Genomic DNA, 144,179 nt, shown 5'->3' with positions numbered 1-144,179 from the left:
CATTCCTGAAAGGGGACCTAGGTGTTGTGTGACAATGTCCAGCACAGAAACTAGTTAAATGTAACTCCCTGCCTGGTTTTCAAACTCTAAGAAAAGTCACATCACTGAATCTCCTCAGCAACAACACATTTCACCAGTCAAATGCAGTCAGTTGTCTTTTTTTCAACCATATGCTGAGACCACGGCAGAAGCAAAGATCCTGAGAAGAGACTCCATCAAGCAGCAGGAAACATACTTATAACCACGGGTAGTACAAGAGCATTCTGCGAAGAGCCACAGCACAGGCAAGGCAAAGTGATTCTGAGAACACAAGGCGAAAGATGGATTCTGACTAGAATTCTGACTACAATTCCAGGAGAGGGAACTAAGGAAGCAAAGCACAAGGGGAATATGAGGGCACAGAAAGGGGATGGATTATAATTGGGCACTTCTGGCTCTATCATCAAAGAACATGGAGGGATTGAGTTCAGTTAGCATGTGGTGGACTGAAGTGGAAAAGAGGTTATAAGATAGGACATAGGCCTGATCACGGAAGTTGTAGATATCTATAGCTGGGTAATAGGCATGAATCTCAGTCCACAGACTCACATCTGAAAGATACATTACAACCTGTTACTTCTTATGAATGAGTTTAATTATTTCTTTGAGTCCTATCCTGCTGGGCTGATAAGAAATGAATCTCAGGGATGTCTGGGTAGCTCAGTTGGTTAAGCGGCTACCTTCAGCTTGGGTCATGATCCAGCATCCTGGAATTGAGTCCCACATCCAGCTCCTTGCTCCGAAGGGAGCCTGCTTCTCCCTCTGCCTGCCATTCTCCCTGCCGTGCTCTCTCTCTCTCTCTCTGACAAATAAATAAAAATAAAGTCTTAAAAAAAAAAAAAAAGAATCTCATTCACTCTTTATGTTTCCCCTCAGATATGCCAAAAAGGGAGTTCTAACACAGTCAAAGAAGCAGGGGTAGGATAGGGTCCTCTGGTCATGTCCATCTCTGCAGGCACAGGTGGAGATGGCCCTTGCTTCTGTCCATATAACTCAATCCAGTCCAGTGACTCTATGCAGTCACATCACACTCAAGACCTAGGATTTTGCAGATGTTTTTATTTTGGTCCACATAGTGGCATTCAGACATGTGAATGAATTGCAACATGTAACATCAGGAGATTTATCCTACAACATACAGATTTATTTGTTTTTTAAAATGGAGAGATACGGTAACTCTAGATCTACATTCTCTTCTGACATCTCTAGGCCAGAGCTAAGTATTGAGTTTGCAATCCCTGCCCTACACGTCCCATGCAGTGTTATTCCTCTTGGAGGGCTTGCTGCATTTTCTGAGTACTATCCAGGTGAGCCATGAGGCTCTTTACTGCTCAAAAATACCAGAGTTCTTAGGGCATCTGGGTGGCGTGGTAGGTTGGGTGTCTGCCTTCTGCTTGGATCATGATTTCAGGGTCCTGGGATTGGGCCCCCTCGGGCTCCTTGCTCAGTAGGAAGCCTTCTTCTCCCTCTACCTCTGCTCCCTCTGCTTGTGCTCTCTCTCTCTCTCTCTCTCTGTCTCTCTCAAATAAATAAATAAAATCTTTTAAAATAAAAAAGTTTTGGGGCACCTGGGTGGCTCAGTGGATTAAGCCGCTGCCTTCGGCTCAGGTCATGATCTCAGCGTCCTGGGATCGAGCCCCGCATCGGGCTCTCTGCTCAGCGGGGAGCCTGCTTCCTCCTCTCTCTCTCTCTGCCTGCCTCTCTGCCTACTTGTGATCTCTGTCTGTCAAATAAATAAATAAAATAAAATCTTAAAAAAAAAAAAAAATAAAATAAAATAAAAAAGTTTTAAAAAATGTCAGAGTTCTTCTATGGGATTGATTAAGCTTTAGGAGATAAAGACAGGAAGTCTGAAAAGCTCGTGTTTTTGCACAGTTGCAGAGGCAAAGAGCCAGCTGCCTGCTTGAATGAGAGAAGAACAAGTGGAAAAGAAGGGTAGAAATTTGAAACTAATATTTAAATTATCATCAGCTGCATATATTAAAGAGTTTGGATATTTTTCTTTTGGGCATAACAGTTTCTGTTCATTATGGGCACTCCTGCAACATTTTTTGGATGATAAAATTGTTTAGAACTGTTAAGATGACTTCGATTTTGCTGGCAGCATCAAATCCCCACAGTCAGAGACCCGTTTAGTATATGTCTCCTGGGCTCCTTCAGGCCTGACCAGGGTGTTGACGTCAGCCACATAATGTCATGCAGCTTTTCCAAAGAGTGCTTGATCTGAGGATTGATGGCCTTGATATCTATAGTAAAAACCAATGTGCTCTTCTCCATCTTCTTTACAATCAAGGAGAACTTGATGATGGCATTGTGATCTAATTTATTCTTGGATCCTTCGGTTTCCCTTGGAATCACAGTGCGTAATACCATGGGAGGCAGGTAACAACTGGGCCTTTTGGGAGCTTTAGTTGCCTTTCAGCATGGCCTTCTTAATCTTCAAAGCCTTTGCTCTTGCTTTGATACCATAAGGGACATGGTTCTCCTTTGCCTACGATGTCATCTCTGTATAAAGGTCATAACTCATTTTAATTTCCATTTATGATGACTGACAAGCCTTGCTATGGTTATAGGACATGCTCAGGGAGGGGCCCCTGGGTGGTGCAGTCAGTTAAGCATCCAACTCTTGGTTTTAGCTCAGGTCATAATCACAGGATCTTAAGATCAAGCCCAGTCCTCAGGCTCTGAGATCAGCAAAGAATCTGCTAAAGTTCCTCTCTCCCCTCTCTTTCTGCCCCTCCCCACAATCACTCACTCTTCTCTGTCAAATAAATAAGCAAATCTTAAAAAGAGAAAGAAAGAAACAAATGCCTAGTGAGAAAGAGACAAGGCATGTGGAGAAGGGTGACAGAAAATAGAATTTTACTGTGTTTACCACTATCTATAGTTGAGTCTTCAAGTTAAAAAACTCTACCAACCTAGAGAATCAGCATCTCATTGTCCACAAAATCAACAAGAAGCTTAAACCAGAATCCCAAAGGTATTAATTTATGAAGAAAAACTTAACTGCCAAATGGAGAAGCCATTATATTGCCCTGTCAGAGTACTCTGTATCTTGAAAAAATAAACACCTGGGTAAAACCAGAAGGTAACTGGTTAATGTGGAATTGGGACAGGGGAAATTAGATGGCTTTAATATCTGTTATCATTAAAATGACTGATACACCTATCCATGTAAAAAAGATACCCTATGAAAGACAGACACACCTGTATATGAAAGACAGGTCCACCTGTCTACACTATGGGGATCCTCTCCATGGCTAGCTGGTGCGCTCTCTTTGCTGCTGAGATAGGGAGACATGGTATCAATTTAAGTCTGTGGGAAAGCAAAATAATGGCTCCCCAATGATGTCCATATCCTATCCCCTGGAACCTATAAATATGTTATTTTCTTTGGAAAGGGGGAATTAAGGAAAATAGATTTTGGTTGCTAGTGAACTAAACTTTAAATACAGAGATTATCCTGGATTATCTCAGTGGCCTCATGTTGCCGTAGTATACCACATTTTGTGGGGCGCCTGGGTGGCACAGTCATTGAGCGTCTGCCTTCAGGTAGAGTCATGGTCCAGGGGTCCTGTGAGCGAGCCCAGCATCAGGCTCCCTGCTCAGTGGGAAGCCTGTCTCTCTCTCTCCCACTCCCCCTGTTTGTATTCCCTCTCTCACTGTGTCTCTCTCTCTGTCAACTAAATAAATAAAATCTTAAAAATATATATACCACATTTTGTTTACCCACTCACCTGATGATGGACACTTGGCTCTAACCACCTTTTGGCTATTGTGAATAATGCTGCCATGAACATGTGTGTAAAGATCTCTTTCAAGTTCTTGCTTTCAATTCTTTGGGGTATATACCCAGAAGTAGAATCACATGGTAATTCCATCTTCAATTTTTTGATGAACTACCATGTTGTTTTCCCCAGTGGCTGCACTTTACATTCTCACCAATGGTGCACAAAATTTCCAGTTTCTCCACATCCTCAACAACACCTTTTTTCTGCTTTTCAGATAGTAGCCATCCTAATGGGCGTAAAGTAATACCTCAATGTGGTTTTGGTTTCCATTTTCCTAGTGGTTAGTGATGTTAAATATCTTTTTATGTGCTTATTGGCCATTTGTAGATCTTTGGAGAAATGTCTGTTCAAGCCCTTTACCCATTTTTAGATTGTTTTTATTTGTTTTATTTGTTTTTTATTTTGTTTTTGTTTTTTTGGTTATTGTTGAGCTATAGAAGGTTGTTTTTTTTTTTTTTTAATATATTCTGGATCTTAGTCCCTTACAGGATCTATGATTTGCAAATATTTTATTCCATCCCATAGGTTCCTGGGTTTTGTTTGTTTGTTTAAATTCAGCTTGATAGACATATTTATATCATCTGCTTGGTCCCTTTGGGCATTTGGGTTTCTGATCCCTAGCTGACACTCTCTTAGATGTAGCATTTAACATGCGTCCCTGAAGTTAACACAAGTCTCCTTGGTTAGATTTCAGATATTTTCCACATCTTCAGTTAGTATTTGAAGACAATTTCTTTTGTCGTATCATTTGTACAACTGTTTGAACTCATCTGTTAAATTCTGAATCTACCTAATTTCATTTTTCATTAATTTTAATTTGGGAAGTACCTTGCTGTGGTCCCTGTGCATGTGTGATTTAGCTTCACTGATCTTATTCTATCAGTTCTTTTTACAGGTGGACCTTGAACAACATGGGTTTGAACTGCACCAGTCCACTAACACGGGATTTTTTCCCCATAAATACGGTACAGTACTATAAATATATTTTCTCTTCTTTATAATTTTCGAGTAACATTTTCTTTTCTCTAGCTTACTTTATTGCAAAATACAGTATATAATGCATATGACACATAACTGACTATGTTATCAGTAAGGCTTCTGGACAATAGGTTATTAATTGTTAAGTTTTGCGGAAGTCAAAGTTATACCTGGATTTTTTTTAAAAAGATTTATTTATTTGACAGACAGCGATCACAAGTAGGCAGAGAGGCAGGCAGAGAGAGAGAGGGAAGCAGGCTCCCTGATGAGCAGAGAGCCCAATGCGAGCTCCATCCCCAGACCCTGGGACCATGACCTGAGCAGAAGGCAGAGGCTTTAACCCCCTGAGCCACCCAGCTGCCCCTATACCTGGGTTTGTAACCGCACAGGGTGGAGAGAAGGGTATTGGAGTCTTTAACCTCTGCACTATTCATGGTCAACTGTATTTTGCTCTAGTTTTTAACCATAATACTTTCACTTTAATCTGTCTTCTAAGAGAAAAAGAGAGAGAATTTTGAAATCTGCAAATTCAGTAATACCTGAAAACTGCTTGGTTAAATTTATTACTTTTCCACACTTTATACTTTATTTATTTATTCATTAAGAATTTATTTATTGGGCACCTGGGAGATTCAGTGGGTTAAGCCTCTGCCTTCGGCTCAGGTCATGATCTCAGGTTCCTGGGATCGAGTCCCGCATCAGGCTCTCTGCTCAGCAGGGAGCCCGCTTCCCCCCACTTCTCTCTCTCTCTCTGCCTGCCTTTCTGCCTACTTGTGAGCTCTCTCTGTCAAATAAATAAATAAAATCTTTTTTTAAAAAAAGATTTTATTTATTTATTTGTCAGAGAAAGAAAGAGAAGACAAGCAGGAGGAGTGGCAGGCAGAGGAAGAAGCAGGCTCCCTGCTGAGCAAGGATCCCTAAGTGGGGCTCCATCCCAGGATCCTGGGATCATGACCTGACCTGAAGGCACACACTTAACCGACTGAGCCACCCAGGCATCTCTACTTTTCCATATTTTAAAATTATAAGCAGTTACTTCTGGAAGCAAACTTAACTACACGGTGGGAAACAGAGGCCATGAACTGTGAGATGTTCATGATGCTATCATTTCTTCCTCTGAAGACATGTTTCCATGATATCTGTTTGTGGAAGGCACATATATAACTCATACAGCACCTAGACAAAAAGATACAGATTTTAAGAACAGGGTTGGGAGGAATGGCAGAAAAAACAATTAACATTAAGGAGGACACAGGATGTAATGAGCACTGGATTTTATGTAAGACTGACAAATAACAAACCTCCACCTCTGAAACTAGTAATACACTCTAGTTAATTAGTTGAATTTAAGTTAAAAAAGAAAACCATAAACCAAGCAATAAAATTAAGAGAACATTGTTTCTGGATCTCGTGAGAGATGATAGAGTTGGTTTTTTTAATTGTCATAACAAAAACATACAAACCTCTTCAGTTGCCAAATTCAGTTTACAGAATTAAATTCTGTATCTAGGACCTCAAGCAGACCTATTTTTTTCCTTTAGAAAAGAACTGAAGGTGGGCACTTTGGTGGCTCAGTGGGTTAAGCCGCTGCCTTCGGCTCAGGTCATGATCTCAGGGTCCTGGGATCGAGTCCCTCATCGGGCTCTCTGCTCAGCAGGGAGCCTGCTTCCCCCTCTCTTTCTGTCTGACTCTCTGCCTACTTGTGATTTCTTTCTCTGTCAAATAAATAAATAAAATCTTTAAAACAAAAGTCTTGCAGACCCCAAAGATCTCACTCAGGTCTCCAGTAAATACATGTTTTTCTCATTTACTTATTTATTACCTTTCATATCAGACCTCAGTTGTAGAAAATTTAGTTCATCATACCTCCCAATTCATTGCCTAATATTGAGACCAGATATGTAATGTTGACTACTTGTTTATTTAAGTTTCTTTTAACAGCTATCACTAAAAAAAAAAACAAAAAAAAAACAGCAAAAACTTCTCCATTCCTAAACCCATTTTCCTTTCCTCCACTCTAATGTGTTTGGTACATGTTATAAAACATGCTAATGTTCTTATGAAATATGTAGTTTTCCACTGCATGTCTCTGAGTTTTAGTTCACATAAATGATATATGTTATGTATTCTGCTCTATTCCTTTCTTTCCTCCTCAAGCATTATGTTTTTTATGATCCACCCATATTGCTGTGTGTGTGTGTTTGTGTCTTATGTGTGTATAAAACTGCTTATACCTGCATAGCATCCTATATCCACCACATTTTATGTACCCATCCCTAATGTGTGTCTGGCTCAAAATTATCCAAAGCACTGCAATGAAGATCCTTGTATAACTCTCCTTTAGATCCATGCAGGAATTTCTCTGATGTACATGCTTTGAGATAAGCGAGTCTGAGACACACACTAACTCATTTTCACTGAATTCTGCCAGATTGCTTTCCAGAATACCTGTATCAGTTTATACTACTTCCCCATATTCTTGCCAAACTGATGTGTATCACCCATTCTAAATTTTGCCCATCTGATGGGTGTAAAAATATGTATCATTTTTGCTTTAATGTTTTATTTATCTACTTACTGGTGAGGTTGAGTACCTCTTCATTATTTGTTAGCCCTCTGGTCTTCCCTTACTTCAAATTTCCTATTCATATCTTTTATTTAGTTTTCTATTCAGTGTCCAGTTTTATTCCTAATGATTTGCAGGAGCCCTTTGTATATTTTAGTTTAAATGTCCTGTAAATTTGAGTCATTGCTAATATCTTCTCCTAGTCAGTCACCTGTCTCCTCAGTTTGTACTTTATTGAACAGGAGTCCTTAAATTTCATGCAGCCGCAATAACCATTTTTCATCTCATGTTTGTATTTTTGGGTCTTACTTACCAAGCTTTCCATCTGGTTCATAAAGATAGTCTGTATTTTCTATTACCTTAGTAGACTGTAAAATGCATTTTGAATCCCTGTAAAATTCATTTTGAATCCCCTTTGCATACGGTAACAATGTAGTATCCAACTTGATTTTTCCCTGTATAGTGAGCCAGTTTTCTAACGCTATCTAAGAAATAATCCTTTCTACATCACTTTGTGGTGCTGTCTTGATCAAATATCCAGTTTCCACATATTTCTAAGTTCTCTATTCTGTTCCATTGGTTTGTTTGTCTTCCTACATGAGCTCTATACTATTGTAACTATCATGACTTTGGATAAACATGACTGATTTTACATTTGTGTAGTACTGGTCAATTTTTTTCTTTAATTTTAAAGCTGTTTATCTATTTATTTTGACAGAAAGAGTGAGAGAGCACAAGTAGGGGAAGTGGAAAAGAGACAGGTCGAAGCAGTCTCCCCACTGAAGAGGAAGTCCGACATCTGGCTCAATCCTAGGACGCTGGGAACATGACCTGAGCCAAGGGAGACACTTAACTGACTGAATGACCCAGGTGCCCCTGTACTTGGTCAATTTTTTTTTTTTAAGATTTTATTTATTTATTTGAAAGAGAGACAGTGAGAGAGAACATGAGCGAGGAGAAGGTCAGAGAGAGAAGCAGACTCCCCGTGGAGCTGGGAGCCCAATGTGGGACTCGATCCTGGGACTCCGGGATCATGACCTGAGCCGAAGGCAGTCATCCAACCAACTGAGCCACCCAGGCATCCCACTTGGTCAATTTTTAAACACATTTTCAATGAAGTTATAATACCATTACATTTTCTTTTCCCTTGTAGCAACTGGTACAGTTTGTCTTACTGGAAGGGGCACATAGTGATTAGTGTGACTCCCTTAATAGTGACAGGAAGCAATAACTTGTATTTAATCACATTTGTTTCCCCCAAGAATGGAAAAATTATTTATTACACCATGAGTGTCAGAGCATCTTTAGGTCCATAACTGCTGCTTAGCTAGGATGCTTATGTAAATCTTTTTCACATTTGGGGTTTCTTTCTTAACCCTTCTTGAGGCCCCATATTCTTTACAGATATGGGTGAGCTTTATCAGTCCCCTAGTAATTGCATGGAGTTAGTTGATTATCTCACTAGCCTCATTTGGAGGTGGAAAAGGACTTGTTTCTATACTCCCACTGACTTGATTTATTTTGGATATAATTCTTAGTATGCCCAGTTCCCTACAAACTGAATTCCTCTAGGTTTTGAGTTGACAGACTGAAACTGCCATGTTTACTGCAGATTCTTGTCCTCCTAACATTAATCTCTTCCCTAGGATGTGTGACTTCTCTACCATTTTGTTATATTCCAGGTAGCTTCCTGCTAAATCTCCCTCACTCTTCCTGCCTTGTGCAAAGAAAAGGTAAAAAATGAAATTTACGCCCAGCATGTCTTTAGAAGGAGAATGGAGCATGGTAAATAAGGTTTTTTTTTTGTCCTGCTGAACATTTGGATGGGTTTGGATATGCAAAAGTGGGTCTGGACATTAGCTTGGAAGTAGACACTACCAAGAACCACTGTGCTCTGCATAAAGAATAGGAATTTGCATTAGGGGCTAGAGTCCAGGAAGGAGAGGGTGATAATGACCTAAGAGAACCAGGAGAGAACAAGCACAGAAACAAGCCAGCTAGCGTATTGCTGAGCTCCTGTATGGGTGTGAACTGAGTAGAATAACTCCTAGGTAAAGGTCTTTTAAGAAATGCCTAATTTTCAGGGTGCCTGGCTGGCTCTGTTGGTGGAGTGTGCGACTCTTGATCTCATTGTTGTGAGATCAAGCTTACATTGGGCGTACATTTAAGTTTAACTTACTTAAAATAAATAATTATTAATTAGTTAAGTAATTAAAAAATAAAATTGAGCCTCATGGAAGCATTAGTTCAGTCACAAAAAAAAAAAACAAGTGCCCAGTTTTCAAGTAGAATACAGTTACATTGTTGAACTACGAATATTCACACCCCAGTTGTCTCCCCAAATTTTCATTGAGTTCTGAGAAAAACAAGTGTTTTGTGTTAACAGATATACTCCTCTGCGTGTATTGAGCAGAAGGAGGAGAGTGATGGTGTTATGAGTGCACATCAATTGAGAAAGGGAATGGAAATGACAAAATGATTCACATGGTGCGGAATGGGACAACCTGGGTAAGAAATAGTGAGATAATCCATTAACTGACCATGTTCAGTAGAAGTAGGAACTCAGAGCAGCCAGAAGTCACAACTGTAACAAAGAGAAGGAGAAAGAAGCAAAAGAGAAGGAGAAAGAAGAATGAAGACAGAGACATGGGTAGCACTTATAAAGTGTGCCAGGATTTGTTCTAAATGGTTAGCTTTCAACAGGTAATGGTGACCATGAGAACATAAAACCCAACACCTGCCTCTCTTTCCCAGTGAGGCACAAAAATTTCAGAGAGGGCTTTAGACTTCTCACAGCAAGTAGTGAGCATTCAGGCCAATCCTGTCTGGATCTCATGACACAGGAGACTTCAGGTAACATCTGGAGAGCTTTTAAGCATTAGTCCTTACTCCCGAAAATACTCCAAAGGAAACTTAAGACCTGGTGCAATAGTATATCACAACTTCCTTCTGGCTTTGAGCCCTGTTAGGGCCCCCAAACTCATTATTAAAACAAACTTTTGTTGTAATTTCCAGTGTATCCTAACAATCACGAATATTTTTAAAAGAAAAATATTTTTGAAAAAACAGAAAAAGCTTGCCAGCCAACCTGTTCCTTTCATGGATCTCGATCTTTCATCATTTCTTGTTCCTGACGTTGACACAGGCCAGCAATGTTCTGCTTTTCCTTAATCTCACTCTAGAGTATCTGAGTTGGTTCCTAGCCTCCTCTATTAACTGCAGTTCCTAGTCTAGTCAAGTTTGAGCTCAGCAGGCCCCAAACTAGTCTAATCTCTCTGGGAATTTCCACAAGGGACAAGAAACACTTTCATAATCACCCCTGAAGGTCTCAGCTGGTTCTCTCTGTAGTAGTTAAGGCAGCTCTTGGCTGCCCTCTTCTGGATCAGGTCCCTAAGCCAGTCACTGCTGTTGACCAGCAACCCTCTTAAGTCCCAGCTTCCCATTTGAACTGGGATAGATAGGTGGAGGAACCACAGGTGTGGCTTCTACAACTCTCTTCTGCTTCCAATAGAATCTTAGCAATGTTATTTTACCTACATATATATTTTTTCCTTTAAGAAATGAACAACAAGGAAGATTTTTTGGGTAAAAAAAAGAAATGCGAAGGCCTCTCTGGTAGTAAAACATTAAGTAAATTCAATAAAAATAGGTAATATTATCTGGCACTCTCTGTTAAACCATCTCTTCCAAAAATGTCGCATATAGGTTGAACATCATAGCCATTTATAAATATCTCAAAATTTAAACAAAAATCATCTCTGACACTATTGTGGGACAGCTTGGTTTTAAAGAGTAAATTGAAATATGCAGAGTAAAGGAACACACTTAATATTCCTGAAGTTCCCACTTTCCCATTTGCCCCACGAATTATCTAAGAACATTCCCTTGGCACACACGTGCATACATACACACACTCATTTTCTTTGAAATATTATTAGGAATTAAATTGCTTAGAACCTTCAGACTTTCAATTCTTTCTGTATTCTAGCCACAGTTCAACCCTAAATTAGGAGCACTCTTCCAATTATATGGAAATGATTACAAGGCTGGGAAACAAGGGGGCAAAACAAAAAAGAAAAAGGAGAGAAAGAAAAGAATTATCATACATTGCTGATGGGTGTGTAAGTACTTTGGCAGGCTGTGGCAATTTCTACTCAAGTAAAATATGACCCGCCATTTCCACTCTTAAGTATTTACTCAAAAGAAATGAAAACAAATGTCCACATAAAAACTTGTATAAGAGTGTTCACACCAGCTTAATTTATAATAGCTCCACACTGGAAACAACTCAAATGTCCATTAGCATGTGAATGGATAAACATATTCTTTTTTAAAAAAATATTTATTTGACAGAGATCATAAGTAGGCAGGGAGGCAGTCAAAGAGAGAGGAGGAAGCAGACTCCCCGCAAAGCAGAGAGCCCGATGTGGGACTTGATCCCAGGACCCTGGGATCATGACCTGAGCCAAAGGCAGAGGCTTTAACCCACTGAGCCACCCAGGTGCCCCTAAACATATTCTGATGCATTCGTATAATAGAACACCAGCAACATGAAAAGAAAAAAGAAAGAAAGAACAGCTGCAACCAGCGTGGATAACACTTGGATATACTGTGCAGAGTAGACATAGAAGAATACACATGGTTTGAGTCCATATTTATGAGATTCCAGAAAAGACAAATAGGTGAAACTATTCTAAGGTAGCAGAAATCAGAATAGTGGCAAGCCTTGGTGGGAGGTTGGTGGTTACCAGGAATGGACACAAGAGAACTTTCTGTGGTGAAGGAAATATTCCATATCATGCCTAGGTAGTAGTTACATGGATGTAGACATAGGTTAAAAAGTCATTGAACTATACATTCAAGATTTGCGCATTCCTAAATGTCAATTGTATCTCAGTTTAAACTAAACAGCATAGACAAAGGAAAAGAAATCAGAACATCAAACAGTGACAGGGTTAGGAAAGAGCTGCCAGTTAGAGAATGTCTACTGCAACTCATAATGCTATTAAATATCCCACCCAATTTAAAAATAGAATAATTTTTAAAATTTAATTTAATTGCAAATGACATCCCAAATATTGCAGTAGTTTTCCAGGCTCTGCCTCCTCTCACAGAAAAGGCATCTTCATCTTTTTAAATTATCCCTTACCTGTGATTTTGCTCTCTCTAGAGCAGCTGGGCTTGAGAAAATCCTATCCTGCTTTTTACACATTTAGTAATGACTTCTCTTTTAGGATTCCAGTATCAGTCTGCCTCTTTACACTCTACAAGATACTGTTTCTAATCAGAAAAAGTGAAAAAAAAAAATGAGCAGCACAAAGAGATGAAGCTTAGGCTAAAGGGCCACAGATTAGATTTGAAGCTGTCCTGTAGGCAAACCTCATGCATCCCATTCTGTAACATATACTAATTTTGTATTACCCTGTAAATTATAAACATTATAAATGAGCTCTAGGTTATGGGGATGCACGTATCATGTTTTTGTCAGCCCTTGTCTGTACTTTTAATAGCTCTCAAAGTTAAAAAAAAAATAAAAACAGATGTTTGTTGTTCAACATCTGGAAAATACAAAATAGCAAAACAATCACCCATAATTTAACAGCCTGGAAGTAATTACTCTGAAAATGTCAGTACCTATTTTTTTTTTTTTTTTTGACAGAGAGAAATCACAAGTAGTTGGAGAGGCAGGCAAAGAGAGAGAAGAGGAAGCAGGCTCCTTGCTGAGCAGAGAGCCCCATGCAGGACTCGATCCCAGGACCCTGAGATCATGACCTGAGCCGAAGGCAGCAGCTTAACCCACTGAGCCACCCAGGCACCCCAGTACCCATTTCTTAACAAGAGGAAAATGAACCAATCTTCCAGAGATTTTAGAAAGGTTAAGGAAGTAGCATCGGAAAGTAGAGGGAGCATTGCTCTTGAGAACAAGTGTTCTCAGGTCCTTCAAAATAAGCATAAAAAGATACTTGACACAAAGGCAGAAAGGTAACATTTTAAGACAATCAACATTACAACACAATGGTAATAATTTATGCAACACTTTTAATGTCATGTGAGCATGTTTCAGAACTTCACTATTCTAATAGGCAGAACCGTTCACTTATAAAATATCCACTCTCATAAAACTTTATTTTTCCTTTGGGTCTGCAGGTAGCAGAATGCTTTTGGTAAATTTATTTCTTCACCCAACTTATAAGTCATAAAGTTATCTCTACAGGAATTCCTGCTGGTTTGTTTATTCCCACTGACATAGGTGGACTTCTTGAGTGGTTAAAATTATACTTCTATTTCTTTCTACATAGAGCCAATGGCATGGAGATTTCACCTGAAGGAAGGGTTCTCAAATGGGGGTTTGAGGCTTTGGAGGTTATGCCTCTGAGGCAGGAAGCCCACAAAGTCTCAGTCGGTGATCCCTTCCAGCCCTGCCTGGTGTTTGCTCACAGCAACTGTCCTAATACAGGAAAGAGTCAGTTGGTGGTTTTCTGACTTTAAAGCATGACACCATTTTCCCTTTCCCCAGAGGTTAGACTCAGCTGGATTGGAGTTCACTTGCTCAGCAGTAAAAACTCTTTTCATTTAGCACTCCATCTCTGGTCTCTGTTATTTTGAAAGTTTTCTTGACAAGTGAGAGAAGCAACTGAGTTTTTCAGGAGAGTGATGGATTGGATAGAAGGTCTAAAGAAAGGAGTAAGGAACCAGGGCTTAGTGAATTGGGAGAAGCTGGTCCCAGGAAAGCACACAGAGCCATGAGAACTGAAATTAGATGTTTGTAAACTCGCAATAAATAGGGCCAATCAGCATGGTTCTACAGGAGAGTCCTCGAATCCAGAAAGAGAATCCTCTGAAAAGAAAATCCATATAAAGGAATGGTGGAGAAGGCTCTTTTATTCTTTTATAGTGATGAGTACGCAGCGACTTGGGGAGTATTAGAGCTTCCAAAATTCAATCAAGATTTCTCTTTAGTTTGTGCCCACCCAGGATCGATGGATCTTTCTCTCTCTCTCTCAATCTCTCTCTCTCTCTCTCTCTCACACACACACACACACACCCCTTTATTAAGTGATCAGATTTAGCAATTTCCTCAATTCCTTAGCATTTCTAAAAGAAAACTCCTGTAAAGAGATTTCCATCCAGTCCGCGAATTTCCCTTCAGTGAGGAAAAGAAAGGAAGGTGGACTAGGAAAGAACCCAGAAGGCCTCAGGGAAAGGTGGGGATGATGACCTTCATGGACCTGCTCAGTTCCTGAACACTAAATGGCAGGCTCATGCCCTGAGGGTGACCTGGGAATCTGGGAGCCTGTTTTTGTTTGTTAAAAAGATAGCACTTAGTAAACCTAAATTTTATCAATCTAACCTCTTTTTTTTTTTTTTTAAAGGCTTTTATTTCTTTATTTGAGAGAAAGAGCTTGAGGGGGGAAGCACAGAAGGAGAGGCAGAATCAGGTTCTCCGCTGAGCTGGGAACCAGGCTCCATTCCAGGACCCTGAGATCCTGACCTGAGCCAAAGGCAGACTCTTAACTGACTGAGCCACCCAAGGGCCTCAGTCTAATTTCCTTTATAAAAGACTGAAACTAGCCATTTCCTATGCAACTATAATGCACATTGAATACAATTACCAAGTAAACTGAAAGAAAACTGTACTTCCTTTCATGGAAAATCTTTACCAAGGAACATTCAGAACTTTAAGAAATAATACTACTGGGACGCCTGGGTGGCTCAGTTGGTTGGACGACTGCCTTCGGCTCAGGTCATGATCCTGGAGTCCGGGGATTGAGTCCCGCATCAGACTCCCAGCTCCATGGGGAGTCTGCTTCTCTCTCTGACCTTCTCCTTGTTCATGCTCTCTCTCAGTGTCTCTCCCTCAAGTAAATAAATAAAAATCTTAAAAAAAAAAAAAAAAAAAGAAATAATACTACTAACAACACGTCAGCTAAAATTAGTCAAGTCAGTAAAATGCACTTGGTTTACACTGCATCTGTAGTTTTTGCAGTCAATGCTTCCAGATGTGGGACTGTAAACAGATAAGCTTGAGGCATAGTAAAAATATTAAGAGTTATCTGACCTAAAATGGATTCGAATTGGGCAGCATACCATCTAGCAGAGAGAACTGCTCCAAGGAGCTGAAGAAAATGAAGACTTGTACAGGCAAAAGGGAGTAGGAACAAGGAAGTTATACTAGACAATAAAGGGGGTTGGTTATTGCAAGGTTACTTGCCCTTAGGGATTGGCAGGGTGCATCAGGCAGATTACCTAACCAGTGCTCATTGGACAACTCCCAAGTGACTGGTTTAAGATTCCATTTCTGGGAGAGTCAAATGTAATCAAGTTAAGTCTCTGGTAAGGTGGGACTTAGGTTACCATTTGGGGCCTGTTTGTTGGTTTTTGTTGTTGTTGCTGGTCTTTTTGTTTTCCTCTACAAACAGATGAGTACAACATATGGGTATTCCATTATGCATTTCAGTGAAACTGGAACTAAGCATTTACACATTGAACTGCATTTTATTCTAACTTACTTCCAGTTTATTACAGTAAAGGGGGCAACATAAAATATTTCTGATTAACAAAAGGAGAAGGATGTAGGTATGTGGAGCTAAGACCCAGTGGCCTAGTGTAAGAGCTTCCTGTTTTGGAATCAACAGACCCCTTTCAAAATATAATGGACGCCAGGAAACCTCCCACCCATGCATAAGCATAAACATTTGCATAAGCACCCTGTGCTTCAGCACCCTTGCACCCTGTGCAAATAGAGTCTCTCTTAGGGGAATATTTGGGAGATGAAGTAGTAGAGGAGGGTGTGTAAAAAGTTTAATAAATAAACTAGACTTGGTAGGGTACAAACAGAAAACAGGAATAAAGTTTTATTCCTGCTCAGGTTTCTGCATTTAAACCCTCTTTCCAGAATGGTTCTTGTAGGGTGCAAACAGAAAACAACTTTATTCCTGCTCAGTGTTCTGCATTTAAACTCTCTCTCTAGAATGGTTCTTATCTTTCTCAGGACAAAATCTGAGGCATATTCCATACTATTTTCACCATCACTTTCAGATCATCTATATTCCAGGCTCTCACCAATTCATGTTTTTTTCCTTCACTCAAACTTTAATCGTTTCAGGTTTTAAACCTTCGGTGGGGGGAGGGGTGTGATCAGTGTTTTTCCTACTATTTCCCTGCCCTGGATTTCATTGCCTCCTCTTATTTCATTGAGACAGCAGATGGGGAGAAGAAACAACGATGGGGAGCAGACAGCTCTCACACAGTTGTAATCTGGCTCTGGTGCCCTCTAGATCGGACATATTCCAAATAATGATTCTCTTCCACAGAGTACTGGTCCAGACACTTAGAAAACCCTTCCTACTTTGAGAATTTCTAACTGTGTTTGTGGACTCCTACTGGCTCCTCCAACTGGCCACGTAGGAGCCTTCCTTAGCTCCTGATTTTGACAAAGAGTCTCTCCTTGACCAAACTCTAGCCAGGCTCCTCTGAGCCCCTGAGCCTGGAGAAAGTAGGCTTCAACCTTAATCCATAAAGACTTGAACAAACACTGACAGTTGCTAACATTCCAAAGCTCCATTTGTAGGATGATGAGAGCTTTTCCTCTCCAACCCCTGACTCCCCAACCCCACCCCCCACCCCGCCTCCCTGCTTAAAGAACCTGCCTAAGAAAACTCAACGCTGCCAGAATTTACTACTTGTTTTAGGCAACACTTGAAGATAGAAACCCCGTGGAAAAGTAGAACTCTAACTTTGATAAGGGCCAGTTAATGAACCCAGATGTGTTTCACACAGACAAGCTTTTTGTCAGTTTTCATTTCCCTGATTCTGTGGAGCCCCTGCTCTCCCCTGTCCCTATTCTTTTATCCTTCCTTTAAAATGCCCAGTCCCTTCTGTTAACTGAGGTTGAGGTCAGTTCACAGTGGACTCTTTTTCTCACTGGGATAGTGTATTACTGGTTAAAATTTGTCCTTACCATTTTAATCAGTGTCTGGCTTTGTCTATCTTTGATAGTTTCCAGTAACCCACACCTCTGCTGGAGACACCACATCCTTCAAGGGGTCTCATTGGTTAAGACCAGCCTCCTTCACAGAGTCCAGAACTGGCTCATGGATAACTCATGCATCCTCTACCCCACCAAACTTTGGATGCAGTTCTTTCCCAACAATCCCCTTGCTTAGCTCTGTTGTCATAAAAGCAAGTCATCACAGTCTTGAGAATCAGGCCTGAGTTAGGTGTCCTGTGTCTTCCAGTGTCTTCCAGTCTTCCTTCCTCATGGGCTTAAGGATATACTAAGCACTCTTCTCCTTTTGCCCATTGCCCAGGGTGTTTGGGGAGCCTAGAGAACATTACTACGATAATAAAGTGGGTGTTTGATATCCCTTTCCTTTCCTTCCTAGAATCAAATTTTGATTCTTATAAACAGACTCTATAGGTATCTTCCTCTTTGTTGCATCCTCAGCATTCACTTGATGCCTAGGTCAGAGGAGACTTTGTATCTATTTGGTTAATGGATGAACGACTATGTCATTGGAAAGCACACTTCATGTAATTTAAAGGAAAGAACAACAAAGAAAATCCTGAGTAAGGTTATTTTCCAGTTTTAGTTTTCTTTTTTAACCAATTTTACTTTCTTGTTGAATTTCTACTTTTCTTTCACTCTTTGAGTCACCACTATTTTTCCCCACAAAGTGATTGCCTTTCTTCACTGCCTATCCATTTTGCACTTCTAGAAGTTTGGGTGAATTCATCCTTTGCAGTAGAAAAATTTAAAAAGGCTCGCTGTAAGGAGACTTCCCAGAGTCTTTCTCAGATTCCCTTTTCATTCTGCTGAAGTTAAAAGAGCATCTGCCCTGGATGATAGAGGAAAATTGGATAGGATAACTTGTTTCCTTTTCAATTTGCTTTCCACAAAAGAAATCCTGCTTTCAAGAGAAACTTATTTATAGACGGAATAAGTGGATTTGATTTTTCTTTGGGCTAGTCATAGAGTTGATACAAAAGGAGAGAAAAACACCAGAATTGTTACACTTACCCCATTGGTTGTTTTGAATGGCCAGTTCCTTCGCCAGAAATGGAAAGTCTTTCACAAATGACTTGAATATCATGGCTGAAAGGAAACACTGCATAGTACCAGTCACCTTACAGGACAATGATTCTAAATTCACAAGTACTCCTTAGACTGAAACGGACAGAAACCCAACACAAACTAGGAAAGCAATAAAGGGAATTCATTTGCTTACATTACTGTGAAGTCCAGAGACCATCACTGCTCAGGGAGGATTAGATTTAAGAATTAAAAGAATGTTGTTAAGGCTCAGGTTATGTTTGTCTCTAAAAACTACCTGGCTTCCTGATAGCCTCTGCAGAAAACTGTCAGAGGTTTTGGTTTTTGTTTTTCCATTTTTTAATTATTTTAATTAACATATAATGTATTATTTGCCCCAGGGGTACAGATCTGTGAATCATCATGCTTACACACTTTCACAGTACTCACCATATCATATACCCTCCCCAATGTCCATAACCCAACCACCCTCTCCCTAATCCCCCTCCCCCAAGCAACCCTCAGTTTGTTTTGTGAGATTGAGTCTCTTATGGATTGTCTCCATCCTGATCCCATCTTGTTTCATTTTTTTCCTTCCCTAACCCCCAAACCCCTCACTATGCCTCTCAAATTTCTAATATCAGGGAAATCATATGATAATTATCTTTCTATGGTTGACTTATTTCACTCAGCATAATACCCTCTAGTTCCATCCACGTCGTCGCAAATGGCAAGGTTCATTTCTTTTGATGGCTGCATAGTATTCCACCATATATATATATATATATATATATATATATATATATATACACACACACACACACACACACACACACACACACACACTCTTCTTTATCTATTCATCTGTTTATGGGCATCTAGATTCTTTCCATAGTTTGGCTATTGTTGATATTGCTGTTATGAACATTTGGGTGCATACATTTGGATTGCTACATTTTATATCTTTAGGGTAAATACCAATCGTGTGATTGCTGGGTCATAGTGTAGCTCAATTTTCAACTTTTTTTTTTTTAAGATTTTTTTTATTTATTTGACAGACAGAGATCACAAGTAGGCCGAGAGGCAGGCAGAGAGAGAGAGAAGGAGGAAGCAGAGGCTCCCCGCCAAGCAGAGAGCCCGATGAGGGGCTTGATCCCAGGACCCTAGGATCACGACCTGAGCCGAAGGCAGAGGCTTTAACCCACTGAGCCACCCAGGTGCCCCATCAATTTTCAACTTTTTGAGGAACCTCCAAAAACACTGTCTTCCAGAGTGGCTGCACCAGCTTGCATTCCCACCAACAGTGTAGGAGGGTTCCCCTTTCTCCACATCTTTGCCAACACCTATTGTTTCCTGGTTTGTTAATTTTAGCTATTCTGACTGGTGTGAGGTGGTATCTCACTGTGGTTTTGATTTGTATTTTCCTGATGCCAAGTTATGTGGAGCACTTTTTCATGTGTCTGTTGGCCATTTGGAGGTCTTCTTTGCAGAAATGTCTGTTCACGTCTTGTGCCTATTTCTTGACTGGACTATTTGTTCTTTGGGTGTTGAGTTTGCTAAGCCCTTTACATATTTTGGGTATTAGCCTTTAATCTGATATGTCATTTGCAAATATTTTCTCCCATTCTGTCAGTTGTCTTTTGGTTTTTTTACTGTTTCCTTTGTTGTGCAAAAGCTTTTGATCTTGATGAAAGCCCAACAGTTCATTTTTGCCCTCGCATCCCTTGCCTTTGGCAATGTTTCTAGGAAGAAGTTGTTGTGGCTGAGGTCAAAGAGGTTGCCGCCTGTGTTCTCCTCAGGATTTGGACGGATTCCTGTCTCACATTCAGGTCTTTCCTCCATTTTGAATTTATTTTTGTGAGTGGTCTAAGAAAATGGTCCAGTTTCACTCTTCTGCATGTGGCTGTCCAATTTTCCCAACACCATTTGTTAAAGAGACTGTCCTTCTTCCACTGGACATTCTTTCTTGCTTTGTCGAAGATTAGTTGACCATAGAATTGAGGGTCTATTTCTGGGTCCTCTATTCTGTTCCATTGACCTGTGTGCTTGTTTTTGTGCCAATATGATACTGTCTTGATGGATGACAGCTTTGTAATAGAGCTTGAAGTCTGGAATTGTGATGCCACCAACTTTGGCTTTCTTTTTCAACATTCCTTTGGCTAATCGAGGTCTTTTCTAGTTCCACATAAATTATAGGAAATTTAGGATTATTTGAAAAAAAAAATGATGGTATTTTGATAGGGATTGAATTAAATGTGTAGATTGCTTTAGGTAGCATAGACATTTTCACAATATTTGTTCTTCTAATCCATGAGCATGGAACATTTTCCCATTTCTTTGTGTCTTCTCATTTTCTTTCATGAGCACTTTATAGTTTTCTGAGAACAGATTCTTTGCCTCATTGGTTAGGTGTATTCCTAGATATCTTATGGTTTTTGGTGCAATTGTAAATGGGGAATCTAGTTCTGACATATTACCAATGTCCGTATTGATTAGGTCCTAGCCGTCGGTATTGCCTCTTGTTCTTTTTTTTTGTGGTGAGTTTTTCTGCATTGTCATTTTATCCAGTTAAGAATAGAAGAATGAGGGGCACCTTGGTGGCTCAGTGGGTTAAAGCCTCTGCCTTCTGCTCAGGTCATGATCCCAGGGTCCTGGGATCGAGACCCCCATTGGGCTCTCTGCCTGATGGGAGCCTGCTTCCCTTCCTCTCTCTCTGCCTGCCTTTCTGCCTAATTGTGATTTCTGTCTGTCAAATAAATAAATGGAATCTTTAAAAAAAGAGGAAGAAGAAGAAGAAGAATAGAAGAATGAGAGACCAAATACTAAAAAGGTAGCAACAACCCCAGAAAAATATACACTAACCAAATCAGAAGAGTCCTGACCAGGAAGAGAAGAAAAGAGGAAATAAAGAAAAAAAGAATATATATTAGACTGGTGAATAGAAAAGAACCACACACTTGATTTGGGGTATATTTTAGTCTGTTAGAAGAAACTATCTCCCAAAATTTTAAAGAAATATATATATATATACATATATATATATGTGTGTGTGTGTGTGTGTGTGTGTACACACAGAAATAAGGGTAAACACAATGAAGGGATGGAATATGGCTGTAAAGATGAAAATTTTAAAAGATTCTAAGAAAGGAATTGATGAGATTAGTAGTTGTTTGAAAAAAAGAAAAAAAAGAGGAAAGAATGTGGTCAGGTGGGAGACTAGAACAAAGCCATGTACTAGATTTAGGATATATTTTGATCTGTTGGTGAAATTGTATCCCAAAATTTTAAAGAAAAAAAAAACCAATATGCATACAAGAAATAAGGTTAAATACAATGAAGGAATAAAATATGATTATAACAGGGCACTTGGGCAGCTCAGCTGGTTGAGCAACTGCCTTCGGCTCAGGTCATGATCCCAGAGTCCCAGGGTCCAGTCCTCCAGCAGGCTCCCTGCTGAAAATAGTTATAAATTAAACAGTTATTCACATGATTATTCATTGGATATATCTCACCCCCTGGACTCTAGATTTCATGAGGAATATGTAAGTGAATGGGCCGGGAGAGATGTGAACAGATTCAAGAGTGTTGAAATGTTTGTGAAGATAAGACAAGAATAAAGTCAGTTAATTAATTATACTAAATGTATTTTCTAGTTTAGTTACTTGGGTTGATGTTGGTCACATTCCCTGAGTTAGGAGACCAAGGCAGAGAAATTGGTTAGGTGACGATGGAAATCATGAGCTCAGTTTTGGATATGTGGTGGGTAAAAATCTCAAACCACAAACTCAACTGGACAAGAAATGAAACTTGGCAAAATTTCCATAATGAGCTCTATATTCCAGTGTTAGCTTTAGTCTTCTCCAGCACTCACTCCAGTGATAACTACAGCTATTGATTATCTTAGAATCATGTTTCTCTACTCTTGGTGTTACTTTGCATCTTTTGTATTTGTGCTTTTCCTTCTTGATTTTCTTTTTTTTTTTTTCTAATTTTCTCTTTTTCCAAGTTACAAAGTTATCAAAGCAAAGTTTGTCACTGCTGTTTGACTTCTCTATCAAGATTATGACAAAAGTAGGGGCACTGGGTGGCTCAGTGGGTTAAAGCCTCTGCCTTCAGCTTAGGTCATGATCTCAGGATCCTGGGATCAAGCCCTGAATCCGGCTTTCTGCTCAGCGGAGAGCCTGCCTCCCCCTCACTCTCGGCCTGCTTCTCTACCTACTAGTGCTCTCTGTCTGTCTCAAATAAGTAAATAAAAATCTTTTAAAAAATGATTATGACAAAGTAAATGTGCTTATAAATTAAAACATGAATGATTTTCATTAGAAATAAGGAAATAATTCTGAAAGCTAGAAATTTATTAAATATTGGAATGGATAACAGAGAAGTGTAAGAAATTGCCATGTTTTAAATCCTCACACTTGGAGAGTTTAAAGATACCTTCTGTAAAACAACAAAAAATTATATATATGTATGTATATACATACATATATATGTGTGTGTATATATATATGTGTGTGTGTGTGTATACATTCTTATATATACGTTTATGTATACTTATACACAGCCACATATATCGGCAAGGGAAATGTCTGGCCAATAATTCTTTTCCTCTTCTTCTTCTGATAACAGAATGCCAGTGTTTTGAGGGAACCCATTTGTGTAGTATAAGTGGGATTGACAGTCCCTCACTCCTGAACTCAGTTCCAGGTGTGGACATGTGTCCTAATTTCAGTGCTATAAGGAAGAGTACGAGGGGAGCAGGGTGTCAGAGAAGGCTGCCTAAGGAAGTGACATTCAGACTGAGCCTTTAAAGCTTGTAAGAACTGGTGGCAGAAAGTGGGAGACCACATGTGTTCCAGCCAGAAAGACCAGTTTGTATGATGACCCTTCACACAATTGCATGTGTTAGAAGAAAAATGGACAGGGATTATGATGTGTAGAAGAAACGGATACCTTTCATTTGGATTACTGCAATAGCCTCTTAGCTTCTTTCTCTTTCTGGAGTTTCATTTTCCTAATGTTGTTTTCAGAAGATCATAAGCAGGCTTTTCCTGAAGTATGGATCCAATCATGCCTCTCTTCCTTAAAATATATTAGTCTCTCCTTACCCAGAGGGGATATGTTCCAAGGACCCCAGTGGATACCTGAAACCAAGGATAGTACCAAACCCTATGTATATTATGTTTTTTTCCTATATATACATACTCCTGATAAAGTTTAATTTTCTTTCATTTTAATTTATAAATTAGTCAGAATAGGAAATTAACAATAACCCGTAATAAAATGGAGTAATTATAACAATGTAGTTAGTCCTTGAACAACATGGGCGTTCAGATTGCTGACCACGCAGTCAAAAATCTGCATATAACTTTTGACTCCTCCCAATTTAAGTAGTACTGTTGACTAGAACCTTACCTACCAAGAACATAAACGGCTGTTTAACATCTATTTTGTATATGTGTTACATACCATATTCCTACAACAAAATAAGATGGAGAAAAGAAAAAGTTAAGAAAATCATAAGGAAAAGAAAATGCATTTATGGGGCTGTATTTATCAAAAATAAAACAAAACACCTGTGTACAAGTGGACCTGCACAGTTCAAATCCGTGTTGTTCAAGGGTCAACTATATACTATAATAAAAGTTATGGGGTGCCTGGGTGCTTCAGTGGGTTGAGCCTCTGCCTTTGGCTTGGGTCATGATCTCAGGGTCTTAGGATCGAGTCCCACATGGGACTTTCTGCTCAGCGGGGAGCCTGCTTCCCATTCTCTCTCTGTCTGCCTCTCTACTTATGATCTCTGTCAAATAACTAAATAAAATCTTAAAAAGAAAAAGTTAGGGGCATCTGGGTGGGTCAGTGGGTTAAGCCTCTGCCTTCTGTTTGGGTCATAATCTTGGGGTCCTGGGATCGAATACTGCATCAGGCTCTCTACTCAGGAGGCAGCCTTCTTCTCCCCTCCCCGCCCCCGCCCCCGCCTGCCTCTCTGCCTACTTATGATCTCTCTGACTCAAATAAATAAATAAAATCTTTTTAAAAAAAAGTTATGTAAAACTGGTCTCTTTCTCAAAATATCCTATTGTATCATGTTCACCCTTCTTGTGGTGATGTGAGATGATAAAATGCCTCTGTGACGGGATGAACTGAGGTGAACGAGGTGGGCATTGTGACGTTAGGCTACAACAGACCTTCTATGATACAGAGGATCATCTACTTCTGGGTCCTGGTTTACTTTGCGTAACTGAAACCTTGGAGAGGCGCTGGGCAGTGGCTCAGTTAAGCAACGGACTCTTGATTTTGGCTCAGGTCATGATCTTAGGGGTCTTGAGATCAAACCCTGTTTTGGGATTAGCTAGGAGTCAGTTTGGGATTCTATCTTCTTCCTCTGTCCCTTCCCCCGCTTGCTTACTCTCTCTCTCTAAATGAATAAATAAATCTTAATTAAAAAAAAAAAAGAAAAGAAAGCTTGGAAAGCAGAACTGCAGATAAAGGGGGACAAACTAAGAGACTCCAAACCTTCAGGATAAATACGTGATTTCCCTAACACAGGGTTAAAGCCCTTTTGATGTGGTCTCTGTGCTGTTCTCCAGCCGTCTCTCATGGTTTCCAGTAACCTGTAAGGTAGCAGTTGCTTCTCTTTGTGTATTTGTAAACGTCTTATTCTGGCTTATTTTCATCCTTGTATTTTCTTTTTTTAAAAAAATAGATTTATTTATTTATTTGACAGATAGAGATCACAAGTAGGCAGAGAGGTAGGCAGAGAGAGAGAGAGGAGGAGGAAACAGGCTCCCTGCCTAGCAGAGAGCCAGATGTGGGGCTCGATCCTAAGACCAAGCTGAAGGCAGAGGCTTTAACCCACTGATCCACCCAAGCTCCCCTGTCCTTGCATTTTCGATTGTGCAACAGCTTCTAATTGGAAAGTCCTTTACTCCTGGAATTCTGTTCAGTTCTTCAGATTCAGGTTTTTTGTTTGTTTTTGTTTTCTTTTGTTTTTAAAGTAATCTCCACACCCAACATGGGGCTCAGACTCATGACCCCGAGACCCTGAACTCAGGGCCGCATGCTTTACTGACTAAGCCCAACCAGGCACCCCCATCAGACTCAGTTTTTTAAGACTTCTTGGAAAGCCATGTTACAGCACTCTGTGCATGCCTTTTACATAGTCTTTAGCACAGTCTTGAAGTTCATTCACTCTGCAAAGAATAATATTGAGTAGCTACACTACTACTAGGCCCTGCTCTAGACACTGGAGAAACAGCACTCAGCATAATAGATATTATGTCACCTTTATCCCTCATGCTGTAAGAATCTGGAGGATAGATTGTGTGTTAATTATTCCTGTATCTTCAACAGATAGGATAGCAGCAATGCCTAATAAAATAAATCTGAACTGAACTGAGGTAGGTTTCAAGCCCAGGCCAAACTCCAAAGCCCATGCTATTTTGAGTACCATGTGGAATCCAGATCAATCTGAGTCTATTAAAACAAAAATAGTTGGGCCGCCTGGGTGGCTCAGCGGGTTAGAGCCTCTGCCTTCGGCTCGGGTCGTGGTCCCAGAGTTCTGGGATCGAGCCCCGCGTCGGGCTCTCTGCTCGGCGGGGAGACTGCTTCCTGCTCGCTCTCTCTCTCTGCCTGCCTCTCCATCTGCTTGTGATTTCTGTCAGATAAATAAATAAAATCTTAAAAAAAAAATAGTAGGAGTATTAAGAAAAACGTCAGCATGGATCACGACTAACTGGAACCTGGTTCATCATAATGTTAAGTAAATGGTGTTATTTTGCCAAATCTTCCTTGTAACTATCATCCTTGCCTTAATGATTTACCCACGAGCATATTACCATAATTTTTTCACCACTTCCTTCTACTTCCTTTCCAAACACACTCTAAATTCAAAAACAATTATTACTATATGGTTTACATGAGGAAAAATTAGATGTAACCTTAATGTCTTTCCAGAAGGCATTGGTTAGATAAGGTAAATTCTTTCTTTCTTTCTTTTTTTTTTTTTTTAAGATTTTATTTATTTATTTCACAGAGAGAAGACATGGCGAGAGAGGGAACCCAAGCAGGGGGAGCAGGAGAGGGAGAAGCAGGCCTCCTGCGTGCGTAGCAGGGAGACCGATGCAGGGCCTGATCCCAGGACCTTAGGATCACCATCCAAGCTGAAGGCAGACGCCTAACGACTGAGCCACCCAGGAGCCCCAAGGTAAATTCTTTCAAAGGGTTATTACATTTTAAATTTGAATTTTACATAATTCTTTAAAATTTAAAATTTTTTACATAATCTTTAAATTCTTACATAACTCTTTTTTTTTTAAGATTTTATTTATTTATTTGACAGACATAGGTCACAAGTAGGCAGATAGGCAGGCAAAGAGGGAGGTGGGGAAGCAGGTTCCCCGCTCAGCAGAGAGCCTGATGTGTGGCTAGATCTCAGGACCCTGAGATCATGACCTGAGCTGAAGGCAGAGGCCCAAGCCACTGAGCCACTCAGGCACCCCTTTACATAATTCTTAAAAATAAGTTAATGTTAAGTGTACTGACATGGAAAGATGTCCATATATCACTAAGTGGAAGAAACAAATTACAGAATAGTATGTATAGATCAATTGTATTAAAATATATATGTGTATGACATGCGTAGGAAAAAACCTAGAAGGATTACAAAAACTTCACTAAAGTTTCACTCTAGAGGCATACTAGGACTTTACTTCTAATTTACATATTTTTGTGTTTGAATTTTTTATAACAAGCTTGTATTATTTTCATAATTAAGAAGGAAAAAAGGGTGAAAATATAATCAAAGATATGCTCATAATATAAATCATTACTACTTAAATTCCTATGAATTTTAATTAATTAGTGTGAACACAGTTTCTAGTCTTAGTAAAGTTGGAGTATCTAGGATTACTCTAATCCCGAAATTTAAAGATTTAATGGTAGGTAACAGAAGGAGAAATTTTCAGATTTTACTTCCATCTCTAATTTCCTTTGATTGGGTTTTGATCATGGCATTTTGCTTCTGTCTCTATCTCTATATGCTAATTAGGTAATTAGGCTCAGTGTTATAGGAATCATTAATGCATTTAAGTAGAATGATTTGGGAGGGGTGCCACTCAGTTGCACTTGGGAAGCTACAGACTGATCTAGTAAAGTGTCTTATGGACATGGCGGATTTCTTGTTATTAAATGGGTGTGCAGAGTCAGACGTGGAAGATGGTATCCAAAAATGAATTTGAAAACCTAAGAGGATAAACACCTGGGGAATCGAACCACAGAGAATATTCCCAAGCAGTATCGTGTATGATTATTGTACCTAGAATCAAGAGGTAGCAAAGTAACCCAGTATGAATTCAGTTTCTTCACATATTACACAGTCTGTGTGATAAGGTGCAGGGGACGGGGTCAACTACAGCTCCAAGGTTCATTGTATTCCATTTCTAGAGATGATAAAGGATACAGCATATTGAAATAGACCACAAATCTTCTTAAAATATTGTAGAATGTGATTTTCACCTTGTCTACAACAATTTACATGCTTATAGTCCGGCTGTAGGTTTAAAATTGTAAAAGCTGTATAAGAAGAGGCTGTGTTTTGGAGGTCAAATACAGGTAGAAAACACTTAAACATTTTTGCCGATAATTTGTGTTCATGCTAACGGTGTTCCTCCATACCTCTTTGTACAGAGGAAGGTGCATAGAAGTAGACATGCTAATTAGGGAAATTGAGCCATCCATAACTGAAACCTGGAGGAGTATTTGTCAACCTATGTATCTGTTTTGTTTAAAGAAGTAAGTGGTCAATTTTCCAGTGTTAGTCCTATGTGAAACTTATTTTTTTAAAGATTAATTTACTTATTTGAGAGAGAGAGAGCAAACATGTGAGCACGAGCTGGGAAGGGAGGGAGGTCGGAGGGAGGGGAAAGAGAAAATCTCAAATATACTCCTTGCTTAGTGGGGAGCCCGACATGGGGCTAGATGCCAGAAGATCATGACCTGAGATGAAACTAAGAGTCAGACGCCCAACACACTAAGCAACCCAGGTGCCCCAGTCCTATAAAAAATTTAAAAACTGCTCAAAGAGAGAAAATCTTAATAAATTTAAATTTATAATCATGGATTATTAGACTGAGGAAACCTTAATATAATCAGGAAACTTTTCTACTGGAAAGGTGAGAAAAGAAGCTCAGAAATACTCATCATCCTTACTAGCTTCAAATAAAGAGATAATAGGACTAGTATAAAATGTTTTAAATTAAGAAATCAAATCTTGGGGCACCTGGGTGGCTCAGCCATTAAGTGTCAGCCTTTGGCTCAGGTCATGATCCCAGGGTCCTGGGATCTAGCCCCGCATCAGGCTCCCTGCTTGGTAGGAAACCTGTGTCTCCCTCTCCTACTCCCCCTGCTTGTGGTCCTTTCTCGCTGTGTCTCTCTGTCAAATAAATAAATTAAATCTTTAAAAAAAAAAAAAGAAATCAAATCTTAAGTTAATCTTTAAAAGGAAACATAGTTAAAATGAAGACTTTTTTTTTTTAAGATTTTTATTTATTTATTTGAGAGAGGGACAGTGAAAGAGAGCATGAGAGGGGGGAAGGTCAGAGGGAGAAGCAGAATCCCTGTGGAGCTGGGAGCCTGATGTGGGACTTGATCCCGAAATCCCGGGATCATGACCCGAGCCAAAGGCAGTTGCCCAACCAACTGAGCCACTCAGGTGCCCAAAATGAAGACTTTTTAAAATATTGGGGTATTTTAGAACATATGAAATAATAAATGAATATAAAACTATATATACACTATGACACAAAGATATAACATGCAAAGAACAAATGCTTGATAGATATACATTAATATTTAAGGCTCATTATTTCTGGGGGGGTGAATTACAGGCGATTTTTATTTATTTATACTCTTCGGTGTCTGCCAAGTTTTCTACAATATATACTGTTTTTATACTTAAAAAATTGAGATGACTGAACACCAAATTTATTGATCTAATTTGTCATTACATGTGATCATAATTAAGGATGAGATCATTTCAAATTTAAAATTATAATCTATCATTTTTCATCTGTTACATAACTTCTTAATTTAAAAAAAAACCTATTTCTTATAGAGCAGAGTTGTTTCTGAAATATTCCTCTTAAAAATGTTTTTATTTTCATTAGTAAGTTCTTCCTTCATACAGGTAGTATTTATGGAGTACTTAGTGCCTAGCATTGTGCCAGGTACCGAGGATACAGCAAGGAAAAAATGGGCATAGGCTCCTCTCTCTGAGGAGAGAGACTCATTAAATGGATCCGCACAAAACTGTGAAAATTGGGGGCACCTGGGTGGCTCAGTGGGTTAAAGCCTCTGCCTTCGGCTCGGGTCATGGTCTCGGAGTCCTGGGATCGGGTCCTGGGATCGAGCCCTGCATCAGGCTCTCTACTCAGCGGGGCGCCTGCTTCCTCCTCTCTCTCTGCCTGCCTTCTTGTGATCTCTCTCTCTCTGTCAAATAAATAAATAAAATCTTTTTTTTTTTCCAAAGATTTTAATTATTTATTTGACAGAGAGAGATCACAAGTAGGCAGAGAGGCAGGCAGAGAGAGAGGAGGAAGCAGGCTCCCTGCTAAGCAGAGAGCCCCATGCGGGACTCGATTCCAGGACCCCGAGATCATGACCCCAGCTGAAGGCAGCGGCTTAACCCACTGAGCCACCCAGGCGCCCAATAAATAAAATCTTAAAAAAAACAAAACAAAACAAAACAAAAAACACAACTGTGAAACTTGCTAGGAAGGAAAAGGAGCATGAAAAAAAAATTTTTTTTTTTTTTTTTTTAATACCAAAGAGAACGCCTTTGTGAGTTTCTGATTTTTTCCAGGTTAGGTATTGAGCCTCAACTCCTACTGTCTATGAACCACCAGAATGCAATAGCAGGACCACTTACAAGTGGTTGTCAACAGAGAACAAGAAAGGACCTCTGTACCTAGGCAGTGACGTGAAACAGGTAAGGGGGTTATGCATGCTTCAGTCATCCGTCCTGCTGAAGTTGTGTTTACTGAGGACCTTCTAATGGGTTGAGCATTGTTTCAGGGAAAGGGGATGAGTGGAATAGTGTCCCTGACAAGGGTCACACCATCTATAAAGGGGGACATACAAGAAAACAAATGCTGATACAAGTGAGCGCATATCCATGTGAGAGTCCAGAGAAGGAAGTTCTGAGCTTTAACTGATTGTGTTTTACCTGAGTGTTATTTGAACAGGGTCTTCAGGGACAAGAAATAATTTGCCAAGCAGAGAGTGGGGAGGAGTCAAGCAATCCAGTTAAAGGGAATAATATTTGCATAAAATGTTAAAGAACAAGGGAAATTCTGAGAACAGCAGTTAGTATGGGGCTAAAACAAAGACTAAATGTGGATAAGTGATGCATTTAACAAAAATTGTAGAATTTATATCATGGCTGAAACTGCTAGTTGGTATGAATAAATAAGAAAAAGGCATGGTTGCTGTTTTCAAGGATATTTAAGCAGTGGTAGAAATAGGAAATAAAATCAGCAATTAACTATCTAGTAAGTGTAGGAGATATGATAGGGAAGGTCCTGGACACCTCCTCAGGATCAAGGTAGAACTAGGAATGGGTAGATGATTAATTAAAGTGGTAAGCACAGGATTGTACAATGGAAATACAGAAAAGGGACACTGGATATAGTTTTGAAGGATTCAAGGTTGCCAACACAAATATTTTATTATGTTCCTCAGCTGTTACAGAGTTTTGAGTAATTAAGTTTTAAACATTAACTTATTATAATATAGTATATTCAGATAGCATAGCAGTGAATAAAATAAAAAATCCTGATTTAAAGAACATTAAACAGTTTTTCCTTAAGCAACATGATGATGATGGATTCATCATACATATAGATAACATACAGTTGTGCTACACTTTTCTCTCTCAGTTTTTTTTTTTTAAGTAGGCTCCATGCCCAGTGTGGAGCCCAATGTGGAGCTTGAACTCATGACCCTGAGATCAAGACCTGAGCTGAGATCAGGAGTTGGAAGCTTAGGCAACCGAGCCCCCCAGGCACTCCACTACCCTTTTATCTCTTAGCGAAATATTTTGAATATTTTTCCACATCATTTTATACCAGTCCACCATATTCTTTTTTAAGAGTTGTATGGTATTCTGTTATATGGATGTACCTTGGTTTTTTAACCAGTACTCCGTTGATAGATAATTTAAGTTTTCCAGTTTTCTCTATTACACTTACTTTGAAAATGAATACCTTTGTTTATACATTACTGCATACTTGGACTAACATTACTTTGGAGCAAATTACTTAATCTCTTTGTGGTTGATATCTACAGAATTATTGAGAGAATTATCAAACTAATTTACTTATCTTTTTTATCTTTTTAATATATATATATATATTTTGGGGGACGGAGAGACACAGGGAGATAGGGAACAGAAGCAGGGATGGGGTGGGAGAGGGAGAAGCAGGCTTCTGGATGAGCAGGGAGCTTGATGCAGGGCTTGATCCCAGGACTCTGGGATCATGACCTGAGCCAAAGGCAGATGCTTAATGACTAAGCCATCTAGGTGCCCCTAATTTACTTATTTAATTAAAAATTTCTTGCATAGAGCTTGGCTAAAGAGATGTTCTCTTAAACTACTATAATGTTATGTTCATTAACAAATTAAAATAATTATGTGATAAATCCTTTCTTCAGTTTTCACTATATGAATCAAATTATAGAAAGCATGCTGGTTGCAGATAGGTTCTTATATTTAATTGTTCAGTTTGCTTTTTATTTTATATGTTTTTATTATTTTAAAACATATTTAATTTATTTATTTGTCAGAGAAAGAGCCAGCAATCACAAGCAAAGAAAGCAGCACAGGGGAAGTGGCAGGCAGAGGGAGAAGCAGGCTCTCTGCTCAGCAATGGAGAGAGCAAGGAGCCCCATGCGGGACTCTATCCCAGAACCCTGGGATCATGACCTGAGCGCTGAAGGCAGGTGCTAGACAACTGAGCCACCCAGGTATCCCCTGTTCAATTTACTTTTTATTTTATTTCATAAAAAAAAAAAAAAAAGATTTATTTATTTATTTATTTATTTGACAGAGAAAGAGATTACAAGTAGGCAGAGAGGCAGGCAGAGGGAGAGGGGGAAGCAGGCTCCCTGCTGAGCAGAGCTTGATGGGGGCTCAATGTAGGGCTTGATGTAGGGCTTGATCCCAGGACCCTGATCATGACCTGAGCCAAAGGCAGAGGCTTAACCCACTGAGCCACCCAGGCGCCCCTGTTTGCTTTTTAAAAATGATAGTAAAGTAACAAATTTGGGTGTCTGGGTGGCTCAGTGGGTTAAGCACCTGCCTTTGGCTCAGCTCATGATCCCAGGGTCCTGGGATTGAATCCTGTGTTGGGGCTCCCTGCTCAGTGGGGAGTCTGCTGCTCCTTCTCCCCGACTCATGCTCTCTCAAATAAATAAATAAAATCTTTAAAAGAAAATGTAAAGTAACACAGTCTCTTACGAAGTATAAAGAATAAAATAAAGATCCTCTATTATCCTGCCCCTAGAAATAAGCATGGTTAACATTTTCATTAACTATTCAATTAGATCTTTGTCCTTTGATTCATACTTTATTTAACCAAAAATAGTACATTAGGTATTTTTATAACGTTTTATTTTTTATTGGTATGCTGTGAAACTTATTTCATATGCTTTTTTTTTTTTAAGATCTTATTTATCTGTCAGATAGAGAGCACAAGCAGGGGGAGAAACCCACAGAGGGAGAAGCAGGCTCCCCAAGGAGCAAGGACCTTGATGAGGGACTCCATTCCAGGAACCTGAAACCACGACCAGAGCTGAAGGCAAACACTCAACCAACTCAGTCACCCAGGCTTCCCACAATTTTCTTTTAACAGTAAGTACATCATGATATTTATTTATTTATTTTTTAAAGATTTTATTCACTTATTTGACAGAGACCACAAGCAGGCAGAGAGGCAGGCAGAGAGAGAGAGAGGGAAGCAGGCTCCCTGCCGAGCAGAGAGCCCGATGCGGGACTCCATCCCAGGACCCCGAGACCACGACCCGAGCTGAAGGCAGCGGCCCAACCCACTGAGCCACCCAGGTGCCCATCATCATGATATTTATTAATTTATACATAATCTCTACTTTCAACATGGGGCTTGAGCTAGTGGCCCTGAGATCCAGTCACATGCTCTACCAACTGAGTAGTTCAGGTAGCCCTATGTCATTTTTTTTTTTTTAAGATTTTATTTATATAATAGAGAGATACATAGCGAGAGAAGGAACACAAGCAGGGGGAGTGGGAGAGGGAGAAGCAGGCTTTCCACTGAGCAGGAAGCCCCATATGGGGCTTGATCCCAAAACCCTGGGATCATGCCCTGAGCCAAAGGCAGACACTTAATGACGGAGCCACCTGAGCACCCCATACATCATCATTTTTAATGGCTTTGTATTTACATATGGATGTGCTGTACCATAATTTATTTACTCAGTCTCTTCATTTATATGAATTCAGGTTGTTAATTCTTTTTGGCAGTTATAAGCAATATATCAATGAATGTCTTTAAAATTGTTGGATACCTTTTCCACTATTTTATTAAAATTAATTCTAAGATGTAGAATAGATAGGCAAAGGGTATCTTTTTTTAAAATATTTTGTCAGAGAGAGAGAGAGAGAGAGAAAGAAAGAGAGAGAACAGGCAGGAAGAGCGGCAGGCAGAGGCAGAGGGAGAAGCAGGCTCCCTGTGGAGCAAGGAGCTGGATCCGGGACTGGAGTCCAGGATGCTGGGACCAGGACCCCAGCCAAAGGCAGCTGCCCAACCGACTGAGCCACCCAGGCGTCCCAGGCAAAGGGTGTCTTAAAAAACTTTTCTTTTAATGAAAGCCAAACTATCTTCCAGAAACGCTTCATGGATTTTGAGTCTTGATATGGTTATGCAAACACTTATTCCTTCTACCCTCATCTAGGTTCTTTTAAAATCTTTGCCAGTCTAATATGGGAAAGGTCGTGTCTCATCATTAGTTTTATTTTCATTAAAAAAAAATTTTCTATTGAGGTATAACATCTTTTCATATAATTTCTGACATACACATGACTAGCTTCTTTTTTCTTTCTTTCTTTTTTTTTGTCCTCTGACTTTCTAAGACATAGTATGGTTATATTTCTTTCATGATTTGTAAGAGCTCTTGATATATTTATTATGTAAATCGAACATTATTAGATATTAAGAGTAGTAACTGAGTACGTATAATTAAATATTAAGCAGTTTGTCGTAAATGTTACAATTATTTCTCCATTTTGTTACTTTTTGAGTTGTCTTGTGGAATTGGAAAGGCACAATTTGCGTGCATATTACCAATTTTTTGTTTCTTGAACGCACATCATGCTTAGAAATAGAGGAGAAGCAGGTCCTGTCCCAACACATAAATTATTTATACTGAAGCACTGTGGTGTGGTGGAATAAATGTGGACTAAGACCCTAGCACATTTGAGATGGACAGTCAAGCCTCTCTGTCGCGCAACCTTACGTACATTACTTAACCTGAACCAGTTTCCTCGTCTGCAAAATGCGACAAAAAGCACCCACTTCCTCGGTTGGTATAAAGACAAAATGTCTAGCACAGACAAGGCATCCAGCTTGTGTTAATGCTCTTTTCTTTGCTCTCCGCGAGGTATTAATTGCCAGAAATGTCTCTTTGATGCGGACTAAACTAAAAAAAAGTTGGGAGGTATAATTTTTGTTTACATTCAAACATGTAAACATGAATGTTTACATTCAAACATTCTATCAGGGAGCTTTTAGAACCAGTCCATTAAACTACAAACCCCATAATGCTTATAAAAGGACCATAAAGTTTCTGGTATGAAGCCTTTGTGGCTTGGGGGAGTGCGGAGAGCCACGGACTTCTTATTTACTGGATTTTCTCTCGTTGAGACGCCTCCTTCCACTTCCCCCTACGCACATGTGGTTACTTCTCTTCCTCTTAGAAAGCCAACTTCACAGGTTTCAAAGTGAACCTTTAGTTACAAAGCGAAAAACGATCGCAATTAGAGAACTGTGCATACCATGAAATCCATTAAAAAAAAACAAACAAATCACCAAAACTGTGTGGAGTGCGTGGGCCAGAGACACCGTTGAAATAATTCCCACCTCCTGTAGACTTAGACTTAGCAGGAAGAAAGACGATTGGCACGATCACATCTAGGAGCCATTTTTACCCTTTGAGAATCCGGGCTTAGTTGCCAGCGAGTTAGTCTCCCTGCTACCCGCCTCGCGTGGAATTATTTACTTCCGACACGCTCGTATTTGCATACGATGTGAATCGAATGCTTCTCGGCGCCCAGTTCGCCGCGCGCCGGCCCCGCCAGCGCTCCCGCCGTGTAGGGAAGTGTACTGGCGAGCATGTGATCTCCCTTCCGCCCAGGCCCCGAGCGCGGTACCCAGTGAGTAGCGCGCGCCGCGGCGACTCCGAGCGTCCAGGCAGGGAAGACGCCGCGCGGCGCGCGCTACTCCGGCTGGCGCGGCTGCCTCCCGGCTCAGCCTTCCTCTCTCACCCTCCCAGAGGCCCCACCATCCCTGGCTCCTGGGCGGCCCCGGGCGGGGGAGGGGTAGGAGGAGGGGCTCCTCAGGGAGCGGCGGGGAATTCCCCCTTCCACCGAACGTTCCCGATTGTTCACCGTCCTCACGTCAGCAGCAGGGGGTAATCCCCGACTCCAGCTGCTCCTGACGTCACTGCACGGAGCCACCGCCCCCCACGCGCCCCTACCTCCGGGGCTTCCTCGACGCTCCGCCCCTAGACGTAGCCACGCCCTATTCCCTTCCCCCCAGCCGCCCGACGTAGAGGGCGGAGCTTTTTCGGCCGGGGCGTGAGCGGTTGCTTGGGCCAGAAGGTTCTCTGGTGGAGGCGCTCCTCCTGCTGCCCCGCCCAGTAGGTTCGTTCGCACCGCTTCTTCCACACCCTTTCTCCCTCCTCCTTCTCCTCGCCCCGCCTTTCCCCTCCCTTCTCCTCAACCCCTCTAGTTCCTTCCCCGCCTCGCCACCTTCCACGATCTCGCGAGACTTGACCCAGAACATTGCGGATCGGGTCGGCGCCATTTTGGGACTGAGACTGGTTGTGGGGGAGGGAAAAGCGGCAAAAGGGGATTATTCAAAGTACCGAAAACCTCCTCCCGGGATCGAGCGCAGCGGCACCCCCAGGCCAGGGGCACCTCTGGTGTGGCAGAAGGTAACACCGTTCTCTCTGCTCCGCGCTGGAGTCTGCGGGAAAAAGGGGGTGCCCCTGTCGGTGTTGGGGTTTGAGGGGTCGGGAGCGGCGTTGGCGGCGCGAGGTGTGAGGCTGCCCGCGGACGCGGTGTGTGTGTGGGGGGGTGGGTGGCGGAGAGCAAGGAGAGAGACGGAAGGACGGCGCTGAGAGAGGCCCTTTTAGATATTTACTCGGCCGCGGTGGAGTGGGGGTGGCGGTTGTGGGGAGGGGGTAGATGGCTTAGGCTTGGTGGCTGGGGGATGTTTGGCGGAGGCTGAGAACGGATCCGACGCTTTCCGTGCTGGATCTTCCTTCCTCCGGCCTCTCGCACACGCCCGCCTCCTTTGGTACTACTGCTCCTCTTAGAGGGCCGAGGGAGTCGAGGCCGAGTTGTGGCCTTGGCTTGTTTCTTCAGTAGCGCGCCCGCTCTTCCTTTCCCGGGTCCGTGGTCCTTGCTGTGTATTGAGTCTAATGCTACAATGTACTCCGGAGTCCTGTGGGGCCTGAAGGGACCTATTCTGGTTTTGGAGAGAACCACTCTAAATGGGATTTACGAGCACGTTTTGGTACCTTCCACCCCCTCGGTGTTGGGAGAAACCTGTTTTCTTAATTCAAGGAAATGGGGACCGACACCTTTATCCCTTAGAAGCCGGGAAGTCTCCCCCTCAGGCAAGTTTAAGGAATGTTCTTGCCCCATTTCTCACCTCCCTACTTTCTGCCCTTCGTGGGGAAAATACGTCTTTTCATTTAGACATTTCTAATTTGGAGAGAGCGTCTTTCTCTTTATATCCCCTTTTTCCCCCAAGTTCTATTTACTGATGCTCCATGGCACCAAACCGGCCTGTTCTTTTCTTTGGGCCCCGTGAACTGAAAATAGAGAAAATCTTTTTTAAGGTTGTGGGGCAGTTTCATAGTTAATTTTTACGCGAAAAGTGTAGGAAGTTTATGTAATTCCCCCGTATTATATGCGCACCCCGTTCCCTATTGAAATCACTCCTTCTCCGTAACATCTCCCACCTTTTCCTCTTTTATTCTGAAGTCTTTTTTCATCCAGTAGGCTGTTTTGGGGCGCTTGCCAGGGCTGAGCCTTTTTTCAGACCCCAGTAGAATTTCGTAGAAGTGAGTTTCTCTCCAGAAGTTGACTCTTCAAGATGGGGGTTAATTTTTAAGCTCAAAGTTAAAATTCAGTGTGTAATTTAAGTTTTTTTTTTTTTTTTTATAACTTTTACAGGTGATTGAATTACTCCTATATGAAGATCATCTTCTAGATTTTGTGTAAAAGGCCCCGGATATTTGAAGTGGCCATTTTGGGATTACAATGTTTTTGGATAATTTTGCCCCAGAAGTTTATTAAAAGTGGCAAGAATCATCTCTGAAGTGAATTTATAGTAGTTGAACAATTCTACAAGCTGCATAAAGAGACCCAGGCATTTTCTTCAGTATTTTGGTTCAAACGGATTCTATAACTGGTTAAATTATTTCAGCTGGTGGTATTTTTGCCTCTTCCCCCTACCCCCATCCCTCTCCTTTAGTTGTTTTTCAGCCAAAACTGTAAGATATGTTTGATTTGTGTACTGAATAGTTTCGGCAGTTTCAGATTACTGTTTAAATATTGCTGAAGTTTCTTGGCAGTTTATTTTTACCTTTATTAAAAATTTTAGGAATTTTTGACCTCAGCCCTTTTCGTGTCACAATGGGACAGCTTTTCTAAATGAAGACATTGAAAGAATACAGAGTTTTTTCCGTTTTATCTTTTATTTACGTGGAAATTTAAGATGTTGCAGTTTTCCAGCAGCATGGTAGTATTGAGATAGCTATGTGTCTCTATATGCTGATGTTTAGGAATGCTCTTCAGATGTGAAATTTTCTTTTTGTTTTTGCTTTTTTGCTCATAAATTGGATATTTCATCTGGAGTGGATAAGTACAACAGTGACCAGTACATGGAATAAGAAAGAAGACTTTAAAATCTTAAATCCAAGGAACTTGGCTAATTCTGGAGATAGCCATATGAAAACTTTAAAACAGAAGTATGGGTAGCTGACTTGAAGTAACTCTATGTCAAATAGTCATAGGTTAAGTATCTTCAAAGAACTTGGATATTATTTCAGAGGATACAAAATAAAAAAACAAACTGGAAAACATAAAGATTACAGAGAAAAACCCAACACCTTCCTGTGCAGTCCTGTTGGAATTTGTAAGTATTATATGGTGAGCAAATCATACATTCATTTGTAACTGTAATGAGAGTCAAGTTTATTCTGTTTGGAAGCCGTTCAGTTTCTTGGAATAATACTGTTTGGCTTCAATTTCCTGGACAGTCTGAAGACTACCATTAAGTAAATTGAAATGCAGAAAGAGTTAAAATTTAAGAATATTTCAGATCACACAGTACTTTTTTTTACGTTTTTTGTGGTTATGAAGTGAAAATCCTTGTGAGTATTCATCTTAATTTTTATGGATTCATAGATTGGTAAAAAGGTTAGGAAAAAACAAATATTTCATGTGTCTTGTTAGTTTACATTTTAAATATGAGTTGAGGCTGCTTTCTAAAAAATGAGTTCAGAGTTGCTGTTTAGTTTGGTAGTTTAAATTATAATGTATGACTTGGTTTTTAAGCCTGATTTTCATAATAATTCATAATTCTTTTAAATAACTTGATATATTTTCTTTTTGGAATGTTACGCTGATCAAGTTTATAAACAAAACTTTTTTAAAAAGTTGGAAGTATTTCTGTAGTAGATCCTTTGAAAAGCAAGGATTATGTTTTAATAATACTTAAAATTTTCAGTATTGAATAGTAGTGTTTTTAGGTACCCTTAGTTGTTATATAGTTTTTCAGTGATTCCTAGGCATACGAATGTTTGTTACTAAAAAAAACAGTAAAATTTATTTTTTAGACACTGTTAGTGATATATCAGTGTAGCTAAAATTAGTTTATTTCACTTAATTATCTTTATTGGATAAACAGTTATAATTTTGAACATTTTACAAAGATGGCTTTATAACTTGTCAGTTGCTCTTTTTATTCCAAAACAACTTTTTTTCTATGCTATTGAATCCTATTATCTCACTTAGAGCAGAAGATTGTAGGTATTCTGTGTTTATTTTCTATCTAAAATTGAGATTAGAATTAAGTAATTCCCTCTGTTAAAATAGACTGGGTTATTTGTGTTTTGTCTGTCAGAGCTGTGTGTAGTACTTCCCATCGAGCGTCCACCTTGATTTATATAAAAAAAAGGCGAGACCGTTCTCCACCTTTTCGCTTCAGAGACACTATTATTTGCGTTTCTGAATTTAATGGCTTCAGGTTACTTGTCTAGGAATTTGCCTCTTAAATGTGGTGAAAAAGTTGAAGTGGAAATAAATGGTCTTTTTTCATAGAAAAGAACGTTATTTATGATTATTTTCCTTTAAATTAATTAATTTCCTGCTGATGTTACCCAGAGCCATGATACCAGGATCAAGATAATTCCAGAGACAGGGTTTTTAAGAATTAACGTTAATCTTTGAATTGTCTAACAGTGAACTTTGCTTATAGCAATTGTTCATGGACAGATTTACTTACTTGAATGTTTTGATAAATCCTATATTCTTGGCATCAAAATAGATAGCAATAGTAATTGGAACAGTTACTAGGCTGTTTCTCCCCAACCTCTCCTGCACCTTTTTTCCTCATATCTACCCTACTCTTTTTTTTTAAATCTCCTGTGCCTAGACTGTAGGTCTAAACATAATAATTATGGTAATTAACATTTAAGATGATTGTGTCATGTATTTTACTGTGAACTTTACATAGTATACTTTAGCTCTTAGAATAATTCTGTGAAGAAAGTGCTATTATAGTTACGGTTGTGCAGGTGAGAGAATTAAGATTTTGGGAGATTGAATCTGGGAGAAAGTAATTTGGTTAGGACCAAGTTTAGGTAGAAGTCTTGACCAAATCTCCAACTCTTGACTGGAGGGCTCCATATTTTTAATTACTGTGCTATATTGCTTTCTTGTGAATTGTACTTCGTTAACTCCTATTTGGGTGTTATCTCTGATATTTTTGTTTTTTCTTCTATATACTGCTTCTTATTGGTTCATATTGATTACTAATGGAACTTGAAGTTAAGCTAAATCCTCTTTGCACAGGTATGAAGCTGAGTGCCTGTTAGCTTTTACTTTTTCTCTGACAAGAGTCCATAGATTTTTGTGCTTAAAGTTCCTGACATTTGAGAATGGAGGAAGGGAGGAATAGTAAGGCAATAACAGGAGTGAACAGAAGAAGAAAGAAAAATGAAATTTAGAGAGTTACAGAGGGAATAAGTATGGGAACTTTTAGTCTGAGAGTAAAGTTAGCAAGTGAGGATATAGCTGAAACCCAGGCCAGATTGTCTTTGACATAACCACCTTTTGTCTATATAATTTTTGATAAAAATTTTTAGATAACAGTTTAGATCCAGGTAAGGGTAGCAATGTAGAAAAAGGGAAATGGCTGGGAGTCCGAAGGGAGACTTTGGGTTTAGTGTTTGGAAGATCTAGAAAGGGGCCTGTATGACCTTGTGTATTTACCTAATCTCTTTGGTCTTGGGTTTTCCAGAAAGCTGATGGAAATAATTTATATGAAGGCTTTTGGTTAATTGTGAAGTGTAATATAGGTGTAATGTTTTATTTTGATTTCCAGTATTTTGAGATTCTGATATATACATGTCAGGTCAGTATTTGTTATAGTCTGAAGTTGTTTCTTCCATTCATGCCCTGTCCTTCCCCACTTCCAGTTTCATTTATTATCCTAGCTTGGTCCTAGATCAGGAAAGTACCGAACTAACTCATCTCTTTGCCTTTTAGCGCCATTCTCTTTTTTTTTCTGTGTAGTCTCTCACGTGGCCAGAGAAATCTATCTAAAGTATAGCTCTTGGGTTTCAATACTTAAGCAGCGCTTACTTAGGTTGGTGGATTTAGCGTATTTAGGGAGAGAGAGTTGGAAAGAAATGTATTCTCTGTCCCCTTTCCCCCCTTTTTAAATGTTTTATATGTCAGGGTTTCCTGACGTCAGTTTTCTTGGGCTGCATAGGTGGGTGTGGGAGACTGGTTTGAAAATTCTCTAAAATCCATCATTTTGGGGGTGCTTATATACTTTTCTGGGGAGCAGGTCCATTACTTGGCACAGGAGCTTCATGAGAAACAAAATGCTAGAATTATTGATAAACCTTTTGTGGTTGGATGTTTTTCAGTTTTACCTGCTTGCTTTTCCCCTTTTTTGTTAGCTACCACACCCACAAGAATATAGTTACAGGCTTTTGCTTTATATCCTTTCAAGTAATTGCTAGTTTTTGCATCTTTTTATACAAGGTATCCCACTCATTTTCTTGTTCTTGAGTCATCTTTCAGTTCAGAGCTTGGTGTGTACGATGTTTTGGTGTTTAATTTTGTGCCCTTTAATTCAGTTTACGATTATATTTTTTGAAACCTTTTTTAAAGGTTTTTTCCGTACTTATTTTTAGCAAGAACAAGTTTTCAGATGGTTAAATATGCCATGTTTCCTTTGAAACTCAGAACTTGCAAATAGACTTTAAGAATTTCTTAAACCGAGGGATGCCTGGACTGCTCAGTCTGTAAAAGTGTCCGACTCTTGATCACACGTCAGGGTTTTGTTTTTTTTTTTTTTAAAGATTTTATTTATTTATTTGACAGAGAGAGATCACAAGTAGGCAGAGAGGCAGGCAGAAAGAGAGAGGAGGAAGCAGGCTCTCCACTGATCAGAGAGCCGGATGCGGGGCTTGATCCCAGGACCCTGAGATCATGACCTGAGCCGAAGGCAGTGGCTTAATCCACTGAGCCACCCAGGCGCCCCAGGTTTTTTTTTTTGTTGTTGTTGTTGTTTTTTAAGGCGGGAGCGAGACAGTGAGAAGAGGCGAGGGGGGCAGAGAGACACTTTTTTTTCTTTTAAAAGATTTTATTTATTTGACAGAGAGTGAGAGAGCGAGAGCCAGAGCACACAAGCATGGAGTGGAAGAGGGAGAGGGAGAAGCAGGCTCTCTGCTGAGTAGGGAGCCAGCTGCGGTGCCAGATACCAGGACCCTGGGATCTTGACTTGAGCCGAAGGCAATTGTTAACCAACTGAGCCACTCAGGTGTCCCAAAGGGAGAGAGAGAGACTTTATTTAATTTATTTATTTATATATTTTTTAAAGATTTAAAAAATTTATTTGACAGAGATCACAAGTAGGCAGAGAGGCAAGCAGAAGGGGGGTGGGAAGCAGGCTCCCCGCTGAGCAGAGAGCCGATGGATCTCAGGACGCTGGGATCATGACCTGAGCCAAAGGCAGAGGCTTTAACCCACTGAGCCACCCAGGCACTCCTCGAAGAGACTTTAAAGCAGGCTCCTTGCTGGGCTCCAGCTCGGGCTCTCCTGAGATTACAATCTGAGCCAAAATGAAGAGTCTGATGCTTAGCTGAATGAGCCACTCAGGCACTCCTTGGCTCAGGTCTTGATCTTAGGGTGTTGAGTTCAAGGCCCTGTGTTGGGCTCCACATGGAGCCTTCTTAAAAAATTCTTAAACTGAGAGATGCCTGGGTGGCTCAGTTGGTTAAGCAGCTGCCTTGGGCTCAGGTCATGATCCCAGCGTCCTTGTTCGGCTGGGAGCCTGCTTCTCCCTCTGCCTCTGCTGCCACTCTGTCTGCCTGTGCTCGCTTGCGTGCGCCCTCTTTCTCCCTCTCTCTCTCTCTGGCAAATAAATAAAATAAAATCTTTAAAAAAAATTCTTAAACTGAAAAATTGTCTTTACAAATGCATACTAAAGAAATTAGTTTGCTTTTCAATGAGTATAAATACTCTCAGTGAGTTTAAAAAAAGTAGTAGTATCATCTCGTGTGATATCTGTGGGTCAGAAGTTTGGCAGCAGTTTACGGGAGTGGTTTTGGCTCCCTCTAGGTCTTCCTAAAGTCTCTGATATGGTTATCAGACCTACTGATATTTGAAGGCTTGATTGGGGCTGGAGGGTCTTTTTCCAAGATAGTGTACTACTCATTGGCCTGGAAGCAGTTGATGCTGGCTGTATGGAGGACAACATTCCTTACCCGTGGTGGATCTCCTTTCAAATCTTTGGGTTTTTTTGTTTGTTTGTTTGTTTTAGTAATCTGTATGCTCATCTTGGGGCTCGAACACAAATCCCCAAGATCAAGAGTTGCATTCACTGAGCCAGCCAGGCGCCCCTCTTTGAGTTTCTTTAAAATGTGGCAGCTGCAGTTCCTAGAGCAAGTGATCTCAGAGATAGGTAGAAGCCAGTATATCTGTTACGACCTGTTCCAGAAGTCATTTCTGCCACATTCTTTTTGTTCCAAGCAAGTCATTAAGTCTAGCCCGAAACCAGGGGAGTGTAGTTAGGTTTCATCTTTTCTCAAAAGAATTTGTGGACATGTTCACAAAAAACCACAGTAGGAAATCTTTCCAACCAGTAGTTGTCCGCATAATTAGAATTAGGCAGTCTTGGGCACCTGGGTGGCTCAGTGGGTTAAGCTGCTGCCTTCGGCTCAGGTCATGATCTCAGGGTCCTGGGATTGAGTCCCGCATCAGGCTCTCTGCTCGGCAGGGAGCCTGCTTCCTCCTCTCTCTCTGCCTGCCTCTCTGCCTACTTGTGATGTCTCTCTGTCAAATAAATAAATAAAAGCTTAAAAAAAAAAAAAAGAATTAGCCAGTCTTCACTCTACAGTTAGTAGGTTGGGCTGTTACAACTTTAGAGAAGAAAGCATATTCTAAATTTATATACATTCAGATTTAAATCTTTGTACATTTATAGTCACAGTCTGAGCTTTGGAGATAAGGTTTGTTTCCACTTGGTACTAATCTTCCAATCATTGTAATGGGGGAAATTTATCATGGCGGGAGAAAACCCATAAAATTGACCATTTTAGCGATTTTTGAGTGTATATTTAAGTGGTGTTGAGTACATTCACATTGTTGTGCATTCATGACTACCTTTCAGTTCCAGAACTTTTCATCTTCCCAAATTGAAACTCTGTTTACCCATTAACCATTAACTTTACATATCCGGCCTCCCTCGCCCCTGGCAGTCACTATTCTACTTTGTATTTTTATGAATTTCTGATGTAGGTACTTAGTATAAGTGGAATTGTGCCATATTAGTTTTGTAACTGGTTTATTTCAGCTTGCATAGTGTCTTCGAGGTTCATCCATGTTGTAGTATGTGGTAGAATCAGTTTCCTTCCTTCTTAAGACAAAAGAATAATCCATGGTATGTATGTATCACATTTTGTTTATCCATTTATCTGTAAACTGACATTTTGGTTATATCTACCTTTCTGAATTGATGACTAATGCTGCTGTGAACATGGGTGTACAAATACTTGTTTGGATTCCTGCCTTTTTTTTTTTTTTAATTCCTGCTTTTAGTTCTTTTGGGTATATACCAGAAGTGGAATTGCTGGTTCATATGGTAATTCTATTTTTAATTCCTTGAGGAACCACCATACTGTTTTCTATCAAGGCTGCACTGTTTTTTATTCCTACCAGCAGGGCACATGGGTTCCATTTTCTCCGTATTCTTTTTGACATTTGTTGTTCTCGATGTTCTCATAACCTAGTGGTTATGAAGTAGTATCTCATTGTGGGTTTGATTTGCGTTTCTCTAATGATTATTGATGTCTTATTTATTGGCCAGTTTTTCTCTTTGAAGAAAGGTGTATTTAAGGTCTTGAGCTGTTAATAAATTTGAGTTTCAGGAGTTCTTGATATATTCTGGAAATCAGCACCTGTCACGATGACTTGATTTTTGGTAACTGTTATTTATCAACGTTTTCCACATTGGCTGTTTAAGCTGGCTGTTTAAGCCCTTTAAGTGAATTAACTACTATTTTTTTGTAAGATTTTATCTATTTGACAGAGAGCACAAGTGAGGGGCAGGGGGAAGAAAGCAGACTCCTTGCTGAGCAGAGAGCACGATGAGGGGCTGGATCTCAGGACCCTGGAATCATGACTGAGCTGAAGGCAGAGGCTTTAACCCACTGAGCCACCCAGGTGCCCCTGAATTAACTACTTTAATCCTGATAGTTTGTGTGGGTGGGAATGTCTTACTGTTCTTATTTTACGAATGAGAAGAGGAAAACACAGAGATTTAAGTCACCTAGGTCACACAGTCAGTAAGTGGTATTTCGGAACCTACATATTCTGTATATCTAAAGCATAGACTTCCAACTATGATGGCTTGTAGTTAAAGTTTTTATTAGGAAAGTGTAGAGAAAGCATACTCTGTTTCAGGACTGAGAAGGTAACTTATTCTTAGCTAGCTACTAAATTTTTCTTTTCCTTAGTGAGATACAGTTGTGACTTTTCAAATAATACTTTTTATTTTTTTTTAAGATTTTATTTGTTTATCTGACAGAGATCACAGGTAGAGAGAGAGGGGGAAGCAGGCTCCCTGATGAGCAGAGAGCCCAATGCGGGACTCGATCCCAGGACTCTGGGATCATGACCTGAGCCGAAGGCAGCGGCCTAACCCACTGAGTGAGCCACCCAGGCGCCCCAAAATAATACATTGTTAATATGGGTTTATTCCCATTCAGGAATATCTTCTTTTTGGATCATTTAATAACTAATTTTCACAGTATTTTAGATTAGGAATTGCTTTTCCCAATTGCCATGTGAAATAAGTGCTATTTCCATTTAGTGATTTTAAGAAACTTGGAGATTAATTAATTTACCTAAGGTCATCAGTAAGTGACAGAGTTGGGATTTGAATTTTGTTATCTGTATTCTTTTTTTACAATTAATTTTTGTAGTGTTCTAAGTAGATCTTAACTCTGGTATAGCACTGTCCAATTGAACTTTGTGAAATGAGGGAAGCATTCTATGTTTTCATTGTTCAGTATGGTAATTGCTAGACTTAAGTCCTTATTTGAAATGTGGCTAGTGCAGATGAGGAAGTGAATTTTAAGTTAAATTTTAATGCAAATTTAAACAATAGCATGTGGCTACTAGCTATTAGGCTTGTATTAGTCAGCATAGTTCTGTAGACAGTGATAGAGAATCCAGTCAGATCCATAGAACTTTTATAACAAGTACTTTTAAAAGTCCCCTTTATTAACCTGACATAAAATTTTATGCACATAAGATCATATTAATATGCTTCTAAAGTGAAAAAGATACGATGGTTACAATAATGAATTTTAATATGTAGTAGCACAGATGTGACAGTTCTAGAATACTAATATTTCCAAAACATTCTCACAGATTTCCAACTCTCTGTTTGGCCTTCTTAAAAGAAACAAGTGACTGGTGTTCCTAAGTATTTCTGTCCTTTTAGGAAGAAAAGTCTGTCAGGTGGATTAATAGTATATTGGTTAGAGTATGTTTCATTTATCTTTCTAATACTAACTGCCATTTCAGTTGAATGGGCAGTTAGCCAACATTAAAGCTATCATATAATGTAGTGACCATATTTGGTACTTGTAGAAATGATCAAAAGAAAAGTAATTACCAGTTTTTCTCTACCACGGATTGAAGGTATTGGGCTCTCTGCTTGGTGGGGATCCTGCTTCCCTCTCCCTCTCTCTGCCTTCCTCTCCGCATACCTGTGATCTCTGTCAAAGAATATCTTTAAAAAAAAATTAACATTTTAGTAGTTGGTTTCTATGAAAGAATGTGTGCATATTCATTTTTTAATGGAATGCAAACCCATTTTTAAACTAGGTATATTGAGGTATAATTTACATACAGTAAATTCACTCTAAGTGTAGTTTGAAGGTTTTTAAGACATATCAGTTGTGTAATCCCACCACCTGAGAATGTGGAATGTTTACATCACCCAGAAAGTTACCCTGTTGTTCTTTACAGACTGTCCTCTTCCCTCACCCCTATTCTGTAGAAACCACTTTTGTTTTTCTTGTCTTTTGTGTTGCGAATTGTTTTCCAGAATTTCATATAGAGAGACCAAACACTGTATACTTTTGTTTCTGACTTCTTTCATGCATGTTATTGCATGTATTATAATCCATATTTTTAATGGCTAAGTGGTATTCTCTTGTGTGGATACACAATAAATGTTTATCCATTCTCTGGTTGCTAGACATTTGGATTGTTTCCAGTGTTTGACTATTGTGAATAGAGTTTGTGTGAACATTTGCATATTGGATTTGGTGAGGAGAACGGTTTTCCTTTCTCTTGGGAAAATTACCCAACAACGTGATTGCAGGGTCATATGAATTTTGTGTATTTGACTGCTAAAAACTTGCAGTGTCTGTTAACAGAGTGCTAAACCATTTGCATTTGCACAGCAGTATATGTTACATAGTTCTGCATTCTTGCCAGTATTTGATGTCTTTCAGTTTTATCTGTGGAGTGAGTATATGGTTTGAATTTGCATTGTGGGTATTTTTGTTTTGTTTTGTTTTTTAAAAGATTTTATTTATTTATTTGACAGAGCACAAGTAGGCAGAGAGGAGGGGGGAAGTGGGCTCCCTGCTGAGCAGAGAGCCGGATGTTGCGGGGCTGGATCTCAGGACCCTGGGATCATGACCTGAGCCGAAGGCAGAGGCTTTAACCCACTGAGCCACCGAGGCGCCCCTGCCTTGTGGTTTTAGTTTATTTCCCTAATGATGTGTTTTGGTGGTGTCCAGATCTTTTGCCCATTTAAAAACGAGGAGATTGGGGGGCCTGGGTGGCTCAGTGGGTTAAAGCCTCTGCCTTTGGCTCAGGTCATGATCCCAGGGTCCTGGGATTGAGCCCTGCATCGGGTGCTCTGCTCAGCAGGGAGCCTGCTTCTCTCTCTCTCTCTCTCTCTGCCTCTCTGCCTACTTGTGATCTCTGTCTGTCAAATAAATAAATAAAATCTTAAAAAAAAAGAGGAGATCGTCTTGTTGAATTGTAATAATTATTTATGTATTTTGGATACTTGTATATGAGATACGTGTTTTGCACATAATTTCTCTTAGTTTGTGTTTTGCTATCATTTTCTTTCTTAAGTCTTAAGATTTTATTTAAGAGAGAGCTTGCAGTAGCATGGGGGAAGGGCAGAGGGAGAGAGAGCAGCAAGACCCCGTGCTGAGCAGGAAGCCAGAATCTGGACTTGATTTGATGGGAATACTCTGGAATCAAGCTCTGAGCAGAAGGCCGCTTAACTGACTCAGATACCCAGGCCCCCCGCCATCATTTTCTTAAGAGTGTGTTTTGAAGAATAGGTGTTTTACAGTTTGAAGTAAAATTGTTTTTTTGTGTGTGTCCTAAAAAAATCTTTCCTTGACTCAAGGTCACAGAATTTTCTCCACCTTTCCAATAGAAATTTTGTAGTTTAGCTTATACTTTTGGGTCTGTGATGTGATTTGAATGATGATTTTTTTTTTTTTTTTTGGTGTGTGGTGTGAGCAAAGGTTTGAGGTTTTCTTTTTCTTTTTCTTTCTTTCTTTCTTTCTTTTTTTTTTTAATACATAGACAATGTCCCGTTGTCCCAGTTATTGTTGAGAAAGCTTTGTTACCCCTTCAGTCACTTCAAAATAACGTCTGTTGAAAATCAGTTGCCTGTATGTGTGAAACTATTGGTGTACTTACTGTCATTGCTGTATATTTTAAGTCTGTAGTTGATAAATATGGATGCTAGCATTTGACTTTTTCTGCTTTATTTTAAAATCCTGATGACCTCTTTCGTTTTAAAAAAAAATCTTTTATAGGAAATGTGGACTGAAATAAATTGTTTTTATGGGCCTGTGAAGTAAGACCTGTTGCAAAATAATGCCATCTTGAATTGATAGGGCAGTCTGTGTGGCTTCAGGTGTTAGGTAGTATCTAATTTATACTTGAACATACTTTGAAATAAATGACAGTATTTCTGTGTTGGAGGAGAGAAAGGAGGATGCAGACTATCAACTTAATTGACCTTTAAAACTTTGAATCACCAGAGGTTCTGGGATTTCTTGAGTGTTAGTCTGCTAGAGAAGATGTTCATTGCCTTAGTGGATGTTTTTATGCCTACTGTATGCCTGCTGTTTCATTTCTGCTGAGCATTTAGTAGCGAATGAGGCAAAAATGTAAGATTCCTGAACTCTACTTGGTTTGCTCTGTTCTGTGAATGCAGAGTAAAAAGAGTCTTTAAATTTGAATTGTGGTTTCATCCCTTCTAGTAAATAATAGCTATTTGATGATGGCCAGGGCAGCCTTTATAAGACTCTTATTTCCTGCCCTAATAAAACTGGTTCTTTTCTTGCTTCACAAGGTTATCAGTAGACTCAAGTTAAAATAACAAGTGCTGAATGCTTTGAAATTGTAAAATGATACAGACTTTATTTCGCAGTATTGTTACCTCTGCCCTCCATAGATAGTAGTGATTGAGGGCCGTTATGATCAGCCAGGAGGAATAAGACTGGAGTGAGAGCATAGATAAATGTAAATTGAAAGGATAGAACTAAACAAATCAGTTTTATATATTATTCTTAAAAAGATTTTATTTATTGGAGAGAGAGAGAGATTGTGTGTGTGTGTGTGTGTGAAGGGGGATGGGAAAGACAGAAGGAGAAGCAGAGAATGTGAGGACGTGGTGCTCTCAATCCCAGGACCCTGGGATCATGACCTGAGCCGAAGGCAGATAAATGCTTAACCAACTGAGCCACCAAGGCACCCCAAATCAGATATGTTTAGATTGCATTTTATAATATGTTTAAAATTGATGAAAACAATGCATTACATTTTTCTGAGGTAATATTTATGAAGCCTGGGAAACGGTACCATAGTTTATTATATGCAAATGATCTCAAATTTAAATCTGCAGTCCACATCTCTTTCCCATATTCTACTCTTGTAATTTAACAGCCTTCTTGGCCTCATTTTACAAATTTAATATATCCCAAAGTGCACTTTTTGAGTCTTTTAGCTCCATACTGTCTCCATTCTTTCCTTGTTCAGTAAATGGCAACACAGTTCATTTGTTTAAGCTGAAAAACTTGGAAATCACTTTTGATTTCTACTTTTCCTCTTGTCTAAACATTAAGCAAATCTATTTGATTTTTTTTAATTTTTTTTTAAAGATTTTATTTATTTATTTGACAGAGAGAGATCACAAGTAGGCAGAGAGGCAGGCAGAGAGAGAGGAGGAAGCAGACTCCCTGCTGAGCCGAGAGCCTGATGCAGGACTTGATCCCAGGACCCTGAGATCATGACCTGAGCCGAAGGCAGCGGCTTAACCCACTGAGCCACCCAGGCGCCCTCTATTTGATTTTTTATTCCACTGTCATTGTACTTGCTTAAGCCACCACCATCTTCTCTATTGCTGTAGCCTTATAACTTTGTTTCTCTGCCATTCTTGCACCCCTGTAGTTTATTATTCACAGAGCAGGGTGTTCCCACTGGACCTGAGAATAATATGCAGACTCTACCCTGTAAGAATTATTTGTTCCCTCCATTTCTTCTTAAGCCATTTGCCTTTTAGGGCCCTCTTCCTTCAACACACTGGCCATTTTCCTTCTTGTCTTAGGGCCTTTATGCTTGCTTATTCTTTGCCTTTTTGGCTTAGTTTTAGTTTATGTGTTAGATTCTAGGTGACTCTCTAACCATTCTGTGTAAAGTGGGCAACCCTTCTTCCTATACCCTTTGGTTTCTCTTAACGGATTATCCTATTTCTTTCTTTCAGTGCACAGTTTCTATCTGGCTTACTTTCACTCATACTTATCACATACTCTTCTGAGGGCAGGGGACCTTGTCTTATTTATTTGTTATATCCTTAGCACACTTACTTGCAGAGTAAAAGAATTAACATCTTAGATAATTTAGGTTGAATTATTTTTCCCCCAGAATTGAGTATGTGCAATTAGTATTTTTATTATAGAACTGCAGTTTAAGTGTTTGGGGACTAGGAGAAATTTGTTAGGGGATTATTTATAGCCTAGTTGATTCGTTGTCATATTATTTAGAAGCTGTTTTATCTGCCTAGACTTAAATAATTTGTTGTAGGAGCTTCTAGTCTGGTTGCTAGATTATAAAGACTGGTTTTGGATTTGCTGTAAGTATCCTGAAGGGACTGATAAGGGCATATTCATTATGACCTTGCCTTTAAAAATGTTCCCTAGAGGGGCGTCATTAGGCATCTGCCTTCAGCTCTGCTGGGGTCATGATCCCAGAGTTCTGGGTTGGAGCCCCAAATCTGGCAGCCTGCTCAGCAGAAAGCCTGCTTCTCCCTCTCCCACTGCCCCTGCTTGTGTTTCTTCTCTTTGCTGTGTCTCTCTTTGTCAAATACATAAATAAAATCTGGGAAAAAAAATTTCCCTAGGGGTGCCTGGCTGGCTCAGTCAGTAGGGAGTGTTGACTGTTGATTTTAGGGTTGTGAGATTGAGCCCCATGTTGGATGTGGAGATTATTTTAAAAAAAAAAAAATCTTAGGGGCGCCTGGGTGGCTCAGTGGGTTAAAGCCTCTGCCTTCAGCTTAGGTCATGATCTCAGGATCCTGGGATCGAGCCCTGCATAGGGCTCTCTGCTCAGCCTGCCTCTCTCTTTGCCTGCCTCTCTGCCTGCTTGTGGTCTCTGTCAGATAAATGAATAAAATCTTAAAAAAAAAAAATGCATAGTGAGATGTCTTAAGGACTTTCCATATGTAATTTAGTTGCCTTTGTTTTTCCCTCTAAGTCAACTGGTAGTTTTCAGACTTTTCATATGAATTACCCTTTTGTCTCTTCCATTAAAATGAGTTCTTATAGGGACATTGTGGAAATGGGAAAATGTGAGTGAAAACGTTTTCAACTTAGTCCTTTAAATTAGGACCTTCAAGGACAGTTTGATAAGAGGACAGAGTCTTTTGCTAACAGAGTTGGCTTAGGTTAGTAGAAAGCAAGTTATGATTGCAGTGGTAGCTCAAACTGTGTTTGGGAGAATGTGTTTCTTCTGTGTTTGAGAGATTAAGATGTGTATTTCGTGTAAGTTTTGTTATAGCTGTAGGTCAGGTCAGTGCCTAACATGTGAAACTAAAAATTAGACTTAGAATATAGAGAATTACCTAAATAGCTGTTATTAAGGCTAAAATGTTGTATAAGGTAAGGTATCTACCCTAACATATTCTCTGTTAGTTTATAGTAATTGTGTATGTGTTCTGTGGTTAAGAGCTTCACTTAACACTCTGACATTGGGAACTTTAAAATGTGTTTCACATCTGTATAAAAAACTTTTTTTTTTTAAAGATATTTAAAAAATTTGAGAGAGAGCACACGTGTGTGTATGCGCATGAGAGGTGGGTGGGGCAGAGTGAGAGGGAGAAGGCAGACTCCCCCACTGAGTTGGGGGCCTGATGCAGGGCTTGATCCCAAGACCTGAGAGAGCATGACCTGAACCAAAGTCAAACACTTAACCAACTGAACCACCCAGGTGCCCCTCTATAAAAACCTGGTGTTCTATTTTGTTTTGTTTTTTTGAAGAGATTATGCCAAAGCCCTAAACAAATTGCCTAGTTAATAGCATGTGTGTGTTTGTGTATGCATGTTTATGTATTCAGTATATATTTTAGGCTTTTGTCTTCATAATAAAAAAGATAAGGTACTTGAATTTCCAAATTTTTCATTTCAAATCAAGGATCCTGTCTCTGAACTGTTTCTGAAATGACTAGTTCATAATGTTAGGCACATTTTCTAAATTGATTTGTTGAAGCTTGTTTGCTGCCTTTTAGTCTTACTTCAGAAAAAGATTGGTAATGTTAGAGGATTCAAGAAATGATAAAGTTGAGTCAGAGTAAAGAGTATTTAAAATTACTTTGAATAAATGTACCCAGTGCAAATTACAAGAAGTACAAGGGTTTTTAGAAAATAGTCCCCCCCCTCATGCCTATTTCCCAGCTGTAGTTCGTAGCTGAAGAAATCATTCTTAAGTTTATGTATTTTTCTGGAGAGACTTTATATGTATATAAGCACATTTTATTCTTTTTAATATAAGTAGTAACATGAGGTCCACCTTGCTCTATAGTTTTTTTACTTAAGGACATATGTTGGAAGGTTGTTCCATATTTGTATATGTAAAGCTTCCCTATTTTTTATATTGGTGGTTTACTGTCTAATTAACCAGATCTCTTTCGCTGTGCTTTTTTTTCTTTCTTTCTTTCTTTTTTTTTTTTTTTGGACTGTTCGAAACAATACTAATATCCTTGTAAATGTGGGGTACATTTTCTTTTTTGTTTTTAAGAGATTTTATTTGCTTATTTTTGAGAGAGAGAAAGAGCGAGAGAGGCGCCAGCACAAGCAGAGAGAGAAGCAGGCTCCCTCTGAGTGGGGGAGGAGCCGGATGTGGGATTCTATTCCAGGACCCTGGGATCACGACTTGAGCCAAAGTCAGGCGCTTAACTGACTGAGCCACCTAGACCTCCCTGGGGTACATTCTTCTAAGTGGAATTTCTGAGTGTAATTTTGAGAGCTATGTTGAATTGCTCTCCATAGAGGTATACCAACTTAACAGTTTAGCATTAATGTGGTATCAGACTTTTTTCTTGGGCATTTTGCCTTTTTCTTTTGAATTAGAATGAAAATATTCATATGTAAGACCCTTTTCTGTCAACTCTTTATATGATTTTTTAAAGTGTTTTGTTCTCTTGATAGGTAGGAACATTTGATGTATGAAGGGAAGTCAATCCTTTGTATGTGCTGTTTGTGATAAGCATTTCCCTCATGCTGTTTTCTTTGACCTTGGTTGTGAATTTTGTCATGTAGAATGCTTTTTGTGTTCATGCTTACAATTGCGATATAAGTGTATTTTTATCATTTGTTTTGTGTGTCGACTTAGAAAGGCCTTCCTTCTCCCTTCTGTGATAATAAAATTTTTTCCCACATTTTCTCTTTCTTACAATTAACTTTTGTTAGTGATTTTCTGTTCCTTTCAGTCCTCAAATTCAGGATTTTTCCTGCTCTTTGTAAATAAGTCTAATGAGTTTCAGCATACTGTAACCAATTATGGAATTAATTTGATATTATCATAATTTAGTCTGCCGTATTTCACATTTTAGTAGTTTGAGGATGATCCTTACCATTAATTATGGCTTTTTTTTTTTTTTTTTTTTTAAAACCTGTAATTGCCACTTCTGGTACCAGGAAAAATGAGCTAATTGTTCTATTTTTTTCATTTTCTTCCTCCTTCTGTTCCTTCATAATGGTATACATTCTTGTGGAGGAGAATTAAAGTGCTGGCTTAGAGTAGCTGCTCCATAAATGTTTGTTGATGAATTCTGTCATTCAGCAAACAGATATATTAGAAATGTTTCTTTATGGGAAGGAGAATCTTCCTAAGTTTATAAAGTAAAATGAAACTTGAAGAAAAGTTACTTTGGTTACTTTCTGAAATATATTTGGGGCGGTGATGGGGTTTGGAGGTGGGAGTAGGGCAGAGCAGGAGAGTGAGGGGAGTTCAGTAATTTGTGTGCGAGCATATGAGAGATACTGATAGTGAACAGAAGAACGTGACTTGAGGCAGAAGGATCTAGAGTTCTTTCTGTCCAGGTCTTGGCATTACTGGCTGTGTAGCTTAGGGGTAAATTACTTATCTCTGGTGAATCTGCCCCTTTTCAGAGAACATGTTTAAGCTGACCCCAGTATATCTTTTGTTCTTTTTTTAAGTGTATCCGTTTACCTCTTTTGAACCCTTGTAACTTTGATATTTTTCTCTTGGTAAATACTTCAGGTAAATAATTTGCTTATCCCTCAACTTGCCTGATAATGGATTTGAGGGTTCACCTTTTTTCTTTTTCTTTTTAACAATTATTAACTCCCCTAGAATGTTCCTAGGGGGACTGCCCTCTTGAACCTTTTGAGAATCTTCACTGTTTAGCACTTTGCTTTGACCACATCGGCTATTGAGTAAATGTATTTATTTGAATTCAGTTTTATTCCAATTTATTCCAATTTGTTTGCAGTATAATTCCTTTTTCTTTAAAAAGATTATTTATTTATTTATTTATTTATTAGACATAGATCACAAGTAGGCAGAGAGGCAGGCAGAGAGAGAGGGAAGCAGGCTCCCTGCTGAGCAGAGAGCCTGATTCCGGACTTGATCCCAGGACCCTGAGATCATGACCTGAACTGAAAGCAGTGGCTCAATCCACTGAGTCACCCAGGCACCCTGCAGTATAATTCTTAATTAAAATGTACCGTTACCAACCCTTATAAGAAAAAGAGTCTCTCGTAAGCTGAGTTAGAAAAAATTCCAGGGATGACTTAACCTAGTTCAGTCTTATGAGGAAAGAGAAGCTCATTGAGTAAAAATTTGTTTATAGAGTAGGGTTTATATTTTTTGGTAGTGAATTTTATATGAAAATTAAGTCTGTTCATTTTAAGTTTCACAGCTCTTGAGTTATCTTGTGTATTTTACATTTTATCGTAGTAGTCTAGAAACTTGAGAATCAGAAGCATCTTTTTTCCGGTAATGCTTTTCTCTCTTTTTCTCTTTAAAATTCTTTTTGGAGGGTGAACATAGCAATTTTTATGTGTAACAGTTTAACTATCACAGTTCTCTCTCTTTTTTTTTTTTTTGATAAGCAAAGTATGAATGGACTTTGAACAATTTTAAGAGGTAAACTGATGGGGGCGCCTGTGTGACTCAGTTGTTTAAGCATCCCACTCTTGATTTTGGCTCAGGTCATGATCTTAGGTTCCTGGGATTGAGCCTCTTGTCAGGTTCTGGGCTCAGCTGGGAGTCTGCTTGTGATTCTCTCCCTCTGCCCCTCCCCCATTTGCTTTTGCTTTTGCTCCCATGGTTTATCTCTCAAATAAATACATACTTCTTAAAGATTCTATTTATTTATTTGACACATACACAGAGGGAGAGACAACTAGAGAGGGAGCACAAGCAGGGGTAATAGTAGAGAGAGAAGCAGGCTTCCTGCTGAGCAGGGAGCAGGATGTGGGGCTTGATCCATGACCTGAGCGGAAGGCAGACGCTTAATGACTGAACTACCCACGTGCCCCATAAATAAATATATATATATTTTTAAAGATTTTATTTGACATAGAGATCACAACTAGGCAGAGAGGCAGGCAGAGAGAGAGAGGAGGAAGCAGGCTCCCTGCTGAGCAGAGAGCCTGTTGTGAGGCTCGATCCCAGGACCCTGAGATCGTGACCCGAGCTGAAGGCAGAGGCCTTAACTTGCTGAGCCACCCAGGTGCCCCAATTTATATTTTTTTTAAAAGGGCAAACTGAGGAGGAAAATGGTCTAAGAAAATTCCAGGTTAAACATGAAGATGAAACTTCTTAAAGGATGGAAATTTGTAATATTCTTTTTTTTTTTTTTTTAAGATTTTATTTATTTACTTGACAGAGAGAAATCACAAGTAGATGGAGAGGCAGGCAGAGAGAGAGAGAGAAGGAAGCAGGCTCCCTGCCGAGCAGAGAGCCCGATGCGGGACTCGATCCCAGGACCCTGAGATCATGACTTGAGCCGAAGGCAGCGGCTTAACCCACTGAGCCACCCAGGCGCCCGTGAAATTTGTAATATTCTTGATTTCTTGCGGAATTTATTACTGTTACATATATATGTATATTTTAAAGATTTTATTTATTTATTTGACAGAGACAGACACAGTGAGAGAGGGGACACAGCAGAGGGAGAGGGAGAGGCAGGCTTCCTGCTGGGCAGGGAGCGGGATTGGGGGCTCAATCCCAGGACTCCAGGATCATGATTTGAGCAGAAGGCAGACTGAGCCACCCAGGCGCCCCAATGTTATATTTGTCTAATCTGTAATTTTAAGTATATTGATAACAGAAGATACTGGACCTTTTTTCGTGGTCCAAACTGTAAACAATTAGCCAAGCAATAGAATATTTTCCTTTAAAAAAAAAAAGAATATTTTCCTTTAGACGCCATTTCCTTAGGCAAGGATTTTTTAAATTGATGTTTATTGCAGTATTTACCACCCTTTCCTGATGATCATCACTTTACATGCTGGTTTAAAACAGAATTGTAGGGGCACCTGAGTGGCTCAGTCATTAAGCGTCTACCTTCGGCTCAGGTCATGATCCTAGGGTCCTGGGATGGAGCCCCGCATTGAGCTTCCTGCCCTGCGGAAGCCTGCTTCTCCCTCTCCCCTTCCCCCTGCTTATGTTCCCCCCTCACTGTGTCTCTATCAAATAAATAAATAAGATCTTTAAAACAACAACAACAACAACAACAGAATTTTAGGTCCTATTTAAGACCTGTGGTGTTGGTGGTATAGTGGTGAGGATAGCTGCCTTCCTATTTAAGACCTGTGGACTTAGAATCTACAGGGGATGGGCTTCTTCTAGTTTTTATTAGGAAGGTCTGTAAATCCCTTAGCAGTTAATATGTGTCTACTAAATACTCTTTTTTTTTTTTTAAAGTTATTTATTTATTTATTTGACACAGCGAGAGAGGGAACACAAACAGGGGGAGTGAGAGAGGGAGGAGCAGGCTTCCCACTGGGCAGGGAGCTTGATGTGGGGCTTGATCCCAGGACCCTGGGATCATGACCTGAGCCAAAGGCAGATGCTTAACGACAGCCACACAGGCGCCCCCATGTCTACTAAATATTAATAGAGATTGATTACGGTATTACAGCAATGAAAACAAAATTCAGTGGAACAAAATGTCATATAGTTTTCAAAAGATAAAATGTGACTCACAAAAGATTTAGGATGAGCATGTGTTACACACACTGATCATTTTTTAAAACTGACTTTCCCTTTATAACCTGATGCATGAAGATTATGGGCCAGTTATTGTGGTATAATGTTTCTCTGGTTGGCATTTCTCATGTTCAGACAGGCTGTGCTGCTTTGGGTTATGCATCTTTGGCTAGAATATTACAGAAGTAAAGCAGTGCTCTCTTTGCTCATTGCGTTCTGTCACTTGGCACATGATTTCAGTTTGTTCTATAACTAAGGATGTTCACTTTGATTTGTTCATTAAGGATTTCCCAGGGTATTTGCCTGGCTATTTCACTGCAAAATTGTAATAAGTGGTTTTCTTTTTATCTTGGGGGTGTAGGAGGTACTTAGAAATTGTATAAATAACCACCTCTTCCTTTAACTTTTCAGTGTATGTATGCTTTTATATCTGGATTCCAGGGGTTATAATACAGCACTCTTTATTTTTATTGAAATGAAAGTCTTGTTACATGAAGTTAACCATTTTAAAACATACATTTCAGTGGCATTTAGTACATTCACACTGGTGTCAAGCCACCTTTATTAAATTCCAGTATATTTTGTCACCGAAAAAGAAAAATCTGTATCCATTTAGCAGAACTCCCCATTCCTCTCTCTCTCTCTCTGCTATCCTTAGCAAACACCGGCCTGCTTTTCATCTCTATGGATTTACTCATGGATATTTCATATAATTGGAATTGTGCAATACATGATCTTTGGTCCGGTTTCTTTCCCTTAGCATGTTTTTGAGGTTAACCCTTTACCATTCCTTTATAATGAATATATCTATACCACATTTTGTTTATTTGTTGGTGTATTGATGGACATTTGGTATACTTCCTCCTCTTGGTTATTGTGAATAGATCTGGTATTAAACACTGGTGTACAAATACTTGAATACCCATTTTCACTTCCTTTGGGTATATATCCATGTATGTATATTTATGGTATTGCTGGCTCATATTGTATATATTTAACTTTTTAACGAGTTAACTGAACTTTTCCAAATTGTGTGTGCACCAGTTTACCTTCCCACTAACAATGTACAAGCGTACCAGTTTCTCCCATAATTTCATCAGTATTTGCTATATACTGTTTTTTTCCCTTGTTCTTTTTTAGTGTTGCCCGGGGATGGGGTGCCGGTGCGGGAGATGTCTGTCACGTCCTTTGCCCACTTTAAAATTCGGATGTTTGTCTTTGTTGTTAAGTTGTAAGAGTTCTTCATATATTTTTGGTACTAGACCCTTATCAGATACAATATACAAATACTTTATGCAGTTTTTTTCATTCATTCATTTATCTGTCTTTTCAGTTTCTGGATACTATCTTTTGACACAGAAGTTTTTATATGAAGGCCATTTTTTTCTATTAAATAAATAAAATTTTTTAATTGTGTCATATATAAAAATCTATTGTTCAATCCAAGATCATGAAGCTTTGCCTCCATGTTTTCTTCTGATAGCTTTGTAGTTTTAGTTTTTATACTTCGGTCTTTGATTCGTTTTGAAGTTTATTTTCATATATGTTCTGAATGGGAGTCCATTGAATATCCATTTGTCTCAGGACCATTTGTTGAAAAGACCATTCTTTCCCCCATTAAATGATATTAGTGCTTTGGTAAAAAATTAACTGACCATACATATATGACTTTATTTCTGGACTCTTAGTTCCATCCCATTGGTTTATGTATCTATCCTTATGCCATTGTGATTTTCTTTTTGTAGCTTTGTATTAAGTTTTGAAACACAGAAATGTGAATCTTGTAACTTTATTTTCCTTAGTATTGTTTTGGATGTTTGAGATCCCTTGCAGTTGCAAATGAATTTGAGAATCGCTTCTCTGTGCAAAAAAAGATGTTGAAATTTTAATAGGTAGTATGTATATGTTATATACTTTCACTATGTGTATGTTGGTATGCTTAATGATGTCCCACAGGTCTTTTTGTAGCTGGGGTGCAGAGGTGCAGGAACATCTGTGTTCGGGGGTCCCAAACAGACTAGGTTCACCTAGTTGCTGCTGACAGAATCCAAAGGCAGATACGAATAGTGATGAAACGAAGGGATTTATTTCAGTGAGGCCAACACCAGGAAGACTGTGGACTAGTCACTCAAATGTCTCCAAAAAGCCAAAAATACTTCCAGGTTTATATAAGAAAAATGTGTGGCAAAGATGAGTGGGTATGTGCAGGGTAGGTAGGCAGTGAAGGTCAAATTGATCACTATCTGGGAGTCGTTCATTGACAGAGGTGTCTTGCTAGCTCAGAATAGTCCTTATTGCCTGAGAGGGTAGTTTCTGTTCCCTTCTGGGTTTGCCCTCAGGGTCTTTCAACTGAACCAAGAGACAAGCTGGAAAGAAGAATACAACTAGAAGGTTTGAGGTCAAAATTGAGGTTTGACTCTGTAGTTTTTTTCCCTTCCTGCCCCAGGCTGATAACTCTAATTGACCTATCTTCCATTTAATGTGATTCTTCCTTCTGTTGGCTCAGGGTCTTCCACTGCAGCTGTCTAGTGAAATTTTTATTTCACTTATTATACTTACTGGTGCAAGAATTTGTTTGGTTCCATTCTATCTTTATTTATATTTTGTTTTCTGAGACATTGCTTTCTGTTCCTTTAGCTTTTTGTATTTAGGACAGTTGATGTCTGTGTTTCATTAGACTGTTTCATAATTTCAGTCCCCCTCCCATTAGTGGGTCATACTTTCATATTTCTTTGAATGCTTTGTAATTTTTTTGTAGAAAATTGAGCATTTTTAATATTGTAATTTAGAGACTCTGGGAACCGAATGTTTTTCCCCTATCCTCAGGGTTTGCTTCCTGTGGGTTTGTAGTTGCATGTTTGTTCAGTGACTTTTTGAAACTATTTTTGTAAAGTCTGTGTTCTTTGTCTTGGGTAGTCTTTGAAGTCCCTGTCCCGTAGCTTGTAGTCCCTTAGCTTAGTGTTTTTTGTTGGGTTTTTCAGATAATATTTTAGTAAAATTTAAAAGTTAATGCAAAAATCCATGATGAACAAAATATAAAAGTTTATAATCAGGATCAGTATGTTGTCTAAAGATGACAGATCTTTTCACACACAGGTCAAACAAGGAACCAACTCAGTGCTGGCAGCACAGCTGAGACAGGTTGCAACCTTTTATAAGACTTGACTAAAGGTTCATAAATGTTACAGAAAGTAATTTCAGTGCAGTCCAATAGCAGTTTTATTTCTGTTGTCCATGGATACTGCTCCTCTGAGAACTCTTCTGATAAGATCCCACTTTTACCTTTACCATGTTCCTCTAGTGTTTTGTTGCCCATGCATGCCCACAGCCAAGAAGGGATAGAAAGTTAAAATGTAACTTTCCCTGTCTTTGCCCATTAGGTCTGTGTTAGGGCATTTCTTCAATGATTAGCCACAATGTTTATAAAAGTCTTAGTCTTCATTTCCTGTTTTCTTTGACTCTTAAAATCAATTTGAGGTGAAAGTAGAGGGTCTTCTCAGGGCGTTTGTTTGTTTGTTTGTTTTTAGCGTGTGTCTTGTTCTGGGCATATGTGTGGTTTTCTAAGCCTCCTGTTAGAAGGGAGTTCTTGGCAGTGTCGTAATTTCCCAAAGAAAATTGTCTCTTGGCCTTTCTTTCCATGCTTTGGGTGTGCTCTTGTTCACTCAGTTAAAAACCTTTGTCCCAGGGAGGTGGAGGAGGTTCATGCACCTTAGACTGTTTTGAAGGAAAATGCCTTTAGCATAGCAGCTTTTCCTTCCATGTTAGGTAAAACAGTACTTCTTGTCGTTCCTTAAGTAGCCCCCAGACAGGTTTTATACAGACAAACATAATTCTGTAAGAATAAGTTCAACAGGGCTCACTCCAGAAACAGAGACGTGGGTGCCACACTGGCTTTTTGGGACCTCCACTGTGCCCAGGAGAGGTGGGGCTCAAGGGCAAGTAAAAATGCTACAAAGCTTTCCTACCATTTTAAAGTTTTGTTTTCTGGGTTTGTTGTGCTTGATTGCTGTTTCAGAGTTCTGACAGAGCTAATTCTGACAGATTTTGCTTGAGTTTTACTGTTACTGTGAAGGGGATAGGCTCTTTGGCATTCCTTCTTTTCACTATTTTGTGTTAATGGCCTAAACATGTGTTTTCTCATTTTTAATGCTTAGATTGTGCCTGATTTGGTGGGCCACTCATTCAAGCTGGTTTCTATGCCCTTTTGATACCTCATAATCATTATTTGGACATTTCCTTGCTTTTCGCTAAGATAAAATATTCTAGGCTTATTTGAATTTTTCAAAGCCCTGATTTTGGTTTAGTGGAAATCTGTTTTTCGAAGTCAAGATCCGAGGAGCTCCTGGTTGGCTCAGGTCAGTTAAGTGTCTGCCTTCAGCTCTGGTCATGATCCCAGGGTCCTGGGATGGAGCCCTTCATCAGGCTCCCTTCTCAGTGGGGATCCTGCTTCTCTTCCTCCACCTGCCACTCCCCCTGTTTGTGTGTGTGCATTTGCTCTCTAAAATAAATAAAATCTTTAAAAAAGCCAAGATTCTGTGTTATGTATGCTTATTTATTGGAGTCACTATGCTCATACCCTCTCGTTGCGGAGTTGGGAGAGGTATATATACATAAATAAATACTACCTTTGTGTGGTATATGTGAATGTAAGTATTTTAATATTATTATATGATTGTGAATTAATCATTAATCTTACTGATAGAGTACAATACCACAAAATTTGCTCTGGTTTTCACCCTTTTTGTTCCTACTGTGTTCTTTGACAGAATGAAACTTTTATTCTAAATACTTACTTGATTATTTCCCCTGTATATAATGATGTTCTGTTGTAGCCACTGCCACCATCATATGTGTGGACACCCATCTCCCCCTGCTTAGCATCTTGACTCTTCTCACATCTCACTCGTTTGGGCTCACTGCCCCATCCCTGGCTGTTCCTCTGCCTGAATACCCTTCTTTACCCTGCTTTGACACTGACATCTTGTGCTGGGCCACTCCCAGATGTTGATACCCTTTCATCCTTGCTCTGACTTTTAACAGTCTGGAACCCTCTTGTGTTTCCTTATGTAAATCGCTTTAGTCCTGAATCAGGAAGAGGAAGACCCACTTTTTAAATGAAATCTATTAATACTTTAAACTACGCTTATATGAAAGGAGCATTTCACAGGCTTATTTTCAAGAGAACTGAAGTTGAATTTGAATAGTTGTCTTCCAGTTCTTACTTATGAAGGATTTTGAGCAGTTTGGCTAAATGAAAAACAACCTTTTTAAAGGATTTTATGTAGATGATTTGGCAAGCAAGGGTAGTTGTCTTTTTAGAACTATAATAGTTTTCAAGTTGAAAGGTAAGTAGTAGTTTCTAAATTTTAGTGAAGAGAAGAGAGTCTGATGTTAACTTGTCAAAGTCATCCAGCCTAGTAACTGGTTGAGTTGGTTTGAATCCAGGACCATTGGGCTGTGAAGCATGTTCTTTCATAAAAATCTGCCTTAATTAGTTAAAATGCCTTAACCTGTTGGTTGATGATGTGTGTTTTTGACGGGCTTTGTGATTTTTTAAAGTTTTTGGTATCTGAAATGTAAACCATTATAAATATGTTTGATGTTCATTCTGATGAAATTTGAGTTTCTCATTGAAAACGTTAAACAGGGCGCCTGGGTGGCTCAGTGGGTTAAGCCGCTGCCTTCGGCTCAGGTCATGATCTCAGGGTCCTGGGATCGAGTCCCGCATTGGGCTCTCTGCTCGGCAGGGAGCCTGCTTCCCTCTCTCTCTCTCTGCCTGCCTCTCCATCTACTTGTGATTTCTCTCTGTCAAATAAATAAATAAATCTTAAAAAAAAAAAAAAAGAAAACGTTAAACAAACTTCGTGGCTTCAGAAGTCAAAACATAGGAAGTAAGAAATACCTTACTGTTTGTGTACTTTCTGCCAAAGTGCATTTTTCTTTTTTCTTTTTTTAAAGATTTTATTTATTTGTCAGAGAGAGAGAGAGGGAGAGAGCAAGCACAGGGAGACAGAGTGGCAGGCAGAGGCAGAGGGAGAAGCAGGCTCCCTGCTGAGCAAGGAGCCCATTGTGGAACTTTATCCCAGGAGGCCGGAATCAGCCACTTAACCAACTGAGCCACCCAGGCGTCCCAAAGTGCATTTTTCAATCTGAAGAACTCTGTTTTGGATTTTTAGTTACCAGTGATTTTTTTTTTAAAGTGAGGCACGTGCACTTGTACAGTGCACATGTACAGTATTTTTCAGAACCAGTTTTCCCCTTAGGAATTTTCTTATAGTTGATGTTTTAGACTTCAAGCATTTATTCATGAATGGGTTGTAAATAGATTTGAGATTGAAATTAGGATTTTCATGCTATCAGCAATTAAAATCTTCACTGTTTATGTCCATATGGTAAAATCAGACCTTATAACAGAATCTGGTGGAAGATTCCTAATAACCCAGAGTTACTGTTAATAGGACTGCTAATTTGCACCCCCCCTTCCTGGCAGTCTTCTGTAAGTCCCCTTTGATACATACAAATTTTTTTTTTAAGAGTTTATTTATTTATTTGACAGAGAGATCACATGTAGGCAGACAGGCAGAGAGAGAGAGAGGAGGAAGCAGTCTCCCTGCTGAGCAGGGAGCCCGATGCGGGACTCGATCCCAGGACCCTGAGATCATGACCTGAGCCGAAGGCAGCGGCTTAACCCACTAAGCCACCCAGGCGCCCGATACATACAAATTTTTGATGAGTGTATTTCTGATATTCTTGTTTGTATTAGTCTGTGTTAAAAAACAATTCATCGAGTAAATTTAAACATCAAATTGATTTTATTCAATGTTTTATGAATGGGGCGGCATCCTGTCTGTCAAATAGAAAGGAGGAGCTACGCATGGGAGGCAGAAGGGGCCAGGGACAAGGAAGAAGTGGATTGATTACCTCATCTTTCATTGGGAAATGGTGGAGGGGGGTCTATCAGGTGATTACCTCACTACTGCTGACCAGGAAATTACAGACTGACCAGTTAATATTTCATTTTTGAGAGGGTTGTGGTTTTTTTGTTTTTGTTTTTTTAATATTTGTTTGAGAGAGAGTGAGCTTGTAGTGAAGGAGCGGTTAGGGGAGGGGCAGAGGGAGAGGAAGAAGCATTAGACTCCCTGCTGAGAATTGAGCTGGACACGAGTCTGGATCCGAGGACCCTGGGATCATGATCTTAGCGGAAGGTAGATGCTTAACCATCTGAGCCACTCATGTGCCCCCTTTTCTGGGAGGGTCTTAAAGTGTAATCAGATTAGGTATTAAGTCTTGGTTGATGCGGGGCTTAGGAGAGGTCACACAGTTTTGGGCCTTCTGTTTTAACGTTTGCTAGGGAAGTCGTAAGAAAATACTGCAAACTGAGTGGGCTAAGTAGATTGATTTTGTCATAGTTTTGGAAGCTCAAATTCCGAGATCAAGATGACAGCATGTTTGGCTTCCTCTGAGACCTCTCTCCTTAGCTTACAGATGGCCACCTTCTTGCTGCCTCTTCACGTGGTCTCTTTTTTGTGCCGTCTTGGTGTCTCAATGTGTTCCAATTTCCTTCTCCTACAAGGACACAGGATTGGAATGGGGCCCTTCCTGACGACCTCATTTAAGTTAATCATCTCATTAAAGCCTTTATCTCTATATATGGTTCTGTTAGAGGTGGGGCAGTATGAATTTGTGTGTTGGCGGGGGCACAGTTCTGCTCCTAATATTAGACAGGGAAAGGAAGATAGAATATGGTTGGCACCAAGTGTAGTTAAAAGAAAGTGATAGGGTGGTACTTTTCAGAGTTTAACTTGGCTTTATACAGGTAAGGCGTAAAATTTCTTCTATCCTTCTAGATTCCCCGGCTTGGGGCCCTGTAAATTACACTGACAAAAGAAAGATTAAACAAGAAAAAACAAATGAAAGTTTATTAGAGTGTGCTCCTACCTCCCAGTAACTCAGGGGTGGTTAGAATTTGCCAACTCTTTACCTAATTACATGGGGGGCAGGGAAGGGCACTTCATGGAAAAACAGATGACTTTCTGGAAAGATACAGGTAAATGGGCCCTTAGAAGAATTGATGGGAGAAATGATAGTTTGTGGCAGTGTCTGGGTGTGGTGCTGATTTTGTGTCTGTATCGGTAGGGAAGAGTTGCTTCAGGGGAGGAGACTGATAAATTCTTTCTGGAGGCTCTGCTTTCCCATAGATAAGGAATTGGAGGAATTAAAATGCCTTCTGCTCAAAACTATTCTTACATTAAAGTATCATATTTTGGGGTGCCCTATGGTGATTTCTTCACACTATAAATGCCTTAATATTAGCTAATAGCGTTCTTTACTTTTTTTCAGAACATGAAAATGTTTCCCATTAGGTTTTCATACTTTATTTTTTCAAAACTAAAATTAAAAATTCTAAAGACACTGCAGAAATGCATAGGTAAGATTAGTGATTTGACGCTAGGGATTGTTTTTAGTTTATAAGTTATCACTTGACTGTTGTTTAAAGTGATAAACTTTATTTTAGAATCTCGTCAATGTCTGTCTTTTTATTTCGTACAAACTATAAAAACGGTTTTCCATTTCCATTTAGTTATTGAAACTTATTTTAAGAGTTTCCAACAAAAACTTGTTTAAGAGTGACATCCTATTACATACATCGCAAAGGAGCTTAGTAACTTCATGTCAAAAGATAATGAAAATAACATTTAGTTTCCATTTTAATTTCTGAAGACTTCAAAATGTAGTGTAAGATGGTAGTAGAATTAGAGCTTATAGAGTGCCTGAATTTTTATGTGGTTTATTTTAATTGGGTACACTCAACATTTGTCTCATAAATGTATTACTGGAATTGGTTGTCTCAGGTTACTCAGATTGTATCAAGGTTTTCCCACCTTCTGCTCGTGGCTCGTATAAGCTTATATACCATTTAAACATTTTCATTACCGTGTTAACCTTTTGTATCCAGCCATTCTTTTAACCTTTTGTTAAATAGATCTCTGTGGTTTGGGGTAGTATAAATAGAATATTTCTATAATATTTGAGAATTTTTTTGGAAGTATTTTAGCAAGTTGGTAGGATGTTAAAGGATTGTGTCATAGAAAATACTTGAGGGGCGCCTGGGTGGCTCAGTTGTTAAGCGTCTGCCTTGGGCTCGGGTCATGATGCAGGGTCCTGGGATGGAGCCCTGCATCAGGCTCCCTGCTTACCAGGAAGCCTGCTTCTCCGTCTCCTACTCCCCCTTGCTTGTGTTCCCTCTCTAGCTGTGTCTCTCTCTGTCAAATAAACAAAATCTTTAAAATAAAAATAAAGAATTTGGAAAAGGGAAGATTAACAATGGCATTATTTTGTTTTTTAAAAATTTCACTTTTGAGATTATGCAGTTGTAAATATAAAACATTTGTTACTAATAAACTCAGACATTATGATGCACAGAAAATTTGATTCATTCACTGACTGATAGTCTTAAGCTTTGTATTGAATACTGTTGGGGCGCCTGGGTGGCTTAGTAGTTAGGTATCTGCCTCTTGCTCGGGTCTTGATCTGGGTCCTGGGATCAAGCCTCATATTGGGCTTCTTTCTCGACGGGAGCCTGCTTCCCCCTCTCCCTCTGCCAGCTGCTCCCCGTGGTTGTACTTTCTCTCGCAAATAAACGAATAAAATCTTAAAAAAAAAAAAATGAGTATAGTTGTTTAGTTGTCTTCTGCCTTACTTAAAAACAAAAACAAAAAAACAAACCAAAAAACTTATATGAAGTTGCTGTTTTAAGATTGGGCTGGAGGGGCGCCTGGGTGGCTCAGTGGGTTAAAGCCTCTGCTTTCGGCTCAGGTCATGATCCTAGGGTCCTGGGATCGAGCCCCGCATCGGGCTCTCTGCTTGGTGGGGAGCCTGCTTCCTCCTCTCTCTCTGCCTGCCTCTCTGCCTACTTGTGATCTTTCTCTGTCAAATGAATAAAGTCTTTAAAAAAAAAAAAAAAAGATTGGGCTGGAAATTTGAAACTTAGATGTAGTTGATGGAAGTTCCCAAAAAGTTAAATTTAGAATGCAGAAAAGCTCTAGTGCCTAAAATATTTGATACCTATTGTGATGATTATAATTAAAAAACAATGAACCTTTTCATTATGGAAATTTTCAGACATACATGTAACTAGAGAAAAGTGTATTTACATATCTCCTTGTACTATCTATCATTTATAACATGTGCAGCCTTTTTTCAGTTATCCCCATTTAGCATTATCTGTTTTTTTTTTTTTTTTTTTTAAAGATTTTATTTATTTGTCAGAGAGAGTGAGCGAGAGCGAGCACAGGCAGACAGAGTGGAAGGCAGAGTCAGACGGAGAAGCAGGCTCCCTGCGGAGCAAGGAGCCCGATATGGAACTCGATCCCAGGACGCTGGGATCATGACCTGAGCCGAAGGCAGCTGCTTAACCAACTGAGCCACCCAGGCGTCCCGCATTATCTGGTTTTTAAAACAGATTCCAGATGTATCAGTGTAATTTAATTGTAAAGGCTTCAGTCTTTTATTTACTACCATCACACTCCCATTGTCACATCTAAAATCAGTAATAATTTCTTAATGTCATTAAGTGTTCTGTTCATGTTTAAATTTTTGATTGTTTCCTAATTTTCATTTTCTAAAGGATGGTTGATTGGAGTAAGGATCTCTGTAAGGCCCACATGTGTTTGATCTGCATATTGAAAGCCATTTATTTGTTGAGGGGGAAAAAAAACGATGATTTCATCTGTCAAGTATCCTCTGATATATATGGATTTGCTGGATTACTTCCCTCAGATTTCCTTTAATTTGTTTCTCTGTGTTGAACTTTGTGAAAGTTAGATCAGATTTCAGGTTCCATCTGGGGTGGGGGTGAGGATACATTATAGATGGTGTAATGTGCATCCTAATTTGTCACATCTGGAGACACTTGATGTCTCTATGTGTGATGAAACCATTGTAATTAGAAAAAATAAGGCTTACTGAGACTATTTGTAGTGAAATTAACCAATATTAAGTATGCACTTTGATTTTTAAAGGTTTTATTTATGTATTTGACAGAGAGAGCACCAGTAGGCAAAGAGACAGGCAGATGGTGGGGGAGGAGAAGCTCCCTGCTGAGCAGAGAGCCTGACACCTGACACGGGGCTCAATCCCAGGACCCTGAGATCATGACCTGAGCCAAAGGCAGAGGCTTAACCCACTGAGCCACCCAGGCACCCCAGCAATTTGATTTTTGACAGATGTGTACGTTTTGATAACCACAATCAAGATAAAACCCAATTACCTCAAGAATAACCTTCCCTTTGCATTCATACCCCTAGCCCACAGGCCCTCTCCCCTCCTTGTGCACTCCAGTGATTTAGTTTTTGTTCTGTTTTTGCCTATTTTAGAATTTCATTATAATTGGAATCTTAGAGTAGTAAAATCATTGTCATTTAGAAGAGATAGAGCATGAGAAGATAATTTTGGCAAGGAGCTCCAGGTCTAATTTCTTTGCATTTTTATATGACAGGGACTTGCCATGAGGTGTTGAAGCCTTGTTTCACTGAGTTGGAGAGACTGGACCTAAATGGCGCAGCATGACTTTGCTCCAGCCTGGCTTAATTTTCCTACTCCACCATCATCAACAAAGGTACTCTTTCTTGTATTTTTGTCTTTGTGTCTGCTTCTCATTTGTTCTTGTACACAAATGTAGTTGAAACAAGAAGCCTTAATATTTTTGTGGAGAAAATTTTCTTGTATTGTCATCTAAGTTATTTAAGTTATAAAAGTGACTTCTTCCATCACCGTACTGTACCATTTATTTCAGTTGTCTTCTGTACTAACCGAGTTCCACACATTTTGATGCAAAACCAAGGCAAACCTGTTAGATACATTGCATCTTAACTTTATACCATTCTTAGATAACTTGGCTTACTTCCTGTTCTGTAGGTAATACATGAAAGGAAAATTCCAAGGGTTTTTGAGGTCTTTGCTTCTACCCAGAAGATTTCCTTTTCAGACAAATAAGACGTTGAATGGTACATCGCTAAAATTTCAAGAGTGATGAAAACTTTGCAACATTGTTATAAATCATCCTCAGTAATCTAATAAATGTTCATTTTACTTGAAAATCAAAGCAGTAGTTTGTGTAAGATTTGCTAAGCATTGCAGTTATCTTCCACTTAAAGACTTGCTAAAACAGAGAGACCTTGAACTGGTTAGACTCCACGTAACTGGCTTAATAGCTGTCTTTGACTTTGTTTTTTCCATAGCGCAGAGGAATCAAGGGAGAGTCTTGATTATGTTTACCTGTTTTTTTTGTTGTTGTTGTTTGTTTGTTTTTTTAAATAGACTTTATTTATTTATTTCTCAGAGAGAGAGAGAGCACGAGTGCACGCAAGCAGACAGGGTGGCAGGCAGGGTGGCAGGCAGAGGCGAGAGAGAAGCAGGCTCTCCACTGAGCAAGGAGCCCTGTGCGGGACTTGATCCCAGGGCTCTCTGATCATGACCTGAGCCGAAGGCAGCAGTTTAAGTGACTGAGCCACCCAGGTGTCCTAATCTGTTTGCCTGTTAATCATGCTTTACCATGCTAAAGAGTTCATTTAGGATCTTTTGGGGGTATAGGCAGTTCTTAAGAAAAAGCTTGTTAAAAGCAACTTTTTTTTTTTTTTTTAATTTATTTATTTGACAGAGATCACAAGTAGGCAGAGAGAGGAGGAAGCAGACTCCCTGCTGAGCAGAGAGCCTGATGCGGGACTTGATCCTAGGACCCTGAGATCATGACCTGAGCCAAAGGCAGCGGCTTAACCCATTGAACCACTCAGGCGTCCTTAAAAGCAACTCTTAAGGGAACAATTTTTATAATTTGGAAAGTCCTTCCCCAGTAAGGACTTGTCAGATCATAATAAATTGGCCCAAGTTTTGGCCCATAATTTTGTACAGATGGATTCTCTGGAAGGTTAATTGACTTGCCTGTTTTTCATAGAATTACTGTGAGCCTAAACTAGAATCCAGGATGCATTTCTTATTCTGTACTCTTTACATAGAACTCATTTTGGAATGCTGTCAAATGATTAAATATCTCATTTCATAGCCTGTGCAGTGGGATTTGCAATTGTTCGAAAATGATGACTTAAATTACTTAAACTGAGATCACTTCTTAGAGTTTCTCTGGTTGCTCCTTTTCCCTGAGGTGTAGGTCTTTGCAATTTACTTCCCCTTCCTGATTTCCTTGTAAACCTAGCGGCTCTAATCCAGCCCTTTAGCAGGCTTTTTTTTTTTTTTTTTTTTTTTTTTTTTTTATTTGACAGGCCAAGTAGGCAGAGAGGCAGGCAGAGAGAGAGGAAGAGCTTCTGACTTAAATCATGACCCGAGCCGAAAGTTTCCCACTGCTACCCAGCGCCCCAGCTTTTTTTTTTTTTTTCAGCCTACTTTTCTTTCTGTCTACTTTATTTGAAATAGGTATGAGTTGTTTTCATTTTCAAGTGGATTGATAAAAAATTAGCAATAAATAGAAAATTGGTTACAAAACATAAGATTGAGAATAATTTTTGTCTTCATTCAGATGTTAATCTGAGGTTGATTAAGATGTACTCTTGATTTAAGATTAACTGTTTTTGTGATGAAATCCTTATTTCCAGAATGTGACCCTTGATCTGGATGTAGGTCTTCATGAATGATGATTTTGAGAATTGGGATTGCCACCTCTAAATCTGTTCTGATCTGTTCTAAATTACCTACAGGAAATGGTATTTATTTGAACTCAGTTAAGAGTACTTGAAATTTTAAGAGTACTTGAAATTCTTTCTTTAGACCTTACCCAGTGTAATTTTGATAAATACAGACTTTTTAGTAATAACTTCTTACACCTTCCTTCTTAACCTTTCATGTCTCCAAATTACTATTCATAGGTTCTCATTCATAATTAACCTTTTGTTTTCTATCAGGGCCCTTTTAATCTTACCTGAATAAATGGAACAGACATTAATTTACCGTGGGGTTCTCTATTTCAGTGTAATGGAAGTTTTTATTTATTGTTCGAAGATATGAGGACTTGAAATAAAAAGTAAAAATACTTTTAGAAGTACACTTTAGTAGTTTTCTGAGGTGTGTAGAGTTTTAGCCCCATCATGTGGTGAAATTTTAAACTGCATGTGGTTGATTATATGCGGCATAGGGCATTGACATTTGAGCTATTAGCTAATAAAAAGTAAATTTTAGGGGCGCCTGGGTGGCTTATGGGTTAAGCTTCTGCCTTCAGCTCAGGTAATGATCTCAGGGTCCTGGGATCGAGCCCTACATCGGGCTCTCTTTTCAGCAGGGAACCTGTTTCTCCCTCTCTTTCTGCCTGCCTCCCTGTCTACAGGTAATCTCTGTCAAATAAATACAATCTTTTTTTTAAAAAAGTATACTTTACATAATATTTTGTATACACATAGGTATCTGATGTTTTCTTGTGTGGTCTTCTTCTAGTAGAGGGGCTCTTGGGTGGCTCAGTGGGTAAAGCCTTTGGCTCAGGTCATGATCTCAAGAGTCCTGAGGCTGAGCCCTGATGGGCTCTCTGCTCAGCAGGGAGCCTGCTTCCCCTCTCTCTGACTACCTCTCTGCCTACTTGTGATCTCTCTCTCTTTCTCTCAAATAAAGAAATAAAATATTTATTTTTAAAAATAAAATCTTTAAAAAAATAAGTCTATTAGAAAATGTAAATTGCTTCTGATACTATCATCCTTTGATAGATTGTCAGTTGCATTTTGGGTAATAACATTTTTATTATTGAAGCAATACTGAACTGAAATGGTTGTAGGTACTGGAAAAGTTTAAATACCTCATTTTAGATGTTTCTCCTTCTGGCCATCTTACCCTTGGAAGGGTGATAAATCGATTCTTGTAATCGGGTTGAGGTATCATGTTGAGGTATCCTTTTATAGTATTGTTAGAACAAGGAAGATTCCTGGGACACCTGCAGCTTATTTGGAAAAGCTTGTAACTCTTGGTCTTGGAGTAGTGAACTCAAGCACCAACCACGTCGGTTGTGTGGAGCCTACTTAGGAAAAAAAAGGGAGGGGGGAGGTGGTTGATTCCAGGGGCGTGATACTAAAAGAGCAAATATGGGTGTGGTACGACATAGAAGATAAAGAAATTTTTATTCTTTTTAAGTACAAAGGAATACATACTTGTTATGATGACATTCCACTACAGTAAATTCATACTCATATTCAATATTCTGTAATTACTTCTATGGCTAGAGTGTAGCATTAGTGCATTATGGATTCTTTCAAGGTAACATCTAAAAAATAGTACTTAATATTTTCCCAAATTAAAAAAAAATAATGTGTAAACAGTGTTGGCTTGCTTTGAAAAAGTGTATTTAAAGTCCAGGCTAAGAGAAGATCTGAAAATTCAGTTAGCACTGGTATTGGCGTTCATTGAAATTTCTTGTTTACTACACATAGAATTTTTGTTACCTAGAGATTCATACTGTGGGCATCCAAGAAAAAATGCTAAATTATTTTTTAAAGGAATCCAGAAAAAGATTTTAATTATGTAAAGGGATAAAGACCATAAAGGAATAGAGAGAGGGTCTCTTTCTTGCTCATGGTAATAATCTTTTTTTGAGTCATCATGTACCAGTGATTGTATAAAAAAAAAAAACAGTTTATGTGAATGCTAACAAAAAACACAAGAGGTAAATTCTTGTTTTCTGTCTCCCATATACAAAGGTGGGAACTGAGGTTGAGAGAGGTAAGTAATATGCTCCAAAGTGCTGGAGCTAGGATAGGAATCCATGTGTGCCTGACATTAATGTTTATCAATTTAATAAATTTTTTTTCTCAACTGTTAGGTAGTAGATTGATTTTCAGAAGTGAATATTAGGATGCTTTTATGCATACAACAGAATGTATTTTTATCCTGGTTTGGATAAATGAAATTTTTTTCACTTTAGAGATGGCATCTCCAGTATCTATCATTACTGCATACAGATCTAACTTTTCAGCATGTGTAATCTTTTATTGAGTGGATCTACATGGATTATTTAGTTTACCAGTTAATGGACTAAGCTGCAGGATTGTCCATGCATCTCTTGAATACTTTTGTAGGATAAATTCTTAGAATCAGTGGATCAGAGGATTTGTACATTTTGGTAGGTAATGTCTAATAGCTCTCAGAAAGGTTGTATTGGGGTGCCTGGGTAGTTTAGTCGGTTAAGTGTCCTACTCTAGATTTCAGTTCAGGTCTTGATCTCCAGGTCCTGAGTTCATCCTCTAGGTTGGGCTCCTACTTTAAAAAAAAAAAAAAAAGTTATACATATTTATAATCCCATCAGAATTTTAGGAGGGGGCTCATGTTCTCAGTTTCGGCAGTACTGGATGTTTTCACATTTTTTTCATCTATGCAGTTAGATGACAAATGGTACTTAATTATTTTGCATTTTTAAATAATGGTTGAGTATATTTTGGTGTTAGGTTTCTTAAGAACTGCTTGTCATGTAATCTGTTTCTTAGTGATTTCATAATAGCTCTTTTCACATTGGGACATTTGTTTGCTGTATATATTGCAAATATATTTGCTTTGGTAATTTGTAATTTGCTTATTTGTTTTGGTAAATTTTTTTAAAGTTTTTGATTTCTACTCCAGTATAGTTAATATACATTGTTAAATTAGTTTCAGGTGTACAATGTAGTGATTCAGCAGTTCTCAACATGTTTTGATGATTCTTTACAAAACCTTGTTGAAAGTTTTAATGAAACCTACAAAGGATAGATTATAATTAAGTGAATGCTTATTAAACATCAAGATAGTCCTATCTTATTCTTCTATATTAGCTTTTATTTCTTCTGGAGGTAAAGCATTGTGTATATATTGAAGTCTAGTGTCTTATTTCTTCACAGTCCTTTCTCTTCATTTTTCCCCGGAGGTATTCTCAGGGTATGTGTTCTTATAACTACATTTGTGAATGTTAAATAATAATGTTACGTATGTTTTATATTTTACATTCATTGTGTCTTTGAGATTTTCTTGCCCCATGTTGATATCCACAAATGTAAGCTCTGTAACCATCTTAAAACTCTGTGTGGTAAAAACAAAAACAAAAAACCTCTGTGGTATCCTGTTTTGTTTATCTGTACTACATTTTATTTGTTCATTTAAGTTTAGATTGTTTATAATATTAAAAGTTTTGGCTACTATAGAGAAATTTTGCATTGAATATTCTTATGATATATCACCCTGTACACATGGGTAATAATTTTTTAGGCCACTGCTCCTCACACTTTAATGGATAAGAAAATAATCTGGGGGGGGCGCCTGCGTGGCTCAGTTGGTTAAGCAGCTGCCTTCGGCTCAGGCCATGGTTCCAGGGTCCTGGGATCGAGCCCCACATCGGGCTTCCTGTTCAGCAGAGAGCCTGCTTCTCTCTCTCCCTCTGCTTGCTGCTCTGCTTACTTGTGCTCTCTACCTCTCTGTCAAATAAATAAATAAAATCTTTAAAAAAAAAGGAAAAGAATCTGGGAATTTTGTTAAAGTGCAGATTCTTATTTCATTAGTTCTTGGAGAGGGCCCAAGTTATAACAGTCTTCAAAGTGATGTTGATTTTGCTTGTTTGTAGACAACAGTTTCAGCAGAAGTCCCCAATGTAGATTGAGAAAAAAAAAATTGCTGGGACTTCATTAGATATTGCTAAATTCTTCATCTGCATGGTGTACTGACTTATACTCCTGAATGCTCTATATAACTATTCTCTTTAAATGCTTGCCAAAACTTTGTTAAATTATCACAGTCAACTTTTTTGCCAATCTTTGTCATAAAGTGTGTTTTCACTCTTTCTTGAACATCAAATTACATTTCTGTGAAACGCCACTTTGTATCTTCGTTACTTCTTTTGGATTCCTTTTCTTTTCACATCAGGACAATATACCTCTCTATACATGTATATATGTATTACATATATGTATGCACATACATCATTTTTAACATCTTTAAAGTTACAGTGTTTTTGGTCTTGCATGTATAATTCATTGGGTGTATTCAAGTATTTTGTAGTACTTGTTGGCTGTTTTAAATAATACTTACTTACTTAATTTATTTTTTATTAAGTAAACTCTATATCCAGCATGGGTCTTAAGCTCCAACCAATGAGCCAGCCGAGTGCCTCTAAGTGATAGCTTTATTACTGGGGTGTGTGGCTGGCTCAGTTGGTAGAGCATGGGATTCTTAATCTTAGGATTGTGAGTTCAAGCTCCAGATGGGGCATAGTGTTTACTTAGAAAAATAATAAAAAGCTTTATTATTAAGTCTTTGTTACAGATCTACCTTTTTAGCCTTATTTCTTATTCTTACATTATTGTGTCTCTGAAGGGTCAGGGTTTTATCTTATTACCAAGCCAACATAGATGCTGGCAGGAGACAAGAGACTCCTGGATCAAGGGCCAAGAACTTCATTACTTAATAGCATGACAAGCAGAATAAGCATGATGTTGGTTTTTCATGCCCCGCCCCCAAACCTTTGGTAGTTGACATGGAAGGGTCCAGGTGGATGCCACACTTGGTGCTGCATGGGGTAATCCACTGCATTTGTAATAAGCCTGCTTTTTGTCCCAGAGAAGGATATTACCTATAATCCCTCAAACGTTGCTCACTGCAGACATAAACTTGAGAAATGGGCCATACAAAGAGCAGTGAAGGCCTTACATTCTTGGCATACAAGAAGACTGGAAAAAAAATGCTCAGGGCCCCTGATGGTTTGCCTGTCCCAACAATGAACCCATCAGCCCTACATGTTCTTGGCCAAACTTGGATTTTCATATGATTATACCACTCTGTCAGCCACTTTGATTATTCTGACCAAGGCTAAAACCAAATCCATTTAATTGATTATTCTAACCAAGGCTAAAATCAAATGCAATTAATTGTTTCATATAGCATTTAATTAAGGCTTCTGTTAACATCCCAAATAGCAGGGTAAGGCCAGGATCTAGCTGGTGGTGAGCAGATCCTAGAGGGGACATGTAGGTGTTTCTTTGTTTTGTTTTGTTTTGTTTTTCTTCCAGCCAGCCAGTGTGTGGTCTAAGGCTTCTCTGTTACCAATTGAAATCCACTCAAGAGAGTTTAAACTGACCTGATTTTTGGTATCATTAACCTACAATTATAAGGACAATAGATGGGCCAAAACCCAGCTCTCAACCTCCTAGAAGCTAGCCTGTGGCTTATTTTCCCCACACATAAAAACATTGCACAGTTCATTTTAGTTAGGGATTTGTTGATTTGGATTACTATTATTTGATTTGGATTACATTTTGATATTATTTACATATTATTTGATTATTTGATTACATGATTTGGATTACTATTACATTAGTTTGGTCAAGAATCATGGATTCAAGAATTTAGCCATTACTTGCAGCATCATTTGCCATATATAGCATAACTAGACGGTCAGGTGTTAGAGAATCATGAATTTTTATCATTCAGAATGCACTCAGGTTGTGCTGTTTTGTTTGGTTTTGCTTTTTTAAAGATTTTATTTATTTATTTGACAGAGTACAAGCAAGGGGAGTGGCAGGCAGAGGGTGAGGGAGAGGCAGGCTCCCTATTGAACAGAGAGCCTGTTGCAGGGCTCAGTCCCAGGACCCTGGGATCATGACCTGAGCTGAAGGCAGATGCTTCACTGACTAAGCTACCCAGTTGCCCCCAGGTTGTGCTGGTTTAGGTGTTTTTACACGTTCACATTCAGGAGCTGCTCTTGACATCAAGCACAGGAGAATAGTTAGGGACTGTTTATGGTCACATGAATTTTTCCGATTTCAGAGTATATGAGGATAGCACATTTAGCAGTGGATCAGTGTTTTCTCCATCTTCTGTATGATTCAGGCAGTGGTGCTGGTTCTAGGAGATAGAGCATTAATTGTTCTCTTTACTTCCTGTACTTTCTGGAGTCAAAGATGTTCCCTCTACGCTAGAGTTTTTTCTTTCTACACCCATGAATTTGGTGTATTTTATTTGGATAGCTGACTTCACTTAAAGAAAAATTCCATACTCACACCCAGATTTTTTATCTGGAAGAGTTGGATCCAAGTGGAATAAGGACATTTTTACATAACTGCAGGGACCAATTATAATACTCACCCTAGTCCACATTGGACACTGTACTGAATACTTGGTGAGAAGTGTACTGAAGCAAATGGTCACTATTTTCCTGTATAGGACCATGTCCCACCAAAAAGCGAATCCAGGTGCCCAAACCAGATTGAATTAATTGTTTCTTTTTGACCAAACCATCACTTTGAGAGGTAGCTTGGCCTGCAGTTTCTCTTAGGGGGAAGAAACATCATGTCAGGAGATAATCAAGGCAAAATTCTGGTATTTCAAAAATAGGTCTGTATAATTCATAACTTCACTTTTTAAAAAAATTTTTTAATCCTAACCACTACCTAAGAAGTGGCTAAGGAGAGATGATCTCTTTGGGTATGCTGCATTCGTTGACCAGAGTGTCTCATTAAAATGTGTGAAGAGGGGTGGGTGCCTGGGTAGCTCAGTCATTATGCACCTGCCTTCAGCTCAGGTCATGATCCCAGGGTCCTGGGATCAAGCCCTGTATTCCCGTATCCTGCTCAGCAGGAAGCCTGCTTTTCCCTCTCCTACTCCCCCTGCTTGTGTTCCCTCTCTTGCTGTGTCTCTGTCAAATACATAAAATATTTTTAAAAAAGAAAGTGAAGAGTTAAGGAATGTAGAGTTACAGATTGTTCTGAATTGAGTGTTCAGACAATTCCTGCTGTTCGGATAGTAGGAGGTGTAGAATGTTGAATAGTAGTATTTGAATATTGACCCATTACAGGTTGACCTTCATGATAAAAGATGTACTATTAGTGGAATATTGATGGTCCCCAAAAATGACATGGATTAATTTCAAGGATCACAGTCATGTGACCAGAGTTAGCCAGTCAGCTTGCAAAAGCAACACTGTAACCTGAAAAAATTTCCAACAGTGATGAAACACTTTTGATAGCTTCAAGGAGTGATCAAAGGTTTGATGTGTATTGTATAATGTGGGCTTCTTCATAGTGGGACAAATGGACCAACTTTTGGCAGGCTCACTGGTTAGCATGCAGGGAAGGCTTATACATCAGGAAGAATAAGTGGTCTATTTTGTGACTGGTCTACACGTCTGTGTGATGATTGATTTAGGTAGCATGCTACGGACTTAAGCAATATTCTAATTTTAGTTGTTTATGCCAGCATATCTTAACTGTAAACATCTGAGTGATTCAGATTCTCTGAGCAGCAGCAGCAGCTTCAAAGTTCATAATCCCAAAGAATTACTTTTGTTATGCTAGTCTCTAGTTTTCAGGTGATCTACGAGATGACTTGGGACATTGGCAAGAGTCCAAGAGGCAGAAAAAACATAAAACGTCTGGTGGTTAAGACTTAACTTAAGGCCAGTGTTGTATTTTTCTTTTAGCCCATTATGACACTGATCCACTTGGTCTTCCAGAGTTGTTGAGGTGGGATGGCTGCTGCCACCCAGTGGACACTGTTCTCTTTCCTCTTTTAATGCAGTTGAATCGGCACTGAACCAGACCTAGGCATTTAGGGGACTATGATTTGAGAGCATTATTGAACCAGGAGCTTGTTATACTGTCAGGGAGGGGAATAAGGTTTACCCCCAAAAAGGCAGCTGCCACTTCATACAAAACAGATGTTCCAGTGGCCAGGTCAGCTGCATGCTCAAATACTTTCCATTTGATCAAGAGCTGTAATGGTCCCCCTTTTCTGTTCTTAGTTTGAGTTCACTTTCATTTAAGAGCTCAGTAGGGCAGGAACCATATACCCTTTAAAAAGGGGGTGTACATGGCAGGCACATGGCAGTGCTGTACTGGGAAATAGCCTCCGAATATTCCACTACTCATCAAATTTTCAAACTATATCTCTGACCCCCCCCCCCCCCCCTTCTTCCTTCTGGGGGCCTATAGTGTTTTTGCTAGACTACCTGGAAGGGGACAGGAATTACCCATCATCCTGTGGTATTTCCTGAATGGAAGAATTTTGAGCATTTTCAGTATAAGTATGTAACAGTTAGTACAAGGTTAAAACACAAAAACAATAGTACATTGAATTGCCCTAAAAGCCTCACCTGCAGGATCACTTAAATTTGTCTTTCCGATTGCTGAATTTTCTTTATTGGGGCATCTTTTCTTACTACAGTAAGAAGCACAGATTGAGAAGTTTTGTACAAGCACTTCAGGATTAAAATCCAAGCTTTTGGGAGATTACATGATTTCTTCATCTGTGAATGTGGGAAAGTACAGGGTGGAGAAGATAACTCCTTTGGGGACTGCATGCATGGTTTGTAGGCATATTGTTTCTCTTCTGATTCTTCAATCCATGGTTGATGTTGTTTCTTCTGTGTACCTTCTGGCTTCAGCACAGAAGGGCCTTTCCTGCCCTCATGTACCATGCTGACATATTTTTTCCCATATTCCTCAATATTTTCAGGCACCACATGCTTAGAACTGTCTCATTCCTCATGGGAGTGGGTAGATGATGACTTGAGCATGTGTTTCTCACAGAGTTATAAAAGTTTGTCCCTTTCCTTAAATATCAGCATACTTGACATTCTCGTCAAAGCTGCTAAGGTTGATATAGTGGGGAGGGGAGGGACCAGGGAGTATAAAGGGCACAGAACACTTCCACTCTAGAAGCTAGGTTCTGCATTTGTTTTGTTTTCAGGTAGACCGTAGCCTTAACAAATTTTCTTCTGATGACTTTTTAATCTTTGTAAAACTCTGTAGCCTCATTGCTGTCCTCTGTTTAATCTTTGGAGTTGTATTGGCTTAGCAGCCACAGCCATGTTGCCTTTCAGATGGGACCCCATTGTCCTAATAAAAAATCCCAGTGTTTTACTTGGGAGAATTACCAAACCTAAAGCACTTTTGGATACCTTGTTTCAGTTCTACTCTTTGCCAGTTGAGTAGACCCTTACTTTGAGGGACCCTTACTTTCATTCATGACTTGGATGACAGCAGTTGCTGTCAGAATCTTGAGAGTCTTTGCCTATGCCCTAACGCAGCCTGGAGACCCTTGTATTTATTTTTTCCAGAAAATTAAGCTCTGTTAGCGTTACATCCTCACCACCCACACTGTTAGGGGTCTGTGAATGTTTTTCATCTTACCCCTACTTGAAGGCCTACCATAGTAACCTGTTACTGTTTCATGGATACTGGGTGAAGATATGAAATAATCAAGGGGACTTTATTTTTCATGGCACAAAAAACAGCATGAGGATGAGGTTGGGGGCAGTACGGGAGCAGCATCAACAAGTCCCACAGTATCAGTGTGGAGGAGCCCGATGGATGACATGGTGATGTGCAGTGGGTTTACATTGCAACGGAGAGACTCTGCTCATCGTCCTGGAGGTGGTTGTAAATAAGTCCAGCCCAGAGTCAGGGCACTTTAAGAAAAGGTTCGAAGTTTTGATTATGATCTTATCAGATTAATGGGTTAATACTGAGAAAGAACAGTAACCTTTATAAAAAGTTGTTACAAACACGTTATGGTTTTTATAGATAGCTAATTTTTAAAAATAGTTTTTTATTTACTTACTTTGTTAAAAGCTTTTATTTAGGGGCACCTGGGTGGCTCAGTCTGTTAATGTGTCTTCCTTTGCTTGGATCGTGATTCCAGCGTCTGGAATTGAGCCCCGTGTGGTTGGGCTGCTTGCCCATCAAGGAGCCTGCTTCTCCCTCTCTCTTTGCCTCCTGCTCCCCTAGCTGGTGTGTGCATGCATGCTTGCTTGTGCTCTCTCTCTCTGACAAATACATAAAATCTTAAAAAGAAAAAAAAAAGATTATTTGAGTGAGTCAGCATGAGCAAGGGGCAGGGGGGAGAGGCAGAGGGAGAAGCAGACAGATATCTGGCTGAGCAGGGGCCCCACAATGTGGGGCTTGATCCCAGGACCCTGAGATCATGACCTGAGCTGAAGGCAGATGCTTAACCAACATAGCCATCTAGGGGCCCCTAAAAATAGTTTTTATACATTTTTTTTTTAAAGATTTTATTCATAAGTAATTTCTCCATCCAGCCTGGGACTCAAACTTAGAACCCTGAGATCAAGAGTTACATGCTCCACATTTGGTAATTTTTAAAAAACATTTGTTTTGGGGAAGAGGAGTTTGGAAATAAATCTGAAGAACTTAGAATTTTAGCTTCATTTGCCATAACTTTCTGATACTAAAGAAAACCTTGAGCTATTTATATTTAAATCAAGTAATATATGATATGGAGTTTCTACATTTTGTTTTGTAAGAGAAGTACACTATGTTTGCCTTGTTTCCCTTAGAGTGGCATTTTATTTTTAAAGTTTTTGGGTAAGTAGATGTTGCTAAGCTCTTTCAGAATGATTTCCATTAGACAAAATAAACCAGCAATGGAATCTATCTTAATAAGTTACAGTTATGTAAATTGAAAGTAACTACAGAATGTTCTTAACCATTTAGAGTTTTTGAAATAAATTAAGCCAGGTTCTGTATGTATGTTCACCTGTGGGCTTACTTTGTTTCAGTCGTCAATAAATTTTGAGAAGCATTCTGAAAACTTTTCATGGACAGAAAATCGTTATGATGTGAATCGTCGACGACACAACTCTTCAGATGGCTTTGATTCTGGTATTGGACGTCCTAATGGAGGTAAAATTTGCTAAGAAATAAAAGTTTAAGGATAATTTTCTTCATGTTCTTTTAAGAATGTTGATATGATTCAATATTTAAGCAGAACCATCTTTGAATTTATAATACTTTACCATTATTAAATAAAGGTAATTTTGGAAGGAAAGAAAAAAATGGATGGCGGATGCATGGAAGAAATGGTACTGAAAACATAAATCATCGAGGGGGATACCATGGTGGAAGTTCCCGTTCTCGTAGCAGTATTTTCCATTCTGGAAAAAGCCAAGGACTACATGAAAACAGCATACCTGACAACGAAACAGGGCGGAAAGAAGACAAGAGAGAACGCAAACAGTTTGAGGCTGAGGATTTTGTAAGTTTCTTGTAGTTTTAATACAAACGAGGTTTCCGCAAGTGCCATTTTAGTCTCAAGGCTTTCTCATGAGATTTTGTCATTATGGTTCATTCTTCATAGAAATCATACCAGACAGGTTCAATTATTTTTTTTTTATTTTTAAGTTTTTATTTATTTATTAAAGATTTATTTATTCTAGAGTGGGTGGGTGCATGCATGCTTGAGTAGGAGCAGGTGAAGGGCTGAGGGTAGAAAATCTCAAGTGGATTCCCTGTAGACTGTGAGTCTGTTGCGGGGCTGGATCTTATGACCCTGGGATAAATTATCTGAGCTGAAATTTAAGAGTCAGATACTCAATTGACAGAGCCACCCAGCTTGCCTGTCCCCCCACCCTCCCCCCCAGGTTCAATTATTTTTAATCCTTACCTTTGTGAGGCTCTTTGTTTATATAATTTTCCACTTTCTCCTCCTACTTTCCTGTGTTGTGTCTTATGGCAAGATCTTTTAAAAACTTTGATTTCTAAAACACTTTTAAGCTTTTGGAAAGAATTTTTCTTTTTTTTTAAAGATTTTATTTGATAGAGATCACAAGTAGGCAGAGAGGCAGGCAGAGAGAAGGAGGAAGGGAAGCAGGCTCCCCGCTGAGCAGAGAGCCTGATGCGGGCTTCGATCCTAGAACCCTGGGATCATAACCTGAGCCAAAGGCAGGGGCTTTAACCCACTGAGCCACCCAGGCACCCTGAAAAGAATATTTTACCAGTATGTTCTGTTCAGATTCTCTCTTTTTAAATAATACTTGATTATTCATACATTGCTCTTAAGCTAATTCTGCGATAACTCTCCTTATCTTTCAAGTACTATATTCCAAAGTTTATTAATAGTCAGAGAAGGCAAACTAATTGTTGACCTAGGTTCGATATAATTAGAAATGTTAACTCTACTCTTGGGGTGCCTGGATGGCTCCGTCAATTGAGGTTGAGCGGTTGAGCATCTGTCTTTGGCCTGGGTCATATTCCCAGGGTCTTGGAATCGAGCCCCACATTGGTGTGCCTGCTTAGCGGGGACTGTGCTTTTCTCTCTTCCTCTGCCCGCGCTTGCTCTCTCTAAAATCTTGAAAACAAAAAACAAAACAAATCGCAAGAAATGTTAACTCCACTCTTAAAAACAAGTATGAACTGAATGCCAGGGTGACTTAACAGACTTGTTAAGCGTCTGTCTTTGGTGCAGGTCCATGATCCCAGAGTCCTGGGATCAAGTCCCACTTTGGGTTCCCTGCTTGGTGGGGAGCCTGTTTCTCTGCCCCTCCCATGGCTAGTGCACGCTCTCTCTGTCTCTAAAATAAAATCTTAAAAAAAAAAAGTACAAACTATTCAGAAATAATTTTCTTAATTTTTCCTTATTTTTAAGTCTCACTGTGTGGGTGGCTATCTAAACACTGTCCTTCTCCAGTTGTGTAAAAAATTGATCTAGTGTAAAATCTTATTTATCTAGTATTTTTTGTTGTTCATCCCTGGTAATTTATTTTTCTGTATATACACTCATTTTTCATTCTGTATCTATTTGAGTGTCTCTGTGAATCCAGCTGTCAATACATAGAACAAGGTAGCAAAGTGCTTACTTAATCTCAGTGAATTTCTATTCTGTTAGATACGTTCACGACATAAAAAGAAGTAATTAGTATTTTGCAGAGAATTTAGGTAAGAAGTGACTGGGTGGCTACTTGGGAGGTCAGGAGAGGTTTCTCTAGGGAAGTGACATTTAAACTGGGATATACTTGTTAAGGAGTGAGCTTTGTTAAAACTGGAAGGAAGAGGAAGAATTAGTGCAGAGGCCTAACTAAGGTTGGGAGTGAGCTTGTAATGTTTAAGGGATAAAAGTTAGGTCAGTAATGGATAGTGATTATTAAACCAGGTTAGAGAGGTAGCAAGAGGTTTTGATTGATTAGGACTTTGGCAGTTGTTAGGTTTTCACTGCTGAAAGGTGAGGACTTAGTGTTTAATTACAGATGCAGTAGGAGGAAGCCCTTTTGGAAGAAAATCATTTGATCTCATTTTAATTTTTTAGAAGACTTTCAGTTATTGGATCTTGAATGGATTACAGGGAGAGCAGGGAGACCAATTAGGAAGTGGTTGATGATGGCTTGACTTGGGCAGCTATGATTAATGAAAATAATATTTTGGTTATGTTTTGATGGTAGTTTGGGTGGAGGGTACAAGCAAGTCAAAGAATTTGATAGATTGGATTTGGGCAGGGGAGTAGTGAGAGAAAGAGAACAACAAAATAATATTCAAAGGTCCTGTAGTGAAGTAACTTTGGAATTGCTATGCCTTCCCATTTTGGTGGTTCATTTTTCCCATAAGATAGAATTTTTATAATATAAACAAACAAGGAGTGGTCATAGTATGCTATCAGTGTTACAGAGGTTAAATGAATAATGCAGTAAATCACTGCAAAACAGGGTTGTGACACACAACAAGCATCCAGTGAAACCTTGTTGCTGCCATTACTGTCTCACCCCCACTTCTGAAATGGTGATCCCAGCCCTGAAGATAGATAGACTTACAAGGTAATTTCTAATGCTGTATTTTTTAGAAATCACCTATAGCTTCCACCAAAGTCTTTTGATACCTTACTTAGTTTGTATCGAGAAATCATACTCGTATGCATGCATACTCTTTTGGGACTTTACAGTAATGTTAACAGTGTTAATAGTTCACTTTCGTGGGTAAGTAAAACACATTAGAATTCCTTTTATTCAGCATGTTAAGTACCTTTAAGGCAGTCTGTGTTGCTGGGTAATATGGAAAATATCTGCCTGGAAATTTAGGATTCTGAAATTCGTTTTAGAGAGCACATTCATTGCTCAACTCAGTTTTTTAATACCCTGTGAATTACTTGTCGAAATAAAAATTTGTACTTTGAGTGTGTTAACTAGTGCATCCAACAGTGAAAACCTAACAACTCTTGCCCCAGTGAGTAGTATGATTTTTCTCTTCCTTGCTCTTAACCTTAGGCTGAGAGGATAATTTTTCTAGTTGGTGCAAAGACGACATTGTCTTATGTTTTGCTCTGTTTTTTTGTTTGTTTGTTTGTTTGTTTTAATTCACATATTTCTTTCAGATAGTTGAGGATAAGAATATTTATGTATTTATTTTTAAAAATACTTTATTTGAGAGAGAGGAAGAGAGAGAACAAGCCAGAGGGAAGAGGGAGCAGCAGGGAGCCCAGTGTGGGGCTTGACCTCAGGACCCTGGGATCATGACCCAAACAGAAGGTAGCCGCTTAACTGACTGAGCCACCCAGGTGCCCCAAGGTTAAGAATATTTGTTTGCCCTCTAGAAGTGTGAGGATAGTAACATTCTGATGGTTAGCAGAATAAGTTGGAAGTAAGGTTTATGAATAGTCTTTTAATAGTTAAGTGTTGATTGTGCATACCAGGTGTGTGTGGTTGTTGTTGTTTTTTAAATTAATTTATGTGAGAGAATGTGCTGAGTGTGTGCCTGAGAGGGGGAGTGACTGGGGTGGGTAGAATCTCAAGCAGACTTCCTTGCTAAGTGCGTGCTAGGACCCTCATGGGGCTCCATCCTCGGACCCATGAGATCATGACCTAAGTTGAAACTGAGTTGGTTGCTCAACCAGTTGAGCCACCCAGGTGCCCCTTCAGTATGGTTTTGAGATTACTTTTAAAAGGTTTATTTATTTATTTTTTTAAAGATTTTATTTATTTGACAGTGTGTGCGTGCCCAAGCTGGGGGTGGCAGGCTCCCTGTAGGATCCTAACATAGGTCTTGATCCCAGAACCCTGGGATCATGACCTGAGCCCAATGCAGATGTTTAACCAGCTGAGCCACCCAGGTGCCCCTAAAAGGTTTAATTTTAAAATATGTGGTCAGAGGGGCGCCTGGGTGGCTCAGTCTGTAAGTGTCTTCAGTGTCCTGCTCAGCAGAAAGCCTGCTTCTCCCTCTCTCACTTCCCCTGCTTGTGTTCTCTCTCTTGCGGTGTCTCTGTCAAATAAATAAATAAATAAAATCTTAAAAAAGAAAATGTGGGCATTGTGACTCTTTGTTTTATTCTTTTTATTCTGATTTCTTTCAGCCGTCTTTAAATCCTGAATATGAGAGAGAACCAAATCAGAATAAATCTTTAGCTGCAGGTGTATGGGGTAAGTGATTTTTAATCTATCTTTGAGGGGTATAAAATGTTACTTGTAGGTTCTACTTTTTTCTGTTTTTAAAAATATATAGCCTGGAATTAATTTACTCTTTTAAATATGTTTTTGAGTGCTCAGCTACATAAAAAGGTAGCACTTAATCTTTTACAAACAAGATACTGGGATAGAAAGAGTTTGATGTGAAATACTTGATTTGCACATATTAGTACCATTAAGTATACTCGTGAGTTTAGTTTTTCTTTGTAAGGGTTGTAAGTTAATGTAATCAATGTCATTTCAAGAGCAGCCTGATAATCTAAGGAAACAAAAACTTAGTTTAAATTAATTTTTAGTTTTTCGCAGTTGAAAACTTACTTAACTGGAAAGATAAGTACTTCTAATCGTGTGACATAAAATTAATCTTTTTACTTAAGAAAATGGTTATACATAGAGAGTATTAAATAATTGTATAAATTTGCCTATGGAACTAATCTGTGTTTGAAATTATTTGCCTTTTTGATTGTCAAAGCTTAATGACATTTTTTGGGTAATAACTCCCTTTTCATTAAAACTGAGTTTAATTTGATAGCATCTTAAAGAAGATTAAACTGCACTCATAGTATAAATCAGACAGCTTTTTAAAGATTCAAGTGAAGTTTAAAATAATGGAAAAATTTTAAATACGAAGATTTGATACCTGAAAAATTAATTATTTGATGCCAAATTCAAAGGTGATGAATCCACTTTGGAACTTATACACATGTTCATTTGTATTTTCCTATTGAAAATTATCAACTTACCAAAACAAAAGGATTGTGGCTTGTGATAGCATACTAGTCCTAATGACGAAGGCATTATTTTAAACTTTGCCACTTCCTCTGCTGTTCTTTATTGTATTTATGGGGTGATACTCTGGGGAGTTACTTTGTTTTCTTTTAATCTCCCGATTTATTTAAGGGCTTTTTGAGGGTGGGGGTGGGGGTGGCAGGACACTGTTAGAACCATGTGAATGGCATTGTTTTTTCTGTATTGCAAATTAGTATTTCTACCACTCTCCCCAGGCCTACACGCCCAGACACACACATACCCAACCAAAAAAATCTCCCAAGCTCCTCTCTTAGGTATGTTTCCTTATTATTCAGTTTTTCTGGGAACAGCTGATTGCTTAAGAATATAGAACCACCTGGAAGGTGTTAAATAGAATCTCTAAGAAATTAGGAATAATTTGGATTTGATTAGAATGAAAGTAAATAAAAAATCAATGTCAGTGAGCATTTGTCATATAAAACTACCTGTAGATACGATTGGTACTGATCCTTGGTTAATTTAATAATTTTAGAAATGATTTAAAGGCAAATACATCTTTGAAAATATTGAGAATAAAATGTATTAATATAAAGATTTTGGTTCTACTGTTTCAGGGTTGGTCTAAGGATTTTGAGCACTAGTTGAAAAGATGTTTAAAAGGAAGATGTACTCTTTACTGTGCCTTAGGTAAACTAAGAAGTGTGTCTGCATTAGAAAAAAGAAAATGGTTAATTGTGGCTTGATCAACTGTTAAATTCCCAGTACTTCCCATAGAATACAATGAGATTTTCATTGTATTACACTTCACTATTCCTTTCTCACTTCCCCTTCGGGTTCCCAAATACTGTTTCCCCATTGCAACATTTAAAATAACAATGTTCCTGAGGAAGACATGAGAGAATTTTAGGAAAGACTTCAATAGAACTTTTCTAGTGCTACTTCCTTCAGGTAAGTAAAAATTTAATAACAGAATGTAATATGTAATAAAAAACAAACTAGGTTGTCCCTGAAACTGTCCTTCCATAGATCAGAAATTGCAAGAGTAAACAGTATCCCAACTGGGGAAAAAAAAAACACCTTGAGGGAAAATAATTATCTTGCTTAAAATACAGTTACATAAGTTTAATTCTACTTAGAATTTAATCAGCTTTTTTGGAAACACCTTCATGTAGCTTTTATCTGTGACTTCTTTATTGTTCTGATCTTAATTAGGATCACTGTTCTTAGGTACCTAAGATTAATGCTTACTAAATTAATCTATCTCTAGGTCCTTATTAATTTAAAACTAAAAGAAAAAGGTACTTGAGTGTGCCTGTGACAATTTTAAAAAAGTAAGTTGTGTGACTGATTTATTTGGGAGGTGAGAAAGAGAAAAAACGATGTGTATTTGTATGCTGTTTGAGACACAGTTTGTGACTGTTGATACGTATGTTTTCAGAGGTCCTACTGGCTATTTTTGTGTTGATGAATTATGTCAGCAGTACATTACAGGCAGAGGCTAACATTTAGTACTTAGTTACTAAATAATGAAAAATTTCATTCACTAGTAATTAACTAAAGCATAGTCGTGTTTCCGCCCAGCATTTATTTTTGTGTCTGTTCCTTGATAACTTGATCTTTCCTGATTTTTGCTCATATTTGATAATGCTACTTAAGGGTACCAAGGTTCATTTTTAAGCATTTTTATTTGTTTAACTTTCTAAGAGCAAATTAGTGACTATTTGTTAAGATAGGTTATTTTCTATATAATAAGTATAAAAATCTGTGATGGCATTTTAGAGAATTCCAGTGATATTAGCCAAAAGCATCAGATTGGGTGACATGATTCTATTGAATTAGATCATGATGACAACCAGTTTTATTTTTCTTTTTAATGAACTTTGTAAATAGAGTTAAGAGAAAGGAATAATCCTTCTTGAATTTCTTTGTAAAAGCATTTAGTTGGTAGTTTATGTGTGGAAATGGCTCCACTTTTCCAGTAATATCTTATATGAAAATAGTTGTTAAACTGTAACAAGAAGAAAAAGGTATTGCAGCGTATCTTCAAGGTTGAGAAGGGAAAATTAGTAAGATTTTATTAGACGTTTTGACAAGTAAATTTCAGTGGGTCAGAGTTAGAAATATTATTTATTCATCATGTAAGTTACTCTTTTGAGAAGTGTGAGTAATGTAGGGGACCTTGTTCAGGTAAAACACCATACACCCCTACTCTTGGCATAAATTACAAGTTAATGAATCTCATTTGTTTGAAACTCCCATTACTATAAATCAAATCAGGTATGTACATTAAATTTAAAAAAATTGAAAACCAAAAAGATTAAAATAGCATCAATTTATGTAAATCAGAAACAGATTTTTGTGCATTAAAATTAGTGTTCACAGTAGGAATTTGTCTTAATTTGCTGTGGTACAGATTGAGTTTGATATTTGTGTATTATTGTGTCTTAATGTAACTAAATTTCCTCTTCAGAGTAGTGTGAAAATTTCTCGTTTAATTCACCCATTTGGCTCTTTTGCTTTTGTTCAAATTGCCTCTTCTCTTAGATCAAGATAATAAGGAACCTAAATCAGTAACTTAGCATCAGGAAACAGTGGACTTTGACCTCATTTGATAGTATGCACTTAAAACAGGCTTCTCATTCAGAACATTTAGTTATAGGCCTATTTGTAGTATTTTTAGGTGGGGATGGTAAACATTTTGCAGTATTTGGCCTAGTCGTACTTTAATTTCCATTTTTTCCACTAGTATAATATAGTGATTAAGGGTATTTGCTTTTGAATCAGATAGACCTGCGTCCAAACATTAGGTTTTACCTAATGGTTATTCAGACTTTGGGCAGATGATCTCAGTGAATTTTCTGTGAGATGAGGATGATCACAATAATCTGTAATGAAAAAAAATTGTTAATATTGGATAAAATATTTAAACTGTGTAAAATCGATCTTTTATAAAATCCTTGATCACATTACACGTGTAATGACTGTTAGCTAAGTAATGTTCAAATCTAGTAGATTTTAATAAATCTACTAGATTTATTAAAAAGCAAAAGGAATTTTTTTTTCTTTTATAATATGTATTCATTTGACAGAGAGAGACTACAAGTAACAGAGCAATGGAGAGAGAGAGAAGGGAAAAGCAGGCTCCCCGCTGAGCAGAGAGCTCGATGTGGGGCTTGATCCCAGGACTCTGGGATCATGATCTGAGCCGAAGGCAGAGGCTCAACCCACTGAGCCACCCAGGCGCCCCAGCAAAAGGAATTTTAAGTGAGAGATCAAAGAATAGACTGAATCAGAAAATCCATACAAGATACCTACATGGAGAGTAGTGAAAGAGGATGAAAAATTGAGATGTCCTCTTTTAACTGTACACGTTTCCAAATTATTTTGTCCTACAGATAGCACTATTTTAATTAAAACTTTTTCTCCAAAGAATTGAGCTAGTCCTCCTCCCACCATTGACTTTGTATTTAAGGAAAAAGATTATTATATTCATAGATCTTAGGAGAGCATAAATAACAAGATAATAAAAGGATATTTAAGGTCAGTTTTTGTCAGATTACAGTTTGTGAGGATACTGGAAAATGATGGTATGAAAATCTTAAGCCAATATTTGTTGCATTGTATTCAGGTGTTTTTTATTTTTATTTTTATTTTTTTAAAGATTTTATTTATTTGAGAGAGGGGGAGAGAGAGCAAGAGATCCTGAGTAGGGTGAGGGACTGAGGGAGAAGCAGACTCCTTGCTGACCAGGAAGCCTGCCCTGGGGTTCCATCCTAGGACTCAGGGAGCATGACCTGAACCAAAAGTGGATGCCTAACTGACTGAGCCACCCAGTATCTCTGCCTCCAGGTGTTTTAAACTTATATTTAAAAGAGAATACCTGCTTATATGAGCTTGAGATAATAAGGTCATGTAGAAGAAAGTCCCTGAGATGACTTACTTTCTAGTTTTTTTTTTTTTTTTTAATTTAAGTGTTAAAGTCTTTAACCAGTACGTAAATTTTGTCTTTTAAATAATAAGCAGTTTGGGTTTTTTCATATAATTTACTGGTTGACCAAGTAAAAAATGAAGAAAGTATAGAAGGAAACATTGGATACTGTTTGAATCCAAAAGCTTCAGTACTTGGAAGATTTATGTCAGGAGAATTTGTAGAGAGAATCTGAACAGATGTACATTTGGCCTTTGAACAGTGCAAGAGTTGGGAACCTTGATGCCCCCTCCCACCTAAGTTGAAGATCTATGTATAACTTTTAACCCCCCAACTTCTAATAGTTAATTATTGTTTGGAAGCCTTATACTCTTAGTACAGGCAATTAACACATATTTTGTATATTACATGTATTATAATGTTGTTTTTTTTAAAAATTTTATTCACATTTTAGAGAGCACGAGAGGGGGGAGGGTCAGAGGGAGAAGCAGATTCCCTGCTGAGCAGGGAGCCCAGCGTGGGACTCCATCTCAGAACCCTGGGATCATGACCTGAGCCGAATGCAGGTGCCAACTGACTCGAAGCCACCCAGGCGCCCACATGTATTATATATTAAGTTCATTGGAGAAAAGAAAACCTGCATATAGGTGGACTGGTGCAGTTCAGACCTTGTTATTCAGGGGTCAGCTGTAATACAAAGTGAATATAAATGACTCGAATTAAGTTTGGCAGTTAGTGCTCTCATCATCATTACCCTTCATATTACTTTTATGATACGATTGCTATTAACATGTTCTCATTTTTATTTTTATTTATTTATTTTGAGATAGAGCCTGTAGGGGAGAGGGAGAGAATCTCAAGCAGACTTGGAGCCTGACGAGGGGCTCTGTCTCAGGACCCTGAGATCATGACCTGAGCTGAAATCAAGGGCTGGGTGCTTAACTGAGCCACCCAGGCACCCCAACTTTCTTGTTTTTAAATGTCAGGCTCTCTTTATTCAGGACCATTGCACAGGACACAAGTTAGTCTGTATTATGTTTATTTCTGTCACGGTTTTTCTCCATAATGTTAAATCAATCTAAAATTTGATATATAGCATTGAAATATAATTGGAAGCATATTGTAATGGGATAGCATTTGACTTTTTTGGACATTTTTTCTAGTATTTTTGTAAAAACTTCACAGTTAACTCTATAATAGGAACTGTTTTTCATTTTATAGATGAGAGAGTTCATAAGATTGGAGCAGGATTCTATAAATTTGGTACAAAGTACTAGTTCTTAACCTGTACTATAATATTTGAATAAGAATGCCCAATCAATGCATTAGCACTGTGTCTATTTCTTTTCCCTCCCAAATCCTATCATCTTCCTTTAGGTACCTTTATCATCTTTTACTTTGTTACTTAGCCTTCTGTGATTTATTTCTTAGGCTTCACTTTTCTTCTTCTCCTTCCTCCTTTCCCCCCTTAAATAGGCTTCACACCTGATGTGGGGCTTGAACTCAGGACTCTTGAGATCAAGAGTTGCACGCTCTACTGTCTAAGCCAGTCAGGCATCCCTTCACGTTCTTTTTTTTATAGTGTCTTCTGCCTTTGCACTGAAGGCCTTTTTGAGGAAGAATCCAGAATATTTCTTGCTCTAGATGTGTAAGAATCTAAATTTAGGAAAGTGAATTTTGTAGTCAGGAACTACGTTGAGGCTTAAAGATAATATACCTGTTAGCTTATCTATTCTCTTTCTCTTAGACCTTTTAATTTTAATTATTTATGCACAAAATTATTTTTCCCCTTGAACATTCAGCCTTCCATATGGGATCATTTTCCTTCTTCCTGTGGTATATTGTTTAGGTTTTCCTTAGTAGGGATCTTTTATTAGCAATTGATCTTTGAACAAATTTTTCACTTCTGCCATGATGGTTTTTTCAAGTCCTGTTTATAATCCAAGATTTTGTAAGGTTGATTAGTCCCATCTTCAGCATTTAGGTTCTGTTGTGGATACTCTAAAGTTTTTTTCTTTACTTATTTCTGTGGAAGTGTAGGTTGACATCACCCCTTGCAGATGACCCTTTCCCTTTTGTATTTGTTTTCTTCCTTCATTATAGTAATATTAACATAAAGACCTGTTTACAAGGTAAAGAAGAGAAATGTGTCCTTAATAGGCCATATTAAACTGGAAGTGCTTTTCAGCATGTTTGAATTTTTTTATTTGCGGTATACTGATAGAAGTGTCCTTTGCTTTAACACTTGAATTTCTTTAAGATCTTGGAAACTTTCATACCTTTTGCATTTTCTAGCACCATTCATATCTGATTCTGAGATTAATTAATTAATTAATTTAAAGATTTTATTTGTTTATTTGACAGACCGAGATCACAAGTAGGCAGAGAGGCAGGCGGGGGGGCGGGAGGGGTGAGGAGCAGGATCCCTGCTGAGCAGAGAGCCCAATGCGGGCTGGATCCCAGGACCCTGGGATCATGACCTGGGCCAAAGGCAGAGGCTTAATCCACTGAACCACCCAGGCACCCCCCAAATTTAATTTAATTTAGAGTTTGAGTACCAGGCTGTTAAGAATTTCTCCTAAATTTGAATTTTAAGTTTTGCTAATTTAAGTAATCTTTTTTTTTAAAACAGTTTAATTCACACTGTCATCATGTATTTACCAGAAGCAATAATTGCAAAATTTAAATTGTTTAGTGTTATTTCTGGCATTCTGGATTCACGTGTTTGAGATCTATATTCTTAATTTATGTTTTGTTGCCTTGTGTATGTTCTTTAGAAAAGTTATATATTGCTGAGTTAATTTCTGTGTTGTGTGCCTGAAGATTTCTTTCTTAGCCTTTATTTCTTAGGCCTTTAAAGGCCTCCGAGAAGTTGGAATGTTTGCCTTAGTAGGTGAGCCGTGTGTTTAACCTATGGGAAGATTTGCTCTTTGCTTTTGGTCCTTGTTCTTTTGTACTTAACCATTAAAATAAATGAAGTATCATACCATCTGTATATTTTGAGGAGTTTGAAGCCTCACATGAGCTTTGAGAGGATCTTTGTGTCCTTACTGATCCCTTTGTAGTTTAATTTTTGAGGTAATTTAGTAGGAAGTTTGGTTTAGTTTGTGAGGTTGGGTATCCTCACAAACATGTAGGCAACTCAACATCTCACAGGATCTGTCTTACTTAATATATTATGCTAATTTTGATTTAGATTTTCTCAGGTTTCTCCCCTTAAATTCATTCTTTTACTCTAAGCTCTCCAACTATGAAACTGATACTTTGAGAATTTTTCTAAGGGAGGAAAGACATACTTCACCACAGTAATTGTGAACATGCTCACATGTAATACCTACACTAACTGAACTCTAGGGGTATGTATAAACTAAACTTTGTGGGCAGTCTTTCATATTTTAACAGCTGCAGTTTTCTTGAGAAAAAGGTTTGAGTTAGCAGCTATTTTCCCTAGTACTAGCTTCAGAAGGATTGCATTCATTGCCCTGTAACTTTTGCGTAATACCTTCATTGTAGTTAGGTGGCCAATAAATATTTGAATGACTTAGTATTGTGAAAATAGAATTCTGTTTTCTGTTAGCCATAACATTAGTAGAAATTTAGAAATAGAGGGACTATAGTTCCTTGCTTATTGATAATGACTTATATGATGAGATGAGAATGAGAAGGAATTAGGAAAAATGTCTTTTTAAAATAGAGAAGGCAAAATAAAATGTACTTTATCTCCCAAATCTTAGGTGCAACTAGGGTGAAATTTGCATTTAAAAAAATTTAAAATATGTTAGAATGTACGTTAATCTTGGTTTAGTCATAGTTAACATTTGAGGCCACTCTTGAGCTGAAATCATGTTACTTGACATTGCTCAATTCTTGCTATATTCTGTTTGATTATGTTATAGCTTTATTTCTGAAACAGGAATATAGCTTATACTTATTTAGCTTAATTATTTCACCCAGGCAGCAGCTATTATTTCTAAATATAATCAAGGTTTGGAATATGTTGTTTTTTTGGTGGTTTAATTTTATGTGTGTAACTCTTGCTCGTGCTTTATTTATGCAGAATATCCTCCGAATCCTAAATCTAGAGCTCCAAGGATGCTGGTCATTAAGAAAGGTAATACAAAAGACTTACAGCTATCTGGATTCCCAGTGGTAGGAAATCTTCAGTCACAACCAGTTAAGAACGGGACTGGTCCAAGTGTTTATAAAGGCTTAGTCCCTAAACCTGCTGCTCCACCTACAAAAGTAAGTTCTGAATTGTTAAAATGCAAGTTTTAAGTTGGTACCAGTTGAGTTACTTTAGGAAAAGAATGTTAAAAATTTTACACCAAAGTGAGGGGTGGTTGGTGGGGGTGCTTACTTCAGGTAAAAAGAGTTGGCTCATTGTGTGTCATTAATTTTAGTTACCTTTTAAATGGTGTGTGTGTTTGTCCATGTATATGTTTCTTGTTTCATTAGTAGTAAATGAAATCTAAAATTTTGTGTTGCCAGATAAATCTGTGACTTGTACTTAATAATGTATAGTGCTGTTTCCTTGATGTTTAGTTTTAGGGTTTTTTGTGCTTCCACTTGTATTTTACTGATAATAGACAAAGCAAACCTAACTTGAGGTTAATAAAACTTTGAAAAAATAGCAGTGCAGCCGGATGTTTTTATCTGAATGCCAGGTTTTGGTTTTATTTGCAGAAAAAGATAAAAGAGAAATATGTAGGAATGATTAAGATGTAATATGAAAATAATTGTTTTATGAGTTGCATGTAGTCATTTTTTTTTTATAGGGTTCACTTTGTTGTTCTCAAAGCTGTTTTTGAAACACATTAATGTTTGTATGTTTTTCTTTAGCCTGCACAATGGAAAAGCCAAACTAAAGAAAATAAAGTTGGGACTTCTTACCCTCATGAGCCTACATATGGCGTTGGCAACTTCAATGCTTTTAAATCAGCTGCCAAGAATTTTAGTCCATCAACAACTTCAGTGAAAGAGGTATGTCATCTGAAATTATTCCCGAGGAATGCAGCATATTTTAATCATGATAATTAATAGTGGACAGAAGGTATAGATTCATTAAATGAATACATTAAAATGAGATTTTTTCCGCTCTTTCGGAAGACTTGGTTCAGATACTTTGCTCTGCGCTAGTTGTTTTTGCACTTTTAAGTAGGAATAATTCAAATATTTTAAAACAAATTTCACAAGTATCCTGAAATGTAGGGAAAATAATACAATGAAATGCCCACTTAACCATCAGCCACAAGCGCAGATTTTTAAAATTATGACAATTTGAATTTTGACGTTTGTGATAGTTAATGCTATGCTGTAAGATTGAATCTTGACTGAAAATGAGGATTTGTATCATATAATATTTCAGGGATGATGGACATTTTATTAATGTTAACACTCAAGGGGCCAGACAGAAGAGGAAGAGAAAGATGCATATTTTAGGGACTTTGAATGCCAAGTAGCTTAAGTATCTCTGTCATTTGACCAAGTTTCTGAAGCTTCTAGACCAGGCACTTCCTCGATTAGTTCACTAATCATTTGTTTCTATGTTGCTCCACTGTAAATTGCTCTATGTACTGTATTGGAACATCGAAGCCTATCATTTACTGGTTTTCATTTACTGGTTTTTAGTAAACCAGTAAATTCAGAAATTTAGAACTAGAATGAGAGGACCAGCATTCTCAGCTGGTAATAGATTCCTTATGGTCTGTGGACATTATTGCCAACAGGCATTACGGTAGTTTTCCTTGGCTAAAAATCTCTGTGTCACAGAGATTTTAACATCCTATTTTCTGTTGTATTCCACTGTTAAAACAAAACACCAAAAACAAAGAACTCCAGTGCATGTCCCTCTCCACCTCCCTCCTCTCCTACCGCAAACATTTTCCTTGGTGAAATCCTACCTGATAAACTCTGTGTGTATCTCTTTGTAAATAATTATAAAATAGATTTTATTGGAGTTACTAGAACCTTAGAACTCTGTGGAACACAGATTTAAAAACCATGTATATGGGCATATTTAAATAGGTTTGGGTTTTGTTTTATTAAAATTATATTTAAGCTTTTAATTTAGAATAATAGTTGTTAGTAATATCAGACCTTAATTGTTTTATGGGATAAGAAAAAGATTTTTTTTTTTTTTTGAAGAAGGTTCTTTTGTTTACTCATTCAGTGGGATAAATAAAACAGGGATAGAGAAAAATAGACTTTAAAATCAATTTTGTATTGTGAATAGGGTGAAATAGGAAATTGTAGTTATTGATATTGTCTATATATTTATTAATATTTCTATATTTTTTTCTTAGTGTAATCGCTCAAATTCCTCTTCACCTGTTGACAAACTTAATCAGCAGCCTCGTCTAACCAAACTGACACGTATGCGCACTGATAAGAAGAGTGAATTTTTGAAAGCATTGAAAAGGGACAGAGTAGAAGAGGAGCATGAAGATGAAAGTCATGCTGGCTCAGAGAAGGTATTGAATTAGCAGTAACTCTCTGTTTGACATTAACATGTCATTGAAATATTTGGGCAGATATCATTGAAGACCTTTGAACAAACTTTAATCAAAATGGTCATCTCCCTGAAAGCAAGGCTAGTTTACTATTTATATAAAGAATGACTTCTTTGGGGCGCTTGGGTGGCTCAGTGGGTTAAGCCTCTGCCTTTGGCTTGGGTCATGATCTCAGGGTCCTGGGATTGAGCCCCACATCGGGCTCTCTGCTCAGTTGGGGAGCCTGCTTCCCTGTCTCTCTCTGCCTGCTGCTCAGCCTACCTGTGATCTCTCTGTCAAATAAATAAATAAAATCTTAAAAAAAAAAAAAAAAGAATGACTTCTTTTCTGAAATAGCTTTTTATCATTCTATTGTTCTGTGCAAAAATGTTTTCTTTGTTGTCTGTCTTGCCTACCTTCATCCTTTGTATTTGCCTTTGTTGAATAAAGTGAAGACATAGAGTCAGAAAACTGTGGGTATCCTTCACAGCTTAGTTTTATATCTTCTGAGAAGTTCTCCTAAATTTAATGATTATAATACTTATGTATTATATCTGGAAATCTAACCAAAATCTATTAAAGTTTCAACAGCTGTATTTTCTAACTCATTCTTTTTTTTAACTCCCTAAAAATCAGGATGATGATTCATTTAATTTGCATAACAGCAATAGTACTCACCAAGAAAGGGACATAAATCGAAACTTTGATGAAAATGAAATTCCACAGGAGAATGGCAATGCCTCTGTAATTTCCCAGCAGATCATTCGGTCTTCTACCTTTCCACAAACTGATGTTCTTTCCAGTTCACTTGAGGCAGAACACAGGTTAGTATTCATTTTTATTTTTTTCTCTGCATGTTTTACATCCAGGATTTTGAGTTTAGTATAGAAATGTTGTAATTTATTTAACAGTTTCATTGGGCTGTTTACCACAAATTTCCCTCATTTTAAGTGTACAGTTAAGGTTTTTGGTGTATTCAGAGCTGTGGAACTGTCATCACATTCTGATTTTATATTTCTGTCTCCCCTAAAAGAAAAACCTGTGCTCAATTGCATTTCTCCCTTTTCCTCTATGTCCTAGGCAACTACTAGTCTATTTTCTTTATAGATTTGCCTTTGCTGGATATTTTATATAAATAGAACCATATATTTGGTGTTTTATGTCTGGCTTCTTTCATTCACTTAGCATAAGCTTTCAAATTCATGTTGTAGCATGTGTCACTACTTTGTGTGTCTTTATTAACAGTACACTGTATGGCTCTATGACATTTTCTTCAGTTTTGATGGGTATTGAGTTGTTTGTATTTGGTGAGTATTCTGGATAATGCTACTATAGGATCATTTATGTACAACTTTTTGTTTGGACATGTTTTTGATTCTTTGGGTGGGTGGATATCAGGAGTAGAATTGCTAGGACATAAGCGCTTCATTTTGAGACTCCCAAGCTATTTTCCAAAATGGCTGTACCATTTTACATTATCATCAACAATATATCAAGGTTCCAGTTTCTGCATATTTTGACCAACATCTGTTACCATCTGTCTTTGATTAAGCCATTCTAATGGATATGAAGTGGTATCTTTTTGTGGTTTTTAATAATGCATTGCCCTTAAAAATTAGTGTTGACTGTTGAGTATCTTCATGTTCTTATTAGCCATTTGTATGTCTTCTGTGAAGATATATCTGTTGAAATTCCTTGCCCATTATTAAATTGTATTATATGTCTTATTAATGACTTGTGTAAAACTTCTGTGTATATTTTGAATACAAGTCCTTAATCATATATAATTTGTAGAATTTTTTCCCATTCTGAGTTGTTTTTTCACTTTTTCAGTGGTGTCTTTTGAAATGCAAAACATTTAACCTTTGATGAATCATTTTTATCAGCGTTCCCCATTTTATTCCTTTTTGCATGTTTTGTGCATGATGTGAGGTGTAGGGGTCCAACTTAATCTTTTTCCATGTGGATATCTAGTTGTCTCAATATGTGATTTATTTTTTATTGCAAACTTTCAAGAGCACTTTGTGCTTCTGTTGTTATATTCTTTTTTTTTTTTTAAAGATTTTATTCATTTATTTGACAGAGAGAGATCACAAGTAGGCAGAGAGGAGGAAGCAGGCTCCCCGCTGAGCAGAGAGCCCGATGTGGGACTCGATCCCAGGACCCTGAGATCTTGACCTGAGCTGAATGCAGCGGCCCAACCCACTGAGCCACCCAGGCGCCCCTTCTGTTATTATATTCTTTTTTTTTTTTTTTAAGATTTTATTTATTTATTTGACAGAGAGAGATCACAAGTAGGAGAGAGGCAGGCAGATAGAGAGGAAGAAGCAGGCTCCCTGCTGAGCAGAGAGCCCGATGCGGGGCTCGATCCCAAAACCCTGAGATCATGACCTGAGCCGAAGGCAGCGGCTTAACCCACTGAGCCACCCAGGCGCCCCTGTTATTATATTCTTAAAACAGTTTTTAAATGGGTAACCCTTAAGTGAGTTAGTCTAAGAATTGAAGAGTATTAAAGTCTAGAGTGAACTTTTATGTTTTTTTCTTCCCATGATTCTAAAATTAAGAGCAGTATTTTGGTAGAAATGATTTACTCTTCATGTGGTCTTGAAATCAAACCTTTGGCTCATTGCTCAGAGGGGAACCTGCTTCTTCCTCTGCTGGCTGCTCCCCGTTTGTGTTCTTGGTTTTTTTTTTTAAATGTTCTTTAGGACCAGGCTCAGTGTGGAGTGATACTTCTTAACAGTCTCTGTGGTTGACTTGACTTTCTGTTTAGTTAGGTGTTATTTCTTTTAGAACTTCTTTTAATTCTAAGACAGTGGGTATGTAGGCTATACCTACTGTGGAATAATTTTTAAAAATTTATATTAAAGACCCCTTTATATGTTTGTCTTTCTGGCCCAATTCATACATTATTTTTAATTTCTATGATGGTTTTTGTTCCCCTTTACCAGATTATGTCTTGCTCTTTTTCAATGTGGCTATAACTATTGTGTTTGAGAATACAGGCATTTGTTTTAATTTTGTAATCCTCCTATACTAATTTGGGCTTCCTTTTACCTAAAATAATTTATTGGGTGTATGATAAACGTGAATGCCCATTTGATGAGAGTTAATTTAACTAGATTAGTTGTAAGCTAACTTAACTAGGTAGTATCTTTAAATTTAGTTGTTTGGGCAACTATATTTTGTTACTCTGCATTTAGTCTAATGAATGGATCAGTAACCATACTTTTTATTTCCGCCCAAAGGGTAGGATTTCTTTACCTCATGAGATTTGTGACTCTTACTGTAGGCTGAATGCTGGCTGCAGTGTCATATGTGCAAAAACTAGCAAACCTTAATTCCTTTTAAAAAAGATAGGCATAAATAGACATTTCAGTATTTTTCTAATAGAAATATTGTATACCTCCTTTGAAGCTGCTCTTCTGTAGTATGGATATAATTCATGAAAACTATTTATCTACTGAACAGGGATCCTTCCTTCCCTGTGTCTCTCTCTCTTTTTTTTTTTTTTTTTTTTACAAGTAGTGTTTGTGTGAGCCACCTGGGTGCCTCAGTTGGTTCAGTGTCCCAACTCTTGATTTTGGCTCAGGTCATGATTTCAGGGCGGTGAGATCAAGACCCTTGTCAATTTTTGCAGTGAGCTAGTACCCATATGAACATCCTTGTATTTATATCCTTAAACATTTATGTAAGTGTGTTTATAAAACAGACTACTAGGAATGAAGTTGATTGGTCAAATGGCACACATAATTAAAATAATCAGATTCTGCCATGCTAGTACCCAAAGATACGTTTTCCAGTTCCCATTCTCACCAGTAGTCATTTAAATATTTCTAGTCAGACAGTTGATAGAAGAGAACAAGTCTTGTGCAGAAGTGTACAAACCAGATGTTCTAATGATAGTAAAAGATGAGTTCTCTTTTAGGGAGATACAGCATATAGGCAATAAAAGAATAAAGATAAATTACCTACTTGTAGAAACTGTTAAGGCTGTAATAAAAGTTGAAACTTAATAGTAAAGTTGAAAGTTAGGACCTTTTTGTTTCGTATTTGCCTTCAGTATTTTCTAGCAAAAGAAGGTTGAGTCACAGTTACTTAGAAAGTACTCTTATGACCCCAATACCAATAATGAATGATTTAGTGTTGTTAATTCTTCATCTGCAGACATAGTGTAAAAAGTGTTTCGGTCGTTTCTTCTTTGGTTCATGGAGGTACAGGGAAGACAGACTTGTCAAAACCATACCTGGACAGATTTTGGTCTTCTGCTGACTACTAACGGGAGAAAATAGAATAGAATTGAGGAACTAAGCCAAATAGAGCCAAGAAGAAGAGATCTAAAATTGGAATAAACTCTAGGAGGGTTGGTGAGGAACCCATGCTACATGAAGAGATTATCAGTGTTGACTACCTGAACACACACACACACACACACGTATATATACACACACACATATATGTGTGTGTATATTTAAAAAAACTTTATATTTAATGTTGCACATGCTAAAAAGGATTCCAAGTCAATAAAAAGAGGACATAACCATTTTAATTTAAATTTCTTACCATGAGTTTTCTTTCTGCTTTGTATAGTGTAAGTGTTCTACATTAATACATTGTTTTTTTGAGGTAGCAAAGGTAATGCCTTCTTTTAGATTTTGGGTTTTATTTCTCTGAAAATGGAGTGGTATTTCTTCTCTATGGCTTCAGATTTCCTATGAACTTTGTGATTCTTAAGTTATGTGCATATTAAGTACTTAACATTGGATGAATTTAATGAAGCAGGTGTCAGTGATATAGTTTTCAAGGATGACAATTCTTAGTTCATATGTATAATCTAAAATATAAAATGAAAAATACATGAAACATAAAATATTACAAACCTAGTTTTGTTGTCAGGTTTCAGTATATCATCATCATAGGATAGCTTGAACGTTAAGGGTGGGGGATAGTTGTTGAAAGCATCAAATGAGTGCCAAAGAAATTCAAGGGAGTTTGGGATGATCTCCTGACTTTAGTACCAGTCAGAGTAATTAAGAGCTAAATCTTTAAAGGTGAGACATTACTAGGACAATGAGGGTGTGAAATGGATATTTAGAGTTAAATACATACCTGGTTTGTTTAGGGCCAGTGAGTGAGCTATCTTGAGGGAGTGTGTAGTCCTTAATGGAATTAGAGTGAAATTGAAGAGCCAGGGCCTTTGAGATCTATTCCAGCTTCTTTATTGCTTGAGATGAAGAAATAGCTCAGAGAAGTGGCTTCTGTACCTGTTTATGATAGAGTAGGAATTGTGACCCAAGTCCTCTGCTTCTAAACCTATGTTTTTTCAAATGTAAGAAATGTGAATTTGTGGTCATTGGTGTTAAGGAGTTTGTTCTTTAGGAAGTGGAAAGCAATTGGAAACACTCAGCAGAGTATTATGAAAGTGTAAGATGGTGTATGGGTGACTTGGTAATAGTTTGAAAAAGCAAAGGTGTCCAGATCACTATCACAGTATATTACTAACTGTGGAGCAAAGTATTTGTTTTGAAAGCTATTCCAGAAAGTTAACAGTTATACCCACTGGAAGGGAGGGGAAATGTGTGAGATTGGACATTTAGGTATGCTTGTCTTTTATACAATTTGAAATAATTTGTTTCATTTGCATTATTGTTCAGTAAACTTGCAGTTAACTAAAGGATCTAGCAAAAGCAGTTAGATTGTTTTACCTATCTAGATCTGTAGGCTCTGAACTAGGTGACATTGGGAATGGAAATGCCATTCCATAAGAAGTCATCTGAGTTGAAGAGTGAAGACACTGTTGGAAAAAAAAAGTGTTAAACGATTAAAAAGAATGAGAGAAATAGTATAATTGACAGTGATTTTGTGACATTTTGGTCTAGAGGGTTTGGTGCAATATAAACTAACTTGGAAGGAGGAAACCAGAATTCTCTTTGCTTCTTTGCCATCAAGTAAGCCAGTTATTTTACTATATTGTCTTGATTCTTTATATGTAAAATATGGATGTTATATTAAATTTTATTCAGATTCTCTGAGCACTGATATTCTGTGAGATTATTGAAAAGGTACAAGACCTTTGTTGCAGGCTCAAGTTGAAAGTTGAGTAGGTATGAATGGAATAACAAATACGTAAAAGAGATAATTGGTTTTTTAAAGATTTTATTTATTTATTTGACACAGAGAGTGAGGTCACAAGTAGGCAGAGAGGCAGGTGGGGGGTGGGGGGAGAAGCACGTCCCGCTGAGCAGAGAGCCAGATGTGGGGCTCTATCCCAGGACCCTGAGATCATGATCTGAGCCAATGGCAGAGGCTTAACCCACTGAGCCACCCAGGTGCCCCTTAAAGGTGCCCCTTATTTATTTATTTGAAGAGAGATAATTATTAAAAAACTAATACAGACAGACCAATACAATATATGTAGCTGTATAAGAAACAAACTTTGAAATAGTTAAGTCAAATGCATCAGCTGTGACTATGATTTTCATATTTGTCTGACTGGAGAAAAGTCATTGGTCCCTGCTAATGATTTTTTTTTTTCTTAGACTCTCTGTGCCTAAGATGGAGGTATTCTCTTAAAAATTGGAAAGAAAACAGAATTGCCATATTATTTATTTCATTTACTTAGATCCTAGTTAAGAGCTTTTAAAAAAGTGGTCTTTCTGTTACTGTAGAACACAATGCCCCTTTCACACTGAAATATGTGTTGAGGTTGATGACTGGCATACACCTGAGAGGTAATATCAACAGGTAAATACACTGTAAAATGTAAGGTGGGGATAAGATAGCTCAGTTGTTCAAAGCAAAAAACGTAATGTGGGGGCACCTGGGAAGCTCAGTGGGTTAAAGCCTCTGCTTTCCTTTCAGGTCATGATCCCAGGGTCCTGGGATTGAGCCCTGCCTCAGACTCTCTGCTCAGCAGGGAGCCTGCTTCCCCCCCCCCCCTCTCTGCCTGCCTCTGTCTACTTGTGATCTCTGTCAAATAAATAAATAAAATCTTTTTTTTTTTTTTTTTTTTTTAAGATTTTATTTATTTATTTGACAGAGAGAAATCACAAGTAGATGGAGAGGCAGGCAGAGAGAGAGAGAGAGAGAAGCAGGCTCCCTGCTGAGCAGAGAGCCCGATGCGGGACTCGATCCCAGGACCCTGAGATCATGACCTGAGCCGAAGGCAGTGGCTTAACCCACTGAGCCACCCAGGTGCCCAATAAATAAAATCTTAAAAAAAAATGAGTAGCTAAGAATATGATAGACTGTGGGGATATTAAAGAAAACCAGGATAAATATTGCTTTTACTTTTAGTTTACATTTTTAGCAGTTTTTTATTTTAGTTTCTGAGCTAGACACCCTTCTGCAAATTTCCAGCTTGGAGAACCTCTGACAAAGTTTAAAGCAGTTGCACAGTTCATTCTAAATCTTAATTAACACAGTTTTTTGGGCTTTAATCTTAGTTGCTCATTTTCAGAAAGATTGAAAGCATAGAGTAAAAGAGTGTGTTTATGTGTCTCGAGGACTTTTTATAATGGATATGGATGGTGTTTTCTTGCACACAGTGTAAATGGTAGTATCCTACTTGGGTGAAGCTCTAAATTAAATTTACCTATTTCCCTACCTTTTCAGATTGTTAAAGGAGATGGGCTGGCAAGAAGACAGTGAGAATGATGAAACATGTGCTCCCTTAACTGAGGATGAAATGAGAGAATTCCAAGTTATTAGTGAACAGGTGAGAAGACCTGTATCATACAAGTTCACTTTACATTGCCTTTCTTTAATCAGAACAACATATTAAGCATTTTTTAAGGGAAGGGGGGTTTTATACCTTTCTATTTGGGAATTTATTAGACACCACAATATATGTCGGAATTGCCTTTGTTTTAAACCAGTCTGCAGTGCTTAGGAATTAATATAAAGAATATGTCTGTGATTTGTCATGTTTCTGACTTTTTTTGTTTAAATATGTGGGGATAAGTAAAAAGCATCAGTAGCTTTCCAAGTATTGCTTCATCTTTTATCCTTCTCCTTGCATAAGAATATTTCAAGTTCTGAAACATCTTTTTGTTTCCAGTCTCCTTTTTGAAAGAGTATTAGGAAATGTTTGATAGAATTGGAATTGCTGGACCATGTGGTCATCTGTGTTTAACTTTTTGAGGAACTACCCATAACCATTTTTCCACAGAAGCTGCACCATTTTATATACCCACCAGTGATGCTCAAGAATTTATCTTACCTTACCTTACCTTACCTTACCTTACCTTATCTGTTTGATAGGAGCTATACTAATGATTGCCAAGTAGGTATCTCACTGTGGTTTTAATTTGCACTTCAGTATTGGTTAATAGTGATGTTGAGAATCTTTGCTTGTACTTACTGGCCATTTGTGTACCTCTTTGGAGAAATATGTATTCAGGTACTTTGACCATTTTTAATCAGGTTCTTGTGGAGTTGTGGTATTTCTTTATATATTGTGGATTTTAACTCCTGTTTCTACATGATTTACAAATACTTTTTCACATTCCATAAATAGTCTTTTTACTCTCTTGATTATATTCTTTGATGCATAAAAGTTTTAAATTTTTGATGGGGTCCTGTTTATCGATTTTATTCCTTAGTTCCCCCTACTTTCACTGTCTTATTACAGAAATCCATACCACACTGAATGTCCTGAATCTTTTTTCCCCTGTGTTTTCATTTTTTTTTTTAAGATTTTATTTATTTATTTGATAGGCAGAGAGAGAAAGGAGGAAGCTGGCTCCTCGCTAAGCAGAGAGCCCGATGTGGGGCTCGATCCCAGGACCCTGAGATCATGACCTGAACTGAAGGCAGAGGCTTTAACCCACTGAGCCACCCAGGCGCTCCTCCCCTGTCGTTTCTTAAATTTGTGATAGATAGTTTTGATTCTTAGGTTTAAGTCTTTGATCCATTTGTGTTAGTTTTGTTTGTGTTGTAAGGATCTGCCTTCATTCTTGTGGATGTATCTGTCAAAACTTTGTCAAAAATCATTTGAGTATGCAGTTTCTTCTTGAAGAATACAGATTTCAGTTGCATGAGTCTACTTAGATGCCGATATTTTCCAGTACTGTACATGTATTATCTCTTACAATCGTCTTAACATTTTCACTTTTTACCTTTAAGAATGCTGTATATAATAAATATAACATAGAAAATATATATTAATTGCTTTCTATTATCTATAAGGCTTCCTAGTCAACAGCAGACTGTTAGTAGTTAAATTTGGGGGAAGTCCAAAGTAATGCATGGATTTTTGACTGCATGGAGTGAAGGGGGCATGTTGGTGCCCCTAACCCTTGTATTGTTAAGGGATCAACCATAAATGAAAGGGTTTATTTCTGGGTTTTGTATTCCACTGGTCTTTTCTGTGTGATTTATTTTTTTATTTTTTATTTTTATTTTTTTGGCCAGTACCACATTGTCTTGATGACTTCACCTCTGAAATAAGTTTAGAAACCAGGAAGAATGAAAGTTCCAATTTAGTTGTTGTTGTCGTTATTGTTTGTTTGTTTGTTTTTTTAAAGATTTTATTTATTTGACAGACAGACATCACAAGTAGGCAGAGAAGCAGGCAGAGAGAGAGGAGGAAGCAGTTTCCCTGCTGAGCAGAGAGCCGATTCGGGGCTCGATCCCAGCTGGGATCATGACCTGAGCTGAAGGCAGAGGCTTTAACCCACTGAGCCACCCAGGCGCCCCTTAGTTGTTGTTTTTAAAGATTATTTTGGCTATTTGGAAACCCTTGAGATTCCATATGAATTTTAGGATTGGTTTTTCTACTTCTGCAGAAAATACCTTTGAGATTTTGGTAGGGATTGCATTTATTCTGTGGATTGCTTTGGATGTAATAGTCACAGTCCAGGAGTATGGACTGTCTTTACATATGTTGGTGTTCTTTAAGTATTTGCAGCAGTGATTTATAGTTTGCATTGTAGAAATTTTTGGCCTTTTTTGGTTGTTTATTCCTTATATTTATTTCTAAGTGTTTATTCTTTTTAATACAGTGGTAAATAGAATTGTTTTCTTCTTTCCTTTTCGGATTATTCATTGTTAAGGAAGCACAACTGACTTTTGTGTGTTGATCATAAGTGTGCAACTTTGCTATATTTGTTCTTAATATGTGGAATCTTCAGAGTGTTCTATGTATTAAGGTCATGTCATCTGTGAACAGATAATTTTACTTCTCCCATTTTACATTTCTTCCCAGATTAAATTTTATATTCAGAAGTTCTTAGTGCCTCATGTTATTTTTCGTAACATGGTTGTGAAGTTAATGATGTGTAGTAGTTTTAAGGGGTCTTTTTTTTTTTTTTTGGTCTTGTGTTTTATACTTAATATTTTACATAAAAACGTTGACTTTAAGTGCACTGTGGGATGAGTTTTGACAGATTACAGATGTATAACAATCATCCCCCCTGGCATTCAATTCTTCTACTCCCAGCTATAGTCCTTGACAGACATTGATTTGTTTTTGTCACCATATGTCTCTGGAATGTTTCAGTAATTGAACCAAGTACTGTGTAGTTTTAGATTTGGCTGCTTTTATCCTTTTGAAAATCATCCATGTTTGGTGAATAGTAGTTTACTGTATGGATTTATCAGTTTGTGAATCTGTTTAAACACTGCTGAATCTGGTGAAAGCCAAGAGAAAGCCACCAGGTACCATTACCATAAGGTAGTAGTTCCAAAGAACATCAATATTTATCTGACAAAGAGAGTTGGCTTTCACTTTCATGATAACTGGGCAGGTAGATAAAATCCTACAGAGTTATACAAAAATTTTGTGCATTCTGTATATTGGAAAGCAGTGGTATATAAGTATAATGTCCAGATTATCCTAAACTAATGACATGGATATGTTCATATTAATGAAGACATACCATTTGACAAAAGTACCTGAAAAATCATTAGGGCTTAATGCTATTTATTAAAGGATTTATATTTTAAATGTTAACAGAGGAGACTCTGATTTCAAACTCTGTTTTTTAAATTTTGCCCAAGATATTACAGACTTTTACATAGATGAGGTCCTTCATAGAGTAAAATTTTAATGTGGCTAGAGGGATTTCCATGTAAAACAGAATGTGATATCAAAATATTTAAGGTGAGAGCAGGAGAGAGTGAGTCAGTGTGTTGGAGGTATTTCTGTGTGTGTGTGTGTGTGTGTGTGTGTGTGTGTGTTTAAGGGATGTGAAACAGTCATTTGTACATCATGGAATAAAGGTGTAGTATAGGGTATACATTGGAAGGGTAGTTTGGAAGATCAGAATCAGATTGATTAGTTGGGAATGTAATAATCAGAGGAGGGAGAAATGATAGTAAAACACGGTCTTGATGAGACTGAGATCTGAAATAGAATCAGTAGGATTTTGAAAATTTTAAGCTCTGGACTGCTAATTGTATTGTTATAAACAAAAATACAGGAGGAGCTAGTTTTTAGGAGGCTTTTAAAAAGAACATGCTAAGTTAGATATTTGTGGGGACAGTGCAGACATTTAGAGAAAAAAATTTAGTTTTTTTTTTTTTAAGTTTTATTTGTTACAGAGTCCACACGAAGGGGGGAGAGGGAAAGGGACAAGCAGACTCCGTGCTGCACATGGAGCCCTATAGGGGGTTCCATCCTAGCACCCTGAGATCATAACCTAAGCTGAAGTCAGATTCTTAACTGACTGAGCACCCAGGTGACCTCCCCCTTCTTTAAAATCAGTAAGTTCTGGGGTACCTGGGTGGCTCAGTGGGTTGGAGCCTCTGCCTTCCGCTTGGATCATGATTCCAGTGTCTTGGAATGGAGCCCCGCATCGGGCTCTCTGCTCAGTGGGGAGCCTGCTTTCTCCTCTCTCTCTGCCTGCCTCTCTGCCTACTTGTGATCTGTCAAATAAATAAATGAAAATCTTTTAAAAAAGTTAATAAAAAATAAAATCAGTAAGTTCTCCAGCTGATTTCGGGCTGTGGAAAGATGAGATAGCATTGATGATAAGTATGTGAAAAGCAAGGATAGAACTTTAGGGGGTGGTAAAGGTGTACCTTTAAGAAAAGGTCAGGTTGTGTTTGTACTCATCGCAGTGACTGAGAACACCAGGGGACGCATACATGCACTTTGGTTTTTCTTAGTAAAGGTGGTATGAGGTCATTTATTCAAAGTGAAGGGGAGGTAGCTTAAACTGTATAATTTAGAATAGGAAATCTATGGAAAATAGAGAATAGGAATAGGAAGGGCAAAAGGAAAATTGAGGGCTAAGATTCTAGACTTGTTATTACTTGTTTGTGAAAGTCTGTAACAAAATTAGCTGTGATGTAAGCAGCTTTTTTTCATTTGGATCATAACCTAACACTCAAGATTTAATGATTAAAAAAAAAGAAAAGAGAAAACCTTGTAGAATGTGAAGCTTCTAGACAGGTCCAGATAGTAATATGGGGTGGATTTGGTCTTATAGAAGGTTGTATTTAGAGATTTTGGTGTAAATTACTAGAGACTCATTTTTCATGAAAGAAACTCAAAGGACCACAGTTATTAGAGATTATAATGTTACCATTATTAATGTAACTTAGTTTTGTGTCTTTAAATTTTTCTAATTTGGACCAGCACCCCCCCCCCCTAATTTGTGGTCTTTGGGCCCAGTTCTTATTTACTACCATCTAACCCCTTTAGTTCTGATTTCTCATTTTCAAAAACGGAAGACTATTTTTTCCCCAGTATTAGAATCTCTGCGGTTAAGCAAAGGCTGTATTTGATTTTGTTATTTTGTGGACATAACTTGAATACTTGCCTACTGGAATGGTTTGTATTCTACTTACTCTGTAGTGTGTGAATAAAGCAGTTTGTGGGGTGTGTTGATAGTTCAGTTTGGTCAGAATAATAATAACAGCTGAATTTTAACAGCTGCTAATTTTATTCTAGTTTGCACTGAAGGTATTTGGTACAACTTTCACTTAAAGAAATGAAAATTTGGAAAGGATTATTTAGTACCTTAACAAGTGATAGGATTATGTCCACACCTACTCTGTCTGGATTGACAATTTATGCTTTTTTCACTATGCTAATAATAAACATTAATTTTATTTATCTACTTTCTGGTTTGGTAGGTGTTAATTGTGGTTCTCTAAAAGGTAAGGATTTATTCCCAGGGAATAATTTGTTAGAACAGTTGAATCAATTACTGTATTTAACTAGTTTTCCAGAAATGAGTATCATCTGGAATTTTCAGGGTAGAAGACAATTTTTTTAATGTAGTCATGGTTACATTGAATTATTGCAGTATTCTTAATTGATAAGTAACCCCTGGAGGAGGATAGATTTATGTATTTAATATATTTATTTTTGATCTTTTAGTTACAGAAGAATGGTCTGAGGAAAAATGGTATTTTGAAAAATGGCCTGATCTGTGACTTCAAGTTTGGACCCTGGAAAAACAGCACTTTCAAACCCACTATTGAGAATGATGACACAGAGACAAGTAGCAGTGACACATCAGATGATGATGATGTGTGAAGGATTTCCTAACAGCTTTAGAAATTTTAGTGTGATACATCTCTCATACAGTTTGGGGTGAATTGTAAAAATGAAGAACTATAATTTATGTAGTAAAGTACCCCATTAGAAGATGATTTTTTTGAGGGACTTCACTATGAAGAAAACCAAGAATGTTGTGTTGGGCTGTGTTGAACATTATTTCTTTGTAAATGAATGTTGTAGAAATGAGGACTTTGGTTGATCCAACATTGACTTTCTTCATCACTGCAGCATTTCTCTGACTAGCAATGTGACGATGTAACAAATGAGATTTTCTCATTTAATAATAAAAAATTGTGTAATGTTTTGCAAAGCTTCTGTCTTAAAATGTCCAGGTCTTAAGAAAAAAGGCAGCTTACACTGTTTTGCTTGCAGAGTCATATCTCTTTCGTACAATGGAAATCCTCAAGTCCACTTTGTGCCCCCCCCACCCCCAAAAGGACAATGTAGCATGTTGGCTAAAACTGGAGCAAAGTGCACTAAAACATTAATTTCCTGAACTCAAGTGTTGTACTAGTCACCTTTTAAAAACATAAATTGCTCTTTAGCCATGTGTAGTTCGGTAAACGTTACAGGAAAGACTTTTGACACACTTTCTTCCAAATTTTAAGAGGTGATTTTCAAGAACTTTATTTGGGTATGTTTTCAGACTAGGACTTTCAGAGATGATGGAAGAGTCTTGTGGGAATACTTATTTTGATAAATTATTACACATGCAGAAAAACTGATCACACTGACTGGATCTGTCCACACATGGAAAATAAACTGGATTTTCAGAATATTGTTGTTCTCTCTAGTGTTCAAGGTTTTGGTTTCTAAACACAAAATGCTTTATTTACTTATTAAAACAAAGTTATACTTTCTTTATTAAAGATAGTGATTACTTTCTTAGTTTACAAAAAGAAAGTTATGGAAAATATTCTTTTTATTATCAAATGCTTAACAAGTTTATTAAATGAATGAATGTTGTTAAATAGTCACTTTATTTTTCACTTGCATATTTTAGAATCATTACTGTTTCATTGCTGACTGGAAGAGTAATTTAGCTCTGTATATTTGTATTTTGCTGTTTCTTGTTTTGTTTACTTGCATTTGCTTATAGCTTTCCTCATCCCATTTCTGTCCATGTTTAAATATATGCTGATTGTAAAGGGTTTAATCTCAGCAAGAATGTAGGTTTTCTATTAGATTAAGCTAATCGTCAGTTTTTTCTTTTAAATTGTATTTTCTCAGAAGGCTGCAGTGGTTTTGCTGTTTCTACCTCAAGGTCCTGCCCAAACTTCCCAGCTTTCAAGAGAAGCCAGATTTTTTGTTCACACTGAGACTGGTGGTGATGGGGAAATTAAAAACAAACAAAAACCAAAAGCACAGTTTTATCCCCACAAAAACTAAGGATGAGTTAGAATGGTTAACAAAGTATTAAATAGATCTTAAAATTACCTTTTTAAATAGATTCTTAAAATACACCACAATGCAATCTAATCATCTAGTGTGAAATGTACTGTCACGTCCCAAGTATGCTTTCACAAAACTCTGTCAGTATCACATAACGAAATGTTTGGGGGACTCTTAGATTGCACTGTTTGGTTAACAGATAAATGAAATCTATCAGATGTAAAATGTATTTGCTAACATAAGCTAAAAAAGGACCTGAGAAATGTGGTTTACATTAAAAATCTGTTTCGACTGAAGAGCTTTCAGAAAAGATTTCTTAAGAAAATTTTTCTGGCATCTTTTGCTTTACATTCAGATAAATTTTTTTTTAATCTTAATTCTTATCAGTTAAGTAATGTTTATTGTGCATTCATAGCATTGATAAGGACTGTGTTTTAGTTTACCTTTTATAAGCATGGTAAGGTACAGTGGTGTGGTTTACTCTCCTTATTAAATGATAGTATCACCAAGTTTGGTTACTGAGTGGGTGGATCCATACAAAGTATTTCAATAGAACCATTACATCTTAGCATAATTTTAACTTGCTCTCTGAATAAGGGGTAGCTGGTAAAGAGTTTGGACCATATTGTTGGAAAGGGAGCTCATAAGTACTAGTTAAATTGGACATCTAGTGTAGAATTGTTGAACTCAAAAATAGGCCATGATGGAGGTCTGAAAAAGAAGTACTTTGGGCTGCTTCATACTCCATTTCTCCACAGCAGGTTATTTATTTATTTATTTTTAACAGTCCACTTTACTAAAGTATAAATTAACGTAAACTACACATTTAAAGGTATCATTTGATAAACTTTGATTTGTGAAACCATCACTGCAATCAAGGTATTGAACAATACCTGTCACCCCCAGAAGTTTTTTGGTTTCCCCTTCTTTGTAATCCTTCCCTCTTATTACTACCTCCCTCCTTTCAGCACTTCCTCCCCCCTTTTTGGTATGAAATGTAATAAATGAGCAGAAATCTTATGGTAATGGGTTTAAAATAGTATTTCAAAAATTGTATCTTAATTTGCTTTATATTAAGATAAGGATTAGAATTATTTATATTTCCATAAATCTATTTCTATTAAAGTTGAAATAAATGTAGAAGTGTTAACCTGAAAATAATCAGATTGATTTGATAACACCAGATTTATATTAACTATTAAAAATTCAGTGTCTTGAAGGGCCTGATTCCTATAAACAAAAACTTTAAAATCCTTTGTTAGTGTTTATTTTGTACTGTTGTTAGAATATGGTTATATGAACATATCTTAAATTTAGGAATATGTCATAAATGACTTGCTTTTGATTCACATTCTATTTGGATGCTCCATAATCTCCTACTCATAACTTTATAAAAGATGTTTTATTAAGTGCTTTTATTTGAATCTTCTCATTTGGGTTGTGCCAACAATAATAGGGACCATTAATTCTAAGAAAGAGCCTGCTTGTGGTGGAAACCAGAACTTTTCTCTGAAGTACTGGAGAAGTATTTGGTAAAGAGTATGTCATCTCTTTGTTCTGAATGTAAATTGAGTGAGAACCAAAAGCATCTCTTTACCAGCAACAGGACATAAAGTGGAACAAAAGCCTTGAAATAAGTGAGTGTCCAAGGTTTGGTATTGCAAGTTGCTTTTCCAGGGCCTCAAGTCCCCATCAGAATTTTGAAGTCTGGTGGGTGCCAGCGATACAAAGCCCAGATAATAGCTCAGGTAACAAAAAGCAACAAGTGGTGAAGTTAAATCAGTAGTGCATACTTCAGGCTAAGTAGGCACAGAGAAGAGGACTTTACTGAAATTACGTTCTGGAGTGGAGATGAGGGAATCGCGTGTCTGATAGGGGAAAGTGGTAAAATCAGTGTACTAAATCTGAACCCAGAGGGCGCCTGGGTGGCTCAGTGGGTTAAGCCGCTGCCTTCAGCTCAGGTCATGATCCCAGGGTCCTGGGATAGAGTCCCACATCGGACTCTGCTCAGCGGGGAGCCTGCTTCCCTCCCTCTCTCTCTCTCTGCCTGCCTCTCTACTTGTGATCTCTTTCTGTAAAATAAATAAATAAAATCTTAAAAAAAAAATCTGAACCCAGAAACTAGAGACCAGAAACCCCTTTCAGCTAGTGAAGCTGCAAGGTGATAATGCAGTTAACATACACCAGAGGTGCCGCATGGACTAGAAATCCATAGAATTAGGAATAAGTTGCTGCGGTTAGGACTGAGAACTCTATTGTACCTAATGAGAGGCAGGGCTAAACCGCTTCTAACTGGATCTGAAGTTCAAAATGCCTGCTTTATCCAATATGGGTAAGAAGGGATCTGATCGAAGGTGGAGGATAAGTAAGTGTACATATGAAGCCTACACTAGTTCACATTTTAAATATGACCAATGACTAGTATTTCTTGAATCTGTGACTTCTCAGGTTAATTCATAAATAGACTAAAATGAGGATCTGCTAGGCCAGGCTCTGCTGAAAATACAAAGAATAAAAACCCCTGTGCTGAAGTTGATCACAGCCTGGTAGGAAAACCTTGGCAAATTAGTTTTCAAGTATGTGTAATGTATAGGGTTAGTGTAGGGCAGGGTCAGAGGGCTAAGATAGGCTTTCCAGAGGACATCATAGCTTATTTTTTTTTTTTTTTAAGATCTTATTTTACAGAGATCACAAGTAGAGAGGCAGGCAGAGAGAGAGAGGAGGAAGCAGGCTCTCCACGGAGCAGAGAGCCCAATGTTGGGCTCAATCCCAGGACTCTGGGATCGTGACCTATACCGAAGGCAAAGGCTTTAACCCACTGAGCCACCCAGGCGCCCCTCATAGCTTGGTTTTAACGAATGAACAGTTTACTAAGGCACAGAGGGCAGAAGGGAATCTTAGGCAAAGGAATTGGCCTGTGCAAGGGCATCCTACTGCCAAAGACGTTCAGGAAACCTTAAGGAGTTAAGTATAAGTATAGGAGCAGGAGAAGGAGGTAAGGCTGTAAGGGACCAGATCACCAAGAACCTAGTTGACCATGCTGACCAAACTTTGATTTTACCCTGCAGGCAGGGAGGAAACTTCAGACATTAAAACTGGACCACCAGACTCAGTGTTCCTTCTGTTTAGCTTGAAAAATCCTTGAACGTGATTGCTTAAAACTGCAGGGACAGGGGGCATTTGGCTGGCTCAGTTGGATGCATGCATCTCTTGATCTTGGGGTCTTGAGTTTGAGTCCCACATTGGGTATAAAGATTACTAATAGAAATAATAAAACCCCACAGCAACAGGTGGAAGTGTTAACTTGTGAATGCCTCATTCCAGGTGTGACTTTAGTTGAAGAGTTGCCTAGGTAAAGGAGTGTGTGTTCGCAATGAAAGAGGCAAACTGTTGCTGGTATGTTAGGGGTAAGTGGCCTGCTTTAGAGAAATTCCCCAAGGCAGTCCATCAGTAATACCTTCCATAATGACTTAAGAAAAATGAGGTTCTAAGAAGTAACTTTTCTCTTTTATAAGTAAGCCTTTTTTTCTGTGTCCAAAGTAAATCTGAAAGTTTACTAAAAACAATTTTGGGAAATTGCTATAAACATAATGTAGTGTTAGTGAATGAGGAAACCTGAAGATAAAAAGGTGTGGCCCTTCCTCAAGAAACATGATTATTTAACCTATATTAATGTTTGTCTATATAACAGTCCAGGGAAAGTAAGTCTTGGATTCTTTGCACAGATAGCTAGGCACATTCCAGAATACCTGAAAAAAAAATTTTATTTTTCAAAAATTTGTTTGAATAGTCATTTCTAAAAATATACTGAATTTACATTTAAAATGTATTCAAACTCTTCATGGTTCATGCACTTTTGTATGCTTTATTTCACAATTGAGAGGAAAGCAGGGATTCTACAACTTTTTAAACAGTCACCTCAAAGACTAAGAAGAACTACTGTCAAAGATAATTAAACATATATCTTGACTTAGGAGGACCAAAAGTATTCTAAAAATGCTTAAAGCAATGGCAGCATCACCAAAATCATTCACACATTGAGCATCTGCCTTCTCAGTGCCTAGCATTGTCCCACATGTTTGTGAATACAGAGTCTACCAATGTGACTACTCTGAAGGGAACATTAGTCTTTTGGATGGTACAGTTCCACTGTGTCTGTCTGCTAAGACATAAAAATCACACTTTCTTTTCTAAGATGTGACATTAGTGAAAAAAATTGAGAGTAATATCAGTTGTTTGCCATGAGGTTTAGCTATTGATTTGGTGGAGAAGAGATCTACAGGAATTCCAGTTGCTAACTGACAAATTTTCAAGCTGTTCTTTTTGACTTGGAGGTAATTATGAAGAGAGGTTAGATTCTTCTGGAATGTCTCTCATTGCAGGCTGAGTGGCTGCTGAGGGGTATTTGTCTTGCTCTAGATTAGCATAGGCGTTCTTGGGTCTCAGAAGGTCCGCTGATCAATTGCTTTGAATCCAGGATTCTGGGCCAGCTTTCTGGCCAGGCTATTCTGAGCAATGGATTTTTGTGTGTGTGTGCAAGACTGCCCAAAAGATAAGGCACGTAGAGAGCAGGTAGAAAAGCTGTTTTCAAGTATTTAAAGTATTATTAGGAAAAGAGATTAATTGGTTAGTTTTTGTGTGATGTTGTTTGGATTACCTAACTTGTATGTGCTTCGATTTCCTTCCCACTTGGGGCTCTCTGCTGGGCAGGGAGCCTGCACCTTCCTCTCTCTCTCTACTTGTGAGCTCTCTCGGTGAAATTAATAAAATCTTAAAAAAAATACATGTAAAGTCTTTATGGGAGTTTGACACACAGTCCACTCAGCAATATTAGTTTTTGTTATTTATTTTTCTGTGTATGTCAATGGAAAGAACTCTAGCAAGATAATTTTCTAAATGTGTATTTCATGGATAAACATATATTTACCAAGAAGTTTAAAACATATTCTTCTAGAACCTTAGACCATTTGCTGGAGTGAAGTGAAAGCGTGAGTACTCCCCATTTGTATAAGCTGAAACTCAAGAAGGTAGTAATCTGCCCAGAGTCTTCCTGTGAGTATGTGAGTACACTGGTACTTGAATGAGGTCTAAGTTTCTAAGTTGATGTGCTTTTTACTATATCAGGCTACCCTAATAAGAGGACTAGGGCCAATCCAAGGGTGTTGGGGGATGCAGAGTTCAGTCACTAAATGAAAAATCTTTTACTAGAGTTCTTACAAAATGGCTTGTAAGTGGAAGTGAGCAGTAGCAGTATTCAAACAAGAGCCTGGTGACCAGTTTTCATAGATACTGTGAAGGACTTCTTACATTTGGGAGAATCTTGCCCTAGATGATTGTATGGTCCTTTTGACTTAGATTATATGGTCTTAAATAAATTTATTAGTTAATACTTTTAAAAACTTTCATTATTTTTCATTGTGACTCATCTCAAAGTCATAAATAACGTAAGCTGCTCTGACTTAGATGTATTGTGTAATTTATTTGCCTTATACTTCCTGATGGCAAAATCTGGGTAACATGATCTGGTATATTTAGCCTTAGGTATATGTCCCATTGCATCACAGACATTGCATGTCTGTTGAAAAGACATATACTCAAGGGTTGAAATCTAGTAGAATCAGTAACTTTCACTGCTTTAGCAGAACATTCTTAAGCGAATCTGTTGCTCCCCCCTCCTCCTTACTGTTAGGTAAGGATTCTGGGCCAGCTTTCTGGCCAGGCTATTCTGAGCAATGGGATTTTAAAAATTGAATAATTACTGGTATTTAAAAAATTAAATAATTACTAATACTCTTCAGTGTCACCATCTTGATTCATAGTGAAGTACCTGTAGTTTACCCATTTCTTTTGTACCATCAGTGCAAATGTTTAACACAAGTGTTGCAGTATAAATTCTGTGATTCAGAAAGTTATCCAACACTTTGACTGCTTCAGCATCGCTTGTGTTTTTTGCCAGGTATTCATAAAAAGAAGATATTCTTTGGTAATTAATTGGTGCTAATTATCAAATGAATGTAAGCAAAATAGTAAGTTTACATCTATAGATTCATCCATCTGTAAGGCAAGTACAGTCTTTTAAAAAATATTTTATTTCTAAGAGCAAGAGCGGGGGAAATGGAGAGGGAGAAGGAGAAGCAGACTCCCTGCTGAGCAGGGAGCCCAATGTGGGACTCCATCCTAGGACCCTGGGATCATGACCTGAGCCAAAGGCAGATGTTTAACCAACTGAGCCACCCAAGTGCCCTAGGCAAGTACAGTTTTGAAGATGAGCTATTAATTCAGTCTTCACGTTACAATTAAAATTTTAACTTGAGGGGCGCCTTTAACTCCCTTCTGAACCTGCTTCTCCCTCTCCCTCTGCCTGTCTCTGTCAAATGAATAAACAAATTTTTTTTTAACTTGATGAATTACCTTAACATTGGAAAATGGCACTCCTGGGACTTCTATACTGAATTTTAAGTTTTTCAGCAGTGTCAGTTGTACCAAGGCTTTAAATTAGCCTCTTAGCCTGTCAGTTGTTTTCTCCAGGCAGCACAATATGAAATATCCGAAAGAAACTTCAGTGGCCTCCATATTTCTGGCTTGGGAAAACCAGGGACCAACACGTTTTGGCTTTTTAAAGAGCTCATGACTTCGATGTTTAAAATATATGAGTTTCATATGGCTGCTTAATAAAGTACCACAAACTATGCTTTGAACAACAGAAATTTTGTTATCTCAGATTTCAGGAGCCTATTAAGTCAATGTGTTGGCAGGGCCACGCCCTCTCTGAAGTCTCTGCGGAAGGATCCTTCCTTCAGTTTTCCTAGGTTTGGGTGGTTTCTAACAATCCTTAGCATCCCTTGATTTGTGGCAATAAAACTCTTAATTCCTGCCTCAATCTTCACATGGGTGTTTTCCTGTGCTTGTCTGTATGTCTGCTTTCTTTTCTTCTGAGGACACTAGTCATCAGATTAGGGCCAAATCTAGTATGATCCATTTTAGCTGATTACATCTGCAAAGACTCTGTTTCCATAAAGGGATGTCCTCAGGTGCAGGGTGATCATGAATTTTGGGGCACACAATTTAACTCTACACTATTGCATTCCTTTTTCTTTAAACTCTTTAAACTTGGGTCTCAAATTGATGTTGCCATTTAAGTAACACTATAAAATTATTTGTAAGTGTTCTCTTGCATAAGGCACAATAAGTTAAGAACATCCATAAAGCCAAGGTGAAGATGTTTTCATCATACTTTCGTTTATTTACAGCTTTGTGCAGTTTCTTTGGAGTAGATTCCTTCCTTCCATGAGTTCATTACTTTCAACATCTTTATGTGTAGATGGTGCAGCTGTGGACTGTGAAAACCAGTCTCTTAATCTCCTTATCTTAAGACAACTACCCTTAGACAAAAGAAAAATACGTAGTTAATCTTAGGATGAAATATTAAGTTACAAAATAATATTTTAGATACAAAATCTAGAAAAAGTTTCCAAGAATTTAAAAATATCATGAAATAAGATATCGAATATATCTAGTAGTGGTATTTCCACAGAGGTGTAAGAAAACCTTGTGGGCTCCAAAATCATGATTACTGCATACTGAGCAGAGACCATAGCAAGGAGAACTGAATATAGCCAGAAAGAGCCCAGAGAACAGAGTTAATCTCTGAAAATGCACAAACTTACAGTCTAAAGCAGCTACTTTAGCCAAAGGACTCATTTATTCATTATCATGCATTCTAACAATCTGTTTATTTATCCCTCCACAGAACCAAAACCTGGGGCATAGAATCTGAAATCCGAGGCTCCCTCCGTAATTTTGTGGCTTAACCCGGTACATAGTCCATGCAGAACAGGTGTCTCCTTTTGGATACTGCAGAAGGAAGGGGGGAAGGGGAAAGGACATAGGCACACCCATATATAGAGATGGCCACACCAGGAGGCAGGTCAGAAGACAGAGTCTCAGGATAAAGGCACTTTTACTTCAATAAGGGGCTGGGAGTTGGCCAGGAGTGTTATATGGCTAGGAAGGAGTTATTTCCATGGAATTTTTCTTTTCTTTTTTTTTTTTTTTTTTTTTTTTGGCAGGCTAGAGAGAGAAATGAAGGGAACTCAGCTACACTGTGCCATCTGCAAGGTCAGTGGGGGCTGCTGTATGTCTTTCTGCTTCTAGGGTAAGGTGATCATAGGCATCATATAGGCAGCATAGCCAAAGTGGCAGGTAGCGATTAGGCCCAATAACCCTGTGAGAATTTGGGAGTGGTTTCCTCTCTCGATAAGGACAGTAGTGGAGGTGATCAGATAGAGGATGGCCACTGTGAGGGTCTGCAAGAAATCACTCCAAGGCCAGTTGATGGTCTCTATCTTGGTTTGTAGGTCACACATGTTGATGGCAAAAAAGATAGTGGCAAGGATCATCTCAACCACCAGCAGGGAGGAGGGTCCTGGTGTGGAGGTGCTGGAGCAGGTCAGAATCACCAGCCAAGATGTAATCTCGGCAAACCGAAGAACTTCTTTTCCAGTGTAGGAAAAGTTGGTGGATGACAGAGGGGTAACTGTGGGGGTGCTGAGAGCTGCTGGGAATGCGCCATGTGGTGGGGCGGGGCCCTTAGGGGCACAGAGAATCTCCGCACTTGCTCATGGATTCAGGGACACTGCACACCCCGAGCTCGAATCACCTTACTACCTTAGAAATTTCTTAAAAAACACAATATACACACACATTTTATAAGTCAGCAGAGCAATAACATTATCATGTCATGAAGTGAAAAACACTACAGATGCACGAGAAAATGAAATTGACGAAAGTAAAAACGTTGGTGTTATAATGAAAATAGTGTGAACTGGACCAACCCTGAAAGAGTCTCAGAGACTCTTAGGAATCTGACCCCAAATTAGAGAAGCAATGTCAAGGACAGACTGAATATGTTTATACCAAATGACCATAATTGTGGGCCCACCACACCAGATGACAGTAATTAACACGAAACATGACATTCTCCTTTGCAGCCCGCACTAAGTCCGCTCCCACCCATTCACCAAGTCTACAGACCATATTTGATTTGTATTTATGTCCTTATTACATCTCTTTATTCTTAAAATATGAACAATGCTCAATAAAGGTTCATTGAAAAAAATTGAGGAATTTTTTATTTCAGCAGAAAACATGAAAATATTTTTAAATCTTTGGTGCCCTCAGGTGGCACAATATTGCAAAGCAATTTAGAAAAATGCTGCATGTATTATTATTATTAGTGGCAGTAGTAGTATTTTTTAATCTTGAGCCCCGTTTGAGTTTAGGTCGCTTCCTCTATGTATTTTTTTTTTTTTAAGATTTTATTTGTTGATATGTGTGACAGAGAGATCACAAGTAGGCAGAGAGGCAGGCAGAGGGGAAGCAGTCTCCCCGCTGAGCAGAGAGCCTGAAGTGGGGCTCGATCGCAGGACTCTGGGATCATGACCTGAGCCGAAGGCAGAGGCTCTAACCCACTGAGCCACCCAGGTGCCCCTCGCTTCCTCTATGTATTAATAAGTGTTTTCTTCCACTCTAAATTATCTTGCGTAAGTCAAACAAATTATTTGGATATATTCCATCCACACCTCCTGTTGCATGTTGATACAGTTTGAAATGTCAATATTCATTACTGAGTAGTTGCTCACTACAGTTATCCACCTGACCAATCTACCATACCACACCATTTCTTGCTCTCCTGTGGCCAAGAAAAATCGAGTGGTTCACATTAGAGAGGTGAGTTGTATATTTGAGTCCTTTTTTGGGGTTGTATTCTTATGCTACTTTTGCCTTTGATTCAGTTCTTCACTACTTAACCTTCTTATGGCTGTGCATTTCTTTTGAGAGAGACATTTATTTCATATCAAGAATGTACAGAGTATTTTTGTATCTTCCTTTACATTTTTTCTTGTTATTATCTCTTCCAAAACAGATAAATTTTTTACTTTGTCAATTTGTAGGCTCGTGTGTTTCTATCCAAAGTTGCCTATTCACAGGAAACTCTTAGACAAAAGAAAATGTGGGTGCTTTTCCCAGTTATTATTAAGGAATTTGGCAAATCTGATGACATGACATGAGGTGTATTGTGTTCCTTTTACTACTAAAATTGTTAAAAATACTTTGAGATCATTCAATTACCTAATAGTTCGTGCAGTAGAAAGAACCAGGAGTGAAAAGAACCTGAAGAGAGATACTTGCTTTAAGAATGCCCAGTCCAAGTTCGATTCATTGTGAAGAACCTGGAGTGTTTTTTGTGTTGTTGTTTGTTGTTTTCTTTTTGGAGATATTTACAAAAGTGATTAAAAGGAAGGTTGGAAGAATTAAAATTTTTGCCTAGGGAGAACTCTAGGGGAGAGGCATACCCAAAGTACATTTACAATATGACTACTCTTTTATTTTATTTATTTATTTTAAATATTTTTATTTATTTATTCGACAGACAGAGATCACAAGTAGGCAGAGAGGCAGGCAGAGACAGAGGGGGAAGTGGGCTCCCCACTGTGCAGAGAGCCTGATGTGGGGCTTGATCCCAGGACTCTGAGATCACAACCTGAGCCCAAGGCAGAGGCTTAACCCATTGAGCCACCCAGGTGCCCCATGACTATTCTTCTTTAATTTAAATATGTTGTTTCGTGATATCAATAAGTACTTATGGAGAATTTAATACATATCAGCCACTGTCCCGGGCTCTGGGAACACAGATATTGAAAACGGAGTCCCATCCTTCATGAAGTTCTTCACCTAGTAAGGAGATAGTGAAGTTAAAACCAAGATAGCATTATGACCTGCATAAAGGCATTTCAGAAAATTCCCTGCAAATACGGAAAATTCTCCTTCTTATTTTGACAAGTAATTAAATGTTAGCTAGATGATGGAGGAAAGGGTGTTTCAACAGAGAGGCTAGTGTGTGATCAGTATTAGAGGAGAAATAAGTAAAGGCCACTGTAGCAGATGGAGATCTTGACAAGCAAACTAAATATCTGAGATGTTGTCCTGGATGCAATGAGGAATTACTGAAGAGAAGTCATATGAGCAGATCTATATATTTTAGAAAGATCACTTTGGCCACAGTGTAAAGAAAAGCTGGGAAGGGGGTACACTGGGAAATAGGGAGACAGTTAAAACCATTGCAATAATACTGGCAAAGAATGGAAAAGAATTGAACTAAGGGCAAGTGTAGTGGGAATGAAATTGAAGTGTTAAAGGGAGAGAGTTGCTAGGATTTTTTTGGTAAGGGAGTCAAGAGGTCAAGGCTATCTACTCTGTGCTTGGCTTTGATGGTTGTGTCATCCCTTAAGAAAAGAAACTGAGGGGGCTCCTGGCTAGCTCAGTTGGAAGAACATGTGATGCTTGATTTTGGGATTGTGAATTTGAACCCCACAGTGGGTGTAGAGATTAAAAAAAATTAAAAAATAAAACAAATCTTTAATTAAAAAATAAAAAAAATTAAAAAAATCTTACAAAATAAAAGAAATTGAGAAGGAAGAGTGTATTTTGAGAGAAAAAGAATGTACACCTTGGATGTTGAATTTGAGGAATTCAAATGGTAATGTCTAGAAAGCAGTTATTCATACAGATTTGGAGTTCATAAAGGGGTCACCAGAGAGAGACTAGCCAGAGAAATCTGGAGGGGGACTGATCTTGGAAGAAATGAGTGGAACTGACTCAGTTTCCTGTTTTGATGCCTTCTTGCCTGAGTCAGGACCTAGTTAGGAACAGTTAAAACACCAGTGGAAAACTTTTCTGGGTGAAGGACCATATGACAGAAAGTTAGGGGTGACTTCCAGAAGGAAATGACCCACAGAAGGAAAGCTCCAAAATCGGTCTATAAACTGTTGGACAGACTTAGGTTGGATCTGTAGGGGCTGACCTGGGGTGGGGTACTTCAGTTCATAAAGCTTTCGGTTCTTCATTTTTATCTTTATTTATTTATTTTTAAAGATTTATTTATTTATTTGAGAGAGGACATGAGCAGGGTGAGGGGCAGAGGGAGAGGGAGAGGGAGAGAGAGAATCCTTAAGCAGACTCCCCGATGAGGACGGAGCCCGAGTGGGGGCTTGATCCCAGGGTCCTTGAGATCATGACCTGAGATCATCACCCGAGCCAAAACCAAGGGTTTGAACCACCCAGGTGTCCCAAATTCTTCGTTTTTTAAATATAAAAACTAATATTTTGCAATGTGGTTATGAGGAGTAGAAAAGTGCAAGTGTTTCACAGAATGCCTTGCCATAGAGTAGACTCTCAATAAATGACTGTTTCATTAATCAGGATTCTGCTAGTGGCAAGTGACAGAAACTGAATTCAAGCTTGTCAAGCAGAAAAGGAATTTGATCAACAGTGAGGAAGAACGGGAGTAATCAGCAACCCATTGTCACTAGATCTGGTGAGGGCTCTCTCCCCTTCCTTCCCCTTCTTTCCCACACACACCCTGCCTTGTCTCCTGAGGTTTACCCTTTATTGTCCTGTTTGTTGATAGCTTCCTCCTTTGGAAGTGGGTGTGAGTGGATGTGAAGGAGCCTGGTGCAGAGCGGTCCAGGCTGACACTCTCTGTGGTAACCTCAGAATACTTTCCAAAGATGTCCATGTCCCAATCCCATGAACCTGCAGCTATATTACCTCACATAGCAAAAGGGAATTAAGACCGCAATTGGGGGGCATTTGAGCTGCACTTTTTCTTCTTTTTTTTTCTTAAGATTTTATTTGTCAGAGAGAGGGAGAGATCACAGGCAGGGGGGAGAAGCAAGGAGAAGCAAGGAGCCCGACGTGGGGCTCCATCCCAGAACCCTGGGATCACGACCTGAGCTGAAGACAGAGGCTTTAACCCACGGAGCCATCCAGGCGCCCCTTATTTAAAAAAATTTTAAAGTAAATTCCACCCCTAATGTGGGACTTGAACTCATGATCCTGAGATCAAGAATTATATGCTCTACTCACTGAGCAGCCAGGCACCCTGAGATTTTATTTGAGTATGTGAAAATGGCTGAGGGGGGAAAAAGTTCTTTGGAATTCACAGAAAGTGTGAGATGGGAACGTTTCCTTCTGTGACATTGCCAGTGAATGTAGAACATAATTGGATAATTTAATGGTATTTTTAATAGAAATGAAACCATTCAGCTAATGAATTTGTTAGCTTACATGAAGGAAGTTCTCAGCAAAGACATGCAAGTACTTTCATACTTGTCGATAAGGGTATCACTTACCAGCAGAGGGGGCCAAAGAACTTTCCATGACCGGGAAGCTCCCTGGCTACAGAATGCTGGTCAGGATCACCTTTTCCTGCCTGATGGTGCCGCCTATACAGTGTTTAAACTTTGGTGTCCAAGAAGCAACACCACAGCTTTCATTAAAGATATTAAAACTTTATACAAAGAATAACATATGCATATTGTTAAAAATATAATACTAAAACATTAGCACAACAAATCTTATTGTATATAAAAATAGAAAATGATACAGAATATCCCTACTCTCTCCACCCCTTCATTGTCTCCAGTTCTATTGACCAGGGGCAACCATTTTCAATTCCTGTTTCTTTTGCCTTGGGAAAAAAAAGTGGATTTTTATTTTTTTTAAGATTTTATTTATTTATTTATTTATTTATTTATTTATTTTAAACACTTTTTTTTTTTTAAAGATTTTATTCATTTATTTGACAGAGAGAGATCACAAGTAGGCAGAGAAGCAGGCAGAGAGAGAGGAGGAAGCAGGCTCCCTGCTGAGCAGAGAGCCCGATGTGGGACTCGATCCCAGGACCCTGAGATCATGACCTGAGCCGAAGGCAGCGGCTTAATCCACTGAGCCACCCAGGCACCCAAGATTTTATTTATTTATTTGACAGACAGAGATCACAAATAGACAAGAGAGGCAGGCAGAGAGAGAGAGAAAGAGAGAGAGAGAGAGAGAGAGAGGAGGAAGCAGGCTACCCACTAAGCAGAGAGCCTGATGTGGGGCTTGATCCCAGGACCCTGAGATCATGACCTCAGCTGAAGGCAGAGGCTTTAACCCACTAAGCCACCCAGGTGCCCTAAACATGTATCTTTTTAATAATACAACCTCAAAGTACAGATTTTAAAAGTACAGAAAGATTCTTAGTGAAAAATATTTTTCTCTCCCACTTGCTTCCCCAGTCCCTCGTTTCATCAGCTGTTGTAGCCTTCCCCATAAATCTGTCCCTGTGGTCTTATAGTTCTCATATGCACTTCCTATTACTTTGGTGGAGTCCTGAAAAGACTGAGGAGATAACATGGGGAGTGAGGAGATAACATTGGCCACAGCAAACCAAGTGTTTCTGTCCCTTTACTTTTTGGAGGATTCCTGAAAGAGGGGCCTGGTGTGACTCTGAAGAAAACATTGCAGGAAATACGAAACACAGAACCGGCAGGATATCTTTAAGTAAATGGTTTTATAAGGGGGATGTTTTAGAAAAGGTCCCCTTCTCTTTTGACCTTGCCCCTTCTTCTTTACCAGAATTAAAGTAGGAACTGTAGACAGGGAAGGGTCACATTTTGGAGAGCTTGACAAGGGACAACAAGCAGGACGTGCTGCCTGCTTGGCTGTGGAGCAGAGGATCAAAGAGGGAACAGGGCAGACAAGCGACAGAAGCTTCTCTCACCAGGGCCCCCGCCCCTCCTGTAATGAGGCCCCTTTCACCTCGGGTGCCCTCTCCCAGATCCCAGTACCACCCTGTTGGGACCCCTTCTTGGCCCCAGACAAAATTCTAAACTCCCATGTGCGTCATTGCACACAGCTCTATCAAAAAACTTGTGTTTTTTGTTTTGTTTTGTTTTGTTGTTTTAAAATCCTGTCCTTTAGGTCTTTTCTATAAAGGTCAGCCCTCACTCATGTAGTCGTTCAGTGGCTCTCAACTCTGAAAATATAGTGTAAGTAGTTGGGGAGTTTAAAAAACCCAACTGTCTCTGCTCTACTTACTCAGAAGTCCTGGGGGGTGAGGCCCAGGAGTCTAAACACTGCTCTGCAGAGGCCCAGCCTGATTTGGGAAGTGCTGGGGTAGCTTCTGGCATTTCTCAGGCAGAGAATTAACCTCTCTTTAAAGAGACCATGTTGAAGTGACATGGTGATGACCTTTGTCACATGGTCCTTTGGAGTCCTTCCTAACCTGTTGATGGCCCCGTTGGTGAGTGACAACTGGAAGAGAAGCAGAAATTGTGTTTCTGTTCTAAGCAGCTGTCATGTATGTGGTAAGAAGACCCTTTTCTTTAACTTAATTGTGATTTAGTTTGGCTATTTCAGTGACATTCAAGGGATAATTTTCTTTGGAAAGACTGGAAAGGAAAGGAAAGCGAAAAGTTAATAAGGATTGTTGTAAGGATTAACAAATCCTTACATTTTTGTTTTTTAAAAGATTTAATTTTTATTCATTTGACAGAGATCACAAGTAGGCAGAGCAGCAGACGGTGGGGGGGGGCAGCAGGCTCCCTGTTGAGCAGAGGGTCCCATGTGGGGCTTGACCCAGGACCCTGAGATCATAACCTAAGCCGAAGCCAGAGGCTTAACCCATGGAGCCACCCAGGCACCCCTAAATCCTTAGAGTTTTAATAAAAGAAAATGAACACGAGGGGGCAGCAAAGCACCGTTCAGAGGATCATCTGCACCAAATGGAGCAGGGAAAAAGGATTGTTTTCTTAAAAATGTGATGTTTTTGTTAAAGGTCTTCTAAGAAAGGTGGCCCTGATGTCAGAGCCACTCTTCCCTGAAGGGTAGTTTCAACCTTTTCAAGGTTTCCCTCCACATTATCCCGCTATCCCCATATGTTTTCAAGAAGCGCATTCCCGTATGATAGTGGGCGCTTGCCATGTTTCCATATGTTGGGGCCCTCACAGGGAACCCCCTTAGTTCCTTTCCCAAGGGATCCTCACCTTGATCCTCCAAGGACACACCACATCTCCCATACAGAAGCTGCTGGAGTGTTCATTGCCTGCCTCCTGAGGAATGAGGAAGTGGAGGTCTCTCAAAACAGTCACTGGGGTGCCTGGGTGGCTCAGTGGGTTAAAGCTTCTGCCTTCGGCTCAGGTCATGATCCCAGGGTCCTGGGATCTAGCCCCACGTCAGCTCTCTGCTCTGTGGGGAGCCTGCTTCCTCCTCTCTCTGCCTGCCTCTCTGCCTACTTGTGATCTCTGGCTGTCTAGTAAAAAAATAAAAATAAATAAAAATTAAAAAAATTAAAAAAAAACAAACACCCCAAAAAAAACAGAGTCACTAAGGCCCTCACACAGGTGATGGGACTCGGGGAGACCAGGTCAGGCATGTCCATGTTCAGAGATGATCCTGACACCTTGCACTGTGCTGAGGGACATTCCGTATAGCCAAAAGCTCAATGGTGTATGGCTAGCTATTTTATTCTTTATCACTTAAGTCTGTTTCCTCTGCTAACTCTGGGAATTGTTACCCAGGTTATCTTCTTAACTAGATCTTTCCATAGTCCATTCAAGCAGGAGAAAAAAAAGATGTGCTGCATTTTGATTGTTTAAGTGGCCTTAATTTGATTATTTTTGGTGAAAAGGTGAAGATTTTCAGTTAGCCCTCATAGGGGCCTTGGTGGTGTTTTCCGGTAAGTACTCCTAGTGGAGGTTCTGCCAGAGCCTGGAGTGTTGGGTTATGGTTCTCTTCCATGAGCTGTGTGACCTTGACCATGTCACATAACCTTGATTTCCCTCTTTGTAAAGGAAGGAGTTAGTCTAGAAGGTGGTTCATTGTCAGGAATGTGTGTTTTTGGGTCTGGTTTGAAGCATGTAGAGCGTCAGGCCTCATCTTCTCCCACAGAATCACAGTTTCTAGAAGTGGCCCCTGGCATGTGTATGTGGCTGGTGAGGTCAGGGAGAGTGGGAATTCAACCCACTGCAAGTAGTCCTGGTTAACTCCACAGGGGAGGAAACTTTGGGCTAGAATATTCCAAGTATTCCTTGTAGCCAACTGTCTTTCATTTATTTGTTCCTTTATTCACCAAAATTCAGCACAAATATGCTGATGTAAAGGTCTTCATGAACCCATTTGAAATTCGGATCCACTAAAAAATTGCCAGGAAGATTATATGGCACGCGCACACACACACACACACACACACACACACACACTTCCAGTAAGTATAGTAATGGGCAGTTGGTTAGGTAACAATATTATTTGTTGCCTAAATCTCAGTGACCTAATGGTAGCTGATGAAATGAACCCCCCTAGGACATAGGAACCAGGAAATGAGTGACATGGATTTCAGCAGCTGATGCATGGGGTGTGATATAGGCAAAATGTCTTGAGTTCCTTTATCTTTATTGATTATTACTTTCCAAAGGGGATTATAAAAACTACTGTTTATTGCCTGGGATGAGGGCTAGGATTAAATGAGATCACATGTTGGGATGCCTGGGTGGCTCATTCGGTTCAGCATCTGCCTTTGGCTCAGGTCATGATCCCGGGCTCCTGGCTCAGTGGGGAGCCTGCTTCTCCCTTTGCCTGCCTCTCCCCCTCCTTGGGCACTCGAGCTCGTGTGCCCTCTCTCTGGAATAAAAATAAATAAAAAATCATTTAAAAAATGAGATTATGTGTGCAAATACACTTTGTTAGCTATAAAAGCCTTAAGCCTTAATAATAATATTGCCATTGCCTCTTCTTTCAAGCAGGAGTGGTGGGAATTTTCCTGTCAACCCACATCTCTTAAAGACAGGTTTTTAGCTTGTACAGGGCGAGTGACCTCTCTGGGTTTTCTCTCGTTTCCTTTCTGTGAATCACTACAACCCAGGTCTTCTTGTACTCAGCCTCAGGCAACTCCTCCCTGCAGTTCCCTTCACAAAGCTTCCATCTCCTCCTCCAGAATAATGTGCGCTGTGATCCAGAGTACCTCCGCTGAAGCCTCCTCCATTGGATCATTTAGTTTCTTTGTAAATGTTAGGTTTGGTGGCAAACTGTGGCTTTGGAGATACAAAAGCTCCATTTTAGTTTATTTGGGATGGGCTTTCCCAGAAATCGGAGCTGAGTGAGCCTAAGAGCTGACCAGCGTGTCTTGCACTGTCCTCCTCATCCCTCCCTTGAGGGGCAGGGGCCTTTCCCATCCCTGTCTTGGGCTTCAGGGTAAGCCTTTCTTGCTTCAGATATTGAGGGTCCTTTTCCATCCTGCTTCTTTACTTCTAGAGTGAGGAGAGGGGTTGGTGCATTTGTGTCCTGCTTTACAAGGGGGGAAGAGTACATTGTTTACTGGGAGAGGTGTTTTGGAATCAGATGGACCAGGGAAACGGTGTGGAGGTGACACAGTGCTATTTTTCTTACGGAACATGGTAACCTGTCCCCTTATAGTTCTTTCCTCAGGGGGAAGGGGAGGCATTTGGTGGCCTTATCAGGATTTCTTGTAATGCTACATTTCTAATGAAGTCTCTGCAAGGTGCTAAGGACAGCACGGTTTCTTCCTAATTTTGCATGCTGCGGTGGGGTGAAGTTCTGGGCTCACCCAAGAAAACTCCAGAGATCACCAGCTTTGTACCCCTGCACTCTCAGCTCCCCTGGCCCTGCCTTCTCCGTGGGGGGGGGGTCACTCTCAGAGGGCGGGTGTCTCCTTCCCAGGACACCTGCTCTGCCACTAACAGTGATTCCCAGATGAAGACAGATGGGGAGTCAGGTTCCTTCTTATCAGCACTGAGCTTGGGTGCTTTCTGAGCTACAGATCAATTTTCCTCATACCCTCTGTGGGGGATGACCAGCTTTTGAAAAAATTCCTAGTCCCTCACAATTTTAATAGATATGACACTCCTCTGTCAGATTTCTATAAAGGTTTCTGAAGACTTACTTTCTATTGCTACCTGAATTGGATCTCCTCCCAGGACACCTGTATGGTCAGTACCTTGGGAAGCAAGGCTCTGGAGGACTTTGAAAACTGGCACTCTCCAGGCCTGGGCCCACCACTGTGTGGCTGTGGCAGGGTGCCTCAGTCCCTCAGACTCTGTGCCTCAGTCTCCAAACCTGCAGATAGAATAGGGCAGTGACAGTGCCGACCTCATGGAATCACCAGGAAGACAAAATGTGTAATACACATAGGCCTCTTAGAGTAAAACATCGCTATTTTGAAAGTGTGAGCCAAAGGCTGCCAGTCCCAACTGACAGCCAGTTCTTTACGGTGAAGGTTTTTTGGTGTCCCTTCCAGCCAAGCTGGAAGTCAGGGTAGAGCTTTTGAACCACCTGCTCATCTCAGTAGATGGCAAGACTTTCCTTCTCTCACCAGTACTTGTTTAGGTGAGTTGGAAGTGCAAAAGTTACATGCTTTTTTGCTTTTTCTGCTTTTTTATAGTTTGCCAGTAGTTTTGCTTGGAAAATAAGAATCTGTTGGGTCAATGTGTTTATCTTCTTTATTTCTGGTTAGTTTCTCTTTCTAGTTAAAATATACAGAAAATTTTAAGATCTCAGGATGTCAGGGGTATGTTTAGATGTAAAATAAACTCTTTGGTCAAAACTAAGAAACAAGAAGGATGCATTCAGTACATGCACCTATTCCCTGTAGAGATCCTAAATTTTCTCTCAGACTAAGAGCACCATTCCTTTTAATTAGTATAGATCATCATCTTTCTTTCTTTCTTTTTTTTTTTTAAGATTTTATTTATTTATTTGACAGACAGATATCACCAGTAGGCCGAGAAGCAGGCAGAGAGAGGGGGAAGCAGGCTCCGTGCTGAGCAGAAAGCCCGGTGTGGGGCTCGATCCCAGGACCCTGGGACCATGACCTGAGCCGAAGGCAGAGGCTTTAACCTACTGAACCACCCAGGCACCCCTAGATCATCTTATTTCTGGTGACATTTTAGGTTGTGACATGTTCTCTGAGCAGAACAGACGTTTTAAACAACTGAATCATTCTTATCAAGTCATCAGCTGAAAGCTGACATCTGTAACGTTAGCACACTGAAAATGACCATTTTACTCTATTTCACCAGAGCTCGGCTTCATGTTGATACTGTATTTTCCCTAAAATACAACAAAAAACTGGGGTGAGAAATTTCTGTTTATGTTGTGAATCCTGTTTCTCCACTGGCTTCCGTTTTGTTTAGGAGTTGCCTTTTCACAGCAAGTGCTTGACTTGAGCACAAAATAAAGATTGTGTGATATTTTTGCATTGAAAGGTCCCACTCAACCCTTGGGGGAAAATCGGTCAGATGAACAACCAATGTCTGGCTCTCTGTACACCTCCAGAGTAATAAACCACAGTGAATAAACCACACTGAGATAATTCACCTGGATCTCCATTTTTGTTTCTTGTAGTGATTCCCACAAAATGTGGGGGTGTGTTGCTCCCCTCACGTGCTCTCGAATTCTGAAGGAGCAAAGTGAATGGTGCTGTGATGCCCACTTCTCAGGGTAGCGTGACCGCTGCCGTAGCAGGAGGACACTTAGTCACACTGGCCAGCACCCTGCTGTCCCTATAAGGAGGGGTCCAGGGCTCTTGGATTGCTGTTTCTGAGTTACCAGCTGCTCTGTTTCCTCAAGTTCTGACCGAGTGAATGGCAAGTGGAGCCTAAGACTGCCACACTGAGAGTTCTTTTTTTTTTTTTTTTTAAATTAACATATATTATTTGCTTCAGGGCTACAGGTCTGTGAATCATCAGTCTTACACCATTCACAGCACTCACGGTAGCACATGCCCTTCTCAATGTCCATCTCCCAGCCACCCCATCTCTCCCACCTGCTTCTCTCCAGCAACCCTCAGTTTATTTCCTGAGGCTAAGATTCTCTTGTGGTTTGTCTCCCTCCTGATCCCATCTTGTTTCATTTTTCCTTTCACAACCCCCCACAACCCCTGACCCTGCCTCTCAAATTCCTCATATCAGAGAGATCATATGATAATTGTCTTTCTCTGACTGACTTATTTTGCTTAGCATAATGCCCTCTAGTTCCTTCCATGTTGTTGCAAACGGCAAATTTCGTTTCTTCTGATGGCTACATAGTATTCCATTGTATATATATACACCATGTCTTCTTTATCCATTCATCTTTAGATGGACATCTAGGTTCTTTCCATAGTTTGGCTGTTGTGGACATTGCTGCTATAAACATTCGGGTGCATGTGCCCTTTTGGTTCACTACATTTGTATCTTTAGGGTAAATACCAGTAGTGTGATTGAGGGGTCGTAGGCTAGCTCAATTTTCAACTTTTTGAGGAACCTCTGTACTGTTTTCCAGAGTGGCTGCACAGCTTGCATTCCCACCAACAGTGTAGGAAGGTTCTCCTTTCTCCGCATCTTTGCCAGCACCTATTGTTTCCTGACCTGTTGATTTTAGCCATTCTGACTGGCGTGAGGTGGTATCTCACTGTGGTTTTGATTTGTACTTCCCTGCTGCTGAGTAATGTGGAGCACTTTTTCATGTGTCTGTTGGCCATTTGGAGGTCTTCTTTGCAGCAATGTCTGTTCATGCCCTCTGCCCATTTCTTGATTGGATTATTTGTTCTTTGCGTGTTGATTTTGCTAAGTTCTTTTTAGATTTTGGATCCTAGCCCTTTATCTGATATGTCATTTGTGAATATCTTCTCCTATTCTGTCAGGTGTCTTTGGTTTTGTTCACTGTTTCCTTTGCTGTACAAAAACTTTTGATCTTAATGAAGTCCCAATAGTTCATTTTTTCCCTCACTTCCCTTTCCTTTGGCGATGTTTCTAGGAAGAAGTAGCTGTGGGTGAGGTTGAAGACGTTGCTGCCTGTGTTCTCCTCAAGGATTTGGATGGATTCTTGTCTCACATGGAGGTCTTTCATCCATTTTGAGTTTATTTTTGTGTATGGTATAAGGAAATGGTCCAGTTTTATTCTTCTGCATGTGGCTGTCCAATTTTCCCAACACCATTTGTTGAAGAGACTTTTTTCCATTGGACATTTGTTCCTGCTTTGTCAAAGGTTAGTTGACCACAGAGTTGAGGATCCATTTCTGGGCTCTCTGTTCTGTTCCATTGATCTATGTGTCTGTTTTTGTGCCAGTACATACTGTCTTGATGAGTATAGCTTTGTAATAGAGCTTCAGGTCTGGAATTGTGATGCCACCAACTTTGGTTTTCTTTCTCAACATTCCTCTGGCTAATCGAGGTCTTTTCTAGTTCCATATAAATTTTAGGATTATTTGTTCCATTTTGTTGAAAAAACTTGATGGTATTTTGATAGAGATTGCATTAAATGTGTAGATTGCTTTAGGTAGCATAGATATTTCCACAATATTTTTCTTCCAATCCATAAGCATGGAATGTTTTTCCATTTCTTTTTGTCTTTCTCAATTTCTTTCATGAGCACTTTACAGTTTTCTGAGAACAGATTCTTTGCCTAATTGGTTAGGTTTATTCCTAGGTATATTATGGTTTTGGGTACAATTGTAAATGGGAACTCTAGTTCTGATATATTACTAATGTCCATAATGATTAGGTCTCTAGCTGTCAGTATTGCCTCTTGTCCTTTTTTTTTTTTTGTGAGTTTTTCTGTCTTGTCATTTTATCCAGATAAGAATAGAAGAATGAGAGAACAAAATACTAAAAGGGTAACAATGACCCCAGAAAAATATATACTAGCCAAATCAGAAGAGACCTGAAACCAGGGAGAGAAGAAAAGGGGAAATAAAGAAAAAAAGAATATATATTAGACTGATGAATAGAACAGAGCCACATCCTTGATTTTGGGTGTATTTTAGTCTGTTAGAAGAAACTATTTCCCTAAATTGTAAAGAAAGAAAAACCTATATGTATATATACAGAAATAAGGGTAAACACAATGAAGGGATGGAATATGACTGTAAAGATGAAAATTAAAAAAGATTCTAAAAAAGGAATTGATAAGATAAGAAGTTGGTTGAAAAAAGAAAAGAAAAGAGGAAAGAATGTGATCAGGCTGGAGACTGGAACAAAGCCATATGCTAGATTTAGGGTATATTTCGGTCTTTTAGAAGAAATTGTATCCCAAAATTTTAAAGAAAAAAACTCCCTATATGTATACAAGAAATAAGGTTAAATACAATGAAGGAATAAAATATGACTATAACCATGAAAATTAAAAAAGATTTTAAAAAAAGGTGTTGATAAGATAGTTAAAAAATGTTAAAATAAGAAAGAGGAAAAATGAAAAAAAAAGAAAAAAAATAAAATTAAAAATATTTAACTCTGAAAGACTAAAGGATCATGGGAAAAAAGCCATGAATCTGTGTGTTGCTTTTGCATATCTCTGAAGTTCTGCAGTTCTCAATAATTGGTAAACTTGGTCTTGGCTAGATGTTCTTGCTGATATTCTCAGGAGGGGCCTGTTGCTATGATTCTCAAATGTCTTTGCCTGAGGCGGAATTTCACCGCCCTTGCCAGGGGCCAGGCTAAGTAGTCTGCTCAGGTTCACTCTCTGGAGCTTTTGTTCCCTGACCACTTTCCGTAAAGCTCTGGAGGACGGGAATGAGGATGGCGGCCTCCCAGTCTCCAGGCGGAGGAGCGGAGAGCTCTGGGCACCCCTCCTCAGTGCACCCTCGGAGAAAAGCACTCAATCCCTCCCATCTCCTTGGTCTCCAGCTGCGCTCCGAGCTCACCCGGCCTGTGATGGAGGTTTTCTATCTCTGGTGTACGGTCCCGTTTGGAGTATCCACACCCAGCAGATTCTTGCTGCACACTCCCGCACCCCCCAGAGGAGGAAGGAGAGGGTCTCCCTGGATCTGCCATGTGTGGGGTCCCTGCCCAAAGAGCAGTGGCCTAACTGTGCCTTGGATCACGGTTTAAGGTAACCCTGAGCTGAGACCCCTCTCCTCAGTTCCATCTCTGTAGCTGGCTTCTCTGCTCCAATACCTGGGAGCTCTGCCACACTCAGGCACCCTTGGTCTTTTTGTGTCCCCGTGGATCATGACACCAGACTGTCCCCCTGGGGGCTCCCCCACCCCCTTAGCCTCTGAAGCAACGTCCCTCAGTGGAGCAGACTTCTATAACTTCTGATTTTGTGCTCTGCTGCTCCACCGCTTGCCGGGAGCCGGCCCCTTTCCCCACTATCTTCCTGTTGCTTTGGATTCACATCTCCGCACGTCCTACCTTCCAGAAAATGATCGATTTTCTGTCCCTAGAATTGCTGCTCTTCTTCTCTTCTCTCTCCTGTTGAGTTTATAGGTGTTCAGAATGGTTTGATAACTATCTAGCTGAACTCCTGGGACCTGGTGATACTTCCATCTTCTACTCCTCCACCATCTTGCTCCTTCCCCAAGTTGGTTAAATTTGATCTAATCACACAGACAGAAGAACATGAAGCCAAAAGAGAAGAAAAAAAAAACCATAAAGATTAAAAGTACAGAAAAGAGAGGAAGAAAGGACCTTCAGAGTCTGAAGCAGGTGGCTCATGATGTCTTTGGCTACTGCCTGACTGTGTCTGGGGATGGATCCTGGCAGATAGGGTCTGGTGTTTACTGTCCCTTGCTGGCAGGTAGGGAAGGACTGCCTGGTAGGTAGGTGGTGGGAGAGGCTAAGCTTTTCTCAGGCCCTTGCTTGTCTTCTCTGAGGGATCTGCTACCCTCTGTGGCCCAGTGTTCTCCTGAGGTTAGGAGTCCCTGACTTCTGGTGAGCTGGTATGTGGCTGGACATTAGAGTATTAATGAGTGAAGGGTGTTTTCATTTAGTTTAGTTAAGTTCCACAAATTATTGATTGTCTGCCAGATGCCAGGTATCTCTGGCCACTGGAAGTAAAGACGGAAATGCCACATGGCTTCTCCTTTCATTTTAATGGGAGATGCAAGGCCCTATGGCAGCAGCAAGTAGAAGGCAAAAATGACTCAGCTGATTGGGTACTCCTTCATCTAGACTGGGACACTTTAGAGACTGAGAGGAGATACTAAAAAAATCATAGTGGAATAGTGTGAAGGAGGTCACCTTATCTTATTGGGAGCTCAGGGAACCAGGAGAAGGGTCTCTTCAGTCCAGCCTAGCTGGTGAGTTGTGGGGGTGGGGGCTTGGACTAGAATTCCAGAGAGTTACTTTGTGGAAATTGTGCTTGTGTGGTGTTTTCAAGCCTGAACTTTCACATTTTAAAGCAGGACTCTGAGGAAGAGGAGAAGCTATTTCTGGAAATGCCTTTATTGGTGGAATTGAGGGTAGTTGCCCCAAGGGGTGCACAGGAGAAACTCCCAAATTCTACTACTCTGGGCGATCATCAATAGACCTTCTTTACTTAACAGGCATTTATCATTTGTGGCAGCAGCAAAAATCACTTGATGATTTTTGTTCCTCATTTCAGAAAAATAAACTGTTCAGAAAAAATCACTGTTCCTCATTTCAGAAAAATAAAAGACCAACTGATGAACTCAGAGCTCTTAAAAAAACAGGGAGAAGTCCTTTCCCCACCTTCTCTCTCTCTCTCTCTCTCTAGCAGTAAAAAGTAAATAAGGCCATGTAACGAGGTCATTCCCAGGCTAGGAGATAATCTCTCATATAGCTCTTAACATTCAGACAAAGCTAGATTCTTGGTAGCACAGCTAAATGGTTTCTATTGGGTGTGTGCTCTCCCTCACTTGGCATGGCCCTATGTCTTGCCTTCATCACCAGGTTTCTTTTCTACTCACCTGGCCTACTCTTGCAGTCTCACCTGCTGAGAACACAGTCTCACAGTAGCTTAATTGCCTAGCTGCGGCTTATATTTTGCTACTACTTTGGGTACAGTTTGCTGCAAGTAAGGATATTTACAGTCCCTGAGAGATGTTGAAACAATCCCAAAATAGCAGACATGCAAATGCTTCGCCTGACTAGCCACTACTTATTAAAACATATGGTTTAAGGACTAGCAATTTTATGTTTCCATAAAGTACTGTATGGTCTTGTATAATGAGGAAAATGGCAGAATACTGATGTTTATAGAGCAGTCAGATCTGTGCGTTTTGTAGGCACAGACCATGAATTCTAAGTTTCATGTTAATATAGGGCTTTTGCATTATGGAGTGTTTTTTTTTTTGCATTATCTATTTTTAACATTTTTTATTTTTTATTTTTATTCATTTATTTTTCTTTTCTTTTTATTTTTTTATAAACATATAATATAGTTTTATCCCCAGGGGTACAGGTCTGTGAATCGCCAGGTTTACACACTTCACAGCACTCACCATTGCACATATCCTCCCCAATGTCCATAATCCCATCCCCATTCTCCCAACCCCCCTCCCCCCAGCAACCCTCAGTTTGTTTTGTGAGATTAAGTGTCATTTATGGTTTGTCTCCTCCCAATCCCATCTTTTTTCATTTATTCTTCTCCTACTCCCTTAACCCCCCATGTTTCATCTCTACTTCCTCATATCAGGGAGATATATGATAGTTGTCTTTTTCCGATTGACTTATTTCGCTAAGCATGATACGCTCTAGTTCCATCCATGTTGTCGCAAATGGCAAGATTTCATTTCTTTTGATGGCTGCATAGTATTCCATTGTGTATATATACCACATCTTCTTGATCCATTCATCTGTTGATGGACATCTAGGTTCCTTCCATAGTTTGGCTATTGTGGACATTGCTGCTATAAACATTCGGGTGCACATGCCCCTTCGGATCACTACGTTTGTATCTTTAGCGTAAATACCCAGTAGTGCAATTGCTGGGTCATAAGGTAATTCTATTTTCAACATTTTGAGGAACCTCCATGCTGTTTTCCAGAGTGGTTGCACCAGCTTGCATTCCCACCAACAGTGTAGGAGGGTTCCCCTTTCTCCGCATCCTCGCCAACATCTGTCATTTCCTGACTTGTTAATTTTGGCCATTCTGACTGGTGTGAGATGATATCTCATTGTGGTTTTGATTTGTATTTCCCTGATGCCAAGTGATGTGGAGCACTTTTTCATGTGTCTGTTGGCCATCTGGATGTCTTCTTTGCAGAAATGTCTGTTCATGTCTTCTGCCCATTTCCTGATTGGATTATTTGTTCTTTGGGTGTTGAGTTTGCTAAGTTCTTTATAGATTTTGGACACTAGCCCTTTATCTGATATGTCGTTTGCAAATATCTTCTCCCATTCTGTCAGTTGTCTTTTGGTTTTGTTAACTGTTTCCTTTGCTGTGCAAAAGCTTTTGATCTTGATGAAATCCCAATAGTTCATTTTTGCCCTTGCTTCCCTTGCCTTTGGCGATGTTCCTAGGAAGATGTTGCTATGGCTGTGGTCAAAGAGGTTGCTGCCTGTGTTCTCCTCAAGGATTTTGATGGATTCCTTTCGCACATTGAGGTCCTTCATCCATTTTGAGTCTATTTTCATGTATGGTGTAAGGAAATGGTCCAATTTCATTTTTCTGCATGTGGCTGTCCAATTTTCCCAACACCATTTATTGAAGAGGCTGTCTTTTTTCCATTGGACATTCTTTCCCGCTTTGTTGAAGATTAGTTGACCATAGAGTTGCGGGTCTATTTCTGGGCTCTCTATTTTGTTCCATTGATCTATGTGTCTGTTTTTGTGCCAGTACCATGCTGTCTTGATGACGACAGCTTTGTAATAGAGCTTGAAGTCCGGAATTGGGATGCCACCAACTTTGGCTTTCTTTTTCAATATTCCTTTGGCAATTCAAGGTCTTTTCTGGTTCCATATAAATTTTAGGATTATTTGTTCCATTTCTTTGAAAAAAGTGGTTGGTATTTTGATAGGAATTGCATTAAATGTGTAGATTGCTTTAGGTAGCATAGACATTTTCACAATGTTTATTCTTCCAATCCAGGAGCATGGAACATTTTTCCATTTCTTTGTGTCTTCCTCAATTTCTTTCATGAGTACTTTATAGTTTTCTGAGTATAGATTATTAGCCTCTTTGGTTAGGTTTATTCCTAGGTATCTTATAGTTTTGGGTGCAATTGTAAATGAGATTGACTCCTTAATTTCTCTTTCTTCTGTCTTGTGGTTGGTGTAGAGAAATGCAACTGATTTCTGTGCATTGATTTTATATCCTGACACTTTACTGAATTCCTGTAAAAGTTCTAGCAGTTTTGGAGTGGAGTCTTTTGGGTTTCCCACATATAGTATCATATCATCTGCGAAGAGTGATAGTTTGACTTCTTCTTTGCCGATTTGGATGCCTTTAATTTCGTTTTGTTGTCTGATCACTGAGGCTACGACTTCTAGTACTATGTTGAATAGCAGTGGTGATAATGCCGTGTTCCTGACCTTGGCGGAAAACCTTTCAGTTTTTCTCCATTGAGAATGATATTTGTGGTGAGTGTTTCATAGACGGCTTTGATGATATTGAGGTGTGTGCCCTCCATCCCTGCACTTTGAAGAGTTTTGATCAGGAAGGGATGCTGTACTTTGTCAAATGCTTTTTCAGCATCTATTGAGAGTATCATATGGTTCTTGTTCTTTATTTTATTAATGAGTTGTATCACATTGATTGGTTTGCAGATGTTGAACCAACCTTGCAGCCCTGGAATATATTCCACTTGGTCATGGTGAATAATCCTTTTAATGTACTGTTGAGTCCTATTGGCTAGTATTTTGGTGAGAATTTTTGCATCTGTGTTCATCAAGGATATTGGTCTGTAGTTCTCTTTTTTGATGGGATCCTTGTCTCGTTTTGGGATCAAGGTGATGCTGGCCTCATAAAATGAGTTTGGAAGTTTTCCTTCCATTTCTATTTTCTGGAATAGTTTCAGGAGAATAGGAATTAGTTTGTTTTTGTTTTTTGTTTGTTTGTTTTGGAATTAGTTCTTCTTTAAATGTTTGGTAGAATTCCCCCAGGAAGCCGTCTGGCCCTGGGCTTTTGTTTGTTTGGAGATTTTTGATGACTGTTTCAATCTCCTTACTGGTTATGGGTCTGTTCAGGTTTTCTATTTCTTCTTGGTTCAGCTGTGTTAGTTTATATGTCTCTAGGAATGCATCCATTTCTTCCAGATTGTCAAATTTGTTGGCCTAGAGTTGCTCATAGTATGTTCTTACAATTGTTTGTATTTCTTTGGTGTTAGTTGTGATCTCTTCTCTTTCATTCATGATTTTATTTATTTGGGTCCTTTCTTTTTTCTTTTTGATAAGTCTGGCCAGTGGTTTATCAATCTTATTAATTCTTTCAAAGAACCATCTCCTAGTTTTGTTGATTTGTTCTATTGTTTTTCTGGTTTCTATTTCATTGATTTCTGCTCTGATATTTATGATTTCTCTTCACCTTCTGGGTTTAGTGTTTCTTTCTTGTTCTTTCTCCAGCTCCTTTAGGTGTAGGGTTAGGTTGTATACTTGAGACCTTTCTTGTTTCTTGAGAAAGGCTTGTACCGCTATATATTTTCCTCTCAGGACTGCCTTTGTTGTGTCCCAAGATTTTGAACCATTGTGTTTTCATTATCATTTGTTTTCATGAATTTTTTCAATTCTTTAATTTCTTGATTGACCCATTCATTTTTTAGAAGGATGCTGTTTAGTCTCCATGTATTTGGGTTCTTTCTAAATTTCCTCTTGTGATTGAGTTCTAGCTTCAGAGCATTGTGGTCTGAAAATATGCAGGGGATGATCCCAATCTTTTGATACTGGTTGAGATCTGATTTAAGACCCAGGATGTGATCTATTCTGAAGAATGTTCCATGTGCACTAGAGAATAATGTGTATTCTGTTGCTTTGGGATGAAATGTTCTGAATATATCTGTGATGTCCATCTGGTCCAGTGTGTCATTTAAGGCCTTTATTTCCTTTTTGATCTTTTGCTTGGATGATCTGTCCATTTCAGTGAGGGGAGTGTTAAAGTCCCCTACTATTATTGTATTATTGTTGATGTGTTTCTTTGATTTCATTATTAATTGGTTTATATATTTGGCTGCTCCTACGTTAGGGGCATAGATATTTAAAATTGTTAGATCTTCTTGTTGGATAGATCTTTTGAGTATGATATAGTGTCCTTCCTCATCTCTTATAGTCTTTGGCTTAAAATCTAATTGATCTAAGGATTGCCACCCCTGCTTTCTTCGGATGTCCATTAGCATGGTAAATTGTTTTCCATCCTCTCATTTTAAATCTGGAGTTGTCTTCGGGTTTAACATGAGTTTCTTTTATCATCTTCATATAGATGGGGTTTGTTTTTTTTATCCATTCAGATACCCTGCGTCTTTTGATTGGGGCATTTAGACCATTAACATTCAGGGTAACTATTGAGAGATATGAATTTAGTGCCATTGTGTTGCCTGTAAGGTGACTGTTACTGTATATTGTCTTTGTTCCTTTCTGATCTACTACTTTTAGGCTCTCTCTTTGCTTAGAGGACTTCTTTTAATATTTCCTGTAGACCTGGTTTGGTGTTTGCAAATTCTTTCAGTTTTTGTTTGTCCTGGAAGCTTTTAATCTCTCCTTTTATTTTCAGTGTTAGCCTAGCTGGATACAGTATTCTTGGCTGCATGTTTTTCTTGTTTAGTGCTCTAAATATATCATGCCAGCTCTTTCTGGGCTGTCAGGTCTCTGTGGATAAGTCTGCTGCCAATCTAATATTTTTACCATTGTATGTTAGCGACTTCTTTTCCTGGGCTGCTTTCAGGATTTTATCTTTGTCACTAAGACTTGTAAATTTTACTATTAGGTGATGGGTTGTGGACCTATTCTTATTGATTTTGAGGGGGGTCCTCTGTACCTCCTGTATTCTGATGCTTGTTCCCTTTGCCATATTAGGAAAATTCTCTCCAATAATTCTCTCCAATAAACCTTCTGCTCCTCTCTTTCTTCTTCTGCTGGAATCCCCATTTTTCTAATGTTGTTTCATCTTATGGTGTCACTTA

General features: G+C 38.7%; 1 protein-coding gene and 1 pseudogene across 5 annotated transcripts; one reads left to right on the top strand and one right to left on the bottom strand.

The window, feature by feature from the left end:
- Nucleotides 1-36,338: 36,338 nt before the first annotated feature.
- Nucleotides 36,339-112,893, top strand: GPBP1 (GC-rich promoter binding protein 1). 5 transcript variants are annotated; one of them, XR_006605327.1, is made up of 14 exons: nt 36,434-36,649; nt 37,899-38,862; nt 69,751-69,870; nt 82,774-82,897; nt 83,026-83,249; nt 87,327-87,393; nt 88,443-88,502; nt 96,174-96,358; nt 96,956-97,096; nt 98,419-98,586; nt 99,241-99,428; nt 105,273-105,348; nt 106,219-106,321; nt 111,935-112,039. XR_006605327.1 is itself a non-coding variant. In XM_004744626.3 (13 exons), the coding sequence occupies exons 3-13, from the start codon at nt 69,808-69,810 to the stop codon at nt 112,091-112,093; spliced, it is 1,482 nt and encodes a 493-aa protein (XP_004744683.1). In that variant the 5' UTR covers nt 36,339-36,356; nt 37,899-38,862; nt 69,751-69,807; the 3' UTR covers nt 112,094-112,893. The 5 variants fall into 5 exon arrangements, 3 of the variants coding, with proteins under 3 accessions (XP_004744683.1, XP_004744682.1, XP_004744684.1); XR_006605328.1 differs by lacking the exon at nt 105,273-105,348 and adding an exon at nt 104,484-104,552 and having other exon boundaries at nt 36,435-36,649; XM_004744626.3 differs by lacking the exons at nt 36,434-36,649; nt 105,273-105,348 and adding an exon at nt 36,339-36,356 and having other exon boundaries at nt 111,935-112,893.
- Nucleotides 112,894-121,606: 8,713 nt separating this feature from the next.
- Nucleotides 121,607-122,081, bottom strand: LOC101670488 (annotated as a pseudogene).
- Between the last annotated feature and the right edge of the window lie 22,098 nt (nt 122,082-144,179).

This window comes from Mustela putorius, unplaced genomic scaffold, assembly GCF_011764305.1.
Source record: "Mustela putorius furo isolate JIRA1106 unplaced genomic scaffold, ASM1176430v1.1 tig00000145_pilon_pilon_pilon, whole genome shotgun sequence".
NCBI lineage: Eukaryota > Metazoa > Chordata > Mammalia > Carnivora > Mustelidae > Mustela > Mustela putorius.
Note: the sequence above shows the minus strand (reverse complement) of the source record. Positions and strands in the feature narration are given on the sequence as shown.

Excerpts from the sequence above, each read along its gene's own strand:
- GPBP1 (XM_004744626.3), top strand. The coding sequence starts at position 69,808 with ATGGCGCAGCATGACTTTGCTCCAGCCTGGCTTAATTTTCCTACTCCA. Across the intron at positions 96,359-96,955 it reads CTGCTGCTCCACCTACAAAA|CCTGCACAATGGAAAAGCCA; the intron begins GTAAGTTCTGAA and ends GTTTTTCTTTAG. Across the intron at positions 98,587-99,240 it reads GTCATGCTGGCTCAGAGAAG|GATGATGATTCATTTAATTT; the intron begins GTATTGAATTAG and ends CCTAAAAATCAG.